This window comes from Syzygium oleosum, unplaced genomic scaffold (assembly GCF_021117445.2).
Source record: "Syzygium oleosum isolate NSW1041296 unplaced genomic scaffold, Sole_v2.1 Sole_v2.09, whole genome shotgun sequence".
In the NCBI taxonomy this organism is placed as follows: domain Eukaryota; kingdom Viridiplantae; phylum Streptophyta; class Magnoliopsida; order Myrtales; family Myrtaceae; genus Syzygium; species Syzygium oleosum.
In genome coordinates, this window is record NW_026607493.1 from 11,856,320 (window position 1) to 11,971,276 (window position 114,957).

General features: G+C 39.2%; 10 protein-coding genes, 1 long non-coding RNA gene and 1 pseudogene across 15 annotated transcripts; 6 read left to right on the top strand and 6 right to left on the bottom strand.

Annotated features, from left to right (window-relative positions):
• Positions 1 to 27,311: 27,311 nt before the first annotated feature.
• On the top strand, positions 27,312 to 29,499 carry LOC130138986 (uncharacterized). Its single transcript, XR_008817234.1, has 2 exons — positions 27,312 to 27,881; positions 29,068 to 29,499. It is a non-coding gene; the product is annotated as an uncharacterized LOC130138986 (long non-coding RNA).
• Positions 29,500 to 31,799: 2,300 nt separating this feature from the next.
• LOC115661494 (probable 2-oxoglutarate-dependent dioxygenase SLC1) lies at positions 31,800 to 34,540 on the top strand. Of its 2 annotated transcripts, none has more exons than XM_056314825.1 (5): positions 31,800 to 32,057; positions 32,422 to 32,732; positions 32,841 to 33,088; positions 33,553 to 33,880; positions 34,062 to 34,540. In XM_056314825.1, the coding sequence occupies exons 2-5, from the start codon at positions 32,454 to 32,456 to the stop codon at positions 34,308 to 34,310; spliced, it is 1,104 nt and encodes a 367-aa protein (XP_056170800.1). In that variant the 5' UTR covers positions 31,800 to 32,057; positions 32,422 to 32,453; the 3' UTR covers positions 34,311 to 34,540. The 2 variants fall into 2 exon arrangements, with proteins under 2 accessions (XP_056170800.1, XP_030439624.2); XM_030583764.2 differs by having other exon boundaries at positions 31,803 to 32,067.
• Positions 34,541 to 40,214: 5,674 nt separating this feature from the next.
• Positions 40,215 to 41,616, bottom strand: LOC130138967 (uncharacterized). The gene is made up of 4 exons (XM_056314750.1): positions 41,086 to 41,616; positions 40,954 to 40,990; positions 40,766 to 40,840; positions 40,215 to 40,678 (listed from the first exon to the last, which is right to left on the bottom strand). Exons 1-4 carry the CDS (start codon positions 41,614 to 41,616, stop codon positions 40,215 to 40,217), a joined length of 1,107 nt encoding a protein of 368 aa, XP_056170725.1.
• An 8,821-nt stretch (positions 41,617 to 50,437) lies between these two features.
• On the bottom strand, positions 50,438 to 57,937 carry LOC115666648 (pentatricopeptide repeat-containing protein At1g62350-like; annotated as a pseudogene).
• A 2,873-nt stretch (positions 57,938 to 60,810) lies between these two features.
• On the top strand, positions 60,811 to 63,144 carry LOC115690572 (uncharacterized). 3 transcript variants are annotated; one of them, XM_030616975.2, is made up of 4 exons: positions 60,811 to 60,985; positions 61,194 to 61,312; positions 61,385 to 61,542; positions 62,063 to 63,144. In XM_030616975.2, the coding sequence occupies exons 1-4, from the start codon at positions 60,896 to 60,898 to the stop codon at positions 63,055 to 63,057; spliced, it is 1,362 nt and encodes a 453-aa protein (XP_030472835.1). In that variant the 5' UTR covers positions 60,811 to 60,895; the 3' UTR covers positions 63,058 to 63,144. The 3 variants fall into 3 exon arrangements, with proteins under 3 accessions (XP_030472835.1, XP_030472856.1, XP_056170235.1); XM_030616996.2 differs by having other exon boundaries at positions 60,853 to 60,985; positions 61,160 to 61,312; XM_056314260.1 differs by having other exon boundaries at positions 60,865 to 60,985; positions 61,093 to 61,312.
• Positions 63,145 to 70,766: 7,622 nt separating this feature from the next.
• On the top strand, positions 70,767 to 71,752 carry LOC115691827 (RING-H2 finger protein ATL8-like). The gene has a single exon (XM_030618565.2). The coding sequence runs from the start codon at positions 70,797 to 70,799 to the stop codon at positions 71,616 to 71,618; it is 822 nt and encodes a 273-aa protein (XP_030474425.1). The 5' UTR covers positions 70,767 to 70,796; the 3' UTR covers positions 71,619 to 71,752.
• A 3,814-nt stretch (positions 71,753 to 75,566) lies between these two features.
• LOC115690743 (serine carboxypeptidase-like 51) lies at positions 75,567 to 79,147 on the top strand. Of its 2 annotated transcripts, none has more exons than XM_056314715.1 (13): positions 75,567 to 75,724; positions 75,863 to 75,957; positions 76,040 to 76,147; positions 76,270 to 76,505; positions 76,635 to 76,678; positions 76,777 to 76,844; positions 76,934 to 77,039; positions 77,135 to 77,316; positions 77,473 to 77,542; positions 77,665 to 77,715; positions 77,819 to 77,871; positions 77,965 to 78,100; positions 78,836 to 79,147. In XM_056314715.1, exons 1-13 carry the CDS (start codon positions 75,707 to 75,709, stop codon positions 78,905 to 78,907), a joined length of 1,239 nt encoding a protein of 412 aa, XP_056170690.1. In that variant the 5' UTR covers positions 75,567 to 75,706; the 3' UTR covers positions 78,908 to 79,147. The 2 variants fall into 2 exon arrangements, with proteins under 2 accessions (XP_056170690.1, XP_030473072.2); XM_030617212.2 differs by having other exon boundaries at positions 75,586 to 75,724; positions 76,265 to 76,505.
• Positions 79,148 to 81,034: 1,887 nt separating this feature from the next.
• On the bottom strand, positions 81,035 to 88,209 carry LOC115691818 (protein APEM9-like). The gene is made up of 7 exons (XM_056314992.1): positions 88,122 to 88,209; positions 87,926 to 88,032; positions 87,642 to 87,818; positions 86,761 to 86,838; positions 84,546 to 84,828; positions 82,500 to 82,852; positions 81,035 to 81,347 (listed from the first exon to the last, which is right to left on the bottom strand). The coding sequence occupies exons 2-7, from the start codon at positions 87,994 to 87,996 to the stop codon at positions 81,221 to 81,223; spliced, it is 1,089 nt and encodes a 362-aa protein (XP_056170967.1). The 5' UTR covers positions 87,997 to 88,032; positions 88,122 to 88,209; the 3' UTR covers positions 81,035 to 81,220.
• Positions 88,210 to 91,418: 3,209 nt separating this feature from the next.
• On the top strand, positions 91,419 to 93,558 carry LOC115667741 (serine carboxypeptidase-like 51). The gene is made up of 8 exons (XM_056314751.1): positions 91,419 to 91,529; positions 91,611 to 91,718; positions 91,840 to 92,078; positions 92,207 to 92,252; positions 92,351 to 92,418; positions 92,509 to 92,614; positions 92,709 to 93,378; positions 93,474 to 93,558. The coding sequence occupies exons 1-7, from the start codon at positions 91,419 to 91,421 to the stop codon at positions 92,892 to 92,894; spliced, it is 864 nt and encodes a 287-aa protein (XP_056170726.1). The 3' UTR covers positions 92,895 to 93,378; positions 93,474 to 93,558.
• Positions 93,559 to 95,205: 1,647 nt separating this feature from the next.
• LOC115665195 (uncharacterized) lies at positions 95,206 to 96,953 on the bottom strand. Its single transcript, XM_056314254.1, has 3 exons — positions 96,641 to 96,953; positions 95,552 to 95,882; positions 95,206 to 95,417 (listed from the first exon to the last, which is right to left on the bottom strand). Exons 1-3 carry the CDS (start codon positions 96,916 to 96,918, stop codon positions 95,328 to 95,330), a joined length of 699 nt encoding a protein of 232 aa, XP_056170229.1. The 5' UTR covers positions 96,919 to 96,953; the 3' UTR covers positions 95,206 to 95,327.
• Positions 96,954 to 98,834: 1,881 nt separating this feature from the next.
• LOC115668001 (non-classical arabinogalactan protein 31-like) lies at positions 98,835 to 100,261 on the bottom strand. The gene is made up of 2 exons (XM_030589516.2): positions 99,839 to 100,261; positions 98,835 to 99,216 (listed from the first exon to the last, which is right to left on the bottom strand). The coding sequence occupies exons 1-2, from the start codon at positions 100,014 to 100,016 to the stop codon at positions 98,900 to 98,902; spliced, it is 495 nt and encodes a 164-aa protein (XP_030445376.2). The 5' UTR covers positions 100,017 to 100,261; the 3' UTR covers positions 98,835 to 98,899.
• A 1,686-nt stretch (positions 100,262 to 101,947) lies between these two features.
• LOC115666356 (DEAD-box ATP-dependent RNA helicase 38) lies at positions 101,948 to 110,367 on the bottom strand. The gene is made up of 8 exons (XM_056314698.1): positions 109,985 to 110,367; positions 109,581 to 109,874; positions 109,046 to 109,279; positions 107,966 to 108,031; positions 104,297 to 104,698; positions 104,063 to 104,174; positions 102,803 to 102,888; positions 101,948 to 102,213 (listed from the first exon to the last, which is right to left on the bottom strand). Exons 1-8 carry the CDS (start codon positions 110,276 to 110,278, stop codon positions 102,151 to 102,153), a joined length of 1,551 nt encoding a protein of 516 aa, XP_056170673.1. The 5' UTR covers positions 110,279 to 110,367; the 3' UTR covers positions 101,948 to 102,150.
• Positions 110,368 to 114,957: the final 4,590 nt, after the last annotated feature.

Consider the following 114,957-nt stretch of genomic DNA (forward strand, 5'->3'; position numbering starts at 1 on the left):
AAACTTGTAACAAATAGAGGGGTAAAACACCAAACTGGTACACTTGTCAACTACCACGTGTTATCAAACTCAGCAATTTGATAGTAAAATTTAACGGAAACTAATAGAGGGTAAATTTTTCACAGGTGTACCGGTTTGGGATTTTTGATAGTCAAAAAATTAGTTCGGGGTAAAATTATCACAGGTGTACCAGTTTGGGGTTTTTGGTGGTTAAAAAATTAGTTTAGGGTAAAACTGTCACAGGTGTATAAGTTTGGGGTTTTTCGTGGTCAAAAAATTAGTTTTGGGTAAATTTGTCACATGTGTACCAGTTTGGGGTTTTTCGTGGATTAACCCAAATATTTTTATCATCCATTGTCGATGATATAAATATTTTTCATTTACTAATTATTTCAAGCAATACAAGTGTTTTTTTTAAGAAAATACTATTCAAATCATTTATTTTTTACGAAATAAATAGAGCCTACCGATAATAATGTGATGGATTTTCGTTTTAATAGGGGAAGTTGATTTTTTATGAAAATTGGACTTTTTCTTGCAGTTGTGACGACTGACGACCAATCCAACAAACACATGGCATCCATCTTTAAGGTTGGCCTTGATATGCACGTCAATGTGTGGGAAGTTTCCGGCGTTGTGCTCAAGATTTTAAATTGCCGTCGTAGTCGCAAGAGCGGTTGCGCTCTAGTAGTCGTGGATGCGTAAAGTGGCAGCAATCATAATGGTTGTAACTTTTTAGAAAATTCACAAACATATGCTAAAATCATCAATTAATTTTTGCAAACTATGTGTAGTTTATTTTTTGATATTTTAAGAACGTTAGAGAGCATTTCGAGTAATTAAGGAGGCATAAAGGTTTGAGTTATATAAATTTGTGAATGGATTTGACATTTGTGAGAATAAAAAATAATGTTTGGATTGATAAAATAGTCTAATATATTGCAACTAGTGATGAAAAGATAACATGGAGTCACACAATCACACTAATACATGACATGACGCTAAGACTCCATTTATTTTCGTGGAAAATATATGATTTGAAAAAAAAATGATCGCTTATTTCACTTGAAATAATTATTCAATGAAAAATATTTTCATTACCAATAAAAATTTATATCTAAATATTTTCGTGAACGATGAAAATAATTTTTTATTCATTCATTTTTGTAAACAATATAAACTATCATTTTTAGAAAAATATTTTTTAAATCATTTATTTTTCACGAAATAAATGCATCATAATGTGTTTTTAAGGGTTAATACCATGAAAAACCCCAAACTGGTACACATGTGACAAATTTACCTAAAACTAATTCTTTGACCACAAAAAAGCCCAAACTGATACACTTGTGACAATTTTACCATAAACTAATTTTTGACCATAAAAAATCCCAAACGAGTATACCTGTGATAATTTTACCCCGAACTAATTTTTTGACCGCAAAAAACTCTAAACCGGTATACCTGTGACAAATTTACCTTCTGTTAGTTTCCGTTAAATTTTGCTGTCAAATTACTGAGTTTGATGACACGTGGTAGTTGACGGGTGTACCAGTTTAGGGTTTTACCTCTCTGTTTGTCATAAGTTTACAAATTTTTGGTTTTTTGTGATATTAATTCAATTTAACGGAAGGTAAATTTATCACAAGTGTACTAATTTGAAATTTTGGTGGTCAAAAAATTAGTTCGGGGTAAAATTGTCACAGGTGTACAAGTTTGGGGTTTTTGGTGATAAAAAAATTAGTTCAGGGTAAAATTATCATAATTGTACCGATTTGGGATTTTTCGTGATCAAAAAATTAGTTCAGGGTAAAATTATCACAAGTGTATAAATTTGAGATTTTTTGTGGTATTAACTCTATTTTTAATAAACCATAAAACACTAATATCTGGTTTTACTATATTCTCATGGCTAGGGTATTTCCCATGTGCTAAATCTACTCAAGTTTCACTAGATTGACTAAATCGCGCATGATAGTTAGTATATTTGTGTGGTTTCCTTCAATTTAATTACTTTAAAATTTAAACTTGTTGTTGTGTACAAAATAAACAGGGTTAATACCATAAAAAATCCCAAACCGGTATAGCCATACCATATTTATCCAAAAATAATTTTCGTGTCACAAAAATATCATAATTTGGGGTAAATGTGGCACGAATATACCAGTTTAAGATTTTTTGTGACACGGAAATTAATTTGGGGTAAATGCAGTATTGATGTATTAGTTTAGGGTTTTCCATGAGACGAAAATTAGTTTGAGTAAATGTAGCAGAAGTAAAAAACCGGTTTGAGATTTTTTATGGTAATAACACAAATAAAAATCAGTTTATTGTTTATCATTATTCTTATCGCAACTTATCCGTTCCTCGTCACTTCTACCTCCAAGGCTACATTTTGTGGTGAATTTGATATTCGATTAGTTTCAGAAAAATAATCAAGTCATTTTATATATGAAACGATTGGTAATTTTCTTTATACCGACAAACTTTCAATCAAGTCTTACTCTGATTTATCGTTCTTTTGTTTGTTGCTATGTTGTTTTTTTGTGTTTCCTCTTCGCCTTGGCGGGGGGAAAAGGCTGGAGCCATTGCCACACACCCATAGCTCACCTAAAGCACGATGCCCGCACTATTTGCTGAGGCGTTCGGGAACGATCCTCGGAACCTCGATTTTGTTCACGGGCGCATTTGCATGCTTTTTCTCGTGTTGGGGGTCCTCTGATCTCTTTTGCCTTTGAATTCCACATCGATTCAGGCTTATTTCAAGCCACAAAAACTCGCTAAATCATGTGGTAATATTACTCGGATGTATTTGAATGGTTAGTAAGCGGAGGAGGGATTTATACTAGCCAACACCCATTTTTTTGGTATATGAATGTCCAACTTTCTCAAAACAAAGAGAGAACGACGAGACAAACACAGCAAAGTCAAATGGGCACAAGAGGAAATCCATCTCTCGCAATGAACGAGACGAGTTAGACATCCCACTGTCGAAAGGACATATAAAAAAATAAATAAATACATTAGGTTTGAATTATAGTGTGCCTCACGTGGCAACACGTTCAATATCGGAGACCTGACGTAGCATTTTGCAGTGCTATGAATGGAGAACAAAAGGCCAAAGCAATCAGAACACGAGAGAGCAGGACGCTTTTGGACTCTAGGCTCAATTGATTGACGCCCATGGAAACCGACGAAGCATTCGCGGCCAATTTACCAAGCGTCAGCTCATAGGGAGGTCTCATAGGTCACTCGTGCTTCACAGAAAAAAAAATGAAGCCTGAAGAATTGAAAATCGTTTCTGTAAATTTTTATTCTTTCCTCGATTGTGAAGACTCGTTGACAACTTACATCCGGTTCGGGGTGCATTTCCTTTTCTCTGTTTGAAAAAGTCAACGCTACCTCTGGTCTTCCCAACGCGAAACTACGTGAGAAGTGACATAAAGCTGCATTAGTGGCGTCTCCTACGTATACACCTAATTTTTTGAATGGGGCTTTGATAAAATTTGGTCAAAAGTCAACCTTATCAGAATTTCCTTGGAAGGACACAATTGAGTCGAGCTCTGCGAGGGCTCTCCAGTGACACCCAATTTTTGCCAAATTCGATGGCCGGGTCTGGATGTAGCAGCATTCAATCGTCTCTGTCCGGTCTCAACGGGGTTGGAAAAATCATGATTTTTGCGTATTGGGATTGAGATTACGTAATTTTGGTCACGAGCTTTCGAAAGCCCTAAGAATTACTTTAATGGAGGTTTTCTCAAGGAAGCTATCGTGACTTTTTTTCACGAATCATCTATTTAACTCGATTTGTAGAAATCCATGATGCCATTTTTTTGGGATAATGACACAAATAGTGCTTGAACTTTGACCCAATGTACAATGTAGTCCCTGAACTTTTAATTTGCTCAATATAGTCCCTAAATTTTAGCCTAATATTTAATGTGGTCCCTGAACTTTTGACTTGTTCAATATGCTTTATAGACTTTTGGTACACGTTCAATGTATTAGTCATTGAACTATATGAAAATGTACAATGTAGTCCCTAAACTTGAATTAATGGAATGACTACATTGAACATTTTCATATAATTTAATGACTAAATTGAACATATACCTAAAGTTTAGGGATGGCATTGAACAAATTAAAGGTTCAGGGACTACATTACATATTGGATTAAATTTCAGGAACCACATTGAATAAATTAAAAGTTCATGGACCACATTGCACATTGGACCAAAGTTCAAGGATTGTTTATATAATTTTCCCTTTTTTCTTCAGAAATTGGACCAAAGTTCTAGAAGGTTTGAGTTTTGGGGGTTCTAAAATTGGGCCACTGGGACACTAGATAAGAGTGAAATGGGCGGTCAAAGTCGGAGCCAAAGTAAAACAAAAATTGCATATTGGATTAAAAAAGGGAGATTGTGTAGCCTTTAGTTGGGCCTACTAGCGACTACCACGTGGCAATTATAAGGGTAGTTCAACACTGCATTAATGCCACGACATCGTGGTGTGGGTTAGGCCAACCTAGTTGAGTACCGTCCCACCTAATCCCATCCAAAACATGCCTAGCATTGAGTAAGGTTGGCCTAGCTTTGCACTGGGCTAGGTTGGGCCTACCTAGGGCCGTTACAACTAGGCCAACTCGCACTGTCAGTGCACAAGCTTTATTGCACATCTTTTCTGTTCGCCTAAGCATGTCAAATATGGAGAGATGTTAGAATGTGAGAAAATGTGTTGAATTGCATATAACATTATTAGCGCCTTTGTTGTTATGACAAAATGGGGGAGAGATTAAATGAATATGCATATGTGTTTGGAGAAGTATTACTTTACATGATGAGTGTCCATTCCTATTTGAAACTCATGTGATTAAGTGACTTGTGTAGAAACATGAGCAGTTGTTAATTCCTATTCTTTGCTAATAATGTTTCTATTTGCCATCTCCTATTTATATTCACTGAATATCTTGATATTTGGAGATTGCATTGTTTGCTTAATATGCTTTGAACTGAATTCCTATTTTTAGGAAAATAGGTAAATGTGTTTTACTTTTGACGCGCTCAAAATTCAATATCCTTTATTGCGTGTCAAGACATCTGCATATTCAGAATATTGTTTTGTCATCATAAAAAAGGGAGAGATTATTGGGAAAATCCATATGTTGTTTTGATGATTACAAAGACAATCAAATGCTACTAATGTGTGTATTAGTTTAGTAGTGCCAGGTGATATATGCACAAGCCGAGATGTAGATGTTTATCATAAACAACACTAAAGATTCTGATATGAGGAGTGCTTTGCCACTATCTACAGTACTGTGCCAATATATGAGGTGAACAAGATATTGGGTGTTGAAGATATCTACAAGCTGGAAGGATCTTCAGATAAGGTGTTCATCTAGAAGGACCTTGATCGAGGGCGAACAAACTAAAAAGAATGGGGGTGTTCGTGATGGCTTGAAGGTACAAAGATCGGGTGAACAGTTGGATAGACCTGTGATGGTGAACAAGCGTAGAACGAGGATGTTTGGTAAAACTTGAAAGGACCATGAAGATGAACAGTTTGGTAAAGTCAAAATTACCAATATGCTTGGAAAGACCAGAAAAATCAGCATCGATATCGGGTGAGAGCAGCTGCCGATATCAAATATGTGGAAGACTGTGACAATACTGGTGGTCCTTATGAGTTCATTGAAGATGAGGGACCAACGTGGTGTCCTTGGAGATCTTTGGAAGATGACTTAGTCAAATCAATGAAGATGAGGAATCAGCGAGGATGCTGATGTCCTTGGAGATCTTTGGACAATGATATGGTTAATCAGCGAAGATGAGAAATCAGTGGAGATGTTGATGTCCTTGGAAGTATATGTATGTTGAAGAAGCTAAGAGGATCATTGGAAGATAGATCGCAAGTCATTCTACATGGTTTGTCAATGAACAGCATCAACAGACTAGTAAAGATCTGCACGTCTTGATTATAGGTAAAGGGATTGTGCCAATGTTTAGTCCTGGAAGGTGCTGGACACTTGATCAAATGTTTGGAACGTTAGATAAGAAGAAAATAGCCATTACAAATGCTTGGAATTCGGCAAAATATCACCAGAGTTGATCAAGAGCAGTTGTGGCGTTAATGAGCAGGGACAGACTTTGACACTAACATCGTTCTGGAAACACCCACCGTCAGAGAACCATTCTAATAGTCTCTAGCAATGATTTGCTGCTGGCAACGGCTAGAACCAATGGCTACTTGAGGATTTTGATGGGCAACGATTATATGAGGATGGCTAACTATATATTGAGTCCAAGAGAAGTAATTAGGTTGGAAAAAAAATGAACATGATGAGTCTTGTACTTTTTTTGTGTGTGTAAATATGTGAATATCATTAATCAGATGAGATACAAAGGCTTAGGGAAAACCCTTAGCATTTCAAAAGAGACTAATTATGCGAGAATATAGAGGAAGGAAGCGTCCATACAGTAGCCAATAAAACATTTGCCTGGAAAGGCCTACACTGTTCATAGAGTGACGCCTTACCTCTTACAACATTTCGAATCCTAGCCAACAGAAGATGAGCTTTAATCGACTTATTTTGAAACCGTCTATGGTTGCGTCCCATCCATATGCAATAAATAGTCGCTAAGAAAGACAGCTTGAGGAGTCTCGTCTCCAAGTTTCTGCCCTTGGTGGCCCCGATCATCCATTGAAGTTCTAGATTCCAACCTCTTGCAGAACACCAAATTCCCTTTTGTGCCAGAATACTACGCCATACACTACCTGTCCAAGTACACTCAAAGAATAAGTGGTTTCTGTCTTCTATATCAGTCATACAAAAATTACACTTAGTATGAACCGAAGACAACCATCGTGACAGGGCTATTGCTGTTGGTAGCCTATCTCTACAAACAAGCGAGCCGATAAAATTATGTTTTCTAATACCATTGATCCAAATTAATTGATACCATTCCACGATCGATGCCTCATGTCTGAATTCCTTGTATATCTCTTTGCACCAATATGTTTGCCTCAAGATAATAGGTATTAGAGCAAGTTTTAGCTTGAGAATACATTGCCAACTCCAAGCCATACTACCCTTCATGACGAGTTGAATAATAGGAGTACCTCTACATTTACTGTGATGAACCCAAGTACTCCATAGGGATGGGGACGGATGATTGATGAGGCTCCAAAGCATGTGGCCCAGCAATACTTTATTCCAGAGTTTCAGATCGAGCAGGCCTAATCCTCTATCCTTTTTTGGTAAGCATACTACTTTTTATGCAACTTTGTGGAATTTGTGAGTTTTAGCATTTCCTGCCCATAAGAATTGTCTAATCTTCTTTTCAATCTCGTAGATAGTTTTCTTTGGGAGGAGAGACATTTGCATCCAGTAAGTGCAAATGAAAAAAAGTGCCGATTTGGCCAATTGAAGTCTTCTTGCATAAATGATATGATGCATTCCCCACCCATCTATTTTCTGGAAAATCTTTTCCGTTAAACCCTTGCAATTCGCATGCGTGAGCCTTCTCATAATAAGGGGGACACCGAGGTACCTGATGGGAAGGGTGCCCGTGGAGAAAGACGTGTGGTCCAATATTAGGAGTTTTTCATCTTCGGATAACCCAGAGAAAAAGATATGGCATGAGTCTTGTACTTTGAGTCTTCTTCTTTTCTCTGTTTTTGTTGTTAGCTGCTATTTGTCCTGATATCAATGTCCGTGTGGTGCTACTGTTTGTAACAGTGATGTGAGGAAGTGTATTAGTAGTACGTGAGTCATGATAGTGTGATCTATTGGAAAGACGATACTTATTGATTGTAACTTCTCTTGAAGATTACTAGTGGATTCTAGCCTTGTTGTGGCAGTTAATGTTAAGAGTGGGTGTAGGCTTGGGGATAAAGCCGAATCACTATAAATCTGTTTTCAAATCTTTTATCTCTTCAATATTAGTATTACCTTATCTTTATCATCACGATTTGTCAAACAGAAGCATGCACCTAATTTTTACAAATTGTTTTTGCCAATGTTTGAAGTTGAACTTGTTATATTCTGCAAATATTTTTCATAGTTCTTAAATAACCAATTCACCCATGTCTAGGTTGTATTGTTAACCCTAACATGCCCAAGGTCATTTTATCTTTTTGAAGGGCTAATCATTTTATTACTAGTCCTTCATAGTAGGGGTGAGCATGGTTCTAGGGTAGAACTTGGAACCTGAGAACCTGACTAGTGGGAACCCGTAGGTTCTAGGTTTCAAGGTATGCAGGGTAGGTTTCAGGTTTCAAAAATTGGAGAACCTATTTCGATGGGAAGGTTTTAAGTTATAGGTTCTAGGTAGGTGGAACCTGAAATCTAAAAGAGTTTTTTTGTGTTTTTTTCTTGGTCTATGTCTTCGCGTGATCCTACCGTGTTTCATGATGTTAGATGATGAGTGTATAATCTGGAACCACTAGTCTGAGCTTTCATTTTATGACTTATTAATATTTCATATTCTTCTTGTGTCTAAATATAAGTTGTGGTCATTAAAGGTGATGATTCACTACAATTGTTCAATTAATAATATAGGTGGAACCTAGGTAGACCCTGGAACCGACCCATGAACATGTGATATGGTAGGTTCTAGGTTCAAAAAAATGAGGAACATATTATCATGGGTAGGTTCTATGTGGAACCTATACGGAACATAGAACCAACCACCTCTAGTATCGATTCACGTAATGACTTCTCATTTCAATTATATTTATTTGAACTATAATGCCATGAAAAATAATCTTTTGTATTCTCTGTTGGGACTAACTATGCAACCCAAAGGGAGGGTGAATAGGTTGCTTTGGAAGATTTTAAAACTTTTGCAGAAAATAGCGTGTAACAAAGAGATATCACGATACACCAGCTGTATGAGAGGTAATGTTTCACTTGTATGCTAGAAATGATAAACAGAAGAATAAGCAGCTGCACACAAGGATATATAGTGGTTCGCCTTTGATTCCAAGCCTATGTCCACTCTCACCACTAACAGCCACGGTTGGGCTGGATTGCACTAGTAATTTGTTGATCAAGTTACACTCAGCAAGCACCACTCCTATCAGTTTGTAGATCACACTACAAGGAGGTGGATGCTGCTATCACTTGGTACACTTAAAATTTCAACACAATTACAATACAGCAAGTGTTATCGACAAGCATGAGATTTTAGCTCACTACACAGCAAGTAAGATATTTCGGGAAAATTGTAAGCACAATTTCTCTCTCTCTTACTTGTTGACTTCAAGGACTTTCTCTTTTATAGGCATCTTTAAACTAGTCGTTGCTGATGTCCTAAAGAGGCAAAATAGCCGTTAGAGTAGTTGGAGCTACTATCCTCGAAACTGACTGCCCATACAACCTATTTCTGAACTTCTGCAGACTCTCCTGAAATAGCTTATGGTCTTTGTCTGAAGTGCTGCGATTCGACTACTGTCGGATCGAGGCATTCTCCTTTCTACTTAGGGTCTTTTGTTGTGCCTATCCAGTCCCAACGGCTACAATAGTGACATAACGGTCATATTAAATGAACCGTTACCTAAATATTACCAATTACTAGATTTCTTCAGCTTGAATACGATATCGTCATTTAGCTGATCTTTGAGATCGATAGTGCTATTTATATGATCCTTCAAGGATAGTATTGTGATCTTTTCTTTAATGAATAACATTATGAGTATCACTCAGTCCTTTGAATATATCTGCATTTAGACAATGTAGATATTATACCAATGGATAGTTTGGGTATCATCAAAATTTATTTGGAGATGTTTCTCCAATAATCTCCCCCTTTTTGATGATAGCAAAACTATCCTGAAGATGTGAAATAAATATATTGATTTGAACGTACTACAGAGTGAAGATTTTTCATAGAGAATATACTTTGTAGAATGTCTCTTAAAAAATATTTACAAGAAATATTAGAGACGATATCTAGACGATCTTTTAATAGAATACCAGTTTAAGGAGCAGATCTTCTAGATTCTATGAAGTGAGCGAATATCATCAAAAACAGATTGCAAGAGATTAGAGTCTATCTATGCAGTTCGTTGTTTCTCCTATTTTGATGTTGCTCTCCCTGTTTTGATGCAATTTAGTATTTTTCCATGTTTCAAATATTTCGCAATTTAGTATGTTGCTCCCCTTGTTTCAATGCAATTTAGTAATTCGCGATCTTTCATATCTAGGTTCTCTCCCCCTTTTTGTTATCAGAAAAAAGATAGCGCACTTAGCAATATACAGCATATGGAAAAGAGAGTACTTGCATTGATAAAGAAGTCATACATGAACAGATAAGTACAATGGGTCTAACATCAAACACAAGTAAAGAAAAACATGAGCAGATAATAGAAGTAATGTGCAAGGGCGTTTTTTTTGCTGAGTGGTGGAGGGTTGAGCGGCTGGTTCCTCAAGGTAAGGTCAGGCAGGGTTATAGTAATCTAAGCTAAGCAACGTTCGTTCAATTTTCACCAAGTACTTGGTGAGAGAAATGATGGAGCTCTTGATTTCCTAAACATCAAATTGAAGCCTCGAGATTGCAACAGCGGGAGTAACCGAAGGTTCAGCAGGAGAGGGGGACCTCTCTGGTCTAGGTGGACAAGCATACTACCGTTGTATATGTGCCTTACCTTTCCCTTTGCTGGATGATGCAGCCTGTGCTACCAACTTTTCTCAAAGAACCTTATTTCCTCTTTCATCGTCTCCTTGTCCTACAAGAACAGCTTCATTCTTCTGATTGACCCATCCTTCAGGCATCGTTCTCAGCATCATTTTGTCCAGAGACTTTTTCCCGATCTCCACATGAGACATGTTACGAGAGGCAACATCATAAAAGTCGATGTGCTTGTGCTTGTGCTTGAAGATGCGAGTGATGAGGGCATTGTAGGGTAGCTTGCCTGTCTTGCACTTGGCAGTGTAGTACATGTGGATGAAAATCATGTGTACTAGGAAAAAATCTTCTTATTTGGTGAGAATGGCCCAGATGACCTGCGTTTCATAATGAGATACGTCATTGATTGAGGACGATTTTGGGCGCAGGTAGAGGGTCAAGATTTCTGAATGAAGTTTGCTTTGAGGGGTAGTAGGTATAAGCGAACAATTTCTCTATAGCCTCGAGTAAAATCAGGAGTTTTCAAAATGAAGCTGTATGCAGTGTCTGGCTCAACAGAAATCTTTTTGAAAACATTAAACTCGCTGTTGATGATCTTAGCTAACTCATCCAATGTAATAGTGTAGTTTTTCTTGACAAAAGAGAAGATGAAGGTGTCTCTGTTTGAAAAATGTAAATTTGAATAAAATAGGGCCATTAGAGTGGGGTACACTTCATCTTGCATGGTATAAAAAGTTTTCAGCTGAACATCTTCAAACAGCTCAGAGAGAAAGATGCCATGTGCATCAAGATAGTCGAAATTCACAAAATAATATGGCATAGTACCGCAATTATTAAAAGATTCAAAAGCATCCTTGTGTTCTTGATTGAAAAAGAGTTCAGAATCGAATGAGGGGTCGAGAATGAAACCTTCGCTAGGTTCAAAGTTTTAGAATACTCAGTCATCGTCGTCTTCTCGCTTTTTGTCTCCGGCGGTTTCTTCTATCTCAATCCTTAGGTCGCTTTATTTAGTAGGAGTAGGAGGTTGAACAGGTTGTGATGGCTCTTTTTCTGCTACTAGCTTCTTTGAGGGTTCAGTCTCTTCCTTTTTCTCAGTGGAAGATTTTGTGGATGCTGATGTTGGTATTGGTTGTGAGGACTCTCTAGCAGGCAGAGTGAGGGGCTAATATTCAGTTGCTTTGCTTTCGGCAGATACAAACACATATCCGTTTCCTTTGACGAATGCTTGTATTATTTATTCAAGAGAAGCACCAGGAAAAATGACTGGCTAGGAAGGTGCTTTCATCAGTAGAAGTGGAAGATCAGATGGGATAGCCTTTCTCTTTCCAGAGCGCATTTGTGATTCTGGAGTTTTGGCGCTTGAAACGATTCCTTCCGTGGAAAACGGAAGAGCCGTACTTGTAGTGGCAGATTCACCATGTTCACCAACAAGTGGAGAACCACGAGGACTCTGACTTTAAGTTACTCCAGTTGATACTTTTGGCTGGTCAGTAAGATCAATGTGTGATGATCCTTCCATGGAGACTCTAGCTAGCATCGTACTGGTGCGAGTGGATTTGCGTGTGCCAGTGGCCTTGTGAGACTTGGGAGCCAATAGAGAGACGGATTATGTGAATGAAGAAGTTGAGAATGGCTTGGTAAGTTATAGAGGTGAAGAGCGGTTTATCCAGGCGGTTTACGAGACGGAAGATAACATGAGCACTATCTCCTTATAAATAGGAGCATTTTAGCTACGTTCAGAAGGTTAGTCGTTATTCAATAACGTTAACATTTTTATTTATTTTAATAGATTTTCAAGAAAAATTGAGATAATAACATATAAGTGAAAATTAGCTATAATGGCAGGGGTAGTTACTGTAACAGTAATAAATTTTTGAATTTGGCGATTGCGTACCTTAGGTCCGTTGTTCTTGTTGAGTAGAAGTTTGATGAATCTTACCTGATTTATTTAAGTGGATTGCATATTCCTAGCTCTCATCTGATGAATTCGAAAGCTTGTTTGTCCAGTGCTTAGTGAAGAAGTCAGCCAACTGATTTTTCGAATCAATGAATTGAATGGAGATGTCTCCATTATTTACTAAGTCTCTGATGAAGTAATGTCTTACTTCAATATGTTTGCAACAAGAGTTTAGTATGGGATTCTTTGACAGATTGATTGCACTTATATTGTCACACAATACATAGATGATTGCATTTATTTTTCCAAAATCATGAAGTTGCTGTTTCATCCACATGAGTTGAGCACAGCAGCTTCCTAATGCAATATATTCAGCTTCCGTTGTTGAGAGAGCAACTGTATGTTGCTTCTTTGAGAACCAAGAGATCAGCATATTTCCTAATAGTTGACATGTTCCAGATGTACTTTTACGATCAACCTTACATCCTGCATAGTCAGCATCCGAGTATCCAAGTAGTGTAAAATCTGAATTCTTGGGATACCAGATACCTAACTTTGGATATGAGTCAATGTATTGAATGATACATTTAACAGCCGATAAGAGAGATTCTTTTGGGTCAGACTGAAAACGTGCACATAAACAGGTTCCAAATAATATATCTGGTTTGGATGGTGTTAAATATAATAAGGAACCAATCATACTCCTATATAGCTTGGAGTCAACAGATTTACCTTTTTCATTTTTGTCCAGCTTGATAGTGGCAGATATTAGTATTTCCAACTTTTTGCTTCCTTTTGGACCAAATTTCTTCACGATTTCCATGGCGTACTTCTCTTGGTGGATAAAATTGCCATCTTTTGATTGCCATCTTTATCTTCCTTCTTGATGAATAGTGTAGTAACCACATTACCTTTCTCAAAATTATGTTCCTCCAGAAATGTATTTAATCTTTCATACTAGGCTTTTGGAGCTTGCTTAAGTCAATACAGGGCCTTTCTCAAGCGGCAGACATCCTTTATTCTGCTTTGGTCCTCAAATCCTGGAGATTGCTCAACAAAGACGTTTTCTTTAATGTAACCATTAAGAAAAGCACTCTTGATATCCATTTGATATAAATGAATATCGTAAAAACATGCATAGGCAGTTAATAATCATATAGCTTCTAGTATGGCAACATGAGTATAAGTTTCATCAAAATCAATACCTTCCTCCTGTGAGTAACCTTTCGCAACTAACCTTGCTTTGTTGCGAGTGACTTTACCTTTGTCATCAAGTTTGCTTCAGAATACCCACTTTGTTCGGATGACAGGATAATCTTAGGGTCTTTGCACTAATTCCCAAACTTCATTTAGTTTGAATTGATGCAATTCTTCATGCATGGCTTCTATCCAGCTTTCGTCAGAGATAACTTCTTCGATCCTTTTGGGTTCTTGTTGGGATATGAGAGCCAAGGAATTTATTAGATTTTTGAGTGAAGATTTGGTCTTGATTCCTTCATTCATGTTTCCAATGATTTGTTCTTTGGGATGCTCGGTTTTGTATTTCCAGTCTTTGGGAATTGTTTTCTGCTCTGAAACATCAGCATTTTGATGCTGTTGTTGTTGATGTTTGATAGGAGAAGGCAAGAGCATGACTTCATTACAATCATTTGCTTGTATCCCCTTCTGATTATCCTTGAACTTCACATTTATGTATTATTCAACTACCTGTGAATCTTTATTGAATACACGATAAGCTTTACTAGTAGTTGAGTATCCTAGAAAAATACCTTCACATGCACGAGCATCAAATTTCCCAATGTTATCATTCTTATTTTTAAGAATGAAACACTTATGTTGACACATAAATTTTGACTAACCATTTAATGTTAAAATGCATAGAAAATTAGGGATTAAATGTTACTCCCTAAGCAAAAATATTAAATTGCATAGCATATTATAGTCTAGGTTCATATAGGTTAATTGCATTCCACATCGGATTGGCGGTGGTGAGAAATCCATCATGTAAACCGAGCTTAGGCGCCGAACAAAACTCGGCTCATTTAGGGGATGGAGGCCGAAAATCACAAGTCTAAAAAGACCTTAGTCATCTTAATTTGAGCTTAAATCGGCCCATTGGGAATTAAAATAAAATTAAATGATAAAGCCTAAGCCAAAGCGTATTAGGTCTTGAAAGCCCGGTCAATTAACCTAGGTATGCGATATAAATATGTCGTTATGTCTCATAATCTGAGGAGGAGCCACACAATTCAATACACGACCGCAAGAAAGTGAGAGAAAAAAACAGAGGAGTTGTGCTGCCATTAGAGAGAAATCGTGAGGGAAGCAGCCACAACGATAGAAAAAAAAAAAAAGAAAGCTTTGGGAGGAGTCTCGACCGACCCTCGTACAGCCGAGCCCCTTTATTGGTGCCACCCTCTGCTATTCCGTGACTCGGCTGATGTCCACCATTGCTTCCCGTCATCCACTGCACCAACGACGATCAGCCCTGCCACGATCCCTTTCGACGACTAAGTAGCGATAAAGCTCCAGCCTTGTCGATTTCCCCTTTGCCGTCAATGAGCTATTCCAGTCCCCGTTCCGCTGCTGCTGCATCGAGTCACCACAATGAACTGCCAAAGCACGATCTTTGACGACGATCACCAGCCAAGGAGCCTCCTGCACCGTGAGTTTGAAGCTGTTCCTTGCCTCACGGCTGCACCTCACTGAGTCATCACAAGCCACACCTCCGAACAGCGGTGAAACTCCGACGAGCACCTCATGGCCAGCCTTGCACCATTACCCTAAGCATTTGCTGTGCCGAGCCTCACCGCCGTCCAACGTCGATCGCCGCAAACCGGCGACGACCCTTTTGCTGTCTTTATTGCAGGTTTCAAGCCGTTCCCAAATCCACTCACGTTGGCACGTCGAAAGATGAGGAGACGCCAGAACACTCTCTCATATACACTGAGAGTTCTTCAATACGTGTTACATGGAGAGTGGCGGGAAGCAGAGACAAGCACGTCCTTGATTGAGAGACGGCTCCACTAGTGCAATACTCATATATATATTCAAAGTAGGCTTGGGCACCACTTTCACGAAGTAGGGAAAAGAAAAGAAAAATGTTCATTCTCTCCTTTAATTATTTCTCACATATTTGAGTGCTCGTCTGTAGTTTTTTGTCGCCTCTTCCCCTTGCTTATTGCCGCCGATTTGTGCGCTCCAGTACCATCGTACCATTGTTCATCAATTTTCAACACTAGGCGCACCTTCCTCCATCCATGAGCCATCCCCGCCGGCCACCGCGAGCACTTATGCCGATTCTTATTTTGGTGTCAACACTTGGGCACCACTTTCACGAAGTAGGGAAAAGAAAAAGGAAAATGGTCATTCTCTCCTTTAATTATTTCTCACGTATTTGAGTGCTATTGTCTATAGTTCTTTGTCGCCTCTTCCCCTTGCTTATTGCCGCCGATTTGTGCGCTCCAAGTACCATCGTACCATTGTTCATCAATTTTCAACACTAGGCGCACCTTCCTCCATCCATGAGCCATCCCCACTGGCCACCGCGAGCCCAACGCTGAGACAAGGAGCCACTTGTGACCCATCTGGTCCACCCGCCGTCGGCCGTCCCACCATCCATGATCCCAATCCACCGGTGATTCAAATTTGGAAATTATCCGCGAAATTAGGCAAGATTTTTGGCCCAATATTTCCAAAATATTTAAATTCCTACTCTTTCGATGTTTTGAATATTCTACGTGATTTTGTGGATTGTTAGATGTCTTAGGGATAATGTGTGCAATATCCGCAATATTTGAAAATTCCCCAAATTAGGAATTTTTCCTAATTCAGTGACATACTTGGACGACTATCTAACCCTGACCCTGAGGTACGATACGCGGTGGTACGGAATATTATTATCTTATCCATAGCCACTTGGATATGATAATGAATCTTATCTGCTTTCTAAATTCAAACGGTCGGCTTTCCATCGATTTCCATGACCTTATGGATATGATTGCTAGCCCGAACCGTTTTCCAATTTTTAACATGATGAGAAAGATCTTGCGGATTGCATGGATGGTCGGCGTGTGATTGTTATCTCGTGTATGATTTATTTTCCTTTAAAAAGAAAATCCAAGAATGTTAGTTAGAATCTCAATTAGAAATATTGCATGTTTAGGATATCCTGAATATATCTAGAAGATAGGATTGCTTCTTAATTTAAATTAGGATTTAGGATAGTTTATTTCCTAGTTTAAATTAGGGATTATTCTAGTCCTAATAGATTATTTATGGTATTTTATAATTTCGAATTTTCATAATAAAAAATAACAAAAAGAGTGTCATTGTAGGGTAAGTCAGAGTGTCTTGCTATAATAGATTGTATGTTAATCTAGGCATTTTTATTATTCAGAATTTTAATGAAAAATACCAAAAAATATATCGTTTACCCATCATTAGCATTAGGTCACTTCGTCACATGACATATAGCTCGCATGCTCAGTTTCGTTAATTGCATGTCATATTTCGCACGTCATTACATATAGGTCAGTTTTCATTTTAATAAAGAAAAAACCCTAAATAACACATTGAGTAGATTGCTTTGTTAATTAGAAATTATATTAGGGTTGTCTGTGTGATTTTCTAGCTAATAATGTAGAGGTTTACGTTACTAAAAGGTACATTATTCTCCTAACCTGGTAATTTATTTACTGCTTTTTGGGTGTTAAATTGGTAATTTGCATACCCGCATGGTCAGCTCACATATTAGGAAGAAATAAAATGGATCCAGATTACCTACTAAAATATTTTTTTTTAAAGAAAAGGTATCGAAAGAGCGCTAGATTTATTCTAGCGTAACTAAGTCCCCGGACTCACAATCTCTGGTTTGTAAAAATAAAACATATCTCCCTGTATTTTATTTGGGTTTCTAATCGATCCACCGCAAATAAATTAGTGGCGACTCCAAGCATGAAAACACTTGCACGTTAAGAACTTAAACCCTAAGTTGCGAATTGGTAGAGCTAGGGAGGACCTGAGTTAGGCTTAGACTTAATAATCTATTAGCCGAACCCCTAGGCGGTGCACCCACGGGAGGTTAGATCGCGACAACTTGCAATGAAATACATGGAAGTATGATATATTGGGTTTTCTGCCTTTGAAAATTTCATAGGGAGTCTTTTCCATCAATGATCTCAGTAGTACTCTATTCAATGTGTAACAGGCGGTAGCAACTGCTTCAGCCCAGAAATATGTAGGCGTACTACTTTTAATCATCATGGTTTTGGCCATATCTTATGGAGAGCGATTTCTCCTTTCAACAACTCCATTTTGTTGAGGAGTGTAAGTTGTAGAGAAATTGTGTTCTATTCCATTTTCATCGCAATAATCAATAAACGTTTGATTTTCAAATTCTCCTCCATGGTCTGTTCTTAAGATGCGCTATCCTTTTTCATTCTGGATCTTTCAAGCAAATTTCTCAAATGAATGAAATGTTTCATTCTTGTGGGATACAAACATTAGCCAGGTAAATCTTGAGTAATCATCAACATCTACTAAACATTATCTTCTTCCTGCTAGACTCATGGTCCTTGTAGGTCCAAATAAATCCATGTGTATGAGCTGCAGAGATCGGTTAGTCGCAATTGTATTTATTCATTTGAAAGACGATCTTACCTGCTTTCCCATAGTACAGGCATTGCATGTGTCACTTTTGCTGAAGTTGATTTTTGGAAGGCCATGCACTAGATCCTTTGATGAGATCTTAGAGATTTGCTTAGCATTGATGTGTTCCAATTTCTTGTGCCAGAGATCACATTCATCCTTAATAGACATTAGACATTGAACATCATCAAAATTTACATTTAGTAAGTAGACATTGCCATACCTTTTACTTGTAAATGATTGGGATCTATCTTCATTTATACCGATACATTTACCTTCCTCAAAGCTGACCTTATATCCTTTGTCATAGAGTTGGCTTATACTTACAAGATTGTGACTTAGTCCTTTGACTAGTAAAATATCTTCAATGATCAGATTTCCTAACCTGATGTTTTATTTACCGATAATCCTTCCTTTATCTTTTCTTCCGAACGTGACAGTGCCTCCATCTATAGTGACGAGAGTCATAAGAGATAATGACACTATGAGTGCCATAACTTTCGTACAACGCTCATTTGAGTGCCATAACTTTTTTTTCGCTCAATTGAGTGCTACATCGAAGTAAAATAGATCATTTGAGTCCTACTTCCGGCGAAAATAGTTCACTTGGGTGCCATTTTCCGACAAATGAGCTGACGTGGATTTTTTAATTAATTTTTCATCAGACGTGGATTTTTTCAATGTTATTTTATTTTATTGATTTTTTTAATTTTTCTTTTTCTTTATTTTTTCAAGGTTGGCGAGGGTCGCCGGTGACCCTCGTCGGAGGCCTCGTTCTCGGCCAAACTAGGCGAGGGCCACCTCGCCATTGGCCGGTATGGCCACGAAGGCCCTTGGTGAGGCTATCTCGGCCTTGCCGCCGCAAGCAAGGCAGCAAAGGCTCTCGCCAGATCCGGCGAGGCCACCTTGCCCGCAGCCGCGAACACCCTTGGCGAGGCCATCATGGCCTCAACGGTCACGAGCGCGGCGGCGAAGGCTCTCGCAAGATTCGGCAAGACCGCCTTCCCCGCGGCCGCAAAATCCCTTGGCGAGGCCATCGCTGCCTCGCCGGCATGGGGTGAGGTGGCAAAGGCTCTCGCCAAATCTAGTGAGGCTGCCTCACCCGCAATGGTGAAGGCTTTCGCTAGATCTGGCGAGGTCACCTCGCCCACAGCCGGCGAGACGGCCTTTGCGGCCTTGCCCGCCGCCCCCAGGCCCTTTGAGGCCAAGGGCAAGGCGGCCCTCGCCCAATCTGGGTGAGGCCTTTACAGCCGGCGAAGGTCGCTGGTGACCCTTGCCGGCATTGAAAAATTTTGCAAAAATAAAAAAATTTAAAATTTAAAATTTAAAAATTCAAAAAAAATATTAAAATATTGTCCACGTCAGCTCCGATGAAGCCACATCAGATTTTCCGGCTGCCAAATGGCATTGGCACTTAAGTGATCACTTTTTCAAATTTTTAGCACTCAAGTGAGCGAAGAAAAAGTTATGGCACTCAAGTGAGCGTCGTACGAAAGTTATGGCACTCCTAGTGTCCTTATCCTAGAGTTATAAACTTGGAACTATCTTCTGTCATGTGCCGTGAGCATCCGCTGTCTAAGTACCACTTGTTTTTTTTTTTTTAAGATTACCTGCATAGAGAGAGATGCTCATCTTTTCTTTGGTACCTACTTAAACTTGGGTCCTTTAGTGTTAGTTTTAACAATATCATTGACTTTTCTATTAACCTTTTTGGGCATCATCTGTTTGTTTGGACATTTTAACTTAAAATAACCATATTCATTGCAGATCGAGCAATCAGGAAATTGCTTACCAGAGGATGTGGTAAAGTGTTTTGAATAATTACTCTTATAAATATGTGCAGGAGGACGTTTAGCTAATCTTTCCTTGAATTTTGAAAAATTTTGTGCTGATTTTTGAAATCTCTTCCTCCAGAGACTCATTCTCGACTTGAGAAAGCTTAACTTCCATTTCTTGGAGGTCATAGTCCTTTTTCAAGTTATTAAATGCAGTCTTGCAAGTAAGTTTTTATGTGGTAAAATCAAACACTTCCTTTTTCAAAATAGAAATTCTTTTTAAAGCCTTTTTGTGTTCTTCAAACATTTCCTTTAAAAAAATCCTGCATTTTTTCATAAGATAGTTCAGGCTGATTTACCTCATTTTCTTCTTCATAATCCGAGTCGGCCATCAATTAGAGATTTGCTTCTTTTTCATCGCTGGTTTCACATTATGATTCACTCCATGTTTCGGCGTTTAGCGCTTTCTTCTTTTTCTCATATTTTCCTTTCTTCTTTTTGAGCAAGGGGCAATCTGGCTTTATGTGACCTGGTTTTCTACATTCATAACAAACAAAATCTCTACCTTTGAGTTCTTCTTTGCTCTTATAGGGTCTTCTTTCCTCAGGAGCCTTCACTTGTCGTTTGCTTTTGAGTTTTCCTTTTTTTTTTTTCCTAAGGCTGTTAAACCTTCAAGTGAATAACACCATATCTTCATCATCACCTTCATCCTCTGATGACAATTGATCACCTGCATCATTGTTGTTAGCTTTAAAGGCTATGGCTCTCTTACCTTTTGAGCTACCTTCCTCAATTTGTTGTTCTACTTCATAGGAAGTAAATGTGCCAATCAGTTCTTCCAATGTGATTGGTTGAATCCTCGTTGTTTCTCGAACTGAAATTTTCACATTGTTCCATTCTTTTGGTAAGGCTCTTAGCAATTTGTTCACCTTTTCTCTATTGGTGAATGTTTTGCCTTGATGTGCAAGACCATTCACTATATCCGTGAATCTATTGAACATTTGTGCTACTGTTTTATCTGATTTCATCTTTAAGAGCTCGTACTGTCCAAGGAGGATGTTTAGCTTCATCTCCTTTACTCTATCAGTTCCTTCATACGTGAGTTCTAGTAAATCTCATATTTCTTTAGCTGTGACATATGTGCAAATTTTGTTATACTCAGTCATAGATAAAGAACAGTATAGAAGATGTTTACCATTTGCATTATGTGTTGCTCTTCTTCTTCGTGCTTCATCTATGTTTTGTATTGCAGGAGCATTGGCAGCAGCATTTTCTGCTGGAACTTCTTGATCAGCTCTTTGAGCAATAGCAGGCGTGGGTACTTCCACACCATGTTGGATCACATCCCATATTTCGAGATTAGTTACCTCAAGATAGGCTTGCATTCAGTTCTTGTAGTAGCTGTAATTGCTTCCATCAAAGTAAGGAGGCTTGTTAGGAGCAAGAGTATCACTAGTGATAAAACCACCAAAGTTAGCCATAAGACAAGATCTTTATACTTAGAAGAAATACACTTCACAAGATGAGCAACAGAGCTATGATATCAATTGTTGGGACTAACTATGCAACCTAAAAGGGGAGTGAATAGGTTGCTTTGGAAGATTTTAAAACTTTTGCGGAAAACGTGTAATAAAGAGATATCACAATACACCAGCTGTATGAGAGGCAATGTATAACTTGTATGCTAGAAATGATAAACAGAAGAATAAGCAGCTGCACACAAGGATATATAGTGGTTCAGCTTTGATTCTAAGCCTATGTCCACTCTCACCACTAACAGCCATAAGTTGGGCTGGATTGCACTAGTAATTTGCTGATCAGTTACACTCAACAAGCACCACTCCTATCAGTTTGTAGATCACACTACTAGGAGGTGGATGCTACTATCACTTGATACACTTGAAATTTCAACACAATTACAATGCATCAAGTGCTATCGATAAGCATAAGCTTTTAGCTCAGTACACAGCAAGAAAGATAATTCGGGAATATTGTAAGCACACTTTCTCTCTATCTTACTTGCTAGCTTCAAGGACCTTCTTTTTTGTAGGCATCTTCAAGCTAGTCGTTGCTGATGTCCTAGATAGGCAAAATAGTCGTTAGAGTCGTTGGAGTTGCTGTCCTTGGAACTGACTGTCCATACAACCTATTCCTGAACTTTTGTAGACTTTCCTGAAATCGCTTCTGCTGCTATATTGTAGCTGCGATTCTGACTATCTGTCAGACTGACTGTTCTCCTTTTTGCCGGATCTTCTACTGTGCTTGTCCATTCCCAATTGCTACAATAGTGACATAATGGTCATATGAACCGTTACCTAAACATTACCAATTACTAGATCTCTTCAGCTTGAATACGACATCGTCATTTAGCTGATCTTTGAGATCGATGGTGCTATTTATATGATCTTTCAAGGACAGTCTTGTGATCTTTTTTTCAATGAATAATATTATGAGTATCATTTAGTTCTTTGAATATATTTGTACTTAAACAATGTAGATTTTATACCAATTGATAGTTTGGATATCATCAAATTTTATTTGTTGATGTTTCTCAAACATTCTCTTTGGTGAATGACAAGCTTGTTCAGTATTATTGCGTTCATTTTCGTTTTGTTTAACTAAAAATGAAATTAAAAAAAAAAGAACATGTTAGATCTTGAAACCTATCTTGGAACCTGTGACAGGATAGGTTCCAGGTTCCGACGGGTAGGTTATAGGTTTCAAAAAATGAGGAACCTGTACCCGAGGGTAGGTTTCAGGTTCCAAGTGGAACTTGTAAGGAACTTGGAACCATGAAACCTGAAACCGCTTACCCCTACGTCAGAGTAGGGGTGATCAGTTCTTGGGTGATCCAGTTCTTGACCTAGAGCTAGGAACTAACCAATGACTCCTAGTTCCAAAATTTAGGAACTGGGAATTAAGCCAGTTCCAATCTAGTTCTCGATTCTACCCGGGCCATGCACAGTTAGCCTGAGAGAGGTGATGGGTTGGAGGCAGTGCAAGCCAGCAAAAACATTTTTGACATTGGAACACCATTCACCATTCTTTCACGTCTATTGCCAGCAAAAGCTTGATTTCCCATTGATATGGGAACCGGGGCCCATGCATGTGATTTTTTTGAATACTCATTTGCGAAAGTTATTGAAAAATGATTGTGTGATAAAACCAACTCCGTTTTTCAAAAGTTTTCCTATATCATATACCATTTTCTGATATTTAAATAGAAGAAATTGACTCTATGGATAATATATCATCTATTGCTTCTATTTCTCCAAATTAATCTTATCGCCAACTTGTTTAACTTTGGAGAGGTTATGTGTATAACTTGTATTTCCTACATAGATGTATTTCATGTCACACATAGGGAGCAAGTCGTAAATACCAAGCGCTCTGATCTTTTATATCAGTTTGGCACAAAGGTAAAAACTTTTACATTATGTGCATAAAAATATTTCCAAATATTCTCCAATCGTGTGGACACATTTGCATATTAAATGGTATAGAAGGTTTATCATTATCACAAAGGGGGAGGTTTGTTGGAAAACATTACTATAAACTTTGAATATGACAAAACATTCTCAATGAACTTATATGTGTAGTTGAGTTTGCAAACGAAATATTCTTTAAATATGATATTCTCTTCATAAGCAAGTTTATGTGTAGATGACATGACAACAGAGTTTGTATTTGTGGAGAGCTTCCTTTTTTCTGCAAATAGAGAACAAGATACTGAGGAAGGAACTTTGGATTTACAAAATACTGAATGGAAGTGTTCGGGTTGGAAAGTGGACTAGGTGGATAAATTAGGATTTGGCAAAATTGTTTAGTTTGGACAGACCACATTGTAGAGTAAGTTCATGCTACAAACAAAGTGGACAATACTACGCGTACTTGGAAACAAAGACTTATCTCTATATCAATTTGTTTCAAATTCAAATTGGTACTTTGGAGTCAATTTCAGGCCTTGGAATTCATAGAGAAACGTTCTGGATACGAGGTTTGCCATTTTTGACTAAGTAGAGAAAGCATCAGGCAAATTCACAGGGGCAATTTGGTCTATTTTGAGCAAAGTTCAATAATTAACTCGAATTGAATTTTCGGACCTAAGAACAATCCTTGCAACATCTACTTTGACTTATCTAAAGTCTACAGCGTGCTGGTTAAGGGTTGTATGGATGCTTCAAAGTATCAGTTGAAAGTTGGCTGAGTTGATTTAAAACGCTTTGAAAGCTTGTTCTTACTTCTTGTTATCTTTGGGAAAAATCTTGTGATTCTGATTGTTATTTTCAAAAAGAATGTTTGTATAACGATGAAGACTGCTTTGAGCATAGAGTGAAGTGTGTGTACTTATAGAGTGAGCTACATTCGCTCATGGAGAGAACCTCATTTGTAGACACTATCAAATGTGTTAAGGATTGCACCAGTGAATTCCAACCTTAATTTTGGGCTGATAAAGTCAGGAGAGTGGAGTAAATCGAGTGAAAAGTCAAACAGTATAAATTGCTTAGCAATCTCTTCTATCCATTAATCTCTTTACATTAGTGTCGGTAGAAAGTATTTGCTATGCCTCTGCATATTTCGTCCACAAAGCACCGTTTCATCATTTACATGCTGTTTTGCACTTAAACGCACAAAGGTACTGAAACTTCTTATGACAATCAATTCGGCCCCCTCATGGTTATCTAGTTCAGTCTATTTTGAGAGTGCAAGACTTCAGTTTCGAATAATTTGAAAACATAATAAAAAATAAGCATGGGGCCACACTTCACATGCCCAGTTCAGGTGACTGGGACCTTTGGCTATTAGGCCACCAAGAAGACCCGACATCAAAGGTACAAAGTTTTCAGACACTGTGTGACGTAGGATACCATTGTAACTAGCTTTTGAATTTAACACTCGAAGATTCTCGCTAGAAGAGATACCGTTGATATTGTAGAATCGTAAATACTGTATTAACAGTGAAATCTAGTTTGGATTGACATGCATTATATGTTTTAGACTGCTTTCAATTTCCAAGGTTAAACTTGGCAAACTCAAACAGTGTTGAACCTGGACATGAAAGCTTCTAATTCCTAGTTTAAGAAAAACGCATCGAGAATAAATAAATGACGTAGCTCCCTAGCAACACCATGATCGAAAGACTGAGATTAAATGTCTCGATAGCTTAAAATCAATCATCGAGATTTGGAAAGATTGGCTATTGTTTAAAAGCGGGAAAATTGTCCAAAAAGTCTTAAACCTATTACACTTTTGCCAATTCAGTCCTAAATCTTTTAAGTTTGTCAATTCAATTCTAAACCTTTTCACTTCTTGCCAAATGAGTTCATCCGGCCAATGCTGAAGTGGCATTTTTAAATATTTTTTTTCGAATTTTTAAATATTTTTTTTCTTTTTGTTCTTTTCTTTCTGCCTTCTTCCCTCTGGCCGGTCCGGCAACCGTTGATCGACCAGAGGCGCGGGCCGGCGAGCTCGACCTCGCCGACCTCTACCAGGCCGACCTCACCATCGCTGAGCGAGGTGAAACCCAACGACGGCGAGGTCGGCCTTGCCCAACCAAGGTGAGGTGAAACCCAACCAAGGTGAGGCCAGCCAGCGCCGTCGCAGGTCGGCCTGCCTTGGCTGGGCGAGGTCGGCCTGGCAGCGGTAGGCGAGGCTCGCCCTCGCCAATGGCCGGTAGGGGCGAGCTTCACCAGATGTCGGCGAGGTCGACCTCGCCGGCTCACACCTCTTGCCGATCGCCGGACCGGCCAGATGGAAGAAGGGCAGAAAAAAAGAATAAAAAAAATAAAAATTTCGAAAAAAAATTAAAAATTGCCATGTCAGTGTTAGCCGAACAGCCGGCTCCAGCCAGCAGCCACGTCAGCGTCAGCCGGTCAAAATTGGCCAGATAGACTCAATTAAGGTTTAGGACTGAATTGGCAAGAAGTGAAAAAATTTAAGACTGAATTGATAAATTTAAAAAGTTTAGGACTGAATTGGTAAAAGTGCAATAGATTTAAAACTTTTTAGATAATTTTCCCGTTTAAAAGCATGGATTAGTAGTACCTGATTGTACTATAATAAAGATTTAAAATTTGTTTTTTCACGAGTTAAATCGCAGGTCGGTGCCTCGGTCATTCTGTCTACCAAATATTTTGTTTTTTGTTCAAACTGTCAAGCCAAAGATGACTATTCGTACCTTAGGAAAAACATTGAGGTGTTCACTCTTATCAAACTCTTAATGATGTTTGTTATATTTATGGTTGCTTCGTACATATTGTTGTCACTTTTTGCGCCATAAATCAAATGGTGAATTGAAGGTGTCTATAATATAAATCATATCAATCAAATCAAATATATTCTAATGACTTCTTTTTACTTTTGCTTCTGCGTTCCTTAACGGTGTACCCTTTTGATGATAGACGCCTTGCGTCATCATGAAATGAGTAAATTTTCAGCAAGAAGAGGGATTCGCAACGAATTCACATAAATTTTCTTCTCTCTTTGGGTTTTTATTTTTTAGATATGGATATGGTTGTTGAAAAATATTTAGAGTAGTCATTATCAATTAAAATGTAAAAAGCTTAGCGCGGTTGAGTAATTTGCGTATGTAGGCTTTGTGAACCGAAATTTGTTAGTTGAGAATAGTTATGGAGCATGTAATTTATGCTCCATTTATTTTGTAGAAAATAAATGATTTTTAAAATATTTTCTTAAGAATAATCGTTTATATTGCTTACAAAAATGAATGAACGAATAATATTTTCATCATTTACAAAAATATGTAGATATAAATTGTTATCGATAATGAAAATATTTTTCATTGACTTATTATTTCAAGCAGTATAAACGATCATTTTTAGAAAAAAAAATTTCTAAATCATTCATTTTTCACAAAATAAACGAAACCTTAGTGACTCTAGAAGTTTCTTTTTGAATTTTAGTTATAAACATTTTCATCCATATATAGTCGGTTCGCCTAGTGGTTCTATTCTATGTTCAATTTTGTAGCTTCAAAGTGAAACGAACTTAAGAATTTACCATTTCAAGTCTAGTGGGAAAAAAGAAGAAAGAAGTTCGGTTTGGTTCGACTCTAAATAAGTAGCAGATGTTGAATATGACTTATATAAAGCTACAATTGCGATCTGTCACATGATGACGTTGATTATGAACACTTAGGTTATCAATTTAGCAATTTTTTTTTTTTATTTCTAATAGCACTTTTTTGGGTGAAGTTCTAATATCACTTGTTATTTACGACATAAGGCGATTTAATTTCAATTTAAAGTACAATGTATACTTAGGGCGATGGAACTCATAGCCGGCGGGGATTTCGTGCTTCTCCTTTATTTGGGCTAAAGACATCAGAAGAGATGAAGTTACCGCACTCTCCTTCACTAAATCTAGAGTCATTCAACAGTCTATGAGGGGGCGAGCCCTGCGCCGCCCCTTAGGGGCCTCAGTAGCGGGAGCAGACGACATCGAGAAAGAGGTTAGTTTAAATCGGACGAGTAACTTTTATACCCAATAAATACGTCACATATTAAACCATCGATTACCGACAGTTGGTCTCCTGACATAATCTCCCCTTAAGGAGGGGGATGAGATTTGACTGACTAATCACATGTCGATTTGGACCAGACGAGGAATTTTTCTAACCAGTGAAAAATATGTCACATATTAAATCATCGGTTACCAACGGGTGGTCGGGTGGTCTTCTGACATAATCTCCACTTAAAAGTCCATCCCTTTGAGAGGATCAGTGGTGGAACTACTAAACTCAGTACTCATTTGCCCGTGAGGACGATTTGGCCATATTTCGAGAGCATTGCCATTTGTCATGATAATCAGTCACTTATCAAGACATTTGGCCATTTGTCATGCTATGAGCACTGCCTATCAACTAACGGCTTGGATCACTTCTGCCTATAAATACAAGGGTTAACAACTCAGGTAAGTTTCTTCCCAACTTTATTGCATACACACATACAGTCTCTTTTGCTACTTTAATGGTCTGTTTGATAACGTTTCAATTTTTCTATTTTCTGTTCTTTTATTCCCCAGACTAAAAAATAAATAGAAATAATGTCAATTAATTTTTTTATTCCCTGGAATAAAAAAGTGGCCGAGGAATAAATATGGAATAAAAATAAGAAGTACAAAAAATTTACTTTTTTGTTCCCAAGAACAAAAAGAGAAACAATGGGAAAACAAGATGCCTAAACCTTAAAACCTAAAATCCTAAACTCCAAAACCCCAAACCTTAAACCGTAAGCCTCATTACCCAAACCCTAAAACACTAAAACCTCAAACCCACAACCCGAAACCCGAAACCCCAAAACCCAAACCCGAAACCCTAAAATCCTAAACCCCAAAACCCCAAACCTTAAACCCTAAACCTCAATACCCAAACACTAAAACCCTAAACCCACAACCCGAAACCCTAAAACCCCAAAACCCAAACCCTAAAATCCTAAATTACAAAATCCCAAACCACAAAATCCCAAACCCCAAACCCTAAACCCTATATCCCAAACCCCAAAAACTGAATCCCTAAACCCAAACCCCAAAACCTGAATCCCTAAACCCTAACCCTAAACCTCAAAACCCTAAACCCGAAACATTAAACCATAAACCCCAAACCCTAAGACCTAAATCCTAAAATCCTAAAACCTAAACCCCAAACTCTCAATCCCTAAACCCTAAATTGCAATTTCCTCGACACCACATGATATTTTCTTTATCTACAAGGAGTAATTTTCTTTGTGATTGTATTAAGGTCATCCAATTATATATCATAATATATTCTGATTTTATTTCTAGTCCAGTTTTATCCAAACATGAATTGTTAAGTTTTCATTGACATTTTTATAATTAAATGAAAAAATTGGGAGTAGAAATTTTTAAGGTCGTACAAAACGCATTTCTATTCTTTTTCTATTCTGGGAATATAAATTTTGTGTAGTTACTAGACATGTTCTTCTGCTAAAAAATTCGTTCAGGGAATAGAAATAAAAAAAACTATTTCTGAACAGAAATTGTTCCCGAGAACGGAAATATTACGAAACTGACCCTAAGCTTCGGAGGACCACTCTAGGTAAAAATTCTAGACGCCCTAATTTGTGATCGTAAATTGCAGGTCCAACCAGAGTTGAAAATCCTAACGAGTCTTTGAAGATTGAGTTGGGCACAAAACCGACGTTTGCAAGTCAAAATGATCCCCATGGCTGACCGACTCCAGAGGGGTGTCAACAGTCCATTATCTCGACCAGGTCTCGGCTTATACAGGCAAGGTATGACTTCATACGTGGAGCTTCTTCCAAATTCCAAGGTCCAGTAAGGCGCCTAATCAGCCACCGCCCCCACTTTTCGCTCATTGTTTATTGATATGACTTACGATATACGACGAAAGCAGTCAACAGCTCAGCGTGAATTCTTGAACGCGCGCTGTCTTGACGAGGAATCCTTGTGCTGTATCTGTTCACGTAAAGTAGTAACTAGCTAGGTAAATCCCCTTTTATCATTTGACCTTGTCAAAATGCACGTGTGAAATTTACTAAAGTTCCCCCCATTTGATTTTTTTTTTAGCTTAATAGTGAAATAGTATCGGGATCAATTTTCACGCACTTCAACTAGTCCACACCTTCGCACGATCTTAAGGATGCACTCCTTCAAATTGGCATGGTTTAGGATTTAATTCCTTGAGTGTTCCCAATAAGGGATGTTTATTAGATACTCCCGGTTCGTGTAGAGTGGGATTAATGTTTGCTGGGGGCGTCCAATAAAAGCTCCCAACAATACTGAAATTCAAGACCACAAGAATTCAAGCAATAATGACAATGAATACCACAAGTCAGGTAAACTCTAAGCCTCGTTAAAGCAATTAATCTCACGAACAATGTAAAATACAGAGACAAACTTGGACGAGTGCTCAAACATGGCATTTTTATGCTTGATGCTGTGAGAAATCAAATCTGTCCCTTGTACCTAATTCATGTATATTAAAGCTATGTTTAGTAGTTAGGATAAAAGATTTTATCATATCCCGTGTCTGGTGCCTGCTTAAGACAAGATAAGGTCGGACATACGAGGGATATAGCCCGGATAAAAATATCCCACGAGGGTGATGAGATAAATGTGGATATGATTTCTTATATCCACTGTATAAAAGCTATTTTTCTTAAATATCAACCTTCTTAAATTAATATGATATAATTACTATTTGAATTCTAATGTTAATCAATTCAAAATAATAAAAAGAAAAAAATTACATAATTTTTTTTATTTAGTCCTATTTTAATTTACATATTTGAATTTCTTTCTATTCTACAATATATATTATGTATATATATATATGTTAGGCATCTATGTTAATTGGATATTTTAGGTATATTAGTATAGTTTATAATTTAATAAAATTTTTGTTAAGGAATGACGGAAGGGAATAAAAAAGAAAAAAAGAGGGAAAAATAATAAATATAAGTAAATAAATTGAAGTAGAAGAGCACAAGTTTCAAATGAATAAATTCAAACTTTGAAAGGATCTTTTTAATTCTCGAAAATTAAGGGGCAATGAGATTTCTAAAAAAACCTACCCTCTATGTCTCCTTCCTTTGTATCTTTGGTTTATCTTAAAACTTCAGTACTTTTCCATAGTTCTATGGTTCACATCAAAACTTCACGAAAATGGTGAGCGAGCCGAAGCCCCTTCTCTTTTTTAACTCTCTAGTTCATGTCAAAAGTCCACAAAAACAACAAAAAAGTTGAAACTCCTTCTCCGTAGCTCTATGGTTCATGTCGGAGTTTCACGAAAGTTTCGAGAGAGACGAAACACTATACTTTTCAGAATCGTGAAGGTTAAATAATCATGTTTTCTCTCTCTTATTAGATTTGGTATTCGCTAGCCGATCTATCTCGTCAATGTTGCTATAACCTGTTTACATTTTTTTGTCATAACTGAACTTGTGGCTCTAGAATGCTGCTCCTTTGCTATTAAATATTTGGATCATACAATAATCATGGATTTATTGATGGAGATTATCTTCGTTCGTGCATTTGAGGTTTCTTTAGCTGTGACTCATAACATATTTTAACCATATCTATTTGTGCATTTTCAAGTTCACTTACACTAATATGCCGTTTATACCAAACGATGGACAATATTAGATATGAAAATATTCACTTTTATTATTGCAATTCATCAAACTATATATAAGATATAGCAAAATTCATAAATTTCATATCCTATCATATCTAATTATATCTAGCCTATAAATTCAAACAATTAAACGCAACTTAAGGGGATGAGAAGGCACGGGCAGTTGTGTCAAGCAGCTCGAACGGAGGCTGGCCGCGATGGCGGAGGAGCTCCAATGGGTTTCTCGAGCACAGGTGTCTTGTCTTGGGGAAGGAAGAAAGGGAAATAGGGCAAAAGAGGAAAATGGAAGAAAAAGAAAGGATAGAAAGGGTAAAAAATCTGGACCGTACGAAAAGCATTTATGATTTCGACATTTGAAATTACCGTAGTCCACTAAATGAACGAAGTTTTCATTGGATTGGAAATTTGGATGGAACCATAAACTCACATTGCATCTTCTAATTGAGTCGGATAAGAAAGAGGAACTACAAATGAAGTGCACGGCCGATATGAGCGGCATGCCTAGATGAATGAGAGAGAGAGAGAGAGAGAGAGAGAGAGAGAGAGAGAGAGAGAGAGAGAGGTTGTTCTGTAAAGGGTACACGAAAGTCTAGAGAAAGAGAACGAAAAAAACTGGGGGAGAGGTGATAATGTAAAGGGTACGTAATAAGTCGAGAAAGAGGACAAGAGAAGTGGGGTCGAAGTGTCGGTGGCTGTATGGCATGGAATTTTTGGAGCTGGGTCTCGTCTCCTCTTTTCTTGTCCCTCCTCGCTCGTGTTATGACCAGATCTTGTTCAACGGTTTATGGTGAAGGGATACGACTCTCGAGTTGGTCCATGCATACACGGGTCATCCTATTTTTAAATTCGTCCCATCTGTGGGTTTCGCGTGGACTCCATCTATAAATACACCAACATCTCTTCTCAATTTCCTCGCATCGTTCCAGTATTTTAATTCCTTGTCCCATATCTTACTCCTGCCCGACGACAAGGTTAGTCCAGGTATTAAAGTGCTTCCTGAAACATCTCTCTCTCTCTCTCTCTCTCTCTCTCTCTCCCAAATTGAACTCTTAAGTGGCGATCAAATGCATGCATGGATTCTGATGAGTGCTCTCCTAATTAAAGTTTTAAGATTGGGTGCACCCAAGAGGCGCTTTTTGATTGTGCGGAGACACAGATACGGTGATATTAGCAGTGATAGATTAGGTGGACACACGTGAGGTCCTGTCTTGCATGAGCTGGGTTTGTGCCACAATTCTTGGGACATAATAGACTTTTGCTCATCTTAAACGCACCACCGCACTGTGAATGGCAAGACTTACCGTCATGTATCTGACTAAACATTGTGTGTGGCAGGGTCACAGCTTCGAAGTGAGGTCATAGAGTTAATGTCTCCTTCCATTGCAATGAGACTTGAAGAGGAATTGAAGGATGCAGAGCGTCAGTACCAGAAAGGAGTAAAACAGCTATGTGCAGATGGCATTTCAAGAGTACCAAACAAGTATGTGTGGCCAGTTCAAGAACGACCAGTCAATGACCAACCGAAATCAAGCAAAGCCAAGCTCGTCAGTTTGCCTGTCATTGATTTCGCCGAACTACAGGGCCCGAACAGGCCTGAAGCCCTCAAGTCGCTGGCCAACGCGTGTGAACATTACGGGATTTTTCAGGTGGGTTGGCTCCTCCTAAACTGTGATTGGCTTCTGAATCCATACCTTTTCTTGAAATTGCTCAAAGGCCGATCGATGAATTTTGGTGGTCTATATGGTTGCATGCAGCTGGTGAATCACAGTATTCCTAGCGAAGTACTAAGCAGCATGGTTGAAGTGAGCAAGAGGTTTTTCGAGCTCCCGTATGAGGAAAGGGCAAGGTACATGTCCTCCAATATGTTTGCGCCAGTGCGTTACGGGACAAGCTTCAACCAGAACAAGGACAAAGTGTTTTGCTGGAGAGACTTCTTGAAGCTCACATGCCACCCTCCCTCGGATATCCTTACACATTGGCCTTCTTCTCCTACCGACATGAGGTATTACGACGTTATCTTCCAAACTTTTATGTATTAAACTGGCAGTGGATTCATGTCTTGATCTCGATCAAGAGTATTTGCAAGAAAAAAAAAAGTTAAACTTACTGTTTCTAATAATTATATGCTTGTATTTGAAATACACATTTTCATATTTTAGGCATTTATATGAGCACAATCCCTATTAAAAAAATTATTGCTGAGAACTTACAATGCAAACTCATTTTACTAGATCAAACCTCTCATGTATTGAGAAACCATGGAACTCTCATTGAGCCTACAAAAAGTACAGTAGTTCGACCCCAATTTTGCACTGTCATCACATGATTCTGTTCATAATGTCATCAATAAAGCGAGTCTTTGACTCTGTAAGATATCTTAGTTGGTGAGGGTCCATTGCTATTGCTAGCTTCTACTTCCCTACCAAGACTACATTATTCTAACGCTCAAAATCATGAATTAAAAAGTAAGTTGGCGGTTACCTACTCAAAAGAGGCAAAGCACTTGTTTCTAAAGCTAACGGAGGCCGTCTTGGAGAGCCTAGCCGTGAGGCTGATGAGGGACCAAATCATGTGCGAGCTCGAAGATGGAAGCCAGCTCATGGTGGTGAACTGTTACCCGCAATGCCCTGAGCCAGACCTCACACTCGGAATGCCGCCTCATTCCGACTACGGATTCCTCACTCTCCTCCTCCAAGATCAGGTCGAGGGCCTTCAGATTCAGCACAAGGATGAATGGCACACTGTCCAGCCGATCCCCGATGCCCTCATCGTCAATGTGGGCGATCACCTTGAGGTAAGGGTCAACATTGCATTATCAATGACATTTCATTTGTTAGTCCTCGATCTCATTAATTAGGGTCTATTCTTCCACCTAAAGAAAAGACTTTGGGATTAATTGCATCATGTGAAGATTAATTTTGCTATACTAATTAATACAATCATCTGAATATTCTTTGTTGTATGATATGTGGCAGATATTCAGCAACGGAAGGTACAAGAGTGTTTTACATAGAGTAACAGTGAATTCAACTAAATCCAGAATATCAGTCGCGTCCTTGCACAGTTTGCCTTACAAGTGCACGGTCCGGCCCTCGCTGGAGCTTATAGATGACAATGTGAATCCAAAGCGGTACATGGACACTGACTTCGCCAGTTTTCTTGCATACATCTCCTCCTGCGAGCCCAAGAATAAAAATTTCTTGGAGTCTAGGAAGCTGACTTGACTAGGTTCCACAATCCAAGAGTTGAAAAATGGATGCATTGTATTGACTTTTGTAGCATCAATTATTAAATAGTGATTGGGTGGAAAAGTTTCTGTCTTTCGTCCCTTTTTTTCCCAATTTGAGGGCTCTCTCAACTCTTGTTTGTTTTTTAGGATGAAGACCGGCAGTTTCCCTTCCAATACCGCAAATGTACTCGACTCCTATTATAAGTTCACATTCAGAATTTCCTAGTTATTGGGCCCACAATTCCCGTGACCATGTACATAACCGTCTTTCATCTATAATAGGAGACTGTGACATAAGAAAACCCAAAAAAAAAGCTTATTTAGTAGTTATGTTAGTAATTTCGTAAAAGAAAATCGTAGGTTAAGAAGATTAGAAAAGGCAAATCAACCAAGTTTGCTCAATGATCGACACAAAACCTAAGAATGTGCATACGACAAAACATAAAAGCATAAATAGGCTAGCAACCTAGAGGGAATAAATGAGACGACAATGTTCTTTGGGATTAGGTTTTGCAGTACCTGACGTAAGATACCGTGATCATGGGATGCGAAGGAACAGTAGCTATGGAATTGACTGCGCGACAATCTCGGAAGAAGCTGCAACTGCGGGAGTGGTTGGTCCTGTGGACACTGCATTGGTGAGAAAGATAGGAAGAGATTCTTGGCACATTTCCAGAGAGGGGAAGTCAAGTGACGAAATTCGGTGTCGAGACCATCATTAAAGAGCCCTGCAAGTTCACGGGCCAAATCAGAGGAGATGGTAGATACGGGCCGAACTGATATGGAGATAGGCTCAGAAGCAGCTAGCTAGCTTTGTCGTTTCTTCGGCTGGATCAATCTGAGAATCAACAGGTCAGCCGCTCTTGAATTATAACATATGGGAGCCAATCATCGACGCCTGTGATATTGCTGACAGTAGCACGATCCTGAGACTTAGAAGCAAAAGGAAAATAATTTTCCGTAAAAAAGTAACTTGCCTAGAGATATTTACAGGTCCGGTTGAAAAATAAGGCATTGATGTCCTTTATGCTTCTCAATATAACCCAATGAAAATACAAGGCAAAGATGCTTGATGAACTTATTACTCATATAATCTTTGGTTATGTTTGATAGTCAGGATAAAATTTAAAATAAGATAACATTTATTTTATCCTGTGTTTGGTTCAAGCCCAAGATGAGATAAAACCGGATATAACCTAAATAAAATTATCCCAAAGAGAAAGGTGGGATAAAGGTGAATAGGATTTTTCATATTTATGGTATAAAAGCTATTTTTCTCGAAACAAACTTTTTAAATAATAAAAATAAAATAATATTTAAATATAAAATAATATTTCAGTTATAATATTAAAAAGATAATTTAGAATAACAAAAAAATAATTTTCATTTTTATATATTCCTATATTATTTATATAATTGAATTTCTTTCTACTCTATGATATGTATTTAATATCTATATTATTACATATTTTAGGTATAATAGTATAGTTTATGAGTTGATAAAATTTTATAAAGGATTGATCGAAGGGAATAAAAATAAAAATAAAAAAGAGATGGAAAAATTTTTAAAAAAAATTGAGTAAATAAAAATGTGGTCCAGATTTTAATAAACAAATTCAAATTTGAAAAGAATCTTTCTGATTCTCAAAAAAAGAGGGGCAATGAAATTTCTAAAAAATCTACCCTCTCTCGTTTCCTACTCTTATGTATCTCCGGTTCATGACTCCTCCGTAGTTTTTTAGTTCATGTCAAAGTTCCATGAAAATGGCGAGAGAGTCTAAGCTTCTTCTCATTCGTAGCTCTCCGGTTCATGTCAAAAGTCCACAAAAGCAGCAACAAAGTCAAAACTCCTCCGTAATTTTGTGGTTCATGTCGAAGTTTCACAAAAGTAGTGAGGGAGTCCAAATACTATACTTTTCGTAATCGCAAAAGTGAATGATCATATTTTTATACTCTTCCTAAATTTGGCAGTGAATTATGAGAGATTTTTACAATATTCATTTGTGCATTTTCAAATTCATTTATATTGATATGTCATAAAAAATAAACAATGGACGTGATAAAATATGAAAATATCCGACTTTATTACTGCGATTCACCAAACAGTAGACAGGATATGGCAAATCCTTGGATTTTATATCCTATCCTCTCCAATCCTATCCGAGTTAGAAATCCGGACGACCAAATGTAGTCTTTGGGGATATGGATAACAAAGCCGAATCATAGAGTAATCAGGCGACTTGCAATATTATATCTCATATGGACTCTTTATTTATAGTGAGGCAAAAGGGAATTGATTAGTTACAAGTTAATTGTTATGGAGGCATTTATCCAACAGGAAAGACGCATCGATGCATACAAAACTGCTGCTAGTCCCAACTCAACAATGTGCCCATGTTTTCTTTCAACGACACCATTCTATTTTGGTGTGCCCCGACATGTGATTTGGGGTTGAATCCCGCCTCAAATAAAATTATAAATACCATGACTAAAAAATTCACCACCTTCATCTGATTGGGAAACCTTGATTGTTCACTCGAATTGATTTTCCACAAAGTTTTTAATTGACAAGAATAATTCAAAGGAACCAATTTCCTCTTTAGTGGAAATAACCAATAGTCATTGTGAAAAATCATCACTAAACACCACGAAAGATCCAAATTGTTGCAACAAAGAAACAGGGGCTGACCCCAATATATCACAATGTAATGGGAAAATTGTCCAAAAAATCTAAAACCTATTGTGTGGCGGTCAATTCAAATTAAAACTTTTCAATTGTGCCAATCTAGTCCTAAGCCTTTTAACAATTTGTTAATCTAGTACTTCTAACCAATTTTGGCTAGAAATCGATGATGTGGATGCCAGCTGTCCTACGTTGCACGACCGGTTCTAACGTGGACAATTTTTACATTTTTTTAAATTTTTTTAAATTTTTAATATTTCTTTCTTTTCCTTTTTTTTTTACAGGGTTTAGAGTTGGAGGTACCATAATAAGGTGAACAACTGAATGAAGTCTTGATCACTAGTGTAATAAGGAAGACCAAATAAATCGTAGTTCGTAAGTTGCTAGTGGGAAGCTTGGATAGACTCACCAGATTGCTAATAAAGGCAACACACTATATCAATTAGGGAAAATTTCAAATAAGGGCCCGAAGTACTCTCATATTGCTCAAATAAGGGCTTGAAATGAACTTTATTTCAAATAATGGCCTAAATTGCCCTTATTTTTTTCAATAAGGGCCTGAAGTGAACCTTGTTTCGAATAAGGGTCTAAAGTGACCATGTGAATCTCAAAGAAGAGCTTGACACCATCGGTAGGTAAGGGCATTTTCATCTTTTAATTTTTTTTTGATTTTTTTTCCTTTATTTCTTTCCTTTTTCCTTTTTCTGTTTTTTATTTCCATAATAAAAAAAAAGAAACTCAACAAAAAAAGGCTAAAGTTTAAAAAAAAAAAAAAAAAAGAAACACACAAGGCTGCCGCCCCATCGCCAGCCCTCGCCTTTGGTCAGCAAGGGTCACCGGCCCTTGTTGAGGCGTCGGCGACCCCGCCGGCCATCGCTGCCACCCCACCGATGATGGGGAGGTGGCCACAAGCAGGAGGGCTGGTTGCCAGCCCTTCTGCTTTTCTCTTTGTTTTTTAAACTTATCTTTTTTAATTTTTAATCTAATTAAACTAAAATTTAAAGTTAAAATTATATTTGGACAAAAATACCCTCGACCGGCCGAAATATTTGGCCAGTCGATGAGGTTAGGCCCTTATTTGATACTGTTATAACCACTTCATGCTGTTATTTGAGAAAATATGGGCACTTCAGGCCCTTATTTAAAACAAGGTTCACTTCAGGTCCTTATTTAAGAAAATGAGGGTACTTCAGAATTTTATTTGGAATTTTCCCTATTAATTATGATGAACAAAATTTGTCACGTGATTATTTTGGAAGTCAAAAAGGAATAACAAATAGCTTCAAGGCTTGGAATTTTGGATTGAAGAATTGGAGCCAAATCAAACTTGATTGTTTTCTATTTTTTCACTAAATCTAAGGAATGGACATTCTACATGAATTGCTGATCCTATTTGGGGAAACCTTACCATTGCTAAAGAGATATAAATCATGGCCGATCAAATTTCACATTGATTGTGTCCATCATTTTCCACGGCAAATTGACCCTCTTGAAGACCTTCCAATAGCTATTTTTTGGAGACTAAGGTAGCGAATGATAACCATTCTGTTTCAGAATGAGTTCCTGAACCAGAAATAGATTTTTCTATTTCTGGTTCCTGGATGAGTTTCTGAGAAAAAAAACCTGTTTGATAACGATAAAAAATTTCTAGTTCTGGAACAAAAACCCGTTTGATAACAGCACAAAATTTCTATTTCCTGAAACAAAAACCCGTTTGATAAACAACAGAAAATTCTATTTCCAGGAAGAGAAATCCATTTTTTTAGAAATAGAATAAAAATAATTAAAAATTCCGAAAAATTCATAAAAATCTCAAAAATATTCAAAAAATCCCAAAAAATTGAAAAATTCCAGAAAAAATCATCAAAATGTCGAGAAAATAAAAAAAATTCAGATTTTGGGATAATAGGAAATTTGTTTAATTTTTTCAAAAAAAATCAAGAAATCAAAAATTTCAAAACTTCACAGAATTACTTAGAATACATATAGCCACCTACTTTGAGTAAAATTTATATTTTTTGAGGTGTCCAAAAAAATAAAAAATAAAAAAAATTTCAAAATTTCACAAAATGGCTTAGAATACCTATGGCCACCCACTTTTTGAGTAAATTTTAATTTTTTTGGGATGCCCAAAAAAAATTTTAAAAAATTAAAAATTTCAAAACTTCACAGAATGGCTTAGAATACCCGTGGCCAATCATTTCAAGAGAAATTTAATTTTTTTGAGATTTCCAAAAAAAATAAAAAAATTAGAAATTTCAAAATTTCATAGAATGGCTTATAGAATACCTGTGGCCACCCACTTTGAGCGAAATTTAAATTTTTTTAGGTGCAAAAAAAATCAAAAAATAAAAAAATGAAAAATTTCAAAACTTCACAGAATGGCTTAGAATACCTGTGGCCACCTACTTTGAGCGAAATTTTAATTTTTTTAGGTGCAAAAAAAAATATAAAAAATCAAAAATTTCAAAACTTCACATAATAGCTTAGAATACTTCTAACCACTCACTTTGAGTGAAATATACAATTTTTGAGGTGCCCAAATGGTATTTTTGATTTTTTGCATTTTTAATTTTTATTTCGTCACCTATAAAAACATTAAATTTCACTCAAAGTGGGTGGCCACAGGTATTTTAAGCAATTCTGAGAAGTTTTGAAATTTTTTATTTTTTTTAATTTTTTTTCGACAGCTAAAAAATTAAAATTTCGCTCAAAGTGGGTGGCCACAGGTATTCAAAGCCATTCTATGAAGTTTTGAAATTTTTGATTTTTTTAATTTTTTTGGGGAATCTCAAAAAAATTAAATTTCTCTCGAAATAGGTGGCCACAAGTATTCTAAGCCATTCCGTGAAGTTTTGAAATTTTTAATTTTTTTAATTATTTCGACACCTAAAAAAAATTAATTTTACGTTAAATTCGTAACGTTACGTATGCCCGCACACAAATTCCAGTCAAATTAATGCAAATGGCCAAGCACTGGAAAGGGTCTTCAACATTCAACCACCATCGTTCTCGATATTTGCTCTCGATATTTGTGAGTATGCATCGTTCCTCATAATATCCCAAATGCTTATGGAGAAAAGTAAACCAAGCACATCACATTACAAGAGCCAATATAGGAGATCCCAAAATACCACATCACATTACAAGAGCCAACATAAAAAATCCTCAAATACAAAATAAAGAAATTACATTAGAAAAGTCGGAAACACTTTTTCATGGAATCTCCGCCATATTATTATCAATTGCCAATTGATTGGCAATTCTTTTCTTAAGCATGTTGATCTCGATATCCTCCTCAGTCGATGTATCGTCAATAACCTCATCTTGTGCATTTCCAAACGGATACTCTGAATCACCATATTGAGAAAAGTTCTTATCCATCTTGTCTTGATCACGGATGTAATTATGAATAGCACAACATGCAATTACAATACATGACTGCTTTTGAATTGAAAATGAAGGCATGTGTCTCAAAATGAAAAAGCGATTCTTTAACACCGCAAATGATCTCTCAATAACATTCCTTAGTGAAGAATGCCTATGGTTGAATAATTCTCTTGCTGTTGTTGCCTGCCTCACTCTACCCCTAAAATCATTAATATGATACCGTTCCCCTTTGAAAGGAGTCAAAAATCCCGGAGTTGCAGCATAACCAAAATCTACCACGTAGTATTTGCCTAGCAAAAGGTATTCATATATTGATCATGATTCGCAATTGCAATACAATTATACAGAAAATTATCCCATGAAAAACAAGCAAATACCTGGTGGAGGTCGAGGAAATTGTAAGCGATGTGTCTCGAGTGCTGCCGAGAGCACCCGACAATCGTTGGCAGAGCCTTCCCAACCAGCATACACAAATGTAAATTTCATATCAAATGAACAAACACACATCACATTCTGAGTGGTAATTCCTTTCCCGCCTCTAAATGGGATCTGTTCGATCAGGTACTTGATGAAGCATGAATGTGAGTGCCATCAATAGCGCCCTATGCAAATTTGTCATTTCAAGCAAAGACTAGCATTATACAAGATTATCAATAAAATGTAAATGACGGTGTAAGGGAATGTATGCAAATCCTACCTTGAAGTAAGGATTATATTTAGGATTGATAAGAATTTCTTCTGGGACAACATCAAATGAAGGTGGTACGATAATTTCTCTTGCCAAATTCAGAACTGCTTGCAACACTTTAGCAAAGTACTTGCTGATAGTTTGTCCCGAATGTTGGAATCTCTCACATAAATCTCTATTCGAGTTCTTGTGAGAAATCATAGATAAAAATATCCCAACTTGTTCGTCTACCCTAATATATCGACTATCTGCCAACCAACCCCTCGCCTTCATTAAATCACAAAGGTTGAGAAAAACATGCCTCTCCATTCGAAAAGTTTCATATATCCTATCTGAATGTCCAAAAAGAATCTCTCTTATCCATTCAGGCCCTGACAATTTACTGTCCCTAATAGGTTCTCTCGTATGCATAGACATGTTCACCGAAACAGTACACATCCATGCTTTCAGTATATTAAGTTCAAAATCATCGAAGACCTGTTCAATTGGTTCAACTGATGCTATTGGACCATTATTGCTGCTACTTTCAACCCCCTCCATATTACCTATGCCCTCGCACGAAGAACACAAACACAACAAATAAGTCAGGAATCAACAGTAGTCACAACGTCATCATAGTTCCATAATTAACAATAGCCACGTCATCATAGTTGCATAATTAAAAACAAACCAAAGACATCATAGTTCCATAAATAAAAACAAACCAAAGTATCTCAAGGACACAAGTCATTAAGTAAAAATAAAGCAAACATGAAAAAGTCATCGTAGTTCTCAACATCTATTCAAAGAGATTCAAGAAGACCGCGTCTCCTTTCAGGTAAAGATAGGACGAAACCCTCTCTCCAGTTGGCACTAAGGCATGCTTGGTTCATAGCTTTGTTGTAAAGATTTTGCTCTAAGTCAAGCATGTCATTTAAGATGGCAACCACGGCTCCCATGGAGTAGGGGTTCTCGGGTGGGGGGACATGTGAGGTGATGGAGCCACTTGTTGATTGACTCGCCTTGGACTTGATCATATCTTGAATGGCTTTGCAGGTGCCAGCAATATCATATGTGCTACTCTTTCTCCTCCTCTTGGAATTTGGAGTCCTATCCAACTTGTGATTCTCACGAACTTGCGTGGCACTCACGTCAGGTGTGAAGACTCCATCACTAAGTTCGTTTGGATCACCTACCAAAGCACCACCACCATTGTCACCACCACTACCATCGTCTTCCCCCTCCGACACCACCAAGTATTCTGCATTTCCTACTGCGTAATCCCCAGTAGCATATGTATCGCCAAACACGATACACAGATCGGGATATTGAGGAAACCCATCCTTTCGGAATTTAGCCCATTCGATGTTATCCTGCAATTTAAAAAATAGTGACATACGTCAGCAACATAATCGAAACACACATCCACAATAAGAACAAAATGACCCAAGTAAACTGATACCTTGATGTGATCATCCCATACACTTGGATCCTCCACAATAACCGTTTGTTAACATGATCCCATCCAAATCCAGATTGTGAAAGAAGCTTCTTATAACTCCCATATCTTGTCTCCTCAATTTGTTTGTCCTGTTCTTCAACTGAACTACAGTAAACTGGAGTGTTGTTTGTTTATTGAACTCGGTAACTATGTTATTCCATCCTACTTTGTTGTAGGTAGTAGTGGTGCGATTTCCTCTTTTTACCTCTTCAACCATTAAGCTTACAAGCAAATTGGTTAAAGGCTCAGATCCACTTTGCCACAAATGTCTCTTTTGAGATGCCATTTACCCTTAACTGGTTGAACATCAAATGAAGCACATCATATGGTGTACCAATTCAAATGCAGAAAAGTATAAGAGAGAAAATGGCATAGTACTAGTCATCAATCATATTTCAGCATTCTTGAAATTCAATAAGGTTCACACGCCATAAGAACAGCACCATATGCAAGTTACAGCGGCAAATAGAGTTCTGCAATGGCAGCTAGTAATAACTTTTGCACATAAAGCCAACTTTTTCTTCTTGTTTATATTTTCTATAAGATAAGTAAAACGGAATTCACCGGTAAAAGACTTGGATGTCCTTGTAAACAACGAAGCATAGACAAAGAAGTTGCTACTAGTGCAAAGAACTACAACAAAGGGGATAAACAAAGCAAAACCGACAGGTTGAAAATCACACCAAATTTCAAATAGACTTCACTTGCAGCAGAGAGAGCGACCAAAACTCTAGTTCGCAACAGCAATTGCAAAAAATAAAATCCTGAAACTAAAACTACATGATCACCTAGGAGATAACACTACAGCCAATGATTTTTATCCAGGAAAACAAAAGGAGGATTACGTTTGTTGCTCTCTGTGGTTTTGAAGCTTAAGATCACATTGCTGTTCGAAAGTGCAAAAGGAGTTTTCACATTTTTACATTGTCTCAAACTCATCACACAAGCGAAACAAGTAAACTAAATATACAATCTGCATAATCAGCAATTTCATCAAGTTAAATTGGTTTACAGTTAAGTGGCAACAGCCAATCAAACTAACTAATACACCATCAAATCCCAACCAGTTGAAGACATGCTCAGGGCATCCAATGTGGACAAAGTTCCAAATATAGAGTGATTATAGCTCGTTCAGGTTTTTAGCAGTGGGTTTAAACATAGCATACTAATCGATCACCTGACTTTTTTGAAGGTGCAACTAAAGGAATCAACATAAGCATATAGCTCGGTCTAGGTGATTTTCCATCATCCCCTAAAAAAAAAAATTGGTCTAGGTGATTTTCTTGCGTAGGAACACAAATAGTTCGGGCTTTTTGATCACCATCAGTAAGTTCTATTCAAGTGAAATTCGAACTTGATGCTTGTAGCATCAGCTTTATCTGATATCCACTGAAGTAAGAGAAGACCGATGTCACAAAGTTCGCTTCGATCGCCTTGACTTGCGAACGCCCAACAGATCATGTTACACTCTAAAATCCCACGACAGCAATTCAATCAACTGAAAAAATAGGGGACACATACAAAGCAATCACGACAGCATCAGCCCCCGAATCAAACACTAAAAACAACCGAATTTTTCCCAAACTGACCGAGGGAAAGCAACGGACGCCGAGACTCCTGGGAGGAGGGGTGATCTCTTTCACGATCTTTCTTCCTGCAGGAGATATGAAGGCCCTGCGCGCGAGCAAAAACCCACCACGTAAAAAAACCGGCGACTTTTCGAGACATCAACCTCGTTCGCACGCACCCATTCCGAAATTAAACGAACAAAAAAGGAAAAAACCTCCATGGAAATGGTGAAATGCCGGCGGTCGACCTCGCCGTCGCCCGGATCCGGGCGATGGCGAGGTCGACCGCGGCCATGGCGAGGCCGCTCGGTGGGGGAGGCCGAGCGGCCTCGCCATGGTCGGCGGTCGACCTCGCCGTGGCCCGGATCCGGGCCATGGCGAGGTCGACCGCCTGCACCCGGGCGAGGCCGAGCGGCCTCGCCATGGCCGGTGGTCCACCTCGCCGTCGCCCAGATCTGGGCCACGGCGAGGTCGACCGCCGGCCATGGCGAGGCCGAAGCTGACCCCCCCGATCACGGCGACTTCCAAATCCAGAAAAGAGAGAGATGAGAGGAGATGCAGGGCAGGATCGGAGCTTACGTGGAGCAGGAGCGAGCGAGCGAGCGGCCCTGGCTTCCTCTCGGTCGGAGCGAGCGAACGAGCGGCCTGGCTTCCTCTCGACGGCGACGGAGAGAGTACAGAGAGAGACGGGCAGATCAGAGAGAGAGAGATGAGAGGAGACGAGAGACAGATGTTTTGAAGAGAATGAGTTCCTCAGAAATGGTTCTGAGTTTTGTTCAAGAAACAAAAAACCAACTTTTTTAGGTTCGATTTTTGGTTTCGTAACCGGTTCGGGACAAAAACTTGTCCGGAAATAGAAAAATAAAATTACGTTACCAAACGGGTTTCTGGTCCAAAACTGATTCCGGGAACAAAAAACCGGTTCTGGACAGAACCAGAATGGTTACCATGCGCGCCCTAAGGTGCTGCATGAAAACCATTCTCGGTTCCCGTCTTAACCGGTTTTTTGTTCCGTAATCGCTTTGGACCGTAAACCCGTTTGGTAAACACAATTTCATTTTTCTATTTCCGGACAAGTTTGCTTCCAAAACTCGATTAAAACCGAAATGAGAACAAAAAAAAGTTGATTTTTCATTTCGAACAAAAGTGAGAACCATTTCGAGAATTCATTTTCTTCAACACACATATTCATATGGAAGTCACGATCTTTGAGGTGAGAAAAAAAAGCAAAAAATCAAAAATTTCAAAACTTAACAGAATGGTTTAGAATCTGTGGCTACCCACTTTCAGTGAAATTTAAATTTTTTTAGGTACCGAAAAAAATAAAAAAAATAAATAAAAATAAAAAATTTCAAAATTTCACAAAATGGCTTAGAAAACCTATGGCCACCCACTTTGAGCAAAATTTAATTTTTTTAGTTGCCAAAAAAATAAAAAATTCTAAAATTTAAAAACTTCATGAATATCTTAGAATACCTGTGTGCCACCCAATTTGAGCGAAATTTTATTTTTTAGGTGCGAAAAAAATAAAAAAAAAAGCAAAAAATCAAAAATTTCAAAACTTCACAGAATCGGCTTTAGAATATTTGTGGCCATCCACTTTGAGTGAAATTTAAATTTTTTAGGTGCCGAAAAAAATAAAAAAAATAAAAAATTTCAAAACTTCACAGAATAGCTTAAAATACCTGTGGCCACCTACTTTGAGTGAAATTTAAATTTTTTTATATGCCAAAAAAAATAAAAATAAGCAAAAAAGTAAAAATTTCAAAACTTTACATAATGGCTTAAAATACCTGTGGCCACCCACTTTGAGCGAAATTTTATTTTTTTAGGTGCCGAAAAAAATAAAAATAAAAATAAAAAAATAAAAATTTCAAAACTTCACAAAATGGCTTAGAATACCTGTGGCCATCCACTTTAAGCGAAATTTAAATTTTTTTAGGTGCCGAAAAAAATAAAAAAAATAAAAAATAAAAAACTTCACATAATTGCTTAGAATACCTGTGGCCACCCACTTTGAGTGAAATTTAATTTTTTTTAGGTGTCGAAAAAAAAATAAAAATAAGCAAAAAAGAAAAATTTTCAAAACTTCACAGAGTAGCTTAGAATACATGTGGCCATCCACTTTGAGTGAAATTTAATTTTCTTTAGGAACCAAAAAAAAAAAAAAAAATAAAAAATACCATTTGGGCATCTAAAAAATTAAATTTTACTCAAAGTGGGTGGCTAGAGGTATTGTAAGTCATTCAGTAAAGTTTTGAAATTTTTGATTTTTTATGTTTTTTCACCTAAAAAATTTAAATTTCACTCAAAGTGGATGGCCACATGTATTCTAAGTCATTCTCATGAAGTTTTGAAATTTTTGATTTTTTTTTTTTTTCACCTCCAAAAATTAAAATTTCACTCAAAGTGAGTGGCCACAGGTATTCTAAGCCATTCCGTAAAGTTTTGAAATTTTTGAGTTTTTGAATTTTTTTGGGCACCTTAAAAAATTTAAATTTCACTTAAAGTGGGTGGCCACATGTATTCTAAACTATTCTGTGAAGTTTTGAAATTTTTGATTCTTTGATTTTTTTTGGGCACCTAAAAAAAATTTAAATTTCACTAAAAGTGGGTGGCCACAGGTATTCTAAGCAATTCTGTGAAGTTTTGAAATTTTTGATTTCTTGATTTTTTTTGAAAAAATTCAACAAATTTCCTATTTTCCCGAAATGTAAATTTTTTTTATTTTCTCGACATTTTGATGATTTTTTCTGGAATTTTTCAATTTTTTGGGATTTTCTGAATTTTTTTAAAGATTTTTATGAATTTTTCGGATTTTTTATTCCATTTCTAAAAAAATGGATTTTTGTTCCTGGAAATAGAATTTTCTGTTGTTTATCAAACGGGTTTTCATTTCAGAAAATAGAAATTTTGTGCTGTTATCAAACGGGTTTCTGTTCTAGAAATAGAAATTTTTTGTCATTATCAAACGGGTTTTTTTTTTCAGAAACTCATCCAGGAACCAGAAATAGATTTTCTATTTCTGGTTCAGGAACTCATTCCGGAACAGAATGGTTATCATTCGCTACCTAAGAACTATATAAGAGAATCAATACATGCTAAAGAAGAAACGGAAAACTGAGAAAGTTACAAACAATAGTATAGTTGCAATTTCTATGTTATGGGCGTTATTTAGTGGTACACTCTACTAAGAGTTGTATTACTCATTGTAATCTGTATTTTGAGGAGTGTATAAGCGCATAAATAGTGCTCCTATATTGATAGTTGGGGGAACTATAAGCTTTGGGTAGAAGTAGCACGTACTACTTTGTAACTACTTAAGGGATTACTAGTGGATTACAGTTTTGTTGGTGGCCGTTAGTTCGAGAGAGTTGACGTAGATTTGATCTAAGTTGAATCACTATAAAATTCATGTACAACTTTTTTTTCTATCTCTTTACTCATTTAAATATGTATTTGATAGAAGTATATTGTATATCATATTGTCAAACTTTTCTTGAATCTATCGAACTTCCCAAAGCCAGGCTTTGTGGTATGTTCTAATATGGTTGTGCATTCGGATCTTAACTTAAATTATTCAGTGAAGAATTGTTAAGTTTTGTAAATCAACCTATTTCACATACCTCTAATTTTTTAGTATCTATGTTGAAAATTTAACTTGTGCGGAAGTATGGTGTTAATATCAATAGTTTGTGTTTAATGTGTGCAAGTGTATGTGTATGGTCTAGTTAATGTAGGAGAACAAGGGGCAAGGTATATAGATGAGTATTTAAGGGATAGGAGGCTATGGGATATGAAAATATAGTTTCATAGTTTTTATATGGAGGAGTACACATGGTGTAGTTGGAATGGTGAGGGAGCTAGAGGATATGCACCCCACATAACCTCAACATGAATGAGTATTGCCAATTTATAGGCATTCTTTGACCGACACTCCTTATCAAACATCTCTGAACATGCATGCTGGCCATTCAGTGGCCACTAAGGTAGCGCATGATAATCATTCTGTTCCGGAATGAGTTCCTGAAACAGAAATAGATTTTTCTATTTCTAGTTCCAAGATGAGTTTCTGAGAAAAGAAACCCGTTTGATAACGACAAAAAATTTCTATTTCTAGAACAGAAACCCGTTTGATAACAGCACAAAATTTCTATTTCCTGAAACAAAAACCCGTTTGATAAACAACAAAAAATTCTATTTCCAGGAACAGAAATCCATTTTTTTAGAAATGGAATAAAAATAATTAAAAAATTCGAAAAATTCCTAAAAATCTCAAAAAAATTCCAGAAAATCCCGAAAAATTGAAAAATTCCAGAAAAATTCATCAAAATATAGAGAAAATAAAAAAAAATTCAGATTTTGGGAAAATAGGAAATTTGTTGAATTTTTTCAAAAAAAAATCAGGAAATCAAAAATTTCAAAACTTCACAGAATTGCTTAGAATACCTGTGGCCACCCACTTTTTGCATAAATTTTAATTTTTTTGAGATGCCCAAAAAAATTTAAAAATTTTAAAACTTCACAGAATGGCTTAGAATACCCGTGGCCAACCATTTCGAGAGAAATTTAATTTTTTTGAGATTCTAAAAAAAATAAAAAAATCAGAAATTTAAAAACTTCATATAATGGCTTAGAATACCTGTGGCAACCCACTTTGAGCGAAATTTAAATATTTTTAGGTGCTGAAAAAAAAATAAAAAACTTAAAAACTTCACATAATGGCTTAGAATACCTGTGGCCACCAACTTTGAGCGAAATTTAAATTTTTTTAGGTGCCGAAAAAAAAATCAAAAAGTAAAAAATTTCAAAACTTCATAGAATGCCTTATAGAATACCTGTGGCCACCCGCTTTGAGCGAAATTTAAATTTGTTTAGGTGCCGAAAAAAATAAAAAAATGAAAAATTTCAAAACTTCACAGAATGGCTTTGAATGCATGTGGCCACCCACTTTGAGCGAAATTTAAATTTTTTTAGGTGCAAAAAAATATAAAAAATCAAAAATTTCAAAACTTCACATAATGGCTTAGAATACTTCTGGCCACTCACTTTAAGTGAAATTTAAAATTTTTTAGGTGCCCAAATGGTATTTTTGCTTTTTTAATTTTTATTTCGTCACATAAAAAAAATTAAATTTCACTCAAAGTGGGTGGCCACATGTATTCTAAGCCATTCTGTGATGTTTTGAAATTTTTTATTTTTTTTTCGGCACCTAAAAAAATTTAAATTTCGCTCAAAGTGGGTGGCCACAGGTATTCTAAGCCATTCTATGAAGTTTTGAAATTTTTCATTTTTTTATTTTTTTTGGGAATCTCAAAAAAATTAAATTTCTCTCGAAATGGGTGGCCACAAGTATTCTAAGCCATTCTGTGAAGTTTTGAAATTTTTATTTTTTTTCGGCACCTAAAAAAATTTAAATTTTGCTCAAAGCGGGTGGCCACAGGTATTCTAAGCCATTCTGTGAAATTTTGAAATTAAATTTTACGTTGGATTCGTAACGTTACGTACGCCCGCACACAAAATTCCAGTCAAATTAATGCAAATGGCCAAGCACTGGAACGGGCCTTCAGCATTCAACCACCATCGCTCTCGATATTTGCTCTCAATATTTGTGAGTATGCATCGTTCCTCGTAATATCCCAAATGCTTATGGAGAAAAGTAAACCAAGCACATCACATTACAAGAGCCAATATAGGAGATCCCAAAATACCACGTCACATTACAAAAGCCAACATAAACAATCCTCAAATACAAAATAATGGAAATACATTAGAAAAGTCGGAAACACATTTTCATGGAATCTCCGCCATATTATTATCAATTGCCAATTGATTGGCAATTCTTTTCTTAAGCATGTTGATCTCGATATCCTCCTCGGTAGATGTATCGTCGATAACCTCATCTTGTGCACTTCCAAACGGGTACTCCGAATCACCACATTGGGAAAAGTTCTTATCCATCTTGTCTTGATCACGGATGTAATTATGAATAGCACAACATGCAATTACAATACATAACTGCTTTTGAATTGAAAATGAAGGCATGTGTCTCAAAATGAAGAAGCGATACTTTAAAACTGCAAATGATCTCTCAATAACATTCCTTAGTGAAGAATGTCTATGGTTAAATAATTCTCTTGCTGTTGTTGCCTGCCTCACTCTACCCCTAAAATCATTAATATGATACCGTTCCCCTTTGAAAGGAGTCAAAAATCCCGGAACACGCGATTTTCCTGCCTTTCCTTGCACTTATAGTTAGCCCATTACGCGAGAAGAAAGGAAAACAATGTAATACCATCAGAAAACAATCCGATACAGAGGATCAAATGCATTGAGGCATCCTTAAAGGGCAATAAAATTCCTGATAACAGATAGACAAGTAAAGGTATACTCAGGGTTATCAACAGTAATGTATATCGACTGATCTATCAAGGAAGAACTTAATTAGAAGCAACTTGAGACCATAACAATGAGGTCCATCCACAAACAAATAGAACATCTACATCTTCTGACTAATTAGAAATCCTGTTCCATATAACCTACGCAACAGTGACTGCAACACTGGCATGAGAATAGACGCCAACAGCCCCTGCTATAAACATCCGGAATCCGCTTCATCCGGCCTAAGCTCCACTGGATTAGAGACCTACTGAGTCACCAATGGGCATAACATTTCGACAGCGATTACCCGTGTTTCTATTTCAAAAAAAATTTCAAGATCCTGCCGCAAACCATCTACAATGATTTTGATAAAAGTCGGTAAAAGTGGTGCGTCTTTTCATTGCTCGAGGAGAACTTCTAGCTGCCCATGCTTGCATAGCTATAAGTCCTCAAACAAGATCAACTGATCTCCTCTTTGGCTGAAAAGAATAAGAACATAAGTTAAGAACTTCATCTTCAAAATGCCAAGTTTCACGCTGTTGACACCTATAAAGGAAAAGGATAATAAAAGCTAAAGACATCACAATACTTTTCCCAGCCTCCATAAGTTGTCATGAATGAATGGAACATCGGCACTCAAACAACAGAATTAGGTCATAAATCCCAAGAATTTATCATAAGCAGCTATCAATGAAAAGAGGGAATACTTTCTACTATAAATGTAGAACATGCATGGAAGCAAAATAACTCTCAAAAGAAAGCGAAGAACAAATCGGACCACTGACCAGAAAGCACTACTACTCCTACTTGAACAAGCCAAGAGTATAAAGCTCTAGTTTGTGCTGCATCAAACATTTGTTTTTAGCAATGATGACTAGCGTCAAAGGAAATTCATCTCCAGGTAACATCCAAGAGACATGAGCATTTATATCAAAAGATAATCCCAAAGCTCCTAAAGACAGGAAGGATCAGAGAGAAGCCCATGCAGAAAGATAGACATATAGAGATCGTAATGCTAGAAAGAGTATGGAAGAGCGAATCCCTACATATTTTCTGTCGACTTCTTCCAGGAACTTTTTAGGAGAATCCAAATATTCAACAGTCTCTCTTCACGAACTCTACCAGATCCTTTTCTCCAGCCTTCTCTAGATTTCTTATGAGAATCATCATGGTAAATTCATTTGGGGCGCGACCAGCCGCTTTCATCTTCTCGTAAGTCTGCATTGCCTTTTCAATCATGTCCGCTCTTAGATATGCTCCAAGCATCTCGGCATAAGCCCTTGTGTCAAGTTCAATCCCTTCTTTCAGAATTCCGGAGAAAACAACTTCGGCAAGAGCAACCATTTTGTTCTTTCCCAATAGTTGGATCATGTCGCAACGCAATGCAAGATCAGTGTCGTACCATTCCTCCTCGCACACGTACTCAAAGACCTATAGCTGGAATCTTTTTAGATAGAATAAGAACAGTAAACAGGAAAATATTGAAATAGTGCATCCAGAATTCACACCACCAATGTGCATTCAGGGAGGGTATTACTTTGTTTCTCTTTTTACTCAAAATACTAATGAGAACAGTATTTTGAATATGCCCAATGTTGTTTCCCTTGATGAAACATGGAAACCAGCATTTTCTGCCCAATGTTTATCTTTCAATTTAATATCTTCACAGTGATTCTCCTTTCTTTGTGAATGCCTAATGTAGAAGATTAAAAAGAGTACCCAAACCCAAACTCGGAAATCCTAAACATGGATAAAATTCCTAAGGCCAAACAAGCCTACAAGAGTCATTGTTGCAAGGTAAGCCAATCTCATCAGTCAACACTCAACCCGTTTTCTAAAAATCACCCATGCCACTCACTAGCTCGATGCACTGGCTGAATCACCGATAACCAATACGAAAAACGAATTCACCAAACTTCAGAGCAGCACTCAATTACCATTTAGAGCATCCACTACAATTAAAGAATGTAACTTACACAGACACCAAGAATGGCCTTCTATACTTCCAATTCCTATCTAGAAGGGCAGAGATTTTTCACATCATATACAAAAGTTACAAAGAGAGAATTCGGAAACCACCAAGAAAAGCAAAGAAAACAAAGACCCAGAACCAGGGGCTCGAAAAAGGTGATACCTTGAGGGCCAAATCGACCTCGTTCTGTCTCTTGAGCTCGGCCAAGGCGTTCAAGAAATCGGACTTCCAGATCTGGAATTGAATCGAAAAGCGGGAAACCCAGCGTGGGATCAGAGCTTAGGCGGAGGAGGAGACGGAAGAGAACCGAAGTCGACCTCCCCGATCATGGCGGCCCTGGCTTCCTCTCGGCCGAAGCGAGTGAGCAAGACGGCGGCGGCCATGGCGAGACCGCTCGGCCTCCCCCAGATCTGGGGGAGGCCGAGCGGCCTCGCCCAGGTCTGGCGATCGACCTCGCCGTCGCCCAGATCTGGGCGACGGCGAGGTTGACCGGCGGCCATGGCGAGGCCGAGTAGAGAGAGATGAACAGATTGCGACTTCCAAATCCAGAAAAGCGAGAGATGAGAGGAGATCCAGCGCGGGATCGGAGCTTACGTGGAGCAGGAGACGGAGGAGAACCGAAGCTGACCCTCCCTCTCGATCACGGCGGCCCTGGCTTCCTCTTGGCCGGAGCAAGCGAGCAAGACGGCGACGGAGAGAGAGTAGAGAGAGAGCGAGCGAGCAAGACGAACGGCTTCTGATCAGAGAGATGAGAGGAGATGAGACAGATGTGTTTTTTGAAGAGACGAGCAAGACGAACGGCTTCTCTCATAAATGATTCTGAGTTTTGTTCGAGAAATAGAAAACCTAATTTTTTTCTGTTCTGATTTCTGATTTAGAATCGATTTTAGAACAAAAACTTGTCACAGAAATAGAAAAATGAAATTACGTTACCAAACGAGTTTCTCATCCAAAACCGATTCTGAACAAAAAATCAGGCTTGGGACAGAACTGCAATGGTTATCATGCGCTACCTAACTTTACCTGCTACAATTAATCTAAACACCACAATTTTCACCTACCTCTTCATAGTGTTTTTCTACCACCCAACCCAGTTCGTGCAAGACATGCTAGGATTATGTGGACCGATCTAGAAAGTTCAGGAAATGGATCCCAAATTCCAACAACCCATTTATATGAATATGGTCCTGAGGGAATCTCCTCACGATATGCCTAAAACAGAATGAACGTCAGAAGTTTCTTTTCCCGTTGCCGGTCCCCTTTTTTCTAGCCAACCTGTAGTTCCATTAACTTCTCAATCAGACCCCGTACCTTGTTCCAATAGAGAGGTAACATCGAAAATCGTGCTTTTTTTTTTGAAACTTTTTCATTGCATAATTGTATCATAAAGACTGTCAACTCTGTTAAACTTTGAACATGGAGAAGCCGGAAATGGTATGGCAACAAGTTGTCACCTCATGGAAATTCACATGGAAAAACACCAACTTCCCTAGTTTAAGCTTCAATCTGGTACTGCTCCGACTCATTTCGGGTTGGCGGCCTCGACTGGTAAATCCCGTTTCACTTTCGGTGATCATTCCGATTGCATCTTCTATGCTCGCCGTTTAGTATGAATGTATGTGTATTTACTTATACGGTTGGCTCTTTGCTGAGCAGGAGAGTAATGATCCGTCCCAAAGGCGATAATGCCGACTGTCTGTCAATATACTGGGTAGCTGCGGGCACTAGAAGGCTTCTGGTTGGGTGTTCCAAACGCGTACGGTTGAGACTGACACTAGTCAATCATTACTCCGATTCTTCAAAGATAGAGGATGGTAACATTTCAATTAATTATTGCTTCAATCATTGCTCCGATTCTTCAAAGATAGAGGATAGTAACATTTTAATTAATTGTTGCTTCGTGTAAGATTCTAGTTGATTCGAGTGTGAGAAAACATGTGACTTGACCCCCAGGGTTGATGCAATGATGTGTATCTGTGGCTGCGAGAAGTTAGGTGTTGGAAACTCAGAACATTTGGGTGTCTAGATTAGGGTGGAAGGAATGAGAGTTTACCTCGTTAATGCTGTTTTTTTCACCAGAAAAGGCTGGAGTTCAGGTTCATTGCAGAAGAGATATCAATATATGTCACTACAGATTTTTATTGCAACAAATATGGTGATCCGCAGGAAAATTAAAATGTTTTCGCCTCACCATTTCTATCTTTTGTTCAAACATGTTTCGGCTTCATTGTTGTTGTTCTGGTGTGGAATGTTGCTGCTGCTTAATAGGTTACTGTCTCATACCTTAGAGACAAAATTCCAGCCACTGAACTCTAACATGAACATGCACAGACAGTCCAAAATTTCAATGAAAGAGCGATTCATTGCAGTTTCACATCCTCTATTGCACTAGGAGAGGTTCACGACGATTGTAAGGGTATCTAGATTGTCGTGGCCGATATTTTTGTTCCTCAGCCACCAGCTAGCATTCCTGCGAACACTCCACTGGCTCAATCTCCTCCTGATTTTCCCACGGTTTCGCCGACATTTACAAATTTTCCCACTCCCAAAGTTATGCCAACGGATGCGCTGGACTCTTATTATATGAGTATACAGAAACTCATAATTAATGCCGAGACTTCTCCTGGCAAAGTAGCATCTAGTCCAAGTACTCCAAGAGCCAGAGGTGCTCTCTTGAAGAAGTAGAGGTGTGCAAAACGGACTGCCCGGATCTGACCGGACCGGACCGGCCGGTTTGGTCCGGTTCCCGGTTCCTAAAAGTGGAACTGGTGTCCGTGCGGTCCGGTTCCCAATTCCTAGTGGGAACCGGATCAGATCAGAATGATCGGACCGGATCGACTGCATACGTTTTTTTAATTTTTTATTTCTTCAAAAAAATTAGTAAAATGTAAACTAAACCTACATACAATTATTTCCTCTTATCGTCGCACCACAATAACTCTTCACTCATCGTCATTTTCGTTAATATTTTGAGATTTGTCACTCTTTTTCGTTGTGGTGGGAAAAAAATAAAAAAAATGACCGGTTCCATTGCACTGGACTGGTGGTCCGGTCCGATTCCCGGTTCTAGGTCCAACCGGTCCAGTCCTTGGTTCTCAAAATTGGGAACCGGTCCTCCTGGTCCGATTCTCGGTTCCACTTTGGAACCGGACTTGATCGGGAACCGATCGCCCCTAACTGAAGCAGTTTCAACTTTAAGGCTAGCTCAATGTGGGCTACTGGCGGACCAGGAAAAGTTGATCAAAGCATTTTGGGCTAATTTCAACCAATTAATGTCCGATTTCCTGATGTTTGAGCAGGACAATGCTGAGTTTGAGCTACAATAATTGATAGGATCAAATGAAGAAGAGTCACGAGATTTATGAGTCATGTAAGGACTTATGGAGTGACCTCACTGAGGCAGATTAAGAACTTGAGTCAAAATTGGGGAAGATGAAGAGTTCCAAGCAAAAACTTGAGGAAGTGAAGTGTAGAAGAGAGAAGCTCATCTCAGGGAGATTTTGATGGTTGAATAGGAAATCTCAAGAGAAAAGAGTAGAAGAGACAGAGTAAAAGAAAAGAATAGCTGAGGAAAGAATGTCTAGATCAACTCGTGCTTTGTTCAACTTGAAGGCCTTATTTTGTTAACCCTGTCTAGATCAACTCTTGCTTTGTTCAACTTGAAGGCCTGATTTTGTTAACCCTGCAGACACCGTGGCTATTTACTTTCTCTGCGAGAATTTCAGTGTGCAGTATTGTTCTCGAATTATATTATATTCAACTAAGGGTACTTTTGTTTCGTGAAAAACTCAATAATAAAGGAAAATAAATTTCCCGAAAAGTATTTTTCAGAAATACGATTCGTTTTTCTTTGTTTAGTGATATATAATCGAAATCGTTTTCTTATGTTTGGATTTCATTGGAAAATGATTTCAATCTCATTACTTTATCTCAGGCATTTTTTTTTTTTTAAAGAAATCGAATTTTTAATTATCTTTTAGTTCTCTTTTTTCTTTTTTTTCTTTTTCTTTTTTAAAAAATCAATTTTTTAATTTTCTTTTTTCTTTTCTTTCCTTTTCTTTCCCCTCCTTCCTCCATCTCGACCAACCGGCGACGGCCACAGGCGAGCAGCGAGCTCGTTGGCCTTGACCGAGCCCGAGCTCGCCTGGATCTGGCGAGCTGCGACCTCGCCAGGATCGGCCGAGCCCAGCCTCGCCTGGATTGGCGAAGCTTAGGCTCGCCTGGATCGGCCGAGCCTTGAGCTCGCCAGCCTCGAGCTCTTGTGTCTTGGTCGATCGTCGAGTTGCCAACCATTGCCAAGCATGTGACCGGTGGAGGAAGAAGGAGGAAGGAAAAGAAAGAAAAGAAAAGAAAAAGAAAAGAGAAGAAAATATTTAAAAAAATTGATTTTTTAAAAATAAAAATAAATAAAATTCGATTTTTTTAAAAAATATTTTATAAGAATAATTTCATTAATCAAGGACCTGCGCACGGTCTTTGTGGACCCGACTAGAGCTTGAGCGTCGGGGACCGAGAACGGCTTTTGTGGACCGGAGTTCGAGTGTCGCAGCATTAGGTACGAGCACGAGGTGTTTGGGCCCGGCCTTGATGGTCCTGGGCATAGGTTGGTGAGCTCGGCCTTGGTGGCCCGCGCTTGTGGATGGTTTCCGGCCATCACCGAGGCCGGCGACTGGCGGAGAGAGGAAGAAGGAAAAACATAAAGAAAGAAAAGAAAAAGAGAAAAAAAAGAAAGAAAAAAATAAAATACTAGCAAATTTAAGATGGGCAATTCTGGAAAGTGTTTTCACCTTCTTAGATTAGGAAATTCACTTTTCTAATTTTATACATGAATATTTTCCTTGACCGGAAAGTGTTTTCAGTTGACTTATCATTTTCGACGAACCAAACGGTGAAAGTCCAGAAACCAAATTCCCTGAAAACACTTTTTCTCAAACAAACACACCCATTTTTCAAGAAAATGACAATATTTTCTGGTGTTTGGCTGAAACCTGAAATTATTTTGAAATATATTTTTCGTCGTTTGGTAAGAGCAAATCAGAGATTTTCCAAAGGTATACATTATTCGAGCACTAATGACTTGCGCATAGGCAACCTAGGAACCAGGTATGGGCACCAAGGTCTCAGGTTTGGCCTCGATGGACCCTGACCTAGGTTTGGCCTCGATGGACCTGGGCGCCAAGGACCGGGGAACGGGCTTCGTCTGATCCCAGCCTCAATGGACTCGGGCATAGGTGTCAGGGACCCAGGCTCGGGCACCGAGATCCTAGGCCTGACCTCAATAGACATGGACCTGGCCTCGATGGACCTAGGCGCATGCGTCAAGGTCTCGAGCCTAGCCTTGATTGACCCAAGCTTCGGCGTCTGGAACCGTACCTCAATGGACCCAGGACTTGGGCATGGGCGATGGGTCTCTGGAACGAGTGGCAAGCTTCCGGGCCTAGCCTCAATGGACATGGACATAGGCGTCGAGGACCTAGTTCTATGGACACAGCCCTGGGTGCCAAGGACTCAAGCACTAGCACCAGGGTCATGGTCTCAACCTTGATGAACCCAGTCCTTGGCACGAGACCTGCACTTGGGTGTTATGGACCTGAGCTTAGCCTCAATGGACTCAGACTCGGGTGTTAGAGATCCAGGCATGAGTACCAGTGCCTTGGCCCTGGCCTCTGTGGACCCTGGTCGGGGCGCCAAGGTGTCGCGAGCCCAACCTTTGTGGACCTAGGCCGGGACTTTTTCGACCCTAGTCGGGGCAAACTAGGCCCTGGTCTTGGCCCGCTATCAAGGGCCTAGTAACAAGTGTTGGGGTTTCCATATCCAAAGGTGGAGTTTCTTGTTCAAGCGCTTTAGTTATATTTTTGAAAATGATTTTCGATTTTTTAGATAAGAAATCATTTTTTTGAATTTAAGCATAGATTTTTATTTGACTAGGAAAATATTTTCTATTGACTCATTTTTTTAAGTGATCCAAATGTCGGAAAATAGTATGTAAACTTTTCAAAATCCACTCAATATATAGTGGTTGGGTTTAAAAAGTTGACGGCGTTAGCTAAGGTCAACGCTTTCGCCACGCCTAAACAACTGCGGCTGGAGTTAAACAACACCATCGCCTTCCCACCACTGTGCTCGAACGCATCCATAACAATAGGGTCTGCCACCATGCACACTATTCGTAATGGAAGGCGGCTATAATGGTGGCAATGGATGCCAAAGCAAGAAACGGAAGCAAAAAATAATGATACAAGAAAAGAAGAATTTTTTAAAATTTATTTAGAAAAAAACCGTCATTTCTTTTCCAATTATCGCTAAATCAACGGTCCATGTCAGTAAAGGAAAGCACGCGGCATGGTTTTATATCTAACGAAAGTATCAGATTGAGCTGATTTTTTAAATTCAGTGACTAAATTGAAAAAAAATTATCATGAGCGACATTGAAAAATAAGGAAAATTTAAGGTATCAACTGATTCACTGCTACTATCTATACTGACCTTTTACTTGTGTTCAGTTATTTCCGGTCCATGTGGTTAATATGGTTATTGTTATAATATAACGAGGAAATTAATAGGATCTTGCAATTAAATCAATGCGAAATCATCAAAGTAATAAATGATGAATAATAAAAAAACACCAAACATTTACGTTGAGTAAATATTGATGCTTGGATTGAATCACAAACCTAGATTATCGGTACCTGCTCCACGGAAGAGTTAGCAACAATAATCCACTAATAATCGGAGAATCAGAATTGCAATTGTTCGTACGCTCGAATGTTTTCCGCATTAGATTAAGCACAATCTCACAATGTTGATGGATAAATAACTCAATTGAATTAAAGGCTCACAGCACATAAATCCGAGTGTCTTGAGCTCCCTTTTGTCTTGATCTCCAACACGTAAAAATATAGAAATTCAGCGACTAGAGAATCCATTTTCTCGCAATATGGATCGGTCTACATATTCCAACCGGGTCGGGTTTCATATACGGGCTTAAACTTTAGACATAATTTAACAAATATTTTTTGCCATCCAAGGAAAATGTGTAATAAATTCGTAAGTTCCTTATCTACTTCTGTCTCTGTTAGTAATTTATCTCATTGCTTTGGCGGATTTCTTGTTTTTTCCTTAGTATATCCATTAGTCTATAGTAGTACTTCTCTATAACTGTTACTAATGGGAGACCTCAGTCTTCCGACATTAGCAACTCTTCAAAAATAAAATCTAAATTTAATTTCATATGGAAAGATTATGTGTCACTGCTTAATGTGGCAGTAGAAATCAGCTACATTGATAATTCAATGCAACACAAAAGACACTGCTAAGTCACTGACAACTAGAAGCCGGGTTTGATGCTATTCAACAAAAGGGCATTTGTCCTTGGTGTATTTATCCTTTCGCCTTGGACTCTCGCTTACTACTTAGCAACAACCCAGAATGGAGTTTGAAGTGGATCAGCAGATCTAGTAATGTTGTTGCTCATGAGCTTGCAAAATGGGCCCTTTATCAGTTAGGAACTGCATCATCTTTCTTTTTTAATGATCTCCCATCTAGAGTAAAAAACTTAGTGTTAGCGGAGTCTTCTTTAATTTATCATGTCGATGTAGGCTCTAGTTTTTCTGTATAATATTTGAACTTATCTGATGCAATAGAAGGTTTGTTTTAGCAAAAAAAAAAACTAGAAGCCGGGTTTCGTACCCCGGTGCCTGACAGTATAAGGTGAACCTTTTAATACATTTATAGAACCTCGATATTCATATACAGGTAAAATTGGGATACTCATCGATCAAATGGTAACAAAAGTCGGTAAGTTTACTGATCAACTACACATGGATATTTGAATGTCAGTTGATAACTTTATTGGATGTTTACAGTTACAATAACTATAGTATAGGTAGATTTTAAAAACTCACTGGAAAAATTCAAATGTAAGTTGGCAACATATTAATTGACTAAAAATTAGTAAATTTAATTAGCAGACGGTGAATTTTTCGAATTTTGCCATGGGCGTGGGCTGAATATCGATAATATTGGTAAATTTTGACAATAACCGGTATCGTAAATTAGACGTAAGTTGGTAATTTACAAACATGTAACTAGGTAAGTAGTTCACTTATAATCAGGAAATTAAATGTCTCATAAATTACTAAGACAAATCAATCGAGGATTTCAATTACCAGTTGCCAGGATTGTCCTCTTGGAAACTCAATGAGAACACCGAATTGAATAGTGGAAGGACATAGAGACGTTTCATAGGCAATTAAAGTCAATGGCGAGGGTCAGGTGGCCGGATATGATAGAGTGGGGAACAAGCAACACCGTTTTACTCGGTATCTCCGGTCAACCAAACCGCGTCCACCCAAGATTTAATAATGCAATTACATACAATTTTTCTGATCTGAGCAAAGTGGTCTGCTGAAAAACACGATGAACATCTTTTGCGGATTCCCTTCTCATCGTCGGACTGTTGTAGCATTAACCGGTGAATCTGAGCTCGTACCATGCTCAAACAGAGAGGTGAGTGTCGTTTCTCTGTCAAAATCCCAAGTTCTTGTCTCCGAATTGCAATCGTAACTAGTCACATAACGTCGAGAATCACGCCCTTTCTTTTCTTGTTTTCATAGCTCGGCAAGTATATTAGTGGTGTGACTTTGATGTTAAAGAATCATGTATCTGCTATTAATTCATCAGAAGGAGTGATGAACTTTTGTCAATGGAGAAGCAGGAAATGGTGGGTGAACAAATTGTAACCTCATGGAAATACATTTGGAAAATCACCAACTTCAATAGCTTAAGTTCAGCCAAGTACTACTCTCAAGTATTCATGGTTCGCGGCCACGACTGGTAAACACTGTTCCATTTTCAGCGATTGTAAAATTATGTAACTTCTTATGTGGTTGGCTTGATTCCGAGCAGGCGCCTGTTGATCTACCCAAAAGGCAATAGCACCAACTCTTTGGCACTATATTTGAGTGTTGCGGATCCTGCAAGACTTCCAAACGGATGGTATAGATTTGCACGGTTCAAATTGACCCTGGTTAATCAGATGAATTCTGGTTCTTCAAAGAAGAAGGGTATGAGTTGTCTACTCCAGGACCTCTTTTTCCCCCAGCTAGATGGTTCTCTTATTTAATCTTGCCGTTAGTCTATTTCTGAAAGGCTGATAGGCGATGATCTGAGTTCTTTTGTTTGTTCATGTAAGATCAGTAAAATTCAAGTAACAGGAAACATGTGATTTTGTCACTCTACCTCTCTTTGGATAGGTGAATTACTTTAAAACCGTATGGACATTTAGATACCCAGATTAGGTTTGAAAGAGTGAACAATATTCACCATGTCCAAAGTGGATGGCGAGTGTAGATTCGATTCTGAAGAAATCTGAGGGACCAAATTGATGTTTTGCTGAAGTAAACTAGAACATTCTGGGACGGTGTTCAAATCTTTTGTTCAAACATGTTTTAACTTTAGTCCAGTTGTTTGATCTGCTGTCGAATGTTGCCCTTGCTTAACATGGTAAATGTCTATTATATATATGCACACTCTATTTATGATCTATATCATGCCCAACCGCTAAACTTGCAGCTGATCTTGCAGAGACAGAGCACATTTTCACTGCTAGAGAGAGCGATTGGGGTTTCACATCCTTTATTCCATTGAGAGAGCTTCGTTGCTGGCGTAATGGGTATCTCGTAGACAATACTTTGATTGTCATAGCCCAAATTTTTGTCCCTCTGCCACCTGCTGGTGTTCCTGCTAGTACTCGTCCGGCAGAGCCTGATCCTCCTCGTGCAGATACTCTCCCTCCAGTATTTACACCAACAGATACGAATACTCCCACTGCTATGGTTATGCCAACAGATACAAGTACTCGCCCTCCCGTGCTTACAGTGACAGATACATTTGACTCGTATTTCACGAGTCTCGAGAAACTCATTAACAACGCCGAGGATTGTCCTGCCAATGTAATGCAGAGCCCCAGTCATCAAAGGAGTGATCTCTTGACTTCTGAAGCTCCAAGCTTAGAAGAAGTTGAGAATGCCAAGCGGTCTCTGAAAGAGTGCCTTTCGGATATCTTCAAGTTAAATATGAAGGATAGATTGGCTGAAGCAGTGTTCACCTTGAGCCTAGCTCAATGTGGGCTATCGGCAGACCAGCAAAAGTCGATCAAAGCATTTTGGGCAAACTTCGATGAATTGACCTCTGATTTCCTGATCTTTGAGCAGGACAATGCTGAATTCGAGCTGCAAAAATTGATAAAGGACCAAATGTTTTCGACGATGAAGAAGAATCACGAGACACATGTGTCATTTAAGCAATTGCTGAGCGACCTCGCCAAGGAAGAGGAAGAGCTTGAGGCAAAAATGGAGGGGGAGGAGGAGTTTAAGGCGAAACTGGAAGAAATGCAGGGTAAAAGAGAGAAGCTCATCTCAGAATGGGAGATTTTGATGGTTGAATCAGAAGAGGCAAAGTCTGGGTACAAAGCTCAAAAGAAGAAAGTAGAAGAGGCAGAGGAAAAGAAAAGAATAGCCGAGGAAAGAATGTCTAGATCAACTACTGCTTGGTCCAACTTGAAGGCTCTATTTTGTTAAGCCTTTGACTTGTGCGTATGTACAAAGACGGGGAAATTACCAAAAAAAACGTTAAATCTATTGCACTTGTGCCAATTCAGTCCTAAATCTTTCAATTGTGCTAATTTAGTCATAAAACTTTTCACATTTGGCTAATTGAGCCAATCTGGAGAATTTTGACGGGAATGGCTAACGTAAATGCCGGCCGTTCTACGTGGCATGGTCGACGGTGACGTAGACATTTTGTAATAATATTTTAATAGTTTTTTGAATTTTTTCTTTTCTTTTCTTTATAATTATTGGGACCAAGGGTCGGCATGGGTCGCCGTCCAACCCTCGCCAACCACAGGCAAGGGCGTCCCGACCCTCGCTTGATCTGGGCGTCACGACCTTGCCAAGGGCCGGCGAGGGCCTCAACGCCCTCACCTGGCTCAGATGCGAGGGCATTGTAGCCCTCACCGGATTTGGGTGAGAGGCCTTGCCCTCCCTTTAGCCGGCGAGGGCATTGCGGCCCTCGCCCAGTGCCGGCAACCCTTGTCAACCCTCGGTCCAAAAAAAGAGTAAATAAAAGAAAAGAAAAAAAACCAAACAAATTTATAAAAATTCAAAATTTTATTAAAATATAATTAAAAATATTCACGTCAATGCCGGTCATGCTACTTAGTTTGGCTAGTGCCAACGTTAACAATTTCCGGTCAAAATTGATCCGATAGACTCAATTAGCAAAATGTGAAAAGGTATAGGATTAAATTGACATAATTGAAAGAATTAAGACTGAATTGGTACAAATGCAATAGGTTTAGAACTTTTTTGGTAAATTCCCGTCTTTATACATACGTACAAGTCACAGGCTTAACAAAATTGAGCCTTCAAGTTGGACCAAGTAGTTGTTGATCTAGACATTCTATCCTTGGCTAAATCGATGATATACTAGTACCTAATTAATTTTTGGATTGATCAATATTCAATTAGAACATCTCAAGTAATTGTTTTTCAAAGATTATTAGATGACAGAGTTTGAGTTTTGGTCATTCTTCCAATTATTTGATATGGTTTTCATTCGTAAATCTTGTAGCAAATTCTTTTTATTGGTTATTGTAGCATTTCGAATTTTGCCATCCGGAGGTCTTAAGCTAGTAATGCCTCGGTTCCAAAGATCTTCTCAAATCCAAGATTTGGATAATATAAGGGATCCAGACATGATCATAAACTTAAAACACCATACTAGAGTCACTACCAATCAGTTCAAAAAACCTAGATCGATTAATCATCTAAAGGCTTAGGCAAATGGGAAAAGTGTGCTACCTAAGTGCACGAGCGAACGAGATTACAGTGTGTGCTCATTACTTATAACGAAGTGAGATTCGGTGATCGGCCACCATTTGTTCTGTTTTGATGCTAAGTAAGAATTGTTCTTGTAAGATGAGAGTGTGCTTATCACGACAGTTTATGCTTTATCGTTCTACTTTACTGTTTGGGATTTGTTTTGTTTTGAACCTCTCGTGTGTCATCTTGAAATCTTTAGATATGAATGAAATATTTACTTTCGACAAAAAAAAAAGTGCACATGCGAAGGAAATTGATTTAAGACTCCGTGTATTTCGAAAAAAATGAATAATTTGGAAAACATTTTTCTAAATTGATTGCTTGTATTACTTGAAATAATTAATCAACAAAAAAGGTTTTCATTATTGAGAATAATTTATGTCGAAACATATTCATGAACGATAAAAAATATTTTTTGTCCATTCATTTTTGTAAGCGATACAAGCGATCGTTATTAAAAAATATTTTCCAAATCATTCATGTTTCGCAAAACAAACGGAGCCTAAGAAAACTAAAAATTCCTAGGTTTGAGGATTCGGTTAACCTAGGAGATATTAACATCCCACGATGCCCTTTAGGTACCATGTCCTTATTTTTTGTTAAGCCCTATATCATTCATCAATTAACTCCTGAAACATGTATGATGTTTGTCACCCAAACACTTACTCAACGTCGTTATTGTTGAGAAAACCTCCTATAATATTTTTGAAATTGACAAAATAATCAATGACGCCTTGCAAGCTTGATAATTGTAAGAGTTGTTTTATATTTCAGGTAATACTCACTCTAAAGGGAAATGTATGTACAAAGGAAAAAGATCTGTGAAGACTGGACGAACCTAAGTGTGAACAAGTCTACAAAAATGTGAAAAGACTTGGAGGTACCATGGTGAACATGATCTATATTTCTAATGCACTCAAAGTTGCCCTTAAGACACAGTTAGATATCATCAGAAACCTGATATAACTGGAAACTTATATCACCAAAAAACCAAATATAACCGAGAATTGCTAATATTAGCAGAGCAACTATACTAATGGAGTAACAAGTTTACACATGCTCTAAAAATTTGGATAAAAATATCCATGACTATTTTTATCTGAATATTTATTACACCTAGGGATATGACTTGGATTCTAAATCGAAAAAGTTGATTGATTATCAATCTCAAGAAGTATCTACGCATAAAATATCAATCAAGCATGATATCTGACTTGGATTCCAAATCAATGAAGTTGATTAATTATCAATCTCAAGAAGTATCTACGCGGAAAATATCAATCACATCCGAAAATCACGTAGTGATTTCTACGCCAAGTTTCCTCAAGAAGTATCTACACCGAATTTCCTCAAGAAGTATCTACGCGGAAAATCACGTAGTGATTTCTTTTTCTGTCATCATGGGTGATTCTAGTGACCGTATTAACGTCAAACTCGATGGTTCAAACTATTCTCTTTGGAAACCATCGGCAATGGCAGCACTTGTTTATCGCGACTTGTTTGAGCATGTTGAGGGACTTTGTCCTTGTCCTGGTGCTCTTAAAAGTGAATCATCTGATGAAGTTGCGAAACGTGCCGCTGAAATTCGAGCATGGAATGTTGCTGATCGGAAGGCATGGGCTATCATTTTTGGTTCCATTGATCCTGCTCTTCGCCCACAATTTTCTAATGTTGTTGAGGCGAAAAGTTTATGGGATCAGCTTGCCGAGATGTTCACCCAGACAGGGGACATTCGAGTTTATCAGTTGGAGCAAGAAGTTTACAGTGCTATGCAAGGGTCTCGCTCTATTCGAGATTTCTACAATTACATGCACTCACTTTGGAGTCAACTAGATATTCTTGTTCCTATTCTCTGCCCATCATGCCTGAACTGTACTCGGTGTCCATCTACTCGACTTCAGACTCAAGATAGGCACCGTCTACATTCTTTTCTTATGAAGCTCGGCTCTCCCTATGAAGGTGTTCGCAGCCAACTTCTTCACCGCTCTCCAAGACCATCCCTCCTTGACGCTGTCAAAGAATTACAGTCTGAGGAAACTCGTCTTGGTTTTCTTTCCTCCTCGACAGTTTCTGATTCAACTGCTATTTTGGCTGCTCCACCACGTGTTTCGCCTACAGTTTTGGCTGCTCCACCACGTCCTTCGCCTACTCGTGGTCCTCGCCGCCTTTCATGTACGTATTGTCATCGTCCTGGTCATGACGAGTCACATTGTTGGAAGAAGAGGAATGCTTCACGCCTTTCTGCATCACCACGAGCCACTACCGCATCTCCAATCTCTCAACCTATTACTCTGGTTTCTCCCTCTACGGATGACCGTATTGCTGCTCTTGAGGCCCAACTTGCCCGTTTGAGTCGTTCTCTGCCCAGGTCTTTTCCCGATTCTGGTACTTCTACAACTCTCTCATATGCTAGAAGCACCGCTGCAGCTACTCCACCTTCAGGTGATATTTCTACTACTTGGGTACTTGACTCAGGAGCTGCTAGAGATATGTCTACTTCCACTGTTTTTCTCACTAAGCTCTCTGAGCTCAAGCAACCAGCACATTTCTTTACTGCTAATGGTTCTCCTCTACTAGCTACCCGACAGGGTACTCTTACCGTCTCTGAAGATTTCAATGTCCCTGATGTGTTACATGTTCCCTCTTTTGCTCTCAATTTATTATCTGTTGGACAACTCACCGATGCTGGATGTACTGTAAGCTTTACAAATAGCTCTTGCTTTGTGCAGGATCGTTTGAGTGGCAAGATGATTGGCAGGGGCAGTAGACGGGATGGACTTTATATTATGCAACATCTCCATCTTCCAACTTCCTCTCTTCCTCATCCTGTGTTGGCTACCCTCGATCTTGTTCGGTGGCATCAGCGTCTTGGACATATTCCGTCTTCTCGTCTCACCGTCCTTCACCAACAAGGTGCTTTGGGTCCTATTTCTTTTGGTAGTCTTCCTCCATGTTCTATCTGCCCTTTGGCCAAGCAATCTGCTAAGCCTTTTCCTGTTAGTAACTCTAGAACTAGTGCGATCTTCGATCTTGTTTATTCTGATGTTTGGGGTCCTACCCCGCTCTCTTCCAAGAGTGGTTTCAAATATTATGTATCTTTTATTGATGATTATTCTCGTTATACATGGGTCTATCTTATGCGTCAACGTAGTGATTTCTTTACCATCTATCAGTCTTTTACTTCCATGGTTTCCACACAATTTAATACAAAAATCAAAGTTTTCCGTTCAGATTCAGGGGGAGAATATCTCTCTGGTGTCTTTCGTTCCCTCTTAGCTAGTGATGGTACACTTCCTCAGTTATCTTGTCCTAGGGTTCCAACTCAAAATGGAGTTGCTGAACGCAAGAACCGTCATATTCTAGAGACCACTCGAGCTCTCTTACTTGGCACATCCGTTCCCACTGAGTTCTGGGCTGAGGCTCTTCTCACAGCTGTTCATCTAATTAATCGCCTACCCTCATCTGTTCTCCATCAAGACACCCCGTTTCAACATCTCTACTCTCGACCTCCTAGCTATAATTATCTTCGAGTTTTTGGATGTACTTGTTTTGTCATTCTTCCACTCACTGAACGTACAAAGCTTACCGCCCGCTCTATCCCATGTGCATTCTTGGGTTACAGCACTGAGCACAAAGGTTATCGTTGTTATGACCCAAATGGGCAACGTGTACGTATTTCTCGTGATGTTACGTTTCATGAACACATCCCTTTCTTTTCAACAAACACTACACCTCATGTTTCGTCTCCTGTTCCATTTATGGATTTTCCTGTTGATCCTCTACCTGATCCTTCTAGTCCCTCTTCTATATCGGATCTAGATATATTGCCACCTTCTCCATCTTCACATATCCCTTGTGTTGCACCTCGTGCTGTATCTGCCCTCGACGATTCTGCACAACTAGAGCCACGCCCGTAATCCTCCTCGAGATCGGCGTCCACCTGCCCGGTATGTTGCTGCTACTTCTTATTCTACTGAGTTTGGATCCTTTTTAGCTGCTGTTCATGCTATACAAGAACCTAATAGTTATCGTGAGGCAGTTCAGCATGTAGAATGGCGCCAGGCTATGTCTGAGGAACCATCGGCTTTGGGGAGTACTGGTACTTGGGAGCTTGTGCCTCTTCCTCCAGGTCGCTCCCTCGTATCTTGCCGATGGATATATAAGATTAAGACTCGTTCTGATGGCAGTATTGAGCGTTACAAAGCTCGTCTGGTTGCTCGAGGTTTCTCGCAAGAGTATGGTATCGACTATGAGGAGACCTTTGCTCCCGTAGCAAAGATGACATCTGTCCGTGCTTTATTAGCTGTTGCTTCAATTCGCAGTTGGCCTCTCTTTCAGCTTGATGTGAAGAATGCTTTTCTTCACGGTGATCTTCAGGAAGATATCTTTATGCAACCTCCGCTTTGGTCTTGCTCATACCTCGGGACGGGGTTTCTTGCTGCGACGGGCTCTTTATGGTCTCAAACGGGCCCTCGTGCTTGGTTTGAGAAGTTCGGTGATGCTATTCGGTCTGCTTGGTTTCATTCAAAGTGAGGCTGATTATGCTATGTTTGTTCATACCTCTTCTTCAGGCTGCACTATTCTTCTTCTTTATGTTGATGATATGGTCATCACTGGAGATGATCGTGACCATATTGAGCATACCAAGCGACACCTTCAGCAACATTTTGCCATGAAGGATCTAGGACCACTGCGCTATTTTCTTGGGCTTGAGATTGCTTCGAAGTTCACGCGATATTCTCATTTCTCAGTAGAAATATACCGCTGATATTCTGTCTAGGGCTGCTCTATCAGATTCACGTACTGCTGCCACTCCTATTGAGCTAAATCAAAAGTTTTGCCCAGACGATGGAGAACCTCTTTCTGATGTCACCCGCTATCGGACCTTGATTGGCAGTCTTATTTATCTTACTATCTCCCGACCCGACATCGCCTATGATGTTCATGTTGTCAGTCAGTTTGTTGCTGCTCCTCGAACAACTCATTATGCGGCTGTTCTAAGGATTCTGCGCTATCTTCGAGGCACTTTATCGCATTCCTTATTTCTACTATCCTCTTCTGCTCTCAAGCTACGTGCCTATTCTGATGCTGATTGGGCTTCCAATGTCGCTGATTGGGCTTCCAATGTCACTGATCGCAAATCTATCACTGGTTATTGCATTTTTCTTGGCGATTCACTTATTTCTTGGCGTTCCAAGAAACAACATATTATCTCATGCTCCTCTACAGAGTCCGAGTATCGTGCTATGGCCGACACTATTGTTGAGATTGTTTGGCTTCGCCGCTTACTTGCTGATATGGGAGTTTCACTTCTGGATCCTACTCCTCTGCATTGTGACAACAAGAGTGCCATTCATATCGGTGCAAATCTGGTCTTTCATGAGCGTACCAAACATATTGAGATCGATTGTCATCTGACTCGTCATCATCTCCAAGCTCACACTATTTCACTTCCTTTTGTTGGAACTGAGAATCAACTTGCCGATTGTTTTACGAAGGCTCTTACATCACAACGATTTAAATTTCTTCTTTCCAAACTCTCGTTATTTGATCCACCTTGAGTTTGAGGGGGGTGTTAGAACATGTTGTATAGTTTTGTAGGTTTTCCTTTACATCTCTTCTTTCTCTTTGGTCCCACATAGGAAGAATGCTAGGCTCATTTACTCCTCTAAGCCTATATAAAGGCTTCTCATGTACATTGTTTCCTACACCATTATAAGAGAATAAATACCATTCTCTTTTAATCTTTCTTTCTTATCAGAAGTGACACTGGAGGTGGGCCATAAACCCAAAATCGTACAAAGTCTTGTCTAATATTCATCAAATCCAACGGGCATCGGACGGCCAAAAAGAAATATCATAGCATGACATTTCTTTGGTCGAATTGGGATTAGGATCATTCCCATGTCACGTATTTTTGTGGAAGCATTTGAATTGAGAGAACACTGAGAGGAGTAAGGAAAGGAAGATAGATATAAATAGGAAAAATCAAATTTCATCTATTCAAATTATGTAATGCACTGTTCATTTTAATATGTTTAATTGAAATATATAATTTATATTCTAGATAGGGAAGATGTTAATTCAAATAATCTTACGGATAATATGATGGCTATAAGGGTACGCAAATTTAATTTTGTGGTGTTTGTGGACACACTGCGTAATTTCACAAATTCTTGACGTGCGGTTAATGGGTTCTTCAATCCAGGGAAGTGAACAAATCAAGAATCATCACTTGTTTACATCGTCACGGGCACAGCCGACCATCATCAGCCACAAGTCAAACACCGATCTCGAAGCTTTCATGAAAGCATCGACTCCGTCCTCAAAGCTTTCGCTAAAAACCATCAATATAATCAATCATAAGAGAGCGACGTCCGTTCAGCGAGCAAAACAACCCCAAAAGCCTCTCAATCAAAATCAAACGAACAGCAATGGACGACACCTCATCTTCCTCAATCCCAAACTCGTCAGGATCTTTCGTCACTCCCCTCCTTCTCTCCATGACCGACATTGTCGCCACCTCGTTTGCCATTGTCGCCTACCAAGTCCTCTTTGTCCGCTTTTGCGTCCGGCGGCGGCTCACAGCCGATAATCTGCCCAGGGAACGACAGAACGCCGGAGCCAGAACCGACGGTGTCGAGGAGAAGGTCCTCAGAGCCATTCCAGTCCTCTCCTACTCCTCCAAGGGGAACCGGGTCTTCCGTGTCGACCAGAGTGAGTGTGCCGTGTGCTTAGGCGAACTGGAGGACTGCGAGACTGTGCGCTTGTTGCCTGCCTGCCGCCACGCATTCCACGTCCCATGTATCGACCAGTGGTTCTCAGCGCATAACAACTGCCCCGTCTGTCGATCTCCTGTGGTCGCCCCGCCTGCAGGGATGGCAGATGATCACTTGGCCATGACTGCAGCCTCCAACAGCGGCAGAGGTGACAACGGGGCTTCAGATGGGCCACCGCCATCGAGCGGCTTGCTCCAACGTTGTGTGTCACTCAACGTATTGACGAGGTCACCTCTGGACTTGACCCTATCTCGTGACATCATCATAAACGTGGAAGAGGAGAGAGGGGATGCTTGCGGTTCATCGTCTAATGATGATCTGACGTCGTCGTTACCGGGGAAAGGCGTGGTGTTGAGTAACAGCAGGTCGTTGGGAGAGAGGTCTGCGAGGCAGTTGGATAGCTTGTCGTCGAGGTTGCTCAGGTCATTCTCGCAGCTGAGTAGTAGTCGCGGGGGTGATGCAAATCTTCCTCGCTGAACGAACTGTATCGCCTTCCTCCTCCCATTCTTTTCTTTCTTTCTTTCTTCCCCAGATGATGGTACTGTTTACCTCTATAGATTCACAAGTAAAATAATTCCATTTGCGAGTAATATTTTTCCTTTTTGGTCTGGGATTTTCGTTGCGAATTCAAGTGCCATGAATGGTTGTATCCTAATCTTTACTTGTGTGGCATAGCACAATGCTGAAAGTTTCGTAGCTCAATTACTGCTTATATGTACACAAAGTTGTCATAGTTTAAGACTAGCTTCACAAATTGTAATATTTGGATTTTTTTTACCAATAAAAAAAAAAGGAAAAGCAAAAGGTTGAAAAGTCAAAAAGCAGCAACAGTGGGACGCTTGGCTCCTTTCTTTTTAACCGAGAGTTCGCGCAGAGCAGGGGAGAGAAGAGAGGAAAGAAAAAGAGAGAAAGAGGAAGTAGAAAAGGAAAAAGGGTAGAGGGGTTTCACGCTACACACCACAGGAGTCTCGCTAAACCGGAGTTACTTCGTATTTCAATACCCGGTAAGTGCTCGTGCCTCTCGATCGTCCAATCGAAGTATTTTACCGATTACGGCTCAAATTGTGAACATCAAATCGCATAGTCCGTTTTTTAAGTTGTCGAACTGTGTATATATATATAATTGTATAGGCGAATTGATTAATTTCTTTTCTTTAAAAAAGTATAGCCAATGTTTTGGTTAAAACATCATAGGACGTTGACTACTAGGTATTCCAAAACTTTGAACCCACTGAAAGTTTTGATCTCGATCCATCTTTTGATTCTGAACTTAATTTACTTAAGCCAAGAACGTGGTCCAATTCCCTTTGTCATGAATTTTGAGTATCTCAATGCTCATGGCATCTTTTTAAATGAAATTTTTGAAGACCTCAAAATCAAAATTTTCTACTCCATGAAAGATGAAGTCCATCCTATTTTTGCGTCAATGTTTTATTCAAACTTTCATTTTCCAAACAGGACTCATTCACCTTCTCTTTTGCCAAGACAAATTACCCCATGACTATGGATGTTTTGGCTAATATCATCAAAACTGAGTACAATGTTTTCAAAAAGCTTCCTGATGAGGCTTACAGTTTCATCTTGAAAACTCCAAACTTTACTCGAAGTTCCAGAGAAATCGCCCCCCTAAACCTGCTGCCTCTCAAAGCAAATTTCTTCCAAAAGATTTTGACCCTCTGCCTACGTCCCAAATCATCTTCGACAAATGACAAATCTAATTATGAGACAAGAGTCATATGGGCCATTCTAACCAAATCTAAGGATTTTTCCCTAGCATACATGATCTTCATCCACGTGTTTTGCACTGCTAAGAGAAAAACGGGGAAGCTGCCTTATGGAGCCCTCATCACTCAACATTGACTTCTATCATGTTGCTCCCAAAAACTCACCCCTTGTGGAGATCGGGAAAAACACCATAGACAAAATGATGCTAAGAATGACACCCGATGGAAAGGTAAATCAGAATAATGAAATAATTCTCATAGGATAGGGAGATGATGAAAAAGCTCAAACCATTCTACAAGCAAAACTGGCAACACAAGTTGAGTCGGAGAAGAAGAAGAAAGCAAAGGCACCCATACAGTGGCACCCCACTCGTAAACCAAGAACTGAGAGATCTCCATCTCCAACCGATACATCTGGTGTTCCTATTGTTGTATTTGCCAAGCTTCAGGACAATGTTCAAGAGATCAAGAACACTCAGTCCTCTCTCACCCGATATCTGGTGAAGATTGAACAGACACTGCTGAACCTAAATTGCTACAATCATGTTCGTCCTGAACCTAAAGAATCTGAACTTCACCCTCCTGCCACATCCTTGCAAAGAGAACGCGCTCACACCTAATTTTTATTTTTTGTTGCTTATGTTTTTCTTTTGCTAACATTGCTACTCGTTCTATGTACCCCTTCCATATTTTGGTGAATGCAAGATGTTTATTTCCATTACTCTTTACTTGCATTTTCTCTTTTGTTGATAACAAAAAAGGGGAGATAACCTTGATGTGTATAGATGATGTGTATAAATGAGTTTAGATCTTCATAGCATCGAAATAGGGGGAGCAATGTGCTGTTTTATTGTACTAACATCCTTAGATAACATGTTGTCTCTCAAAGCCTATTTTATGATGAATCCTTATTACATTATTCGTCATCTTTACAAAGACATCATATCTAGAAAATCTGTGATATTTCACATCATCTCATTTCATTCTCTCAAAATCTTATGGAGATAATCTGCAAATGTGTATTTATCACTAACACATCTTCACACAAGTAGATTTTTACGTTCTACTACAACCCTATCAAAATTACTATTCACATCTGCATGATAGTTTTGTTATTATCAAAAAGGGGGAGATTGTTGGAGAAACATCTCAAGGAAATCTTGATGATCCCAAAACCATCCTTAGTATAATGTTTTACATTGATAATTGCAGATGTTCCTGATAATGTTTACAGAACTAAAGTGATGGGACCATGAATCTGTTTTGTCGGTCAAAATAGCACCAATGGATCTACAAAGATGAGCTACAAGACAATATTTATCTTAAGCTAAGTAGATTAGGAAGATCATACTGTTATAGCAACAGATCATTTAATATGACAGTGGGTTCATCATTATAACCGTTGTTAGCTAGACACACATAAGCAAGAGCAAAGAAAGATCTAAGAACAGGTCGTTTGACAGTATGTCAAAGCCGCAGTGACAGGACAATAGCAGAAGCTATTTCGGGTAGCCTGCAAAGGCTGGGGATAGACTATATGGGCAGTCTCATCTTCAGACAGTATCTTCAATGAAATTCAAACAGCTACTTTGCTTCTCCAAGACATCTCCAACGGATTGTTTGAAGTTGCCTATAAAAGAGAATATCTTTAAATGCCAATAAGTTAGAGAGACGAGTAATACACAAAACCCAGAAATCTGTTACAAGTTGCGTTCTAAGCAAAAAGCTCTTCCTTGTCTGTGATCCTTGCTACTTGTAATTGTGCTCAAAGATTAAGTGTATTGAGTAATAGCAACACCTAATTTCTAATAGTGTAATATATTTTCTGAAAGTATTGGTGTGTGCTGGTTGTAACTTGTTCAGCACATTACTAGTGTATTCTAATCAAACTTGTGACTGTTAGTGGTGAGAGCGGATGTAGTCTTGTGGATAAAACTAAACCACTATATATCTTTGTGTGATGTTGTTTCGCTCTATTTTAAATGCTTGAACACACAATTAGCTCACAATTTCTAAAAAATCACCTTGACCTGATATTTACTTCGTACTCACTATTTTTCCGCAAAAAGTACAAAGTTCGTGAAGCAAGCTATTCACTCCATTAAATTGTATTGTTAGCTCCAACAAGTTGTGTTGCTCTCGTTGGTGCCTGATTGGAGAACTTCCATTCCAGATTCTAAATAATGTTGCTTTGCTCGCACTTCTTTCCCTTTGTCCCAATCGATCCAATCACAATCCAACGTGAGAGCGAGAGAGAGAGAGAGTTGACAGAATTGACGACTGATGTTGTCTCGTCAAAAAAACAAGAATCGTAAACCAATTTCTTCCCCTTGTTCGGGTTGAGATTCGACGGAGTTCTTGAAGTCAACAGATCCAATAACTCCTGGCTAGTTTGTTTTGTTCTCGTTCGAACTTGATTGGAAGATTTCCATTCCAGATTCTAAACAATGCTCGTTGCTTTGCTGGCACTTGTTTCCCGTTGTCCCCATCAATCTAATCACAACCCAATGAGGACAAAAGCTCGCTTTGGACAGAGTCATTGTAGCTTTAACTAAATGACAAAGGCAACATAGTTTCTTGAAGTCTTCGTCTGTTCTTGTTTCTCACGTTGCCCTCGTCCAACGAGTCGGAGACAACCACTGGCGAAATATCTTATGGCAAAATCACGGACGTGCCCCCCGTATAACAGACCCTCCAGCTTATTCAATCTGCAACAAATAAGAAATATGGTGGTAATGGAGAAACATTTGCTTTTCCTTTTTCTTCTCCTTTTGTTCTTATTTGGACATCCCCGTTTTGCCTCAGCCGAAGGAACAAGGGACGGGTCTGAGCAGTGGGGATATGTGGAAGTTCGACCAGGTATCTAGTTTTAGTGTCCAAATTGTTCAGTTGGTGGCAATAAATCGCCGTGTTCAAATAAATGATCGCTATGCATATGTATATTGATTTGAGCCATTCTACATTGAAGGAATAAACTGATGTTTTATTGGGTTGTAGGGGCTCACCTCTTCTGGTGGCTCTACAGAAGTCCATATAGAGTTGAAGACCCTTCCAAACCATGGCCAGTACTGCTGTGGCACCAAGGAGGCCCTGTGAGAAATTTACCATTGAAATTACACCCAAAAGAATGAAAATCAGTGTTTTTCTTATCGTCTCTCTCCTTCAATTTCCTAGGGAGGCTCCAGTGTTGGATTTGGAAACTTCGGGGAAATCGGACCACTGGATGAGAATTTGCAGCCCCGGAATTTCACATGGCTTCAAAAAGCAGATCTATTATTTGTGGTACATAGCAGTTTCTCTTCAGTTTCAAACAATCATTCTGAAGAATGCCTTCTAAATATTGGCATTTATAAGGCACCCTTGCTTTTTAGTGTAACTTGTAATCCTCTGTGGACACAGGACAGTCCAGTGGCAACAGGTTTCAGTTATGTGGAGGATGAGAGCTTAGTAGTGAGAACAGACTATGAAGCAGCAGCTGATCTGACCACCTTGCTGATAGAGCTCTTCAGTGGGAATGAGACCCTCCAAAAGAGTCCTCTGTACATCTTTGCAGAATCATATGGAGGCAAATTTGCTTCTGCCCTTGGAGTAACAGCTCTTGAAGCTATTGAAGCTGGAAAACTGAAGGCCCAGCTTGGGGGTAGAAATTTATTTTTTCCCAACTACTTTGTGGAACTCGTTTGAAGTAGTCACGCTCTGTCGCGACTTTTGACACTCTACAAGTAGAAAACCGCTATTTCTGATGCTTTTTCATAATGTCCAAATACAGGAGTTGCTTTGGGGGATAGCTGGATCTCTCCTGAGGACTTTGTGGTATGTGATTTCAGCCATTGAGAAATTTGTTTGTTTTGCATCATGAAGATAGTCATTTCTGCTTGGTGACTCACTGTGGTATCTGCACTAAATTGAAGTTCTCATGGGGACCTGTTCTTAAAGTCATGTCAAGAATTGACGAGAACGGCTTGAATCAATCAAACAGGTTTAAGTCATATATCTCCTTCTAAGTCCTTACTAAGAAAAAAGCTAGACAGACAAGCATAACATGAAGTGAACTATTGTGGTATCCAGTTTAGCCCTGAAGATCCAGCGGCAACTTGCAGAAGGTAAATCAGAAGATGCCACTGGAACATGGTCCGACCTGGAGCAGGTCATCGCACAATACAGTAATGATGTGGTATATATCTCTATTGTTTGCTCACTGTCATACCGCAAGAAAATGGTTTGAACTTTCAGTGTTGAGGGAGTTTCTGAGAGTTGCACGACCTGCAGGACTTTTACAACTTCATGTTAGATGATGAGAGCAATTCAGTGGCGGTGAAAGAGAGTAGAATTAGGTCAAATAGATACATGGAGAGAACCTCAACTGGTGCAGGTGCAGCCAACAGTGGCTTAGGAAGCTTGATGAATGGGCCAATAAGAAAAAAGCTAAAGATCATCCCGGATAATGTGACGTAAGTTCCAGAAGACCAGAAATGTTCTAACAGATTTAACTGTACTTGCAGCTAGACCCAATGCTGTATTTCTATCCTAGTTGATCCAGATTCCACATTAAAAATATGTTGATTTTTCCCCTTGTGATGGGTCAATCAAACTTCATCGTTTTATAGATGGCAAGGACAGGGTGGCTTGGTTTTCCCAGCCTTGGATGGAGACTTCATGAAACCAAGAATCGAAGAGGTAAACACTAATTTAGTGTGACAGTGAAAGCCACCTTCTAGACGTAAACAAGAAGATAACTCAATTTTAGTTTCTAATTGTCTGCCACCACAAGATTATGAAGTCTCGTGAAATTATCTCAGGTAGACAAGCTTTTAGCCGAAGGCGTAAACGTCACCATTTACAATGGACAGGTCAGGATTTCTCCATGAACTTCCCGCTGCACTTCATGCAGTCTCCTCTCTGACTGATTGTGCCTCCACATAATCTCATTTGGACAACTTCCTAATACTGCAGCTGGATCTTATTTGTGCAACAAAAGGAGTAGAAGCATGGCTCAACAAGCTCAAGTAATGGCACCCTTTTAACACAACACATCCTTAGACATTGACTTTCAATTTCGAAAAGGGCCCCTCAAATTTGCCTTGCCTTGTAATATGCAGGTGGGACGGTCTGAGCAATTTCCTGAGTGAGGACCGTGTTCCTCTATACTGTGGAAAAGGTTCTACGGGGACAAAAGGATTCGTGAGATCCTACAGGAACCTCTTTTTTTACTGGATTCTTGGTGCTGGACACATGGTGAGTCATCTACAATCAAATCTCTCTAGTGGAATTGTTATCGGATTGTGAAAATTACTTGAAGCTATGAATCATTATTTCAAACTACGAAAGGATAGATGCATTCGATTCCAGATAATATTTCTAAATTCCTGTTCTCACTAAGAAATTTCTAAAGATGATATTCTCTCTTTCAATTTTTCACATCTCTGAAAACCAGTAGGATTCAGGGTTTTCAAGTTATGGAATTCTAATGTACCCTTCGTCATATTTCTCTTAATACGGTTCTTTTTTTTTCGGTCGAACTCTTAATACAGTTCAAAACAGTGAAAATAACACTTCACCATAATAATTGCTTTTATCTTGTTGAAATTTTGTAAAACAAGGAAACTATAATATCTTTCTAAATGATTTCTTACTGCTCCATGAAAACAGAAAACAATCGAAATCATTTCACCAAATAAGGTCGTTCCCATTTTCGACGACGTTGTGATTGGGAAACGAAATGCTGCTAAATCGAGCAAGAATGAAATGTACATTGAGCTCCACACAAAATACGTACTTTGGCATAGTAATTGGATGTTCTCCATAAGCCAGCACACTTTCCTTTTGCTCTCATAGTCCAAAAACTCCATTCCCCAACCTAAACAGTTTGATACTTAGAACTCAGAATAGGGAAATTTGAAAACACAACATGCTGAACCTGCAAGAAGATATCTGTAGTTTTTCAGCTTGGTTGTTGCCGTTCTTCTGCAGGTACCCATCGACCAGCCGTGCATTTCCTTACAAATGGCGGGCAGCATCACTCAGTCGCCAAGCAAATCTTAGTTTGGTAATCAAGCAAGCTCAACGGAGTCTTTCATCAATAGTAGACTTTTCATATCAAGATCAGCACAGGCCAATGGCGAAATAATAACAAACTCCAAAGAATAGTCTATTCATGTTTCTTGCATACAAAGAAAGTGATTTACAAAAAATAAAGATGATTCCAGAACACTCAACTGTATTACGACCCTAAATGAGACTCTGAGAATTGACAACTGCAACAAAACAGCTTCTTCACCAACATCACAGAGTTTAAGCGTGAGACTGTCCTCAGGCTTTAGTACGAACTATGCCATAATTCTAAACAATATATTCCCATGAAAGTAAAAATTAGAAGCTGAAATGGTCCCATAGCTCGTACCGTTTAATGATGTGAAGAAGTGTCAATTAATTGATTAGAAATCATTGTGTATAGAATCTGTGAATTTTTTTTCCCACGATTTGTTTTACGTACATACTTGCGACATATGATTGTTTAATTGAGAAAAGTTTATTCTCACTCGAAGTAATTGCCTTGGAAATGTTTCCCAAAGCACCTCTCACCAATCTTTTGATTAGGGGTGAGCGGTTCCTGAGTGGGTAGATTCTATTTTTGAGCATATTTAGCAGTGAATGCGTGAGCTTTAAAATCTTTGGCACAAAATATCTTAAGTAATTAACAATTCTAAGGAATTGATGTACTTGCTTGCGGTAAAGATTTTCATGAGAAAATTTCAGCGATTCTTTGGCAATATGCTTCCCTAGATGGTAAAAACCATCCTTAAAATACATTCCAAGGAACTCAATTTATTTTTGAGCTATTACTATCTTCTTTTGGGAAAGCATTATTCCTTACTGCTTGAGAAGATTAACAAACTTCCATTAGTAATGCTGATTAGGAATACATAACCATGTTTGGCGATCTTCTAGATGGATTCCAAGCTGCAAAAATTCTACTTTGAGATTGAACTTGGAATAGATCTTTGCATTCGTTACGCATAAAAATAAGGCTTTTTTATTTGGTAGAGGAAACTTATCATTTTGCACATAAACTCAGTAACTGCTTTAAAATTGGTTCCACTTGGGCTGGCTGTAAAAATACATCCTTTTGATGTTGACAAACTCCTTGAACTGATCTTTAAAGTGTAAACTATTCGGAAGTATATGGAGAGCAGGAAGTTGGTTGGGAATAACTCATCCAACTATGAAATAATAATAATGGAGCATTTAGGGAAAAAATATATTTTTATGAGTTTGCTCCTTTTGTAGAGACTCTTGTTCCAAATGCAACCTGGAAATGTCTAATATGTGGTTCCCAAAATTCATCGGGAAGAATTTTAGGATTAAAGATGGATGCACTGGCTCTAGTATCAATAAGTGTGATACATGAATAGGCATATCCTACTTAGTAGGTATGATGTATGTGGGTAGATTTGGATTATGAGACGAGATGATTTTGAAACTTTCAAAGGTTTCAAGGGTTTCAGAATTTGGATTGCTAGGGTTGTTTCAATTGGTGGGTCTGTTGGTTTTGGAGAAAGTTTTGTACTTAGAAAATATATACTATCAATGTCACTGGATGTTTCATCGCTATCAAAAGTTTCAGTAGCACAGATGGGATTCTCTAATTGTTCATCTTCAAGAGAAAAAACGGATTCGATATCTTCATTATCAAGAAAAATACCTATTTTTTTCAAGCTTCTTGGTCATCTTAATATGCTTAATTTTCTTATCTGCCTTGGGACACCTTTCGTCCGCAAATAAAGCATATGTTTTCTTTTTTCTTTCTTTTTGGAAACTTCGATTTGCAGAGAAAAGTGTATCCCTTTCTTTTGAAAGATTTGGATTTAATCTTCCTGAAATGCTTCTACTTCTTTGTTGAGCACTCACAGTTATTAATTTGCAACTCAGGCTTTTCTCTTCAAGCCTTTATTTGAAAATTTCCCTTTAAGATATCAAGATTACAGTACAGCGGGTTTTTTTATTGTTCTTCTAATCAATATTTTGGTGCTCGGTACTCTGAAGGTATCTTAACGACATACGTATAACGTACAATAAGCCTAGTTATGTTTCTCGCAATTTATAGTATCCTTTTCTTTTCTGGCTAGAATCGACCCACAGACAAAGAAGAAGTACAAGGAGAGGCAACAATTCTCTATCTAAACGACATCTGCTGTAATTGTCTAAAGAGTAAATTTGTCGAAAAGGAGGCGTGAAATCTCTTTGCATTAGCGTTGCCACATACATTAGTCTCCCAGGGAAGGGGAAAGCATCCTGGTAATATAGAGACCACCTCCTTGATTCAGATAGCCTCCAGTCAGTCCAGGGTAACACTTCCTAGGGCCGGGCGGGCATGGAAGCAGGGGGTTGAACAGCCGCTAAGGGGTTCACTTGGTAAGAAAATGCAAGCTGCCAAAAATCTACCAAAGCATTCTTCAGTGCCAAAGCCTGTCTCTTGACATACCTGAAATGCGAGAGAATCTGACAAAACATTAGAATCACGAATAGTTTGTCTCAAAAAACACTTCCCTAACAAGCGGTTCAATATAATCATTGGAGGCCTCTCTCTCTCTCTCTCTCTACCAAAATCAGAATATGTGTCTTATCCCGCCAAACTTCTTTACAAACTTAAGTGGTTTAGAACATGCAACTGATTCCACCAAAAGAATGCAAATAACATTCGTGGCTCACATAAACCCAGTTACAACAGTTTTAGTCAGCAGCTAGCTGTTGGTAAACACGGTGAAAAAAAATTAAAGATCATTTGCAACTGCAGTATTAAGACTAATCAATTAACTATTGCATCATCAATCACTAACAGCTGTTTAAAAAAAAAAATTTCCTCCTTGTAGTTCGGCTTCTTGTACAAATGGCAGGGTGAAGTTCATTTTTAGAGACCACGGTCAGTCGATATGTCTAAGTTAGAAATGAAAGACGACTGGTCGAGCAGACAAAGGGCATCCAACGCCACAAGGCTCCCCACACAGGGGGGTATGGGGTGGGGTTGATGTATGCAGCCTTACCACTGATTTTCCAAAGAAGCTGTCTTGGTGACTTAAATTGTACTCCTTGCACTTCAGCTCTTGCAATTTTGGAGTAAAACAGTTGATTCTTGAGAAACCTAATGCCAGTTCTTTTCATAGTTCTAGATCTTATAAGTTTATGGAGCAGCATACACTCCATAGTACACATACAGAACCCTAAAGCCAACCTGACTATGGTTTACTTTTGATTGACACATTGGAAGTGAATTGATTTACAAGCATGTTTGCATAACCTCAGTAGGACACCTGTAAAACTTGAGAATAAATTCAAAAATGTTAAGGGTCGTGCCACTGCTGATGATACCTAAATTCCAGAACATGACACAGAATTCTTTAAGGAGATATATCCCTGCCTAAGGTTCATCTTAGAGGAGACCACCAATACCACAACTACATGCAAAGATCCATAATAATCGATATTGATGCAGGACAGAGGTATATACGGTCATTAACTTCACAAGAAGGTGGTACTTGCTAGTTATGCATAAATACGTTCTGTGATGGCTCAGCAAATCATCAAGTTTAAACAGGAAGTGGTACCACGAATATGCATTAGAGCCAAGACAAGTTACCTATTCAACGCAGATCGCTTTCTTCGCACAATGAAATATGCGAGCAGCACCAGGCATCCCAGCAAGATCTTCCCATTAGATAGGACTAACCGAAAATTGCCAAATCTCACATTGATTGACCGAAATAACCAGAAACAAGGCTTGCCTTGTGCATACAACTTCAGAATTGCTAATTTCCGATCATCTTCTCTGTTTGGCATGCTTTTCTGTTCTATGGATCTAATGTATTCTTCTGATGCATTCGCTTCTCCTATTAAAGGAACTTCATGCTCATTTAGCATACGTGACAGGGGACCTTGTGATAAGCTAGTGGCCTTGATAGCATATAGCGAATGCAACCTTCTGAGCAAGTCCTACAAATTGCAAGTTGAAATGACAAATTGTTAACATATTCTGCATCAAGGACAGTATCATATGGTTATTAAACCAAAATTGATTTCAATCAAGTTTGTGCAAAAGTGAAGCATCATTCTTTGATTGAAAGCCATCACAGAAATGATTTTAGTAGCCAAACAATGCAATACTTTACACATTGAACTGAGAAACGAGCCAAGTCGGCTGATGCTCTATAGTTTTATGGCAAAGATGCTAAACAGTTTGTAAGCGTCAGTGATATTAGAATCACCTTACAATCAATTATTCAGATACTATAACATCAAATGGGAAGGAGATGATTAATGAAATCTATATCACTGCTAAAATGAAAATTAACAGTAAAATTAGGAGCCTACTTTCTGGATCAGCCTAACCAGAGAATGCATCTTAAAAACCCCAGTACACATGATAAATTCCTTGCATGTGTATTGAGGATAAGATGCCCATGCCCTAAGCTCAACCCCGCAGAGACTACCTACCACCTTTCACATCAGAAACCGGCCTACAACCTAGAACCTGGAACATCTTAAGTAAAAAAAGTTTGAAGCATACGCTGCAGAGTTTCCTTTTCTTCTTTTTATTTGAATCAATACCTGGCATGCAGTATCCAAATATACCTACACATTTGCTCCAACATCACACGTATAGAGACCATTTTATCAGTACAAAATCCTATATATCAATAAATGGATAATAAGAAACACACTAGAAGGTCCACCGGGCTGTAAGTACCTAGATCAGGTCCTTTCAGGACCTAGGTTTGCCCAAGCATGAACTGTGTCCGAGTAGTTGAGCAGACCCACAGGGTCAGGTCCAAAATTAAGTCTACCCTATGCTTTTGCATCGTCAATATATATGATTTTTGCGAACAACTTAAGACGTAACAATGGTGCTAAATTTTTAAGATTGTGAGTGACTGTTTGTGTGTGTGTGTGTATTGTGTTGTGTGTGGGTGCGGGTGTGGGTGTGTGTGTGTGCGTGCGCGTGCGAAGAAGAGAGAGAGAGAGAGGGTGGTATGGGATCCGTATCAGACAAGATGAGCCCAGTTAAATGTCATTATTCCATGATACTTGATATATCTTAATGTCCTAAGACAGATTGAGATTAAAGCCAGAAGGCTACCAATCTTAGTCAAGGCAAAACTGATGCAGGAGAAAACTAGACCCTCTCAAAGAATATTGTTCCCCTGATGCACTGTATTCTAAGTCCCTTTTGGCACATTACAGGAAAAAAGTGGACCTTATTCCACTTTAACATCCATATTAATGTCAAGCACATTACTGTCCCATCATCATAACAACAAGAACTAATGAAAAATGGCCCAAACTGAACCTGCAATGCGGTAGTCATGACCATGTAAGGAGCTGGGTGAGAATAGTAAGCGAGGAAAAAAAACCTGAAATATTTCTATTAACATGCACCTTTTCCATTAATTTGGACGATATCTAAAACTGTATCTCAAAACAATCTATAAAGCAATCAATTCCACCTATTTCACTATTCCTCGCTAGCGATTTCAGCAATCAAATAAGTTAAGAAAACATGGGAAGCAAATTGCATACTCCAGGCTCACTGATCATCAAATTGCAAGCATGTTGAACAATTATCAATGATAACATAATTCAATAAATGAATGGTCCTCAAAGAATATGATCGCAAAATCTCTCTTACCTGCCTCTTATCCTTGGGCAATACAGCTTTCTCAACCCAACTTATGGCCAGTTCAAATTCACCCAAAATTCTAGCCAGTAAAGTCAGAGCATAAATGTCAACAACTTCCAAATACTTATCAACTCCCAAAACAAAATGTCCGTCACAAATTTCCGTGCAATTAACATTTGCCTCTGCATTGACAGGAATGTAATATTTCTCATCCACATAGCTCCAGTTGCTAAGGAACTCCTCTAGAAGTTCTCGAACCCCTGGAAAACCTTCTGAAATCTGCAAACAGGCCCTGATAGGAAACTGTACCAGTAAGCGAAGTTCATGTTGTATGTAAAGAGGTCATCTAACTTGCATTCAACACGATAACCAAAGATGCTCTTCTTAGAGACTAAAGGATGTATAGTGATAACACACCAACAACTGTTTAAAAGTGGACTGTACAGACCAAGCATAACATAGGTCTTATTCTGCAATAGAGTTGTGCATGAGATGACATTGAATACCTATAAGACTATATCATCAAGTTGCATTCTGGGTGTGGCGGAAGTGGGTAGGGCGGTTACCACATCTGGAAAAAGCATTGTTTGTAGCATACACAAAATCAATACATGATATGTACAACTTCAATCAACATATTCCAGTTCAGGACTTGTCAAGTTTGTCCTATTTTACTTCTATCAAACTCGACACAGATCATGTCAACAAAAGACACAAGACTCAGTTCTCTTGGTTTCCCTCTCTCTTCTCTAATCTCCCTCATGTCTCTCTCTTTCCCTCTATCTCTCTATCTCCCTCCCTCCCTCCCCCCCCCCCCCCCCCCCCCCCCCTCTCTCTCTCTCTCTCTCTCTCTCTCTCTCTCTCTCTCTCTCACATTGGAGCCATAGTGGCATTTCGAAGTTAATAATGACTACGGATTGAAATGACTTGTGGCTAAAGCACTTTGACTTTATTTAAACCCAAAATACCTGAAACTTTAACAACATACTGATGTTGACACATGAATTCACAGAGCTTTTTCATGAATTTGGAAATTTGAACAAAATTCTAAATTTTGGCAAAATGCAATGAAAAAAAAAACTTTTTGCTTCTATAAAACATATACAAACACACCATAACTAACGTTGTGATATAATTCATTGTTTTGGAAACTTAAGTACATTATTCAATCGGTTTTGGTCAATCTAAGTGAGCTATACTCCTAACCATTACTTATATCGATGGCACCAAAGCGCCCAATTATTAAACCATGTCAAGTCGTCGGCGGTCAAGAGTATATACAAACTTCAAGGTACTTACTTAAAGCAATGTCAATATACTGTAATGCTTTTCTATAACTCCTTTGGACTGGGTATTCAACTTAAAGTCAATTTTGTACAAATGATAAGCAATTCACAAAAAAAAAATCCTCAGCTTTATCCTTATTAGCCTTTTGCATCCTCTAGTTTCAAATTCACACGTTCTAATTCCTATAACATTTGCTAACAATTTCCTCATAACGTTAAAGACCAATGCATAGACTGCAGGTTTTCTTAAAAGCTCACAGTGCAAAGTGGATAATCCTGAAACAAAAGGACGCAAAGTTTCTGTAAGGGAAAGTTCAGGGTGGGTTATGTAAAATCCTTTTTTTAGCCCGGAGATATGCCCTTAAAGGTTGGGAGATGTTTTTGGAAGACATAATAATCAAACAAACTTAAAGACCCAAATCACATGTAACTCTTGGTTTAAGCCTTAAGGAACAAATGCAATAAACCCATCAACGTCACAGACAATCTACCTAAATCCCCTTAAGATCTTTGGGCTTTATTTATAACAATTGCTAAATGGAGCAGGCCAAATATGGATCTAACATAGTCATGCAAAACATTGAATCAAAACCACTGCATAATAGGCAAATAGCCTAATGGCTTGTCTGGGGTCATCACCAAAGACAAAGAGCTTAACATACAATAAGATGAGCATAAATCAGTGTCATATCATGTATGTGTTCCTTCAACCACAATGGTAGAAAATTAAAGGTTGAGAAATGTAGCTACACTACCTTCAATAAGGACTTCAATTGGCCAATGTCAACTTAACAAATGTAAACACTCAAAATATTTAACCAATGATCTATTCTTTCTTTTGCACTTTTGGTCTCAACATAACCATGAAAACCATTCCACGAAAAGGCATTCGACATGTAGAATTTACAACGCGATAATGCAAGAAGACACTAAATTACCCAATTTGGAGAACTTCAATGGGGATGGCAGCAACAGAACCGAACAATTCCGTTAGCTTATGCAGAATTTCTGCAGTCCTGCAAGAAATTACTACCAGTTACAGTACAATTTTAACTTTCCCCCTAAAACTAAAGCGAGCGTGAGACTTTGCATAATTAAGTCATCTTATCTATTGTGCACTCAATAAATTGTCCACCATGAAGCTTCCTTAAAGATCTTTTTTGCTAGTCGAAGTACTCTGTAGGTCCAGAGCACCTTCGTCCAAAATCAAATTCAGAACCCGTTCCTAACCCCCTCACCTCCCCTTTTCCCCCTTCCACCAGGCCATGTGCCTTGATGGTTCTTTCAAGGAGTTATAATCTAAAATAGGAGGACTAAAAATCTCAACAGAAGGATCAGTACTGGTAAGGATCTTGTTGATATTGTAAGGATTGTGTTAACGAGTGGCAACTGATTAAGGAAACTTTATACTTTCCAATGCACTACATGTCCTCGTGTTTTGCACGATCAGTGCTTTGTAATTGAAATATTTCAAATTAAGTATAGTTAAAGACCCACATTGTTCTTAAGATCTAGTGATGTATCGAAAAGCTTCACGGTTAAATACCCGAAACATCTTCTCATGAGCAGGTTGATGCACAGGTTTTTAAACTAAAGACTGAAAAAAAAGCAAATATGCTTCCAAAGATTATAAGAAAGTCTTGTCAACGGCTTGAGATACGAAATCCCCTTGATGTGAACTACACACAGGGAAGGCTGCAAAATGCATGTATTAGTCAAACTAAGAGAACATGTAAAGCACAAGTACGCACTCATCAGATGGGAACTCATAGCTGATTAACGAAATCAAGAAGGGAAAAAATAAAAATAAGAACGGGACCTCCCCATTTCTTTCAAAGACTGCACGAACACCATCCCAGCTGATTCCATCATGTCATGAAGCAGCGAAAGACCATCTCCTGCTTCTCCAAGGAGATCGCTCTTGCTCCGGCAGAGACGCTCCAGAACAGAGGAGGCCAACGAAGCCGCCTCCTCGTACATAGAGCACACCAGGTAACTGCCGCAATTCCAGAAAAGAGAGAAGAAAGAAACATGAGCAAAACAAAAAAATAAAAAAAGAAAGAAGGAAGGACAAGATGAGAAGAAATCGGTCGAACCCTTTACCTCTCGCAGATGTCGATGTCTCCCCAGATGGAAGGTTCCGACGAAGTCCCCGTCCTCCCCACTGCCGCCATGTCCCAATGTTATCTCCTCGAGGCAACCAATGATGCCTGGCCGGAAGAGCGGCTAAGGCGAGGTTACCGAGAAATTGGGCGAGGGAGGGAGGGAGCGAGCGGGGAGGTATGGAGAGACACGGAACCTGGCGGTGAGATCTCTCTAGGTGGTTGGTTGGTTGGTGCCCGGTGGTGGGAGGCTGCCGCTGCGAGGTGTGGCCGATCAAGCGTGGGGCTCCGGTCGAGACGTGTAATCTGGGGCCCTCTCTCAACAGTGAACCGCGGGACCGATGAGATGGGAAGGAGATTGAGAGTCGTCTTTTGCTCATTTCGAGGGGAATTTATTCAGCGCTCGTTAAGGAACCCCCCCGATGCCTACAACTTTTTTTGGGAGGAAAATTTCAAACGAAAGTATAGAGCGCCTTCATTTTCTTAAACAAAAATTTAAAGTAGATATTATCTTAAATAAAAATTTAAAATGCTCTCATTTTTTCGAATAAGAGACTGAAGTGGTTATAACAGTTTCAAATAAAGGTCTCATCCTGCTAGCTCGCCGGCCGGCCAAATTTTCCTGCCGTTCAAGGACATTTCCGTCTAAAAATAATTTTAACATTAATTTTAGTTAAATTAAATTTAAATTTAAAAAAAAAACAAAAAACAAGGGGGAGGGCTGGCCTCGTCTCTGGTCGGCGAGGGCTCTATGGATGATGTTGAACAATGTCGAGAGTTATTGGAATTGAAATGACAAGAAACAAATTTAGTTCTTGATACACACTTGGGTGCACTTCAAAATCGACTAGCTCTAATACCAAGTAAGAATTGACTAGCTCTAAAAGCTTAAGATGTTATAAATACATGATTATAAACATTTAATTATCCTAACACAAAAGTATGTAATATCAATAGTTTTGTTTAGGTACCAAACCGTGTGGTCGTTGATTCAATCCTAATTTTTACGAGGGCACAAAGGGAAAACGGGAAAAAGAAAAGGAAATAGGGTGTGGTTGAGCCCACACGTGCACAACAAGGGACACCAATGAAGGAGCGCCTCCTAGCCACAGCTAATATCTGCTTCTCATCCGGTGGCTGCTGCTTAGCACGCAGCGAAACTTAGCCAACAGAAAGGAAGGGAGATTCAGAATTGAGTACTGATACAGTCTACTAAAAAAAAAAAATAAGGGATAAGTATATCGGATATATTTTAAAATTTGTCACGAAACTGCAATTAAGTCCTAAAACTTTAAAAAAGTGCAATTCAATCCTAAAACTTGTCATGAAAATGTAATCGAATCCTAAAACTTGTTAAATTGGTCTAATCAAATCATTTTATTGATTGCATTTTTTGAGATTTTTAAGACTCGATTGTACTTTCGTAACAAGTTTTACAACTTAATTACGATTTTTTAAAGTTTTAAGACTCAGTTACACTCTCGTGATAAATTTTAGAACTTCCGACGCACATATCCCAAAAAACAAATACCTTAAAAACAAATTCCTCCCCTTGTTCGGCTTTGAGATTCGATGGAGCTCTAGAAGACGCCAAATCGAAGCGCGCCTGCTTTGTTTGTTTTGTTCTCGTTGGTGCTTGATTGGAGGACTTCCTCCATCCCAGATTTTACATAACGTTTGCTTTGCTCGCACTTGCTTTCCCTTTGTCCCAATCGATCCGATCACAATCGTACGTGAGAGAGAGAGAGAGAGTTAACAGAATTGACGACTGATGTTGTCTAATCAAAAAACATACATCCTAAACCAATTTCTTCCCCTTGTTCGGGGTCGAGATTCGATGGAGTTCTTGAAGTCGACACATCAAGAAGTCCTCGCTCGTTTGTTCGTTTTTGTTCTCGTTGGTAGTTAATTGGAAGACTCCCCATTCCAGATTCTAAACAAATGTTGCTTCGCTCGCGCTTGTTTCCCGTTGTCCCCTGCGATCCAATCGCAACCCGATGAGGACAAAAAGCTCGCTTTGGACGGTGTCGCTGTAGCTCTAACTAATTGAATAAGGCGACCTGGTCTCTTGAAGTCTTTAATCTGTCTTCGTTTTCTCATGTTGAATTCAACTATTCGGAGACAAACCCAGGCGAGATTCCTTATGACAAAATCATGGTCGTCGGCGTCCCCCCCCATATAACAAGCCCTCCAGCTTATTCATTCTGCAGCGAATGACAAAGATGGCGGTGATGGAGAAACATTTCCTTTTCCTCTCTCTCCTCCTCCTGTTCTCATTTGGGCATCCACGTTTTGCCTCGGCCGAAGGAACAAGTGACGGGTCCGAGCAGTGGGGATATGTGGAAGTTCGACCGGGGATGTAGTTTCGGTGTCCAAATTCTTCAGTTTGGTGGAAAAAACAACATATGGCCGTGATCAAATTAATGATTGCTGTATATATATTTGTTCATTTGAGCCATTCCACTTTCAAGGAATAAGCTAATGTTTAATTTATTACGGGAAAATACCACCAAAAATCTCAAATTATGTCACTTGGAATAAATTTACTCTGAATTTTTTTTTGTGACACGGAAAATCCCAAACTATGTCACTTGTGACAAATTTACCCTAAACTTTTTTTGTGACACGAAAAATCCTAAACTATGCTACTTGTGACACATTTACCCCACAATACTTTGGCCCATGGACATTTTCGTCTTTTTCCTTTTTCTTTTTTTTTTTTTCCTTTTTTTTTTCTTTTCTTCTCTCTTCTCTCTGCCGACCATGGCGGAGGGAAGCCGGCGAGGCCGCCCTCGCCGACACTAGGGTTGAGCGAGGGCTGCCCTCGCCCGCCCAGGCGAGGGCGACTCTCGCCGGCCTCGCTTGAGTCAGGCGAAGTCACCCTCGCCAGATCCGGCGAGGGCAGCCCTTGCCCGACTCAAGCGAGGGTTGCCCTTGCTAGATCTGCCCTCGCTAGATCTGCCCTCGCCTGCCCAGGCGAGGGCGACTGTCACCCGACGCCGGCAAGGGTTGCCCTCGCCGGATCTGACGAGGGCGACCCGCGCCAGCGTCGGGCGAGAGTCGCCCTCGCCCGACTCAGGCAAGGGCGACTCTCGCCCGACGCCGGCGAGGGTCGCCCTCGCCAGATCCGGTGAGGGCAGCCCTCGCCCAACCCAGCGCTAGCAAGGACCGCCCTCGCCGGCTTCCCTCCGCCATGGCCGGTGGAGGAAAGAGAGAAGAAAGAAAAAAAAAACAGAAAAAGGAAAAAGACGAAAATGTCTATGGGCCAAAATATAGTGGGGGTAAATGTGTCACAAGTAGTATAGTTTGGGGTTTTTCGTATCACAAAAAAAGTTCAGGGTAAATTTGTCACAAATGACATAGTTTGGGGTTTTTTGTGTCATAAAAAAATGTTCAGAGTAAATTTATCACAAGTGACATAGTTTGGGTATTTTCGTATCACAAAAAAAAGTTCAGAGTAAATTTATCACAAGTGACATAATTTGGGATTTTTGATGGTATTTGCTGTAGGCGCTCACCTCTTCTGGTGGCTATACAGAAGTCCATATAGAGTTGTTGACCCTTCCAAACCCTGGCCAGTACTGCTGTGGCACCAAGGAGGCCCCGTGAGAATTTTACCTTTGAAATTACACCCAATAGAATGAAAATCAGTGTGTTTTCATTACCTCTCTCCTTCATTTTCCTAGGGAGCCTCCGGTGTTGGATTTGCAAATTTCAGAGAAATCGGACCACTGGATGAGAATTTGCAGCCCCGGAATTTCACATGGCTTCGAAAAGCAGATCTCTTATTTGTGGTACGTAGCAGTTTCTCTTCAGTTTCATACAATCATTCTGAAGAATGCCCTTCTAGGCATTGGCATTTAGGAGGCACCGCTGCTTAGTTTTTTTGTAACTCGTAATCCTCTGTGTACACAGGACAGTCCAGTGGCAACAGGTTTCAGTTATGTGGAGGATGAGAGCTTAGTAGTGAGAACAGACAATGAAGCAGCAGCTGATCTCACCACTTTGCTGATAGAGCTCTTCAATGGGAACGAGACCCTCCAAAAGAGTCCTCTGTATATCTTTGCAGAATCATATGGAGGCAAATTTGCTTCTGCCCTTGGAGTAACAGCTCCAGCAGCTATTGAAGCTGGAAAACTGAAGGCCAACTTGGGGGTAGAAATTCTTTTTTTCCCAACTACTTTGTGGCACTTGTTTGAAGTAGTCGCACTTTGTCCCGACTTTCAATATTCGATGCTCAGAGACCCGCTATTTCTGATGTTTTATCGTAATGTCCGAATATAGGAGTTGCTTTGGGGGATAGCTGGATTTCTCCTGAGGACTTTGTGGTATGTGATTTCAGCCACCAAGAAATTTGTTTGTTTTGCATAGTGAAGATAGCCATTTCTGCTTGGTGACTTACTGCTGTATCTGCATTACATCGAAGTTCTCATATGGACCTGTTCTTAAAGTCATTTCGCGAATCGATGAGAACGGCTTGAATCAATCCAACAGGTCTAAGTCGCATTTCTCCTTCTAAGTCCTTACGAAGAAAGAAAACTAGACAGACGAGCATAACGTCAAGTTAACTATCGTGCTATCCAGTTTAGCCCTGAAGATCCAGCAGCAGCTTGCAGAAGGCAAATCGGAAGATGCCACGGCAACATTTCGAGACCTGGAGCAAGTCATCCTACAATACAGTAATAACGTGGTATCTTTCTCTCTCTCTTGTTCTTGTCATAACACAAGAAGATGGTGTGCACTTTCAGTGTTGAGGGAGTTTCTGAGAGCCGCATGACCTGCAGGACTTTTACAACTTCATGTTAGAATTTGAGAGCAACTCTACGGTGGTGAAAGAGAGTAGAAGTAGCTCAACTAGATACACAGAGAGAACCTCAACTGGTGCATGGGCAGCCAATAGTGACTTCAGAAGCTTGATGAACGGGCCGATCAGAAAGAAGCTAAAGATCATCCCAGATAATGTGACGTAAGTTCCAGAAGACCAGAAATGTTTGACAGATTTAACTCTGCTTGCAGTTTGACACAATCCTTTATATTGATCTTTTCCCGGGTCAATCAAAATTCATCTGTGTTGTAGATGGCAAGGACAGTTTCGCCTGGTTTTTCCAGCCATGTATGGAGATTTCATGAAACCAAGAATTGAAGAGGCAACAGCTAATCCCAGTATAAACAAGGAGAGACAAGAACCTGATTTTAGTTTTCCGTCGTCTGCCGCCACAGAGATTATGAAGTCTCATAAAATTTTTCTCAGGGGGACAAGCTTTTAGCCAAAGGCGTAAACGTCACCATTTACAATGGACAGGTCAGGGTTTTTCCATGAACTTTTCCGTGCTCTTCACGCAGTCCCATCGCCGACTGAGTTTGCCTCCACATAATCTCATTCGACTTCCTAATGCTGCAGCTAGATCTCATATGTGCAACAAAAGGAGCAGAAGCATGGGTCAACAAGCTCAAGTAATGGCTCCTTTTCCAACAGAACACACCCATAGACATTGACTCCCATTCTTAATTTCGAAAACGGTCCCTCATGCTTGCCTTGTCATATGCAGGCGGGACGGTCTGAGCAATTTCCTGAGTGAGGACCGGGTCCCTCTATACTGTGGAAAAGGTTTTACGGGGACGAAAGGATTCGTGAGATCACCTCTTCTTTTACTGGATTCTCGGTGCTGAGCACGCGGTGAGTCATTATTCACAATCGCATCCCTCCAATGGAATTGTTTTCGGGTTGTGAAGATTACTTCAAGCTACGAATCATTCTTTCAAAAGTACAAAAAGGATCACTCAAGATGCATTCGATTCCTGAGGATATTTCTAATCTGTTTTCACCAAGTAAATTTCTGATAATGATATTCTCCCTCTCGATTTTTCACATCTATGCAAACCAGCATGATTCAGGGTTTCCGATTTATGGAACTCTGATGTACCCTTTTCCATATATCTTTTACTAGCCGTAGCTCAGACCACTATTCCATAAAAAAAAATATTTCACAAATTTCTTTTTCTAGTATTCCTTTTTCTTGTCGTAATTCTTAATACAGTTTGAAAATAGTGAAACATTAAAATTGCTTTTCGCTTGTTGAAAATTTGTTAAATAAGGAAACTCTAAAATCTTTTTTTTAAATGATTTCTTACTTCTCTATGAAAACAGAAAACAATCGAAATCATTTCGCCAAAAAATACTCCGTTCCCATTTTCGAGGACATCGTGATCGTCACACAAAATGCTGCCAACTCGAGCGAGAAGATACATAGTTATACCTGATAATGAGATGTACATTGAGCTCCACAAAATAAGAAAAACATACTTTGGCATTGTAACAGGATGTTCTCCACAAGCCTGGACAGTCGACACTATTTTTTTCCTTTTTCTATCACATTCCAAAAACTCCATTCCCCCACCTAAGCAGTTCGATACATAGGAACTCAGAACAGAGAAATTTGAAAACACAAGATGCTGAACCTGCAAGAAGATATCTGTAGTTTTTCAGCTTGGTTTTTGCCATTCTTCCGCAGGTACCCAGCGACCAGCCGTGCATTTCCTTACAAATGGTGGGCAGCATCGCCCAGTCACCAAGCAAATCTTAGTTTGAAAATCAAGCAAGCTCAAAGGAGTCTATCGTCAATAGTAGACTTTTTCGTCTCAAGAACAACACATGGTAATGGTGAAAAGATAACAAACTCCAGAGAATAGTCTATTCATGTTTCTTGCATACAAAGAAATAACTTAACAAAAAGAAAGATGATTCCACACCACAACTGTATTACGACCCTGAAAGCGACTATGAGGGTTGACAACCGCAACAAAAAGCGTATTCACCAACATTGCAAAGTTTAGGTGTGAGACTATCCTCAGGCTTTACTACAAACTATGCCAAAATTGCAAAACAATATATTCTCATGTAACTGAAAACTAGAAGCTGAAATGGTCCTTTAGCTTGCACTGTTCAATGAAGTGAAGAAGTGTCAATTAATTGATTGGATATCAATTGTGTATGTAATCTATCGATTCCCACAGCTTGTGCTACATACTTGCAACGTATGACCGTTGGATTGAGAAAAGTTCATTCTCACTCAAAGTAACTGTCTCGGAAACTTTTTCCAAAGCACCTCTCACCAATCTTTCCACTCGTTGATTTCCTCCATTCTATCAGTAGAGAACACAGAAGCAAAAGACGGCACCAGCTTTTAAAGCTTTTAATGAAAAGCTTAACCAAGGACAATCACACTTGCCAAATCAAAACACAAGTATTGCGAAAAAACGTATCGGGGAATCAAGAAACAATTCAAAATTAACCGATGAGCGCATTCCACTAAACCATTTTACAACTATAACATTTCATAAATATAACATCACCTCCAAAGTACGACTCCAAAATTGTTATAATACTACAACTGTATGAGAGGTCATTCGTCGTTCAAACGATCTAATTCTTTCTCCCACTTCATCCCAAACATCTGGCGTCCAAAGGGCACAATGAGATTATACCGAAAGACCTACACAACCGCAACAAATCCATCTTGTTAACAAGATCAGCACCAACCAACTTTCTCCGCTCCATAAAAGTAGTAGTATACTAGAAGCAGAAGAAAGCATCCGTCAAATTGAATACAGCAACCCAAGGACTCACCTTGTCATTAATACCGCGCATTTGCACTTTCAAAGCCTCCGAACGGTCGTCCCACTCGGATCGACTCCCATTGCTTCTGCTCATCCATGCTTTCTTTAGCACTCTCCGCCACTCGGACATCGCACTTCTTATTTCCTTGTTAAGTTCTACCCACTCTGGAGCACAGCCATTCTTATTAAGAATCCGATACAAGGTGTCTTCTGCCGGATCTGCATGCGGATTTACGCTGAGGTCAAGGGGTTTCCCTTTTCCAGGTAAGTTCTCAAAATGTCCTTCCTCCATCGAATGCCATATTCTTTGCTCCACTATGTTCACAATATCAGTCTCAGATCTGCCAAGAGGGTAACGCAAAACATCATCAACCGACCCCTAAATAAGCTTCGAATTTTTTTCTATTCAAGCAACAAAGTGTGCATCAAGATGCTAATCGAAAATCAAGGAACACGTCCTATTCTCTTCTTCAATGCAACCATCAAGACAACATAAGTCCCAATCCGGAAATCGACCTGACTACAATTCTGCACCGAGGATTCCTTACAGTTACCTACTTCGACTGCAGCAACAAATAAGCAGTTACAATCAAAATCATGGGAATGAACAATGAAAGCTCCGTTAAAAGCATTAAGTCCTGCTGATCGTTCAGTATAAGCATTATTATAGCAGAACAATCATGTGCTTGATCTTCTGAGTCAATTGCTTTTTACTTTGCAGCATCTAACTAAGCCCAATTGAGTAGGCACATTATGATAAAACAGAGTGCTTATGCATAGAACGCAATGCCCGGTGACAGCCAAACTCAGCCACCGATAATCCATATTTCTACTCCCTTAAAAGAGAAAGATCGTGCAAACTAAAGCCCAAACTCCAGCACGCATGGACATCTCGCGAAAGATATACAAAAGCAGAAATTGTACGCTAGCTCAATCCGAAGAAGCAGCAAGCAATTATCCCCAAAAACCGGCAAATTCACCGTACAAATCATACAACCCAATGAAACAACTCCAAAATCAACAAAGGAACGGCTTAATAGCAACCCCTGCAAACGCTCACGCAAAGACCCACGTCCCGCTCAGATCATCTCGTGCGTACCTGACGGAGTTGCGACGGCCACGGAGTTCCGGAGGAAGCTTGCGGTCATTGACGGCGTCGATCACGGCCGACAGACGGTCCGCGATCTTCTTCTGGGGCTTCGAGGCCGCTGCATCCGGCGACGGAGGCGAAGACGAAGACGAAGACGACGATGACGACGAAGCCGCCCGCCTGGGCCCACACGGATCGCGACCCAACCAAGCGAAGATCGGGCATCTACCGACGAGGAAGGAGGATTCCGGCGAGGACGAGAGCCTCCACGCGAGTCGACCCGCCATTTCCGAGCGGGACCACGAGCTCCGCCGACGTCGGAGCCTAGAAATTGGAACACCGTCAAATCTTACAGTAGTTTTCGTGGGTGGAGATGAGTGACGCCACGTCACCATGGGTGACGTGTTTGTGTTGTTTTTCAATCTTTTCTCTAGACTAATTTAGTTCTTACGCATTTCGACCCTTTTATATATATATAAAAGAGGAGGAGCACTTGGTTGGTTGTCCTATTTCTAATTCATCAGCTGGTGGGAATATTTTGGACCTATAAGTGAAATACTGCACCCATTAGTGCATATATATATATCTCAAATTTAGATCATTGAAAATTAATGAGAATGTAAGTTTGTAATTTCTGACACGAATTTACACATTTTAATTCAAACATATGACAAATCCAAAGTAACACGAATTGACAAGAATTTAACATACAAAAGTCTTATAAAATAAATAACGAAAATATAGTATTTTCTAATAATGCGATTTCCAAATTACACGTAAATGAATATTACGATCGAATAAAACATTGTAAATTCAATTCTATATACGTATTAGATTCGTGCAATACTTGCTCACATATTTCCATGTCCTTTCTTCATTTGTCATGTTTATTATCCCCACTTGTCGTCGTAGTTAATGTGCAAACAATGATAACATTCTTAAAAAGAAAAGAGAAAATTATAGCAAAACATTTGACAGTATAATCAAACTCTTAAAATTTTAAAAGATGCAATCAAAATGTAAACATTTTAAAATCTGAATAATCAGGTCTTAAGTTTGTAGGATATAACGTTGTAAATTCAATTTTATATATGGATTGAATTCGTGCAATACTTTGCTCACATATTTCCATGTCATTTTTTATTTATCACGTTTATCGTACCCACTTGTCATTGTAGTTAGTGCGCAAACAATGACTGACACTCTTAAGAAGAAAAGGGCAAATTAGAGCAACCATTTGACTGTATGAACAAATTCTAAAAATTTTATAAGATGCAATCAGATTGTAGACATTTTAAAAAATGAACAATCAAGTCTTAAGTGTGTAGATGGTGTCACCCGATCATCGGAATTACAGCCCCATACTGACTTTGGCTCAATAGATAATTTGATAAGCCAATGATATAAAATTAAGGAGAAATAGAGTTTCAAGTCAAACATTAAATCTCACCGTCAAATTGCGAATTAAATCATCTTAAATCAATCAAATTACAATTAAGCAATTAAAGCTGCTTGCAATTATACACATGTCATTGTTCAACGTTTGATTTAGTTTTTCTATCATTTTTTTTTCTGTGATTGAATGAGAATTGGAATTTAGAAACTGTAGGGTTTCAACAAGAAGAAATGAGTATTTCAAATTTGTTGATTGTGATTATCTTGTAGAAATTAAACTCATGGTTTTTATTGCTCATACGAATTGCGGTATATGCGAAAAAGCTTTGATTGATTTTATTTTTTTTGGTTCAAATTGAGATGGGAAATCAAATTTTAGGTTTTTTTTAATTTATATTGGATTTTTACTCGACTTTGCATAAAAATTGAGTTTTAGTTTCAATTAGTAGTCAGAAACTCAAATGGTCCGAAAGTCATATCACCTGATATCCTTGCCGCTAGCGGCGAACTTTTGCACAAATTCCAAATTATTTAGAACTTGATTGCGTTTCGTGCAAAACATTTAAGAATTTATGTGTAATTTTATAAGAAAAAAAAGGATTTCATAGGTAATTATTTTGTCAAATAACAATGAGTGTTATTTTGTCAAATGACACAATTTACCCGAGATTCGAGTGTTCTCTCTGTCTTTGTTGGTTCCTCCATCGCTAGTACAAGGAGAAAATGAACGAGAAAGAAAAAGCGCCACCAGTTTTCAGGAATATCAAGATAGATGAAGCAGTAGCAATTGATCTGATGTTACAAGACATTGGAACACGAGGAGGAAGAAACATGGGCAACTTCTTCGCCCGATGTTACTTGGCAACTCCATTCTCATTCAATTTCAGGTTTCTCACACATGGGAGACGTGTAATACAGCGGTCCAACAGTGTACTTAATGACTTCGCGGTACACGGAGCTCGGGCGGCTGAGTTCGACTCCTCGGCATCCGCCGGCAAAGTCGGTGGCAACGTCGCATGTCGGGTCCGGAGACGACACGAGCCTCACGGAGCACAGTTTCTCGTTGAGTTGCTTTCCGTTGATGTACTTGTTCACGATCATGTAGAATTGGCCGGCTCCATCGGTGTCATCGCTTCCATAGAATATCACTCTGTGCCTTTGGTCCATGCAAGTGAGCGAGACCTTGGCTCCTGCAATTCACATTACTGCCCCCCTTTTACATCGCTGAATTAAAATGTGATTGAATCTCATTGGGGATTTTGTGATGACGGTGCGAGTGATATTATAGTAAGTGATTCTCTTCTTTTGTGCCTTCAATTACATTGAATACGCTGGTTCCACCGCAAGAGGGAAAGAAAGAAGCAAATTGATAGAGAACAAAGTGTTTAGGGGTGTAATCGGCCCCATCGAGCCGCCCCATTGCTAAGCTCAAGCTCGACTCGAGCATACTTGGGGTTTGAAACTTGAGCGACTATTAACCTGTGCAAGTGCTTGAGCTCGACTCGACTACAAGATCAAGATGCTCTACTCGACTCGATTCCGGTCAATTTGTAAATAAACTCAAGTCGCGCTCGACCTTGAATATTATAAGTTCATACTAAGTAAAGCTTACGGATTTTCGTGTCTATTTAGCCAATTATTGAATTTTTTTTAAAAAAAAATAAAAGCTCAATTTGTCTTGCAAGCTTATTGGGTTGAGTATTGTCAAGCTCGAGCTCGAGCCAAAAAAAGGTAGAGCTAGTTATCAAACTCAAAAGTTCAAGCTACACGTGAATAGCTTAATTCAATGTCGAGATCGAGAGAGAGATACACCTTTAATAGGACGTCCACCCTGAACCCATTCATCGTAGCCCTTGGTGCAATCCTGGCAGAGAACTCTTCCACCGACGTGAATCACCTTACCGTCCTCCCAAGCCGAAACTGAATCGGCGCCTCCCAACCTCACCACAAGCAATGCCATAATCACCAACACCGCCGTTGCCATCCCCATCTCTCTCTCTCTCTCTCTCTCTCTCTCTCTCTCTCCGCAAGAGACCTGATGAAACCGTCGAAGTGTGCATAGAGAGATATATAGATGGCAGACACAGGGCCATTTTCCACAGAACGATTAATTCATGGAGGACCACTACTACTTGAACGTGCACTCCATTCTCATATAACAAAACCATTCTCCTCTCATCTCCTTTATGTTTAAATTACTACTGACGATTGGCGTTGAGGGACCCCTCTGCCATATGACCCAGTCAAATGACATCAGTCTTCAATTCTTCATAAAGAAAGAACCGACGTTCAACGATACTAACTAACGCATCCATTTAGATGAACCATTGTTCGGACGATACTTTCTTTTTGGATAAATGCAGATTTAACTCTCTCAACAAGATTGGTGTATCAGCCTTTGGGAATTCATATGCGTAAGAACATTTTTTTTCTTACAACAGCACATCGACGTTTTAAGTTCCTGATGGTAAAGCTTTGACTTTTCTGAAGTTATATTCACCATCTATATCCACACCCCGAAAATCAGTGTAACAAAACAAGAATTGCTTTTGCAACATTATTACGGTATACGAAACTCATCCGAATGACCGTCACTTTCAGTGCTTCGTTGGGTAACATGGAGGTTCGAGGTCCCACACAATCTCTCTTATAATCATAGGCCCAATTCAAAAAAACCTTCAACTTTTTACACTTTGTCCCAATATACCCTAAACTTTTTTTTGTCTAAAAAAAAACCACCAACTTTTATCTAAGTCCCAAATCGCCCTCCTAGTTAAAAATCCGTCCAATTAACGTCAAGAAAAAAAAAAAAAAAAAAAAAAAAAACGCAGAGAACCGGCAGTGCGGCGGTGGCCAAGCCTTCGCCGGTGGCCGCCGCCAGCCGCCGGGAAGGAGCGGCGGCCCTCGCTGGGCCTTCTCGAAGGCCGGCGACCTCGCCGCCCGGGCGAGCCGCCGGCCGGCGCGCGGCCCGATCGGGGCGAGGTTGCGCCTCCCCGGATCGAGGGGCACGCGCGCCACGGCCAGCTGGCCGCCGGGGCGGCGAGGGTCGCCGCCTTCGAGAAGGCCCGGCGAGGCCGAGGCGACCCTCGCCGGCCCGCCGGCGAGCCGCCGGGCGTCGGCCGAGCGCGCGACCTCGACCGGGCGAGAGGGCTGCGCGCCTCAGCCACCGCCCAGATCGGGGCCGCGCCCCGCCCGACCTCGCCCGGACGGGGCGTCAGCGCTCGCCGCTGGCGCCGCCCGAGGTCGCCGGCCTTCGAGAAGGCCCAGGCGAGGGCCGCCAGACCTCGCCGCCCGGGCGAGCCGCGCAGGGGCGCGCGGCCCGATCTGGGGCGAGGGTCGCGCCTCGCCGACCACTCGCTGGGATCGGCGCGCGCCTCGCCCAGACCTCGCCCCAGATCGGGGGCCGCGCGCCCTCGCCGGCCCAGCTCGCCGGGCGCGGCGGGGGCGTGCGCCCTCGGCGGCATGGCTCGCCACAGGCGGCGAGGGTCGCCGGCCTTCGGGAAGGCCGGGCGGGGCCGCCGCTCCTTCCCGGCGGGCCGTGGCGGCGGCCACCGCGAAGGCTTGGCCACCGCCGCCATTCTTCGGTTCTCTGTTACTTTTTTTTTGTTTTTTTTTTCGACGTTAACGTTATTTTAACGAGGGCAGATACAGATTTAGTAAAAGTTGGTGGTTTTTCTTGAGACAAAAAAAAGTTTAGGGTATATTTGGGACAAAGTGTAAAGTTGAAGGTTTTTTTTGGAATTGGGCCTATATATATCTAAAACATCGATAGTTTCTTTACCATTGGCAATCCACTTAGCCAACTCCTTACATAGAGGTCACAGCAAACTCCACTTGGCTTCAAGCTCCAAATTCAAAACAATTCAAAACAATGCCTCCACAGAGCCATTGCGGAAAATGCCCCGATGCACACAAAAAATCTGACTCGTATGGCTGCACATTCACTGGAAATAATTGATCCCCACTACAACTTCTTCAAAGTAATTATCCCAACTAAAAACCCGCCATGATAGTAGCAGCTGACCAAACACTCCATCTTCTCATAGAACAGCAGACACACCTTGACGACACCAGCTCATAGACCTCGCTTTACATCCTCATACAACACAAAAATAGCATCATTGTCACAGCAAACCAGCTGCCTGAAGTGCCTTCTTAAATGCCTCCTCGCTATTCCATGGTGTAACCTGCAAGGAAAACAACATAGCAGAAGCAGTCAATAATATGCAAGTTCTGTTTCGCTTCGTGTAAATTGGTTTTGCAGTCAGAGAGAGGTTTTCCCTGATATTGCTTCTAAAGAAATTCACAACACAATTTTTTGCAATCTTGACAATTGATTTCCATAAGTTGACAGCGTAACAGTGGTGATGATGGACAGGACAACCGAATATGTGGTAGTCGGCAACAGTCATAGCAGTGCCATGCTGGCGGTGATCAACTGGTAGTGACAGTGGTTGAACATGGCAAATACGAGGTACTCAGGGTGGTTGATGATAGTGGCAGACAGTGTCAACGAGTTCCTTTAAACCATTTCCTTTTCTTTAGATGAACACATATATTGTGCATTTTTAGTTGACCATAATAACAATTTCCAGCGACCAATTTTCCTTCTGAAACTAAAAACCCAGAGATGAGTAAAAGATTAGCAGAATTTCCATTAAACAAGTAAATTTAGTTCTGTGAAACACACCACAAATAACCCTTAATGATAATGCAAAATGATCAATAAAACAAGTAAAGATTGATAAAGATTGTAAGATTTGTCAAATTACTCACCTCAGGAACTCTAGAGGCAAAATGATTTTCAATCTTAGCCATGAGTGCCATGTCCCTTTCACTGCATAGCAAGTTGAACACAGCTCCTGATGATAAAGCAACACTACTTGTCATCAGGACACTTTTGTATGGCGAACTAGGCAACAATAATATATGCCAAAAGCACTCTTTATGAGCAGAGTGCATGCACAGAAAGCAGAGTACAAACGATTTGTATGCATGCATCAGACATAATGAGGAAATGCGATTTCCAACAGCCACAACTTATATCACAAATAACAGAAATCATCAACCAACACCAGTGGTTGGAGGGGAAAAAACACCCTGCTTTGCAACATCATCGCTGTATATATCAACATCTCAGTTCAAGAAATACAGAGAATGGATAAAGTGGTCCAGAATGCAGCAGATATTATTTAGAAATAGAGCACATTGTCTGTGTGATTTGGACAAAGCTCGCCCACTTCAATAACTCTTGGCTCAGGCAAGTGTTATCTCAATGAATAAGTAGATACATAAGAAGCTTAATATTGATAGGGGATGATTACCCCATCAAGGTCAATATGCAAAGAGAACCTGAGACTTGCTCTTTCTTTCTCTTTCTAAGGTTGAGTCAATTTTGTTCTTTATTAGGAGCAGGAAAGTTACATTGAAGTCGATACCACAGTCATCCTTGCAAGTTTGGCTCCAAGATGAGTGAGAAAGGTAAGAAAACCTACAACCTGCATCTACCATGTCAAAGTCGATAGTATGTTCTTTTTGTACTTGAAAACTGTCTTGTCAATGCGGGAAAGTATGGGCACTTTATCAATGAGAGCTGCTACGACAGAGTAAGTTTCAAAGGATTTCAAACCAATTCAAGGGTCGAATCTTGCTAAATAGTTAGCTCATAGCATGCAGTTAAAGAGTAACTTCACTGCATTGAGTTTTGGAAAACAAGTAGGGGATCCAAGTTTTGATCAGAGGGAAACTTCTTCTTTGGTCAAAATTAGAGGGACACACTGTCCACGTGGCAATCTGGATTACATGGTATGTTATGAGGACGAGAAAAGAAAATCATAATATTTCTCTTAAACCCTCATTTTATGAAAAGAGGAAATCAACCTTAACTAGGCTTAGAGAGGATAGACAACATAAGAATGTGAAATACTAGGCCTACCAATCTATTCAACGTAATACTATACATATAGTCTTCATGAGAAAAACAACCACCAAAGAAACATGTAAAAGTTGGAGCAAATCTTAAATCAGGAAACAAACCTTTGCGCCCAAAACGCCCTGCCCTTCCAATTCTGTGCAAGTATACCTCACAATCAGGATCCGACGGATTATTATGCTTTACAGGAAGATCATAATTGATCACCAAATTGACCTACAGGTAGTCATCACACCATGTCTACATATTACAAAATAACAAAGATAAAGTAGCATTCCCTTAAGCTAAGATGAGACCAATGAACTTCGGATAATGGAAAAGTATAATGAAAGCAGTACCTGCTGTTGATCAAAGCCTCGAGCCAGAAGGTCAGTTGATATGAGAACCTGTGTCAAACCATCTCTAAATTCTTTGACAATCTTGTCTCTGTCTTCCTGCCTAAGAGCACCTTGGATAGTGGTAACTTCATAGCCAAAACTAACAAGTGTCTCATGCAAATTTTTTGCACTATGTCTGGTGCGAACAAATATTATTGTCTGTCCCAGATTCTCTCCTAATTCAAAAATTCTATCTCTGATCACTAAAACCTTGGAAGGTTCATCAGGGCAATGCACCTTGTACTGCTTTACTGACTCTAAGGATAGTTCTTCTTTCTTCACGAAAAGCTGATTGTAATCTTTCACTATTCTTGTTACAAAATTCTTCACCTTGTCATCGAATGTGGCAGAAAACAAAAGGACCTGGAACAAAATAACCAACCTTTGAGTAATCAATATAACCAGAATGAGAAAAAGAAAAGAAGAAAAGCATGGCAATTCAAGAGAAAATTATTCCTTCCCATACTACTTTCTAAGCCAATTCTGCATAACATTGAAACATTATGAACTAGAGTACTAGACATAATGAACTAGGTTGCATCACAAATCCGGTAAATCTTCAATATGTCAGACTCAGAGAGGTCAGCCCACATATAAACAAGTTTTTTTTCTCCCCAATCCAATTCTATTATGTGTTTGTCATTAACATACATAGTAAAACAATTGTCCAATCAAAATTAAAATTTGCTAGGAGAATAACACTGCATCATATGATAGCCGCGAGTTTACAGTCACGCACTCATCCTGAATAAGTGTTTTAACATGATGTGCAATTTATTGTGATTAAGCAGCTACATTGCAGCACAGGTAGGGAGTTTGTTGTGCACAAAAATCGACATCGCTTGGAGATGGAAGTATTTATTCTTTCAAATAACCAAGACTAAGCAAAGTAGAAATGCATGAAATACATTGAGGAGCTCATCTAAGTTTGGTCAAAGTGTTACAGAAGACACAAACTAATTCATACATCAAAACGAGGAACATGTACATAAAATAGAAAGTAACATTTACTCTAGGGGTGTCAGCAGGTCAGGTCGGGTTTCCACGATACCAGACCTGACGCTAAACATAAGGGATGTGTGTTTGCTGTGACCTGAACAGAAACACGGTTCAAGTTCAGGTGTTTTCTTTTTCCCCAGGTGACCCACAACTCCAGGACACAATCAGGCGATGCCATCTGAGCATACTTGCCCAATTATGAAGAAGAAAAGCACAATTTCAAGCTCACCATGGTACTTTCTGAGGATCAATCTAGCAAAGGAAACAAAACTTAGCCATTCTTGAAGTTGATGGTCTTTCTCTGTCAGCATATTGGATTAGATGGATTTGGAAGCAAAAGTAGAGAGCTTCACGATCTGGAACCGAGAGACTGTAGGGTATTTTAATGTGTTTCGCGAACCAAACGGTTTACGTTACCCGATTCTATACATATCACCCAAACCAGAAAGAGACCCGGCCTGAAAAGACCCAATCTATTTAGTTCGAGTTGGGCAGTTCGAGCTTTTTTGACACCCCTAATTTATTCTTCAAAGAACCAAGACTGAGAAAAATGAATAATGCGTGTTTTACAATGTAGAGCTCAAAATGAGTGCAACAGAGTACAAAATGAGGTAGTAGCGCATTTTCCTGACATTAGCAGGTGTCTAGAAAACCAAAAACAGAGGACAGGTTGATGCGATTTCTAAAAAAACAAAAAGAAAAGAAAATTGTATATGCAAAAGCGCATCAACTCCTTCAACAATTTTCTCTGTATCACCTGTCCCAACGAAAAGCAAGCCCCACACCATTAGAAAACATGAAACTTTTTATTTTCTCAGCTCCGACTTATGTTTCTCTGTTTAGCTCAGTTATTCTCTTGACTATGTCCAAATATAACTAAAAGATAATGCCCAAAAAAGCAAAGTAACTCCTTTCTACTCCTCAGACAGATTTTTGGATATAATCTTACAATCCTTGTATACATAAAACAAGATCATTAATATTTTCACATTGCTAGGAACACAAGGAAGCAGATCTATTAAATTTCACGCACTAATAGTTGATTAGAAAATGCACCCATGTTAACTCATTTAGACAACTCATGAAGTTCATTCCTTTAACAGAAACAAGACACTGTAACAGTAGTGATCACAAGAAATAGCATCCAACAAACATTGCTAGAGAAGTATAACTTTAGAAGTTATATATTATTATAACCGACTACTAATGTGACCTTGTATCATGACGACCCACCTTTCTCCATCCCCTCCTTTCTTCTACTCTCAGAGCCTAACTCGCATGGGTATCACAACTTTACAACTAATAAACATCAATCAGAACAAGAAAAAGAGAAGGTAATGGTTCTAGTCAAATAATGCTTCGCTTCACTGTAGTTGTGTTTTGTCTATAAATTAATTAACTTACCCCCCCCCCCCCCCCCCCAAAACAAAAAAACAAGCGAAACAATATAGGAGAACAATAAAAAGAAAACAGATGAAGGAAAAAACACGGCTTTGTATTTGTAATGATAGTAGAAAAGTTTGTAAGAAATCCTTCATCTCTTCTAAAGCATTATGTTGTGCCCTTTATACCAGTATCGAACAACCTGATCCTTGAATCCTTATCCTTTATGTAGACAAGTCATACTTAGCAAGGTATGTAATGGATAGTCAAGTAACGTATTACCATCCGATAAGGTAAAATTACAAATAACACTATAACTATGGAGAAAATCAAGTGAATGGTAAAGGAATTTGACATTACAGGCTTACAGCTTGGCGAAGAAAGGAAATGAAGACAAGAAGTGGGACCTATTCAAATCGAAGGAGAGGACAATCTGGTTGAAGCTTGAATAATCAGAAATGGGATGGTAGCATTATTACTAAAACAGACATGATAGCTTTTCCTTACCTAGTTTGGAGAGGTCTTTTAAGTTCCCATATTTATTTCATAGTCTAGTAGCGGACATTATAAAGCAAGCCAGTGAAAAGTGTCTTGCACACTAGTCTTACCAAAACTATTATATCTATCCTCCCTTTTTTAAATTATCAAAAAGCAATTCCATTTCAAGTCATTTGGTGAAAGGATATAACATATTAATTAACAGCCTCATCATGTTCTTAATACCGAAAAACTTCACCAGGAAATAGAATCTTCAAAAGAATAGATTTTTTGTTCTTGCTTAGGGGGATGGAGAGAGAGGGAGGGAGAGAGAGTAAAATTAGAGCCCACATGGATTCATAATGGTAGAGAGTAAAAACCAAGAATGGAAAAAGAAACGAATAACCGAGTCTGTCTGAGACTGAGCACTGAGAGAATTAGCTCTGCCGTACGGTCAGATATAATGCATTGGCTCTTCCTTCCATCTATTTCGTCCCAGTTGCCCCAAAGGACATGCATTAGAGACTAAGACAACAGAAACTGCCAAAAGATTTCCTCATTGATGCATGTTTTCATATGCTTCTAACTACAATTTGAAAAACTTGATAAACCTTGGGGAACTATTATTTCACACTTGTACTTCAAAATCAAACTGATCGTCCAAATGTATATGTGACTTCACCTTCATATGATATTAGCAACTAACTTCCAGGAATACCACCCCTAGATAAAGTCTATGAATGATTTTACAAATTAAACTCAGGAATATACCTGGAAGCTGGCATTGGCCCTTTCGACGTCCTTCATTATCCTCAAAGAGTCATCCCTAAACCCATCCTGCATTCAACCACAGATTAAATATAAACCTGATCTCCAGTAAAAGAGGAACACTAACATGACTATTAAATGATAAGTTCATAAAATTTACAGCTAAAACTACATCGGAAGGTATAAGAAACCATTGGATGATATTAGCACAAGAATCGCCATGACTTTATTGATTAGCAGCTGATGGATAGAACTTTGAGCCAATGATAAATTGAAAGAGCATGATAGCTTAAAACAGGATCACAAACCAACAAACCAGAAAGAAAAACTATACAGGGAAAATAAAATAAAAAAAGACGTTTTCCACAGAATAAAATTTTCCACTAAATCTTGTGGGGAAAATATGGATCTGAAATAAGAATCTAATGCGGGATTGTGAAATTAAAGATTTCCAGTACAGGAATCGTAATGCTTTAGAAGAGAGTATAAGACAAGGCATCATGTTATTACCACAGGATCAAGCTCAACGTAATCTTTGAATAAGAGAACAAAAATGTGCATGAAAAATAAAATTAGCCTAAGAAGATTTTCTATCCTACAAGAAACGAAGAGGACACAAGATGGCACTGGTAATAGAATACATTCTGTCCAACCTAGTTTGGCCATGCCGTCTCCTCTCTTCATTCTATTTGAGATTTCGTATGTCGCATGCTGGGGGTGGGACAAGCTGATTAGTTTCCCAACGCTTGCTTTCACAACCACCACCCCCACGCTTGGGTTGACACACACAAAAGAAAAGAAACTAGGGGGGAAAAAGAAAGAACATTATGCCGCTCAGCTAATGCTGATAGAAGAGAACAAAATTCTGTTCATTTATCAGCAACGAGGAATGACAGAAATGCAGGCCAATACCATTAGGGCACAAATACATCAATTACTCCGCCGGAACTCCACTAGTTCAGTAGACTCCAAATGAAATGAGCAGAATAGCTACCAAGGGAGCGAGAATAGCTACCAGAGACAAGAATAAAAAGGAAAAGAAGCCAACTACAACGCAACAAGCTAGTTTTGGAGGCTGACTACCTCTGCCAACATATGATCGGCCTCATCAAATACAAGAATCTTTATGTAACTTGCACCCAGTTTCTTTGATGACATCCATCTCTTGATTGTTCCAGGGGTGCCTATCACAATTTGTGCAGTAACAGGTGCCCGTTTGGTAATCGGCATATAGTTAGTGCTATCCATCGACACAGGCACTGCAGCCTCTGCAAGTATTCCTGTGTACTTTCCCATTTTCTGCAAGACTTCCATGTTCTACAAGAATTGATCACAACTTGTGTCAGTACATACAAAAGATACATAACTTCATTGAACTGACAAAATGCGATCAGAAAGTCGGCTGAAACCTCAAATTCTATTTGCTATGCTAGTCATATAGAACGCACTGAAAATATCATCCGGATTCTTAAAGGCCAGTAAAAGAAACGTCTTGTCAGAGAGATCGGTCAAATGACTGAAAAAATAGTCAATATCTTTCTCACGACGGATCCGTCAAATTTGTTAAGAGTTCATATGCAGAGCCAGTCAGAAAATGTGGTAATCCCATCAATATAACCTGAATTGCCAGTTCTCGCGTGGGGCAAATACAGAGAGCTTGAGGAGCTTCCAAGTTTGGATCAACTCGGCTCAACATTCCAAGCACAAAACAAGTGGTCTTGCCGGATCCATTATGTGCCTGAGCAATGAGATCTTTGTACGGAGGGGTCAAAATCATAGGCAGGCTGATAGCCTGGATTTTACTGGGCTTCTGAAATTTCATATCAACGTATAAACCCTTCAGGAGCTCCGGCGACAGATTCAAATCCTCGAAACTACTTGCTGATGTATATGGTGTATCGCCAGATGTAACCTGCACCGATTAAGATCGATTCAGAGCGCATGGAAACCTAACGAGACAGCAAAACGAGTTTGGATTTTTTCTAGCTCCTAGGAAACCCTAGCGCAGGATGGACAGATCACCGCTCTGATGTTGGAATCCTCGGGTTCGTCGAGGAACTTGTTGATCTTCTTGCTCTCGTCGATGGTCAGGGAGGCGACATCCAGATCCGCTCCCGCTTTATCCGCCGATGTCGTGGCCGTCGATGTCGTGGCCGCCGCACTCTGCTCCTCCTCCGCCTCGTCGTCCACCTCGTCGCCCCACGACCGCCTCGTCTCGGTTGCCGGAGGCTTGCTCTCGGTCGCCGGCGGCTTGCTCTCGGTCGCCGGAGGCTTGCTCTCGGCCGCCGCGGTAGGAACGGAGTTTGCGTCGGCCATTGCAGCTAGCTGGGATCGGCGTCGAGGCGGTTAATTTATCAAGTTGGGGACAGTAGAGAGGGCTTCGCGTGCGGCATCCGCAACAGCGAGGAATTAAATATAGGGATAATACCATGAAAACGCAGATACAGTTGTAATAATTTTACCTTAAATTATTTTTTTGATCATAAAAAATTCTAAATTAGTATATTTATGATAAATTTACGTCGAATTATTTTTTTGACAGTAAAAAACCCCGAACTGATATATTTGTGAAAATTTTACTCGAATTAATTTTTTAATATTATTTTTATTATTTCGAATTTTTTATTAATTTCTTTTTCTTTTATTTTTTTCCTTAATATTCTTCGTCTTCAACCTCTGGCCGATCGCCGGACCGGCGATCGGCGAGAGGCGGAAGCCGGCGAGGTCGGCCCCGCCGGCCGCTAGCGAGGCTCGACCACGTCGACGCTGGCGAGGGCTCGCCGGCGGGGCCGAGACATCGCCCTGCAACGGCGAGGTCGGCCAGCTGGCCGCTCACGAGGTCGGCCTCGCCCTGCAACAGCGAGGTAGGCCCCGCAGGCCGCTAGCGAGGCTTGACCTCGCCGACGCTGGGCGAGGCCGACCTCGTCAGTGGCCGGCGGGAACGAGCCCTCGCCGGTTGGGCACGGCCTAGACTTGTGGCTCCGCTTCTCGAGTCGTGGCCCTCGCCGGCCAGAGGTTGAAGATGAAGAATATTAAGGAAAAAATTAATAAAAAATTCGAAATAATAAAAATAAGGGTTAATACTAGGAAAAATCCCAAACTGGTACACTAGTGATAATTTTACCCTGAACCTTTTTTTTACCATAAAAAACCCCAAACTGGTACACCTGTGACAATTTTACCCCGAACTGGTACACCTTTGACAATTTTACCCTGAACATACCACAAAAAATCCCAAACTGATATACCTGTGACAATTTTACCCCAAACCGGTACACCTGTGACAATTTTACCCCGAACTAATGACAAAAAATTTCAAACTAGTACACCGAACTACCCCGAACTATTTTTTTTACCACCAAAAACCCCAAACTGGTACATTTGTGACAATTTTACTCCGAACTAATTTTTTAATATTATTTTTAATATTTTTTCGAATTTATTTATTTATTTTTTCGAAATTTTTTATTTATTTATTCTTTTTTTTCCTTCATCTTCATCTTCAGATCTGACAAGGCTTGAACTCGCCGGCAACTGGAGAGGTTGACCTCGCCCACAACGGCGAGGTCGAGCCTCGCTAGCGGCCGACTGTGACAATTTACCCCGAACTGTACACCTTTGACTACCCTGAATATACCACAAAAAATCCCAAACTGGTATACATGTGATAATTTTACCCCAAACTGGTACACCTGTGACAATTTTACCCCGAACTAATGACAAAAAATCTCAAACTGGTACACCTATGACAAATTTACCCCGAACTATTTTTTTTACCACCAAAAACCCCAAAATGGTACATCTGTGACAATTTTACTCCGAACTAATTTTTTAATATTATTTTTAATATTTTTTCGAATTTATTTATTTATTTTTTCGAAATTTTTTATTTATTTATTCTTTTTTTTCCTTCATCTTCATCTTCAGATCTGACAAGGCTTGAACTCGCCGGCAACTGGAGAGGTTGACCTCGCCCCACAACGGCGAGGTCGAGCCTCGCCAGCGGCTGACAGGGCCGACCTCGCCAGCTTCTGCCTCTAGCCAATCGCCGATCCGACGACCGGCCACAGGTTGAAGGTGAAGGAAAAAAAAGAAACATAAGAGAAAAGAAAAAATATAAAATTTCAAAAAAATAAAAATAACATTAAAAAATTGGTTCGGGGTAAAATTATCACGGGTGTACCAGTTTGGGATTTTTGGTGGTAAAAAAAATATTTCGGGGTAAAATTATCACAGGTGTACCAGTTTTGGGTTTTTTATGGTATGTTCGGGGTAAAATTGTTACAAGTGTACCAGTTCGAGGTAAAATTATCACAAATGTACTAGTTTGGGGTTTTTTATGCTAAAAAAAAAGTTCGGGGTGAAATTGTCACAAGTGTACCAGTTTGGGGTTTTTCATGGTATTAACCCTAAAAATAATATTAAAAATTAGTTAGGGTAAAATTGTCACAAGTATACCAGTTCGGGATTTTTTGTGGTCGAAAAAATAGTTCGGGGTAAATTTGTCACAAATATACCAGTTTGGGGTTTTTTGTGGTCAAAAAAATAGTTTGGGGTAAAATTGTCACAACTGTACCAGTTTAGGATTTTTCGTGATATTAACCCTTTATTCAATATAATTTACGAACTTTGACCCAATATGTAATGTGGTCCCTAAACTTCTAATGTGTTCAATATGATCTCTGAACTTTAACTCAATATATAATATGATCCCTGAATTTTTAATTTATTCGATATGTTCCCTGAACTTTTGCTACATATTCAATTTAGTCTCTCAACTATATGAAAATATTTAATATAGTCCTTTCATTAATTCAAATAAAATATTTTCATATAATTCAGGAACTACATTGAACATGACCACATTGAATAAATTAAAAGTTCATAAATCACATTAAATATTAGGTTAAAGTTCAGAGGCTATGTTACATATGAGGTCAAAATTTATGGACTGTTAGTATAATTATCCTTAATATTTAGATTAAAAATTTTCTCAAACGAGAGTCAACAAAGTCAACCTCCGTATTGCTAAATATTTTATTTTATGGGACATTTTATTATTTTGCGAAAACAAAAGAGATAGGCCACACCAATCACCTTTCGCTAGCTCATCCATACTAAATTCTTCTCGTGGATTTTATTTTAGAAATTCGTTAAATATTCATTAATTATTAAAAGATCATATTGCACTTTTACAAATTCTAATTCTACGGATATGATAATGGATTTTGATTATGTTATGTCTGGTCGAATTAATATTATTATATATTAAAGAATTCACTATAATTTAGGTGGGTGTAATCCCTAACAATACACTACTCCATTCTTTCCAATCTCAAGTATCAATTAACTGTCTATTCCCATTCCATACTCTCCGATATTTTATCAAACAACTTGCCCTTTTTCTTTATATGCATACCACTGGTTAACCTTTTTTCATCAAAGAGATTTAAAGAGATTTGAAAGAGCAATTTATGAGAAATCTTGTCGAGTTATATTGCTTATCGACAAGAAATAAAAGTGGATCTAGAGTGGTGTCTCTTTCCTTTCTATGGCTTAATTTTAGTGAGTTTTTACGTCGAACAAAGGAGAATCCGATTCTTATCCAAATTGCTCAAAACGGGAAAGGATTAGCGTGGTTTCAAGAGATAATTATGTTTTTTTTTTTCTCTTTGAACTTCTTTGATATAATGGAGGCACTGACACAACATCTTTTTTTTAATTTTTGTTTTCTCATTTCGTTTGCTTTATCTTCAATTTTGTTGTTCTTTATTATTTAAATCATTTCTCTACCGAACATATCATTCTATCCAAACTAAGCATAGGTGCAAGGCAGACTGACCGGCCCAAACAATTACGGTCAAATACCAAAAGAAAAAAGAAGAAGTAAAGAAGTGATTATGGATCATTTTAAGGTGCGTATCATAAGTATTCTGTTTCTCTATTTTTTTATTTTTTTGTTTCCGAAATAGGTCTGGAACACAAATCCATTTCTAGAACACATTTTCATTTCAAAAATAGATTTGGAATAGAAATAATAAGTAAAAGTTTTCTCCTTTTCTATTTCTAGAACAAAAATGAGAAATAAAAAAATTTCTTGTCGCTTGCCCTGGCTACTAGCTGACCGCCCACCGCCGCCCGCTGCTCGCGGCTTGCCAGCCGCCTCCCGCCGCCAGCCATAGTTCTTCACCCCCCGCTCATCGACCACCCGCCATCCTCCGCCGCCACCCTCTACTGTCTGTTATCGCAACCCAACACCAATTGCCTCTCAACGCCATCCTCCGCTGCCGCTCGCTCCCTCCGCTTGCCCACTGTCAGCCAACGCCGGTCGCCTCTCACTGGCTGGCCGCTGCGGAGGGAGAAATTTTGTATTATTAACAAACGAATTCCTATTTTGAAGACAGAAATTTTGTATTGTTATCAAATAGGTATTTTTACTCAGAAACTCGCCCAAGGAACGGTCAAAAATTAATTTCTCAGAAAAAATAATTATTATTCGAGCCCTAAGACATCCGGACTAAGTCTACGTATCCTCAAGTGACTTTTCTCCGAAAGGGGCGGCGGATGGGCCCACCAAGGGGAAAAGAAAGTGGCTGGACCCAGCAAAAATAGAAAATATACAAAAAAGGGTGAAGGTTGAGCAAATGGATTAAAAGTAAAAGTGTTAATACCACGAAAATTCTCAAACTGGTACATCTATGATAAATTTACTTCCCGTCAGTTTCCGTTAAATTTTACTACAAAATTGCCGAGTAGGATGACATGTGACAGTTGACGGGTATACCAGTTAGGATTTTACCTCTCAGTTTGTCACAGATTTATCAGTTTATGATTTTTATTGTATTAATCCAATTTAACGGAGGGTAAATTTGTCACATATGTACAAGTTTTGAGTTTTTGGTGGTTAAAAAATTAGTTTAAGTATATTTGTCACAAGTGTATCGTTTGGATTTTTTGTGGTATTAACCCAAAGTAAAATTAAGGGTTAACTATTT

Coding starts and splice junctions, on each gene's coding strand:
- LOC115668001 (XM_030589516.2), bottom strand. CDS start 100,016: ATGGGGATGGCAACGGCGGTGTTGGTGATTATGGCATTGCTTGTGGTG. Junction 99,217..99,838: donor GGGTGGACGTCCTATTAAAG/GTGTATCTCTCT, acceptor TGTGAATTGCAG/GAGCCAAGGTCTCGCTCACT.
- LOC115665195 (XM_056314254.1), bottom strand. CDS start 96,918: ATGGCGGGTCGACTCGCGTGGAGGCTCTCGTCCTCGCCGGAATCCTCC. Junction 95,883..96,640: donor GGCCGTCGCAACTCCGTCAG/GTACGCACGAGA, acceptor CCCTCTTGGCAG/ATCTGAGACTGATATTGTGA. Junction 95,418..95,551: donor TGCGCGGTATTAATGACAAG/GTGAGTCCTTGG, acceptor GCGGTTGTGTAG/GTCTTTCGGTATAATCTCAT.
- LOC130138967 (XM_056314750.1), bottom strand. CDS start 41,616: ATGGAGGGGGTTGAAAGTAGCAGCAATAATGGTCCAATAGCATCAGTT. Junction 40,991..41,085: donor AATATAATCCTTACTTCAAG/GTAGGATTTGCA, acceptor AAATTTGCATAG/GGCGCTATTGATGGCACTCA. Junction 40,679..40,765: donor ATTTCCTCGACCTCCACCAG/GTATTTGCTTGT, acceptor ACCTTTTGCTAG/GCAAATACTACGTGGTAGAT.
- LOC115690572 (XM_030616975.2), top strand. CDS start 60,896: ATGAACATCTTTTGCGGATTCCCTTCTCATCGTCGGACTGTTGTAGCA. Junction 60,986..61,193: donor TACCATGCTCAAACAGAGAG/GTGAGTGTCGTT, acceptor ATGGAGAAGCAG/GAAATGGTGGGTGAACAAAT. Junction 61,543..62,062: donor TGGTTCTTCAAAGAAGAAGG/GTATGAGTTGTC, acceptor CTGATCTTGCAG/AGACAGAGCACATTTTCACT.
- LOC115667741 (XM_056314751.1), top strand. CDS start 91,419: ATGGTATTTGCTGTAGGCGCTCACCTCTTCTGGTGGCTATACAGAAGT. Junction 91,530..91,610: donor TGTGGCACCAAGGAGGCCCC/GTGAGAATTTTA, acceptor TCATTTTCCTAG/GGAGCCTCCGGTGTTGGATT. Junction 92,615..92,708: donor TACAATACAGTAATAACGTG/GTATCTTTCTCT, acceptor CATGACCTGCAG/GACTTTTACAACTTCATGTT.
- LOC115690743 (XM_030617212.2), top strand. CDS start 75,592: ATGGTGGTAATGGAGAAACATTTGCTTTTCCTTTTTCTTCTCCTTTTG. Junction 76,148..76,264: donor AAGCAGATCTATTATTTGTG/GTACATAGCAGT, acceptor CTGTGGACACAG/GACAGTCCAGTGGCAACAGG. Junction 77,317..77,472: donor ATCATCCCGGATAATGTGAC/GTAAGTTCCAGA, acceptor ATCGTTTTATAG/ATGGCAAGGACAGGGTGGCT.
- LOC115691818 (XM_056314992.1), bottom strand. CDS start 87,996: ATGGCGGCAGTGGGGAGGACGGGGACTTCGTCGGAACCTTCCATCTGG. Junction 84,829..86,760: donor ATTGAAGTTCTCCAAATTGG/GTAATTTAGTGT, acceptor GTTTCCTATCAG/GGCCTGTTTGCAGATTTCAG. Junction 82,853..84,545: donor TGCCCAAGGATAAGAGGCAG/GTAAGAGAGATT, acceptor TGCAATTTGTAG/GACTTGCTCAGAAGGTTGCA.
- LOC115661494 (XM_056314825.1), top strand. CDS start 32,454: ATGTCTCCTTCCATTGCAATGAGACTTGAAGAGGAATTGAAGGATGCA. Junction 32,733..32,840: donor AACATTACGGGATTTTTCAG/GTGGGTTGGCTC, acceptor GGTTGCATGCAG/CTGGTGAATCACAGTATTCC. Junction 33,881..34,061: donor ATGTGGGCGATCACCTTGAG/GTAAGGGTCAAC, acceptor GATATGTGGCAG/ATATTCAGCAACGGAAGGTA.
- LOC115666356 (XM_056314698.1), bottom strand. CDS start 110,278: ATGGCCGACGCAAACTCCGTTCCTACCGCGGCGGCCGAGAGCAAGCCT. Junction 109,875..109,984: donor AGGATTCCAACATCAGAGCG/GTGATCTGTCCA, acceptor TAATCGGTGCAG/GTTACATCTGGCGATACACC. Junction 104,699..107,965: donor GGGCCAATGCCAGCTTCCAG/GTATATTCCTGA, acceptor ATTTTGTTCCAG/GTCCTTTTGTTTTCTGCCAC.
- LOC115691827 (XM_030618565.2), top strand. CDS start 70,797: ATGGACGACACCTCATCTTCCTCAATCCCAAACTCGTCAGGATCTTTC.